Raw genomic sequence first — 117,541 nt, forward strand, 5'->3', positions numbered from 1 at the left:
TAGTTCTGGTTAAGTAACGGGCTGCGAGTGGATAGGTAATGTCAAGCCTGCGTGTATTATGTCACAGAAGTCATTAGTGAGAGAAGATGTAGACATACAGTAGCTGAAATGCAATATGTAAACATGTGCCGCTGTGCAGTGTAATACACCGACAGCCATTGTTAATGTGTTCCTGCTGCTTTAGTGTAGGGAATTCATTGTTTTGTGTGTTTTTTAAACTATCCAGTAAACTTTTTTAAAGACTTTCTTTAGGCATATTGTGCTTTATTTATTTAGTAATTTATACTGTAGTGACAGAGAGGAAGGGGTGGAGAGAGAGGAAGATATGCAGCAAAGGGCCAGGGGCCGGACTCTAACTCTACCAGGGAGCCCCTCAAATCCACTCTAAACTCTACATTTTTTTTGCCACTTCAATCTATCAGTTGCTAGAGTAATTAATGGTTGAGGAGTGTTTGACACTTTCATATTTCTTTTCCATAATGCTGAATATAACTTGTTATTTCTGAATTCTAAATTAATGACATTGGGTGTTAAAATGTGTTAAAATCACTGGCCAGATGAATTCACACGTTGCTTAGCAATGTGTATTATCTAACCTACACATCCCCCCTGCCCTGAGGCCATTCCATTCAAACAGCATGCAAATGGTGGTTGAGAAAACCATGGGAACGGCAGATTGCTCCTCATGCCTCTGCCCGCTCCTCTCACCTTCCAGTAAAGCAGCCCTGTTTGGCACCCAGCCTAAGACCTTACCTTGGTCCACTGTGCTGGGTTTATTTAAGGGTCTATAGAAAGTAACCCAGACCACTGTTGATGGCCGGGTAGTACAGAATGACAAACACTTGTGCTGTAATGCCCGAATAGAGATTTAAAAGCAACTCGGTCTAACAAGGTTTTAAAGGTTTGACTACAGAAAGACTTTAGCAGGGAGCATGGGTGGCAGGCCATTCTGCTCCTCAACAATCAATCAATCTAGAACAGCCCTTCAGCACATGTGGTAGGCTCTGAATCAAATGTTTCAAATTGATGTGATTTCCCTCCAAATGTTGTTAAGCCGGATTTATGCTTTTCGGCATAAAGTGGCCTGAAGTTTATACTTGTGAGTTGGGGTGTGCGTCGATCTCTTTAAGAGAATGGCAGGACTGGCATGTGTGTGTGTGTGTGTGTGTGTGTGTGTGTGTGTGTGTGTGTGTGTGTGTGTGCGCGGTAGAGCGAGGGAGAGAATGACGATGATTAGCTTCAGAGTGAGTAGTGACTCTAGAGTCATAGTGGGAGTAACAAAGTGTCTCCCCTGTTCTTTCTGACCACAGTGGGAAATCTGGAGCAGGATAAGTTAACCCTCTCCTTGATATCATGTTGTTTATGGAGAAGGAGAACCAGGAAATGAGTCGGGGAGGGGGGGGATGCAACGCCGGCAAGCCACAGTTGAGCGACGTGCGTCGCGGCGACGTGTAGTTAAATTTTTTGAGAGGTGCACGTCTACGTACGTAGCCACGGCGTCAATTTAACACAGAAGCATGAATCAGCCTTTAACCTGTGCCTGAATTCTTTAATAAGATAGATAGATTGAGTGCAATTACTGACTCAATCTCCCAGTGACCAATTGAATAAATGACGTGGGAATTCCCCTAAACAGTTAAAGGGAGGACACAAGATTCTAGCAGTGCTGTGAGGCTGTACTTGGGCACAGTGGTGCTTTGAGCTTAATGCTAAACACGTTGTTCAGCTGAGGATTCGCGGGTAATTAGTCATGAGCCAAAATAAAATTTGGACAAGATGATGCCAGATGAATATGGAAAGTTAAGGGATCACCAAAGTGAAATAGTGTACTTCTAAACATAAAGTGTTATATGACCTTTATGTTCGTTGTTATCCTTGCAGGATCTTTTATGTGGGGTGGCACTGTGGGGACCAATAATTACTAAGTGTGGGGGCAATATATGTTTTCTATACGCTCAGTCTGCCACTTTCCAGTACAGGTTCCATGGTATCAGAATTGTGGATGGTCATCATGGAAACATGAATTGGTCATGTGACAAGGGCTGGGAAGACAGGCAGCGAAGTGACAGTACTCTGATCCAATAGAAATCACAATTGTCAGATTGACAGCATTTTAGCCCAATGGATTGGGGGGGGGGAGAGATACATTACGAATATTAGCCCATGCTGCTAAACAAGACAACAAGCATTCTGTTGCTGTCGGTAACAGTATTTTTCTGGCTCTCATGTTGCTCTGTCCTTTGTCCCGTGCAGAGCCTCTGAGGAGGAACGCCAGCGTTGACGATGACCTGGCCTTGGGTGTTGAAGGTAAACAGCCTCCTATTCTGGACTTGTAAGGTGCCATCCTCAGCAGGCACACCCTGGAAAACTGACTCTGCAGTTTAGGAACGCAAGCCAAAGATGTATCTATCAGTATGTAGCTTCCAACGCCAGCAGAGAGAGCTTCCAGAATCTCTTGTGTATTTAAACTGAGGAGGGTGCAGAGTGGGGTGGGGAAGTTCAAGTGCCCAGACCTCTGAATGTATTGGGTCTTCCAACACGATCTAGGATCAGAGCTGTAGGGGTGCCTGCAACTCTTTTAACTTAATCTTTTTTTTTTTTCTATTGTGCTGACTGTGCATTTTAAAATAATTTTGGAGCATCTTGGTAGGGGAAACACTGAATTATATAACTAGAAAGACACCAACAATTCTGAGAGAACTTCCTTTAATGCTGAGCAACAGGGCCATTACTACAAAGGGGGAGTATTACATATGAAGAAAGGAAAAGGAATGACATTTCAACCCTTTGTTGAAACAGAGAGCGCCATCTAAGGGGTTGAGAGAATAAAGACCATGTTCCCAAAAATACATATGCAGAGGTGTCAAGTAACGAAGTACAAATACTTAGTTACCTTACTTAAGTAGAAATTTTGGGTATCTATACTTTACTGGAGTAATTATTTTACAGCATACTTTTTACTTCTACTCCTTACATTTTCACGCACGAGGCTATTTTTAAAATGTAAGGAGTAGAAAGTACGATATATCTGTACTTTCTACTCCTTACATTTTTAAAAATAGCCTCGTTACAACTCAGTTGGCTTGTTTTCATTCCGGCTCGTCATCGTTCAAAAACAAAAAAAAAACAAAAAAAACTATCCAGATCGCTCCATCCGGAGAGAGTGAATGTGACTGTGGTTGGATGAGAAGTATAAACATATACATTCCCGACCCCTATTGGTTTGTACGCGATCCATCGCACCTGCACAGACCCGGTGCTAATACGGCACCGGTGCCTTAACGACCGTTATCTACCGGACCGAATAGCAACGCGGATTTTGGTGCATTATTTAGGTGCCACTTAAATGCCTGCGCTTCTCTCTGATGCTCCGAAAACGGACGTTAGAGGGAACTGAAACGTCGCCGCACGGGACGCTAGTTAACACTACAGTTGGCAGCAGCTAACGTTAGCCTACCGTTAGCTAGCAGCTGGAGTAAACACGGTTAAAATGCTGAGAGCTAAACGGTGTAAAAGTGTGTCTGTATTTCACTGGAGAGGATTCTAACTCCAGACTGTAGCTGCCCTTGTCTGAAAAACACAGAAGAGATGTGTCACCTTTTTCAGCCCTTCTGAGTCTGCAGGTATGATTTTAATATAACCTTAGCTATTATAGTCATTATGGCCTTTAGAAAAATGTTTTTTGTGGAAGTGGGGTTTTGTCCCCACGTTTTGGGGTTAAGCTTTTGTCCTTAATGGCGTTACATCAGGGGTCTTCAATGTTTTTTAAGCCAAGGACCCCTTAACTTAAAGTGAGATGTAGCAGGGACCCCCTACTACATATTGTATGAAATTAAGTTGCATATTAAACTGGGCCTACAATAACTGTTAGGGCAACCTGAAGCCTTCTTACATACCCTTTTTTCATAAGCTATTAAAATATTAATTGTTGGCATGATTTTATAAATCATTTTTGAATGTTACATATGTGGCACAGTAAATCTAGGATTAACTGTATCTGTGGGCTGATATCTTAGTGACTACCTAACCTATAGGCCAGTAAGCCTCTCATCAGTGGGAATTTATATTTGCTAATAATATATTGGAATTATGTTAAGGCATTTTCATTTTTTTTTCTTTTTAAAGAAAATTTACAATAATTTGGAGGCCCCCCTGCAATGACTCTGAGGACCTCCTGTTGAAGATCTCTGCCTTACATTACTTTTACATTTATACTTTAAGTAGTTTTGAAACCAGTACTTTTACACTTTTACTTAAGTAAAAAGCTTGAGTTGATACTTCAACTTCTACAAAAGTATTTTCAAACCCTAGTATCTATACTTCTACTTGAGTAATGAATGTGAATACTTTTGACACCTCTGTATATGTAGGTTTTACAGCTAGAAAATCCACAAAGGTTTAATTCTACCGACGAATGAAGTTAAAAAAAAATTAAAAAAATACATCCAATGATTATAATATCTGGGCTCCTTTCAACTGCAAAGAGAAAGAGTAGTTCCCAATGTCAACAAAGCCCCTCTCTCCCTTTGTGTCCTCCAGTGCCACTCTACCTTTGCATCTGTCTGGGCACTTATGTAATCGTAAACTACATGACACTTCTAAAGATCAGAACGCTGTGGACTACAACACAACTGACACCAGCCATTACCAGTCAGGAGTTTATTGTTTGACTTTTGCTCTTTAAAGGGAACAGATTCATCTCTTGCAGAAATGCCAGCAGGGGTGTCAGAGGTTTTTGGGTGTGTGCATTAAAAAAAATACCATACTCAGTGGTGGAATGTACCTTTACTCAAGTACTTAAAGAATTTGAGGTACTTGTACTTTACTAGAGTCTTTTCTTTTCATGCCACTTTCTACTTCTACTCCGCTACATTTCAGAGAGAAATATTGGACTTTTTACTCCACTACATTCATCTGTACTAGTTACTTTACACATTAAGATTTCTGTCCAGTTCAGCTGAGATGATTAGACCATTAAACGCACAACTGGTTGGATCCTTTCTACTTTCTACTATGGGAGGAGAATTATTTACTTTTAATACTTTAACTACATTTTCCTGATGATACTTACAGACTTTTACTGAAGTAATATTATCAATGCAGGACTTTAACTTGTAACAGAGTATTTGTACAGTGTGGTATTAGAAGTTTTACTTTAGTAAAGGATCTGAACACTTCTTCCACCACTGATGGCTTTACAGGAGTAAGACTACTTTGTTCTTGACACTGTGCCAGTGTGTAATGGAGTCCAAGTCTGGGAGAGGGATTCAGAGGCAACTGCCAAAACCCAAACACACACTGGAGGGAAAAAATGAGGGAGGAATGGAGGGAAGGGAGGGATAGATAAAGAGAGAGAAACACTTTCCTAATATAGCTCAAGAAGCCCTGACACCAGACCTGGACAGGATATACTGGATTTGAACCAGCAGAAAACCAAGGAGACGTTTCCCCGTGTTCCGCCTTCCTGGCGTTTGCTTCTCTGCCTAAGTGTCATGTTTGGCCCCGCGTGCCCTGTTTTGCTTCCTCGTCCAGATAACATGACATTTGTCTCCTGCAGCGTCTTTATATGGTAGCCAGGAGTGAGGACGGTCCAGGAGTTTCTGAGGTAAGGGCGCCACTCTTATTCTTCTTGTTCTCATCTCCTTTCACATGTACACAGCCACGCAGCCAGCACTGAGTACGTTAACATGCGCACCAATATTCCACTATCATTCTGAATATGACATTATGTCGAATTCGATAGAGGAGATGTTAACAGCATGTTCCATTTGCTATTCCGAATTCTGAATTTAGCATTTTTGTTCTGATTAAGATATGTGTGATATGTTGGTGTTGTTGGGGGTTTAGAAGCATTCTTTGGACATGTATACAGCACAGAATCTGCGTCTTAATCAGGGTTTTTACTAGACTGGGTAAACCTAGCCCGATCTGCAGCTCAGGCTGGAAACTGTACATTTTTCTATCTTGCTTCAGTTACAAATCTGCGGGGACCAATCACAAACTGGCTTATCCGTCTGGCACGATATTGCCGGGTTTAACAGGATGACGATAGAGAAGCGTAGGCAAGCAGCTTTCTGTTTACATTCAACATGGCGGCCACCGAATCGCCGCAACCCGTTGATGCCACTGTCGCTGCAAAGTAGGTCACCCGGATCGTTGGTCTGATTGGTTGAAGGACTATCCAATTGCGTACAGAGTCATTTGAACTATGCCCGTTGATCACGCCCCTTGTGCAGTAGAAAGAAGATTGAGCTTGGTCTGGTGATAGCCAGAATAGGTTTTACTGCAGTTTGTGACAGTTTACGGCCTCTTGCCTGTTTACGGCTTACGGTCAGCTCGGTGCGTTGCTATGGTTATTGTACACAAACCAACCAGCTGACAGTTGGCACTGCTGAGGTAGAGATGCACGGCCAAAAGAAAAGGAGAAACTCAGCTGCTTTTAAACATTATCAAAGACTTGGATATCAACAGGTTTTTGGATACGCGCAAACATCGTCAGAACGTCAACTTTCTCCAGACAGTGGCTAAAGGAATGAAGGAGGGATGCTGTGTTAGCACGGTCAAACAAGCCCGCCACCACTGGAACACTTTGAAAAAAATCCTATTTTGCAGGGCTGCATGTGTACGGGAATATTATTGGAATAATCACTTTCATTAGCAATGTAAATAAGGGAAAAAAAACGCAATAGTGAGATAGGCTAGATAGAGTGTTCTAACACAGCTGTTAGATATTGATTGTTGGAAATGCAATTATGTGTGGACATTTTGATGTCAGTAATGATAAGTGTGTAGTCTTCAGTAGTCTAAAGCTTCTGTCAGTTTAAAACCAAAGTGTAGGTGTTCATGATCTTCAATCAAATTTGAAAACATTTCATTTGAAGGTTGTAATAACTCAAGTTTTGTGTTCTGTTGCTGCTATCTAAAGCTTGTTTATAGGGGGCCAGACACAAACCAGATACTAGACATATATTTTAAATACTAGTACATTGACTAGGTAAAAAAAAAAAATTAAGTTATTACTACACAGTAACATTTACAACCTATAAAAACCCCTTAGAACTAACTACCCTAACCCTAACCACTAAATGTTCCCAAGTCATTTGATCAGTCTAAACCAGAGATCTTCAAGAGGGGGTCCTCTGAGTCAATGCAGGGGGGCCTCCAAATTATAAATTTTTGAAAGTTTAAAAAAAAAATTAAAAAGTCTTCACATAAATCCAACATATTATTAGCAAATATAGATCACCACTGATGATAGGCTTACTGGCCTTGGTTGGTAGTCACTAAGATAGCCATCCTTTAGATACAGTTAATAAGGATTCACTGTATGTTTTAAAATTAAAACATGACTTATGAAATCATGCCAACAAGTATAATGTTATTTTAAAAGCTTAGTATTGTATGCAAAAAAAATAGGTATATATAAAGGCTTTAGGCCGCTCTACACGTAATTGTAGGCCCAGTTTAATATGCAACTTCATTTTATGCAATATATCTAGTAGGGGGGTCCCTGCTCCATCTCTCTTTCAGTTAAGGGGTCCTTGGCTTAAAAATCTTTGAAGACCCCTGGTCTAAACATTTGTTAAATAGGTAAAATACAATACATAGAGACATTTGGCAAGTAGAAATTACGGTATAATTTAAAAGGATTTCAGAGTGGGGGAAACTTGTTTACAAGTCCCCAGCTGTTCCCAAACTTTCACACATTTTAGCATTTTGCAACAACACAACAGTGTTTCAGAGGCCTGTCAAACTCTAGACATCCCCTCAATCCAACCTACTGTAAAACCTATGTGAAGATTATAAGTATATGAATTCAATCTTACATCAACAAATCTACAGCATCCCTAATCTCCTAAAGTCCTAAATATCCTAATAACCTAACATTTTAATGCTTTATTGTTGGTGGAACAATCCTAAACCACAGAGCTGCAGGGTTTATGTCTAACAACACTGCTGTGTTCAGGAACCTTGTCCTTAGTTGCACTGAGAGAACTGAGGCAGGAGATTCTTTCCAAACACACTTGTGTTTTTAAGTCTTCTACTTAGACTGATGTGATGCAGGATAGCTTTTACAAGCCCAGTTTGCTGCGATGGTTTCTGAATACTAGTGTTGAACGACTCGGGGCGAAGGAATTGGTCATAATTTGTGTTCATGTTCACTACTCCCACTGGAATCAATACACTCAGGACCTGCCGCTAGTCTCCTGAAGAGGCGTACAGAGGATCTTTAACGATACCTGCCAACGATATCACGCGTGTAGCACAACATTCTTGACCCTGTACGTAGGCATTCTCTATTGGCTCCTGTATACTGTACTCAGTCCCCCTTTTTCGGTCTTCGTCTCAAGACCACTTTTTTAAAGTCTCGTCTCGTTTTGGAATTGGCCACACTTTTTACTCAATCTCAGATACAGAGGACCCTAGATTTTATTTCAAGACCGGTCGAGACCAGAACTGCAGGGATATCACTAAATTGCCCGTGCATTACTGTAATCGGATGTAAAATGTCCTGCTTCAAATGCAAACAATAACTAATGAAATAACTGAAATTTGTTACTGTTAATCACTTTCCCCCCGACCCTTTAACACACACTCTCAAGAAATAGAATGGTCTGGTCTTGGTCTTGGCCTTGACTCGGTCTCAACACCTCAGAGTCTTGGTCTTTTCTCAGTCTTCAATACACTCTAGTCTTTCTTGGTGTTGACTTGGTCTCGGTTTAAGTGGTCTTGACCACAACACTGAACAGCTGAAAGCTATCTGCAGCACATTTTACGTAGCCCAGATCTGTCACATATTCACCATACCTTCATAACAAACACAATATAATGGTAAACATGATCTCACAGATGTTTTTTGATTATAGTGTCTTGTTCATTACCCTGTTTTGCATGAAAGGTTTTAAGGTGTTTTAAACATTGCAGTGTTCTCTCCAACCACGATGGATGGAGAATGTTGGTGTTTAGTTAAGTCTTACCATCACATGTTCAGACAGCTCACTGTCTGCTCACTGTTTGTCATGGTTTTGCAGGCAGCAGGAGCGTCAGACTGGGAGGAAAAGGGGGGACTGAGTACAGTATACAGGGCAGATAGAGAATGCCTATGTACAGGGTGCAGAATTTTGTGCTACACGCCTGATAGGCAAGTATCGTGAAAGATCCTCTATACACCTCTTAAAGTGATGGTTCGGAGTAATTTACCCTAGGGTCCTTTGCACCATGACCTCGAGCCAAACACCCCCCCAGAAGCTTTTTTCACCTGGGTCTAACACTGGGCGAGTTAGCGTAGAGTAGCGTTAGCCACTGAGTAGCTTAGCGCGGTGCTACTGGACCCACGTTTGTATCTCTTAAATGACCCCACTAATAATGCCCGAAATGATACCAAAGGTCTACACTAGTATATATAGGTTATGCTCTCATAAAACGATGGATTGGAAAGTTTGTAAGTACACCAGAAGTTTATGAACACTTGCCTGCTCTCTTCTGCTCTCTGTTGCTGCTGCTGCTACCTGCAGTTAGACGAGTGCTTAGGGCCGTCTATAAATTACTACACCGAAAAGAGATACAACAAAAATATTTATTAATTTAATGATTAAATAAGGTAATGTCTCCAAACTTACCTCAATTATTACTTGTCTCCTGCTAGTTATATTACAGCACTTACTTAAAAAATAAGTTAAATTAAAAAATTTTTTTTTGTTGAATCTCTTTTCGTTTGTAATTTGTAGATGTCCCTAAGCACTCGTTCAAGCCAACAACAACAGCAGAGAGCAGAAGCCAGCAGGCAAGTGTTATTTACATAAACTTCTGGTGTCACTTACAAACTTTACAATCCATCGTTTTATGAGTGCATAACCTATATACGACTAGTGTAGACCTTTGGTTATTCTCGGCATTATTAGTGGGCATAAAACAAATGTGGGTCCATTAGCTCCGCTTTTTTTTTCGGCGGCTGCCTCCTTTTTTTTTTTTTCCCCTTTTTTTGGGCCGGGGAAAAAAGGGTGGGGGGGGGTGGCTTCGAGGTTATGGTGCAAAGGACCCTAGGGTGAATTACTCCGAACCATCACTTTAAGGAGACTAGCGGCAGGTCCTTGTTTCAAATGGGAGAAGTAGATGTGAACACAAATCATGACCAATTCCTTCACCCCATAGTCACCAAAGTAAATAGTGGAGCCATTCTTCAACAAGCCACATATCTCCAGAAAATTCTGACACTAAAATGGCATTTTCCAGACAGACACATAAGGAGAAAATTAACTTTGTTTGAGATCTGTTTCTGTCTCAGGACCACTCTCGCGAGATCTGGCAACACAGAGAAGCTAATGTCAGCTAACATTTTTTGGCCCTAACAAAACTAATCTCTGTGATGTTAAAGATGTCTTTTAGCTGTGTAAATATCTAACATTAGCAAAAGAAGCCTTGAGTTTGGCAATATGGCTGTCGCAATCTTGATTTTTTGAAACCGGACGTGGAGACTTTTGGACGAGAGGGTGGAGCTGGGGAGAATGACGCGGCCAAGCTAGCTAGTGTTATGGTTGCAATGGAGCTGTGCTAAGCTAAATGGGGGAAAGTTGCTGATTTTCAACCCTTCTGAAGCGAGTCATCCAGCGGCATTTTGCCGGTGGGTTAACGCAGACCTCTGGATCCTGACGCCATTCATCTGCATGTACAGCAGTACAGAAAATCTGCAAACTTTCCCTTAAGTTACCAGCTAACGCTAGCAGTAGCTAGCTAGCTTGGTTGTCTGAACGCTGAACAAGACATTTTTAGGCGACCAAAATTTTCCAGTTTACTTTGATTAAGTAAAAACACAGTGAGAGGGTCAAAGTTTAAGATGAAAACACAGACAACATCCAAAAACAAGTTCATGTCTGTTTTTAATGTCCACAGTGCCATGGTTAGCATTGCTAAGCCAGGTCATCCAGTCTTTTTTTTACAGTCTATGGCTGGCATCCTTCCTTGCATATTATTTTTGTGATCCAAGCATCTTACAGTTAATTCTGACTCTGCTAAGAGTTTACTGTAACTATTGTAAATAGTTGTTTATATTGTTCATTGCTTATGAAGCTTTTGTACATAATTCAAACAACCCCTATTTTGAGATAATAAGATACTTTAAAAGTCTGATTAAATGGAACACAACAGCAGTAGAGCCGTTTTTGATGGAATGAAACACATTATAACGATAACACATATTACATAACATTCACTTGAAGCAGATAGTGAGCTGCATAAAGGCATTGCCTATAATTTGGTTACTTAGTATGTTGAGAAGACTCAGATAACCTGATGCAAAATAGGAGTGATTAGAAGAAATTTCAATAGCTGTTCCTGTAACGTGCTATTATAGATATGCGCTTCACAAGTGCTACAAGGCCATCGTGTTTCTTTATCAACTTTCTGATTACATTTTTTTTTTAGAATGAATAAGTGTTCTGTGCTTAATTTAAACACTAATAAAAGGTCACAAGGTAGCACTGCAGTGCGTCTCTGACTGACAGTTGTTGGTTCAGGCTGTGATAGCAGCCATTGGACCTGAACACCTATAACTACAAGTTATATTTACCAGGCAAATAAGCCTCAGCTCCACCTATGCACACACACAGCATAGTTTTGCATAGAAAACGATGGCATCCGAGGAAAGTTATTACAATGCTTGGCAGCTGTACAGAAAATATGAATCAGCTAAGATCAGAGGGGATAAATATGAAATATCAAGGACAACAGGTTACACAGGATTCTGATCAACAAAGACCGGGCACAAAATGTGAGTACACAACAGCAGTTATTTACTATATGGCTGTCATTTTCTCCAGTTATACATTTAAATTCAATCTTAATCTCAATCCTGATCTTTTTGTATTGTTAACAAATCCCATGCAAGGAACAAAACCAACACTGTGTCGGTGGCTCAATATATTCTGACTTGTACTCTGTCTGTGGCTCTCAGCTCCAAACCCATTTGTTCCTACTGAAGATATAACATTTCAAAATGTGTCACTAATTTCCTAAAACAGCTGGTCACTGTAGTTTTTTATCTAACGTTACTGAAACTATTTGTTGGGGACTATTTTCCGCACCGGAGTAATCCACATTTGGTGCTGTAGTAAGTATTTGTGGCAGCAGGACGGTGTATGTGGGATTGTGTCAAAATAAACTACAGTGTGTGTTCATGGTGGTGAAGGAACATGTCACCCAGTGCAGCAGTGTGGCTCACTGATGTGCTTTTAATAGTTTTGGACAACAATAGATCTCAATGGCACAGAGGAAAAATATATATCAAGCTTTGTCATGTTATATAATAAAGTGATGTTACAAATTTGAACAATTTAAAAATTGTGTGTGACTGGAATCGTGTTGTGTGCTGTACCTGCCAGGTGGCGCAGGTCAAGTCCTGCTCTCAGCAGGTGGAACAGCTTCAGCACAGCAGCTTCAGCTCACTCTGGACCACTCAGGTTAGAGACACGCACACGCACGCATGCATTCACGCAGACGACACACACACACACACACACACACACACACACACACACACACACACACACACACACACACACACATGCACGCAGGCAGAACACAAACACTCATACACTCAGGCGCACACATGCACACACACACGTGAACGCAGGCGCACACACCATGCACACAGGCGCATGCACGCAGGCGCACACACATGCATGCACATGCATGCACACACACACACACACACACACAACACACACACACACACACACACACACACACACACACACACTGTTCATTAATGTACACTAGAGACATTCTCAGTTCTTATGCTCCGTTGGCCCCCTGTTGGCAGTGTAATGGACGTACTCAACCTGTGGAATGATGACCCAGAGGAGGTTCTCTTGGACCTGGGCTTTGGCTGTGATGAACCTGACCTCTCTGGACGCATCCCGGCTCGATTCATCAATCACCAGTCTCAGGCGAAAGGAATAAACCTCCAGGTGTTTCTGGAGGCCCAGAAGAGCCGGCTAGACCTGGAGAACCCAGATGTCAGCAGTAAGTTTAGGTTTTCATATCATTTAGGGGCGACCCTCCTTGACAATGTCATTGAGCCGAATGACAAAGACAAAAACAGAACAACACCGAAAATACCATCATAAGACAAATAGAACGACAATAAAACTTTCTGAATTAGAAAAATGATTTGATAGATACATTAGGACAATAAGGATGCAAAAGAGTGTACAATTATGTGAAACAATTACAAGTAGAAGTTTTCCCGGTTAAAAACAGATTTCTTTAGAGAAGTTCTGTAAGGTAGTGTGGTAGCTTTCCAATAAGATATGCCAGTGAGTATCACATGTTTTCTTGGAGTGAGAGGACTTTAAGACTTAAATTAGATGGATACATGGTTAATGGTTATTTGGCCTGTTTTGTTTTCAACAGATCTGCCTATTGTATCTGTTTAAAATTTGTCATAAAGATTATTTTTTGTGAATTTCTGCCTTTTAATTGATAGGATAGCTTATCGGGGATGGGAGACTTGTAGGAAAGTGCCGCAGGTCGGCTTCAAACCCTGAGCCTCTGCGTCGAGGAATTAACCTCTATTTATGGGCGCGTGCTCTACCAGGTGAGCTACCTGGGTGCCCCCTGTTTCAAATTTGTTGTCCAACTTTTTTCTTCTTTCTTCTCCTGTCTCCTTCAGATCGTTTTAGACAGCTTGAGGTTCTCCAGCAGGTAACTACAGCATTCTCGTCCTTGATGGGGTCTTCCTCGTCCTCCCCTCTCACAGCACCGCTGGGGAAAGCCCTGACTCCTGAGGCCCGGGAGAGGAGGCGGCGCATGGGCATGCTGCTCAGACGAGCGTCAAAGAATTCACTCAGCCAAATACGCAACCCTAAAACCCAGGACCTGACTACACCTGCTACCACCTCTTCTCCCTGTGCTACGCTTGAGCCACTGCAACCTCCACTCAGTCTTGGAGACAAGAAAGTCCTCTTAAAAAGAGTCAAACCTGGACTTTCGGAGACTGTGTGTCTGAGTCCTCTGGCAGAGGAGCTAGGTGCCGTTCCAGACCCTCAGCCCCAGCCTAACATGGCCCCTTTGATAGTTCAAGAGGGAGCACTCAGACACTGGCCAATGACGGAAGCGCACCCACTGACAGCCAACACTTTTTCACTGAGGCGGAAGAGCCCAGGGCAGGCCAGGGAATCATTTGAAATGGAAGAGGCAAGTTGAAAAGCAAATGCAACAGTTCTTAAAAGTTCATCAAAGGCAACACTAACACTATTATAGCAAAGACATGAGGCCCCTGCACAGGGCTCGCTAGTAGTAATTAAAGTTATGATAAAGTAAGATTATTTAAAGGGTAATTTTTTTTCTTTTCAGCCTCGACCCTATTTTCGTGAACGCTGTAACCGGGCTGCAATGTAAACCTATGGGGCAAATGTTCAGCGTCAGTTAGCGTCCACTAAAAGCTGCTGAAAGGCTCAGATTATTATTCTTAGTGTCTGACAACATTATGGAAAGGACCCCTTCAGAGATATACACCTTTAAAACCTCTTTGAGACATTTCTGTTTAACCACAAACAGCTCTGAGGTCGCTAGCACTAAACCCACCAGACTCCATTTAAAAAAACAATACTTTTAGCATGTATAGAGCCAACATATTTGTAAATCTGTAAACTATGTGTTTATTTCAACCAAAACTAGAGTTGTGATGGTTGGAAAAGTGGAAAGACGACCCAAAATGGCTTTTCATAGTTTTATTTTGTTACTGTCGACTTTGAATGAAGTCTATTTTATGATGCTAAAATGATTGTTTATTTACATGGAGTCTAGTTGCTTTAGTGAACGCAATTTCACGGGGGTTTTTAAAAAGGATCTTACTCTTTAACAGAAGGATCGCCCTCCTTAGAAATCCTTTCCATAATGTTGTCAGACACTTATAATAATAATCTGAGCCTGTCAGCGGCAAAACAAGCACTTTTGTGAAAGTAAATTCAAGCTGCACAATTGTCCTATTAACATTGTAGCTTGATTCTCTGCTGCTGACAGCAGCGGTCTTGCTTAATACTGGACAAATGTCAAAGATTGTTGTTCCCATCAGTCACTTTGACACAAAAACATAGGAAAATAGGGTCCAGGTTAAAATAAAAAAAACGGTAGTAAGCCTTTAAGTAATACCCAAAGTTCAGCTATTGAATACTAAACCCTGACTTCCTGTAAACATTTGTTCTTACTCTGTGATGGAGAACAGAGGCTGTGGTCAGATTCCACTGGTTACCAAAATGTCCAAAGCACTAATTTTACCAAAAGACTAGTGCACTGTGTAGTGTAAGATTTCATACGAACATATTTGTTTGATATTTGATTATACGGAAAAGAAATGCTTTCTTGTTATGAATTTCATGTAAATTGAAATAATTTGATTGAACCATACATGCAAAAGTTCATGTTTTTCATTTCATTTGTTTTACCTCCAGTGTCCGCTCCTGTAAATAAAGCATGATGTCAATGTTTATGGTTCTATTTAGGCAACTCAAAACACTTTGTGAAGTGTATGACATGATGGTGGTCTTATTTAAAGGTCCTATGACATGCTGCTTTTTGGATGCTTTTATATAGACCTTAGTGGTCCCCTAATACTGTATCTGAAGTCTTTTTTATAGAGGCCTCAGTGGTTCCCTAAAACTGTATCTGAAGTCTCTTTTATATAGACCTTAGTGGTCCCCTAATACTGTATCTGAAGTCTTTTTTATATAGACCTTAGTGGTTCCCTAAAACTGTATCTGAAGTCTCTTTTATATAGACCTTAGTGGTCCCCTAATACTGTATCTAAAGTCTTTTTTATAGAGGCCTCAGTGGTTCCCTAAAACTGTATCTGAAGTCTCTTTTATATAGACCTTAGTGGTCCCCTAATACTGTATCTGAAGTCTCTTTTATATAGACCTTAGTGGTTCCCTAAAACTGTATCTGAAGTCTCTTTTATATAGACCTTAGTGGTCCCCTAATACTGTATCTGAAGTCTCTTTCCCTCATTTTCTCAAAGGCAGAGCAGGATACCCAGGGCTCGGTTTACACCTATTGCCATTTCTAGCCACTGGGGGACCATAGGCAGGCTGGGGGAATGCATATTAATGTTAAAAAACCTCAAAGAGAAATGTTCATGCCATGGGACTTTTAAATATAGAAAAAGTCAAAGGATGCCAAACTCAGATTTTGGTGTCAAAGCAATGTGCTTTTTATGTTTACTTTTCACTGTGGTACAACAACATCACACTACTTCCTGCATTAGAACAAAATGTTGCCAGTAAACATTGCAGTTACTAGGAGACAGGGTTGACATGAGAGGGGCAGAATATTAGAAACACATACCAACAAAAAATTATATATATATATATATATATATATATATATATATATGATTTGATTTGTTGTAGAGCTTTTGCAATCGGATTGCATTAGATTGTAAAATGCAATAAGCTGATAACTCCTGTCTGTGTTCTAAAATTGTCCCTGCTGTTGTCATATTACTACCCACTTTCCTTTGTTTAACGTTTTCTTATTTAATTTATCATTCCAGATCCACAGTTTTGATGAAAGTAGTGTCACAGGGAGCTACACAGGAGGAGCAGAAAATTTAGGTGGGTCAATAAGCATATAATTAATTATTAAAGTTTTCACATGTTCTCTCTCTCGCTCGCTCTCTATCATCACTTCACAGCACAGGCAAACATTATCATCCCCAAACAGTATGAGACTTGAACGAAACTTATACAACACATGCAACTTATTTGGCTTTGAAGAGTGTTAGTTTTAGATATTAAAATCAATAGGCACATGAATATGTAAATCGTTTGCATACAGTTTCAACATCATGGAACGGTCTGGCACGATGCAGAAATGCAAAGTGATTAAAGGCTTGGGTCATTTTCATATTGGGATCATTGCTGGTTATACAGCATTTAGTCTATATCACCATGTTCCACTTCCGGGATGCTCCAGTGCTGCTGGAAATTCTGCCGGATTTGTCACTTGTTTTGGCCGGATGTCCGTTCCCTTCCTCTTTCTTTGTGTTGGCATTCTAAACTCTGTTGGATTCATGAGGACTATGGTTAACTGCTCCTCAGATCTCTGCAGGGTAAATCCAGACAGCTAGCTAGACTATCTGTCCAATCTGAGTTTTCTGTTGCACGACTAAAACTACTTTTGAACGTACACATGTTGCACCAAAACAAGTTCCTTCCCGAGGCTATTTTGCAGAGGAACCGTGGCTCCGTACGGTGCTTAGCACTGCCCAAGACGATTGTGATTGGTTTAAAGAAATGCCAATAAACCAGAGCATGTTTTTCTTCCATGCCGGAATGCTGGACTAGCCAGACCTTCCTCGGCAGCGCTGTTGAGGAAGGTCTGGCAAAGCGAGACTATTTATCATGTGATGGGTTTCTGTCAGGGAAAGATGTTAGTGAGGTGAATTTCATTAGTTTTGTATTGGATTTTCTATTATGTCAAACTTGAAGATATCATGATTTTTCAAATGCAGTACCAATGTTTGATAGAAAAAGCCCTTATTGGTTTTCATGCCTTGCTCTCCCTCTCTCGCTCTGGTGTAGGGACTACAGTAAAATGTACATTACAATATAAGACATTATTGACATTAGGAGCCATCTTAAGGGACCACTTGATCCCATTTGTTTTTGTTATTGTGTCTAACCAAGTCTCGCTCAAGGAGAATTCTTGTTCTAAATTCTTGCGAGATGTGACTTGTTGCTGGAATACAACGGAGGAAACGTGAGTGAGAGTTGGAGTTAGAGTGTTGAGAAGAGTTTGTTGTGTTGGGACGGGAGCAAAAGATTTTAAATGTCGTGGCAGAATATTTAGCTGATTTGACAATATGGAAAAAGCCACTCGAGATTTCAGAATGAGACTTCTCCGTGAGCGAGACTTGGTTGGACACAATGACAAACAGACCAAATCAAGCAAAAGGTACAGAAAAACATTTTATGCCAGTGGAGTGACTAGACCATTTCAAGTGAGGGGCCAGGTTGGGGCCACATGCAATTTAGGGGTACCAAATATATTAAGCACAAGTGTTACATACTATAGGTTTGGTTCTATAAAAGACTAACAATACAGCTATAACAATAAATACAAGAATACTCATTCAGAGTTAACCTACATTTTATATATCACTGCACATGAATATTATCCCCTCTTTGGGGATAAAGGTGGGGTTAAAAATTAATGTAACTATTTGCCAAAGTTAGGGGGGCAAGAGGGGGGTTGACGCATAATATTAAGGGGGCACTGGCCACCCCCCTAGAACCGCCACTGGTAGGATACACAGTGGAAGCAAAGCATTGCAGCCCGATGCTGCTGAGCTCTCACTCAATACTGGGCCGATTTAATAAAATTGTTGTATGAATGAATGAATCATTTTATTATTGTGTCATACACACAAAAAAGTATGCCCAGCCCAGAAGGGCTTCCGAGACACCATTATTTATAACAAATGACCAGATACCACAATTAAACAAACCTTTTGCCGTGCTTCAGAGACAATATATAACTTATGTGTATTAAATTTACACAACTACTCCATTTGGTTGTCATCAGTATACCAGTCCATTTCAGGATTTTGAACAGATAGAAAGATAGGTGTTCTTAACTCATCATAATACGGACAATACCAAAGAAAATTGGATTCATTCTCAACTCCTCCTTATTCACATAGTCCGCACAACCTTTTATATTCTTGTTTTTATGTTGTAAGTAAGGATCCCTTTAAGTTATGATAATAATGCACTGTTCCTCCCTTCCATTTGTCTTTCCTTTCCTCCCTGGTGTGTGAGCAGCGCGGTGTGTAATACGGACCAACAGCTGCCAGTCTGACAGCAGTGGTTTTTTAGAGGAGCCCTTCATCCCCTCGCTCTCTCAGCAGGCGTCACCGGGACCCGATCTCATCAAGGTCTCCTCGCTTACTAATGCACACTTCTCACACAATGCTGAATCGCTGTACCCCCTTTCAATAACTCAACACTGACTAGATGGCAGAATGTGCTAAGCAGTGGTGTAAGAAGTATTCATAGTAGTACAGGTCCTGCATTGAAAAAGTTACTCAAGTAAAAGTATGTAAGTATCATCAGGAAAATGTACTTAAAGTAAAAGTACTCAATGCAGAAAATTCCTCACATCTTAGAAACTGGAAAAGATCAAAACAGTTCTGTCAATCAACTAAGTGTTTCTTTGGCTAATCATTTCAGCTGGACTTGTAGACCTATACGTTATTGGGTAGTTTAATTTATAATGAAACATTGTATTTCATAAAAACCATGTGTTAATTCATTTGTAAAATAACTCAAGGTGTTAGATTAATGTTGTGCAGTAATATATTACTATAATATTTCTCTCTGAAATGTAGCGGAGTAGAAGTAGAACATGGCAAAAGAAAAGAAAAGACTCAAGGATAGTACAAGTAGCTCAATATTTGTACATCAGTAAATGTACTTAGTTACATTCCACCACTGCTACTATGTAACTAAATCGTGATGTATGATATATGTCGATGGGTCCATGTGTCTGGATGTTTGACTGTCTGCATTGTCTGTTTGGTTGCAGGCTCTGTCGGGCCTGTCAGGCGGGAGCACTGACAGCCAGAGCAGTGAGAGGCCGGGCTCCCCCTCTCCTTCGCCTCTTACCCCTCCTCCATCATCTCTGACCTCTTCTGGAGTTGACAAATCTTTCCTTTCCCCACCCAGTCCTTCAGCAGAGCCTTCATTAATCTTCAGCCCTTCCCCATCTCCTGTCTCATTGTGTCCTCCAAAGTCAGACCTGCAGAGATCTCCAGGGACGGAGACAGCACCAGATCAGGATCAGTCTCCACCTGCTTCACCGCCTGCATTAGTGTGCGAGTACCTTTCTCCTCGCTCTCCCTCGCCCGGGTTACAGAACAAAACTCACTCCCAATCTACAACTCTCCCTTCACCCGCCGCCTTTACCTCTCTCTCCTCTACATCTTCCCCCATGCAACCTGCCTCATTGATTAGAGGGTCAGAGGAGATTAAAACTGAGGACAAGGATACTCCATGCCCCCACCTCTCTACTCTATTTTATGAGTCTGAAGGCCCAGCATGCTCTACCTGCTCAAGTGTCCCTCATGCTGCCTCAACTCCTTCTCCCATTCCAAATTTGGATTGTCTGTTTTCTGCGTCGATTGCCATGCCTTCTACACAGCCTGATTCCTCTGGGAGTCCAGTGAACACACAGTCAGAATGGACTGATGTAACTTTGCATGGAAACTCCCTCTCCGCGTCTTGTGGTGTATCATCTCTGCTTCCCTCTTCCCCTCCCGGTTTCCATTGTCCATCCTATATAGCATCTCCCCCACTTGTTGAGTCCCTCTCACAGAGTCCAGAAAACAGGCAAAAAGATTCCCTTTTCCCAGACTCAGATGGAATAGGCCTCTCTGATCCACCGACCAATACACAGAAAAAAGGGAAAGAAATACCCTCCACTGTCTCCTTGCAGTTGGACAAGGACAATCCCTCAGCTCTATCCTCTCTCATTCTGGACTCCTCTGAGTTTGGGACAAGTTGTCCCACGCTGCCCTGCCGTTCCCCTAACCCTTCCATTTCAGTTTGTCAGTCTGCCATGTCATCGCTATCACATGATTCAGATGGTCTGATAGATGCAGCTGTTGGAAGAATTTCAGACCTGACGGAGCAATCCATCTCCCAACAGGACAGACCGTGTTCTCATGATGACACAGATGACGATAACACAGACCCTGCTCCAGCCTCTCCTGTCCAAGATGTTATTAATTTTAAGATGAAACACCTTTCCTTAGACCTTGAGGATACCCATCAGAGGAATGGAAAGGGAGAGGTTGAGAGACATACTGACACTGTGCAGACTCAAGAGGCTGTTGTTTACATCACAGATACAGACAGTTACGCAGGCCTGTCAGAAGGTTCTAGATTAGTCTCTAAGGAAGTATGTAACCAAACCGAAATAGATCCACAGGTTCTGCCCTGTAGTTTGCATGATGAGCTTTCAACTGGAACCCAACCGGAAGAGTGTCAAAGGGAAATGAATGACTCAGAAAGTGAATCACTTAGAAGTTCTTCAGTTTTACCTGAAGATGTGCCAGAATCACACAGTAGAACTGAAGTGGAACCAAAGGATCTAATTAGGATTGAGAGCTTAGATCAGGTATTTCAAACCTCAGTGGATGGCTCCGAAAGTGAATATGGAGACATAGATGCATTTTTTCAGCAGCTTGATACTGAAGGGCGCGTCTATTGGGCAGAACCCATACAGATTTCCAATCCATCCAGCTTTGAAACCTCAGACGGATCTCCTGGGAATTCTCTGTTGCCTAGTGGCCCAGCTGTTCAAGATTCATTTTCATCCACAGGCAGAGCTAGGTCTTTATCTTTGTCATCCTCAACAACAATGGACACTGACCAAACGTCAAGAAATGCAACTGCCTCCTCAGATACACCCTCCTCCTTTACCCTAGCTCCATTCCCATCCCCTGCCGCAACCCCAGAACGCAAGCCATCAAGCCGCTCTGTTTCTGTCCAGATGTCTTCATCCCTATCTTCTCATATTGTCCACAGGAAGGATGTTCCCTTCATGACCGACTCAAAACGCACCCTTTTCACTAGTGTTCTCCCTTTGGACACCTCCACCCCTTTCCGTGCTGTCCAGTCATGGACAGACCTGCAGATTCAACGAAACACTCTCACCAACAAGTTATCACATGGGGCTCTTTATACTGCCCCAAAGGAGGTAACCGTATCCACTGGTGCCTCAGAAGTGACACCTGCACTGAACTTCTCTTCATCTCCGTATTTCCCTCTCCTGTCACATGATTGTGTCCCTTGGATGGAAAGAAACGACAGCACCATGTCAGTGTCTGTGGATAAAGGACTGTGGCCTGATGAGGAGGAAGAGGATGGGATTGGAAATGAAGATGAGGAGATGTTTTGGCAGGGCAATCACACAGCCGCAGTGGCATGCTGCTGCTCCTGTGACCATCAGTGTACCCAGAACACTCTGGGATACACTCCTGTGAGTAATACCACTCTCTCCATACTGTAGTGTGTCCTCATTTCACTTAATGTATTCAGTCAAACATATTCACGCCGACAGCTTCCCAGTGTGTCACGTTCCGGTTGCGATCCACTTCAGTCACAGGTCTGTTAGATTTCAATGTCCGCTGGAAGCGTTTTAGAATTGGAGACACATTTAAATTACAGTTTAGAGTTGTATTACAGACATATTTTTGTGTTTTAAAGCATGAATACAAGCGTGCAGCCCAGTATGATGTGTTACCGAAGGCGTTTATGGCTGCACTTGAATATGAAAATCTTTTGTTGATTCTAACTTTATCTCTGGTCACTCATTTTAAATGTCAATACTGCCAACCAGACAGCACAACTACTGTCATTAACGTGTATTTTTAAATCCACACGTTTAAGCTTCTTACATGTATTTGGTTGTTACTTGGTTGCAGCTCCCAAACAGGGTTGCAAGCACACAGTAATCTCCAGCCTCATAAAATCCAACATGCTGTAAACTTATCTGCCATCAGGAGTCGCAAAAGCCCCCCCCCCCATCCCTCTTGTATGTAGGCTATTCTATGTATGCAGTGAGGAGTCCCAAAGCAGCTTGCGAATTGTCTCATTGTATATGTTTAAGTTTGAGTCTATTGAATTCATGCTCACAGCACTGGATAAAAAGCAGAAATGACATCAGGTTAGGAAAATAGGTCGAGCCATATAAAAATATATAAGTATACATAATTACACTCATGCACCCATACATTTATACTCACATACAAACAGTCATCCACTTAAATTATTCATATGGTCTACGTAAGTGCCTTGAATACAGTAACATGAGATATCATTCACGGGTTGAGATGGATACATAATCCAAATGTGTTACACACAGGTTTACAGATATTTAAAATCTATCAGAAATATTCACACAGTGTCACAAGTCACGTAAATATTAAACATGATGTAAAATTATGAATTATGGTTTCTTTGGACTATTCATCTCAATATTTTTGTATTCACTGATGTTAGAAACAGGGAGAGAGCAGTGAGCTGTGACGTGTCCGTCTTCCAATGAGTCACGGTGTTTGCACTTTGATATAAGCACTATATTTGTTGTCATGTTAAAATAGTTCTTGAGACGGAGGCCTTTTCAAAGCAAGGACCATATTAACATATCAATGTCTTATTTGCATGTGGAGCTTGTGGAGCTCTCTGAGATTTGGACAGAGGTGTGTTTGCACACAGGCTGAACGCTACCTCACCAGGTTTAGTTCTGACCCTGGGGACTTTAAGGTTCATAATGAAGCTGCAGATCAGAAATATTTCAGTGCTTTATAATCCAATAGAAGTATTTTCAAACTATTGACATACATAAAGCCATTACAAAGACCCGAGAACTGGACCGACGTTGTCCCCTTTCCTGGTCTTAAGTAAAAGTAGTAATACCGCTGTGTAAAAAACATAATAGTAATGGTGCTGCATCCAAAACTTTACTTAATATTAAGTTATCCAATTAAAAGTATCAAAAATAAAAGTATTGAAAAAAAGAACATCTGTTGTCAGGTGCACATTTAAACAAATGAGAGCTGTTCCAACAGTTTATTGGCAGCAATGAAGACGGTATTGATAGATAATTTCTTTCTATACATGAAAGGGAAATACTACAATGAAAATATTACAAATAAGGATTACATTAATGCCGAATAATAAAATAAAGCAGGTCATGATTATTAACTTTTGGGTTGCAATACCCATTTACAGCATTAATACATCCATAGTCTCAATAATGTACAGGTTATCTTCAGGCATTACTTAACAGCACCCAAAGATAAAGGCACAACATTTAATTAAACACTCAACTTATGTGACTAATATTACATGGATTTTCTGTCATTCTTGAATTTTGATATTTTCTGTTATCTGCATATGTGGTTGCACTTGTTCCCACAGTACTCTCTGGATGAGTTGGAGGAGATGATGCTGTGTGTGCAGCAGTTTCGCTCGGTACTCAGCAACATGGAGGAGAAGCTCTCTGAAGACCAGGCTGCAGTTTACAGTGTTCTCTCTGAGCAGGACAGGTACACAGTCCAGTCTAAAAAAGCTTGTTAAGACCCTGACATCTCAAGATTAAAGATTATGACATTTATTGATCCCATTTGCAATAAGCAAGATGTTTTATTCAAGAGTGTATGTGTGTGTTTGTGTGTGTGTAGGGAGAGTGTTCGGGAAATAGAGGAGCTGCGGCGAGCAGTGAAACAGGAGGCTGGAGAGCTCGAGATGCAGTTGAATGAACTGGCACATCACTATGACGACAGCTTGAAAATGGTAAAACTCTCAGTCATCCCTGTCTGCCGTCAGAGTAGTCCCTGTAGAAAAGATAACCCAAAAGAAACCGAATGCCATCAGCACAAAATGCACTGATGTTAACTGATTGCTCCTGTAAACTATACCGGTTCAAATGTAATTAAATACTATACATTTTCAAATAATGTATCATTATTCTGATACTATGGTAATGGGCCATTGAGGGAACAATGTTCAATACACCCCACAATAGAAGAGAGTTGAGCAGAGCATACTGAGGACTTTGCTCCTATCTGGAGTTTTAATCAATGTGTCCTGGGGATGGCACTACGGGTGGCACTACGCTCACATCAGTCTCGCATTGCCAGCCCTTCCTCCACAGTTCTGCTACTGGAGCTAAAGCTTTATTGTGGATGGAGATTGTTTTTGTCTCAAAACGCCGCTTAACAATGAAAAGGTAGTATGGTAGATGTAACCTAATGCCTCTGACATACCAACCCGATGGTCGGACTGACTGCCTCCCCGAGTTGGACAAAAAAGTGCCTCGGAACACACTGAAAACACACGGAAATGACGAAACCATCACGTGGGTCTGGCTTCTCCAGCCGGCCATGATGGCGGCTCGTTCGGAAATACGATCTCGTATTTTACAAAAATAGTTCACTGAAACGTGATTCTGAAAACATTTTAAATCGAAAATCGGCTATACAGTTGCTGAATCTGTCTTCATTTCAGATCAACAAAGGTCAATTTAAAAGATTTTCATCAGATTTTGACAGATGTTCGTCCCAGTCATCCCACTCATCATTTCCAGGTTAGCACTCCACCAATCAGATTGGTTATTGAGTCCGACTGCCCGCCCTCCGATTCAACATGTCAAATCGGCCAAAATGAAGGACGGCGGCCCCTCCGACAGACGACGGCATAGAACACACCGAACAGACTCGAGTCACTGACCTCGCCAGACTGTCAGACGGCCGATTATCGGGTTGGTGTGTCAGGGCCTTAAGTCTGTACTGGGTTATAGTCACGTTTCATATTTTTTTTATTTTTTATTTGGTAGTATCAAAAACAAAGAATATGAGGACCAACAGCAATGCACACGTTGGCATTTGTTATGTAAGCGATAATGTAGAGCGAAGCGGTCAATGCAAATTAGAACCACGTCGGAATTGACAAATCAGAGTCAAGTATTCTACAGAGTTGTGTAGTAAGCCACTTTATTTTGATGTGACTGTATATAACAGAGAAACAGGGAGAGAGAAGGGGAGATAACAAAGAGTCTGCCAAAGTCTCGGTTACCTATACTGTATGTCTTAACCAATCGACAACCAGGACACCACACTGTTGCATTTTTTTGTTTTAATCTATTTAATATATTTTCTGCTTTTCTGTCTTGTTTAAGTAAAATGGTATTCTTTCATAAAATGTTGTTTGACTATGTGTACTGCTGTGTTTTCTGATTACCATTCTTTGTTTTTGAGTAGAAGATGCACAGACTGTTGGATGAGCAGTCCCTGCTCTGCTCTCAACTCAGAGTCTTTCTGCCTGAAACGGTGCCCACAACATCCAGCCCCGCCCCCCACAGGACAGTAGCCACTCAGTGCTGTCTGCTGCCCGGCATCTCGCCAGCTGACGTGCAGAGCGGTCACATCTCTGCCTGGAGCACCTGGAATGCTGACTCCCGTAGACAGTCACCGCCTGGATCAAAGTGCATCTGTGAGGGCCTGGGCTGTTCTCCCACTAAGACAGACAAGCTGGACATGATGGGCTTCCTCCAGAGAGTAAGAACTTCACATTATTATATGAAGGCAAACAAGTAAAGAGTGAGGAATCAGCTACGCTTACCTCCTAACCCTAACCCTAAGAGTCTCAATATTTCTGAACCAATATAGTTGAGAAGATGGTATCTTTTTTAAAGAGCCCCTATTAAACTAATTTTCAGCATTACACTTATACTCTTGGGGTATACTAGAATAGCTTTACATGCTTTGATGTTCAAATAACAAATAATATTTCTCATACTGCCCATTGCTGCAGCATCTCCACCTGAAACACTCTCAGTGAATCTTATAGCCCTTAAATTGCCTCCTCGAGTCCTCCACTTGCCTCTCTTCCTCGCGTCTTAGTCCCTCCCACCGAGGAGGCACGGGAGAGATGCAAGGAGCTTTCAGGCAGTATATAGATTTATACATCTATTACATACACAAACAACAATACAATACACAAAAAAAACAGGAAAACCTATAAAAACATAATAGGGGCTCTTTAAGAAGTTGAATTCACAATCATGGAGATATTAAAATGTATGAGGTAATCCTTATACAGTACTCTATAGGGATCATATGAGTTAATGGGAGAGACAACAGGAGACAGCAACTGATGCAAGTGGCCAAGCACAATAGTACATGATATGACCAGAAATGTATATTTCTGTGTCCGGGCTGCTGTATATTTAATAATGCACAATAATAAATATACACAATAACCACATTTGCATTTAAAATTCACTATAAGGTATACAAGTTGGATTTATGTGTATTATTTTAAGCCAAACACCAGGCGATACACAATCAATTATGGTGGAAGAGTCAGTGTCAATCACTGAACATCAGTATATACTGTATCAGGGCTCGACATTAAGGCTTGTCCGCTTGTCCTGGACAAGTGGATTTTTTGTAGGACAAGTGGAAGAGAAATTTACTTGCCCCACTGAACAAGTTAAAACTCAAACAAAACAAAATGCCATGTTAGTTCACGTTATGTGCCACTCATTTCGTCAATGTTACAGAATTGAAACAAATACATATTTTACAACACAATCCCGAGCGGCGTGGTTCGGGACCTTAGCGTTAGACCACGCCCGCGATCACGCGCTTCTCCAAAGCGAAGCAGCACGAACGCACGGCGAGAGCTACCGGTGTTAGCTTGCTAACTCCACCTTAACGTTACCTCCTCGCCACATTGTTCACAGAAAACAAGCTGAAAACAGAAGTCACTTCGTGGCGATAGCAATGTGCTTTGTGTGGATGAAGCATTATATACGTTATTATCATGTACTCATTCCGTTTATGTTACAGATTTTACTTTTCCGATTTGAAACAAATACATTAACTAACGTTAGACCCAGCAGCCGGGAGAGCGGACCGGTGACGTTAGACCCAGCCCACTGTTCAGCTCCTTCTCTAAGCGATACAGCATGAAAGCACCGCGGAACCAACAAGCCAGGCACCCGGTGTTAGTTAGCTAACGTTAGCATGCTAACTTACGCTTTAACGTTACCCCGTCCCCATATCGTTCACAGAAAACGAGCCGAATAAAGCTGTCACTCGTGGCGATAGAAGTGTGCTTTGTGCGGATGAAGCATGAAGTTAATTTGACTCTTGACGGCTGGTCTCTCGGCCTCGTAAGCTTTCTAGCTGCTCCGCTACTTGTTTGTAGCGGATTAAATATCAGGTAATAATCAACTGTAAAGTAGCTACACCTTTTTAAAGGATCCCTTGGTAAGTGAAATTGTAAAAGAAAAAAAAAACACGTTGACACCAACATTTAGTGGCAAAATCCATTGTTATGTCTACAAAATTATTTTAGATATAGTATAAGTTCAAGTCACCACTACCTCTGGTCAAAATATTGAATTAGTATCTCAATATATTGTCTCAGTATCTCAGAATATAAACAAAGAATATCAAAGTAATGAGAAACTATAAAATATTGACTTAATCTCAATATATTGGCTTAGTATCGTAATATATTGACTTAGTAACTCAACATATTGGTTCAGTATCTCAATATATTGACTTAGTAACTCAGAATATTGACTAAGAATCTCAAAGCAATGAGAACATTCAAAATATTGACTTACAATCTCAATATATTGACTCAATATCTCAAAATATCTCAATATATTGACATAGTAACTTAGAATATTGACTAGGAATCTGAAAGTAATGAGAAACTTTAAAATATTACTTAGAATCTCAATATATTAACTTCTGCACCCGCGTGCAACATATTACTTTGTATTATGAGTCTGGAGATTCTTTTTTCTTGTTGAAGGGGAAATCTATTGTTGGGACACATTTGTTTCTACTGTTTAAACTGAATTGTATTAATGTTGATAGGGTTTGGATGCTTTCAATGGTTTCTTCAAATTCTGCATTAGCAAAACACAAAATTTTTTTATAAAATGATGAATCTTTACCCGGACAAGTGACTTTTGTTCATGGACAAGTGAAACGTAAATGTACTTGTCCGAAGGACAAGTGCCTCAAAAAGTTAATGTCAAGCCCTGTGTATGTAGCTGCTGCTTTTAGCTATTCTATATACTTTTGTCTATAACCTTTACTGTTCCTGAGCTGAGGTCATACTGGTATTTAAACAGAGAAAATGATACTGTATACTACGCCGAGGGTACAGGAATAGAAGTAGTAACACTTAGTAACACAGAATTATTGCTGTGTTCAACGGTCAACCTTTTGCCATAAGAAAGCAAAAGAAATGTCCATTAACTGCAGGTTAACTGCAAAACATGTTTCTGTGGTCAGTTCAGTATATGCAGAATATCAAGTGATGTAGGCTAATTTACAAGCCATCAGATGTATATGAAATCATGCTGCCGTCTAAATGTTGTGTGTCCTGTTTTCCAGTTGAAGGAGTCTTTGCGTCATTCTTTGAACACCGACTCGTTGGAATAAAAGGTGAGTTTAATGTCTTTACATTAAATGTTTAATCATTGTTCAACAGTCTACTCTTGATTCAAAGGTCATCTATTTTCTCCATAAATGAGAGTCATTGGCATGCACATCACATAACGCCATCCAGTATCATTAAATCAATGCAAGAACAACTTACAAAAACGTATAATTAATTTACAAGGTCATTACAGAATTGAGTGTACCAATTTAAGATTTTTTCTTGGCATTTTAGGCCTTTATTTGTGATTTGATAGGACGGCTTAGACATGAAAGGGGAGAGAGAGGGAAAATGACATGCAGCAAAGGGCCGCAGGTTGGAATCGAACCCGCGGCTGCTGCCTCAAGGACTGAGCCTTTGTATATGGGCGCAGTCTACCAGGTGAGCTACCCAGGCGCCCAAATTTGACATATTTTAATGAACAACTGAATGATGGACATTTCACTAATGTAATATTTTCCAAAAAACTCTATACACTAAATTGACTCAAACTATAGATAATACCTTAAAGGAGAATTCCGGGCAATTTTTACGTTAATCTTGATCGCTATATCGCTCATATTATGCTTATTTTCAGATTCATAATTGTATTTAGAGGTTGTACCAGAACCAGTTGTTTAATTTTCAGTGTTGAGCTCTCTGTTTTAGCTACAGAGTGAGACATCTCACTTCTGTTCCATCTTTGTTGGGAGTCGCACATGCTCAGTAGCTAGGTAAGGACTACTAGCCAGTCAGAAGCAGAGTATGAGGGCGTGCCCTGACAGTAGCTAGGTAAGGACTACTAGCCAGTCAGAAGCAAAGTATGAGGGTGTGCCCTGACAGTACCTAGGTAAGGACTACTAGCCAGTCAGAAGCAGAGTATGAGGGCGTGCCCTGACAGTAGCTAGGTAAGGACTACTAGCCAGTCAGAAGCAGAGTATGAGGGGGGCCCTGCAGGTACCTAGGTAAGGACTACTAGCCAGTCAGAAGCAGAGGTATGAGAGTGCCCACGGCAGTACCATAGGGACTACTAGCCAGTCAGATGCAGAGTATGAGGGGTGCCTGAGTGACCGTCGTAGGGACTACTAGCCAGTCAGAAGCAGAGTATGAGGGCGTGCCCTGACAGTACCTAGGTAAGGACTACTAGCCAGTCAGAAGCAGAGTATGAGGGCGTGCCCTGACAGTACCTAGGTGAGGACTACAAGGGTTCATCACGGAAGTAAAGGCTGGACTACAATAGAGCTGTTTGGAGCAGTTTGTGAACAGTGTTTTCTGTTGGAGATGGAATTCACTTTATAGACACTTCCGCTAAACGGTTTAGGGCCAAAATACATTTCTGATCTGCTACTACACTATGACCCACCCAGACCTCTCAGGTCGTCTGGGACAGGTCTACTTGTTGTCCCCAGAGTCAGAACTAAACAGGGGGAAGCAGCGTTCAGTTTTTATGCTCCACATATCTGGAACAAACTCCCAGAAACCTGCAGGTCCGCTGCAACTCTCAGTTCTTTTAAATCTAAGCTAAAGACCTATCTTTTTGATGTTGCTTTTCTTTAAATAATCTATTTTATTAATTTTAATTTCTTATACTGCACTGTAACTTTTATTCTTATACTGCACTATCAATTTTATTCTTGTTTTAATTTGTTTATTAATGTTTTAAAATTGTTTTAAATTGTTTTCTAACTGCTCTTTAATGTTTTATGTAAAGCACTTTGAATTGCCCTGTTGCTGAAATGTGCTATACAAATAAAGCTGCCTTGCCTTGCCTTGCCTATATATCCCTGCGATCAAGGCTTTAAATTAACACCCGCCAACCCGCCAAATGCGGGTAAAAATTAAGTTGGCGGGTAACATTGCAAAGTTACTAGCCGTTTTGGCCAGTGATGAATAAAGCAAATAACTCACTTTTGGCTCAAAACTCTGCTTAAAAACCAAAACGTAGCGATGTAAATGTAGCCTAAGATTGGATAAGGATTACAATTTTAGAAAATTTTATGGAACCCCAACCCAAGTTCGCAACCTCAGACAACTCAAGATGGCATTTTGCTAGTGTTACTAACAATTATTACAATTTATACCCTCAATAATCCATAATTGTAGGTTATTTGCCTTTGTATTATCCATTATTGGGCTTTTAAAATGTTTTTATTTGTGCTTATTTCACAACCTTTATATCATCCTGTGTTTCAGGTGTCCGCGTGCTGCATGGGGATTGCATCTGACTCCTGAAAATCTGAAGTTTCCTGTAGTCTTCCATCCACTGAAGAATATGCCTTATTTTTTCGTATTTACAGTTTTGTGATAAATGTCTCACATGTGACTGTAGAACCACTACAAGCTGCATGACATGCAAACAAGAAATATGTAATAATCCTAGGACCTAAAACAAAAAGCAATAGTAACAGCACAGGGTATGCTGTTTGTTCATTATTTAAAATTCTTATTTACAAGGTAAAATGGAGGATGTATTTAATGTATGTTATTACACACTATGCCTCTGCTTAGTGAATGCACAATGCTTCATATGAATAATTGCACTACACTCTACCTAAGAACCGTGAAACATGTTTGTGTTGTTGTTGTGTTCAAGTACTCCGTGAGTCTTTGTTTCATTGTCTAAAAACACATTGGGGCTGTCGTGCTGCAGCACACACTTGAGAGCAGGATGTACCAATTACCAGAGTACAATCGCTCATCAAGACTTCAAAAGGCTTTGATTTATTTGGAGCATCACAAGTGTTTTATTTTGTAGGAAACAGAGCCAATATAACTCACCTGCCTTAGAAAGAACATGACCAGAACCATACACAATGTCACTTTCCTAACAATTAAGATGATATACTTGTGCAATATCAAAAAAAGTGTCAACGTTTTTATTTTCTTAATACTTCTTTGGTTTTTGGTGAGTGTAATGATGCATGCATTTTATTGGCATAAACAAGGGCTGTAACTTGATATTGGTTAATCTAGTCTCTTGGACTTGGAGGATTGGTAGATTAATACCATGAGAGTTCAAAAAACATGCAATTGCTTTATGATTTTTAAAGGAGGTAAAGTTGATTCACTTTATAGCACGTTCCTAAATCAGACGTCATGAAGTGCTTCACAATAAGCGACTAAAGCAACACCTAACACACAGACACAATGTAATGTAATAGAAACCAAAACATTCAGGGATAAGGACTTTGTTTAATCAGCATTAAGCTGTCCAAACAGATCCCGGCCCCTCGCAGGTTTGAATCTGGCCCGCATAATAATTTCTCATTCAGTTGGGAGTAAAACATGCTCTGGTTTATTGGCATTTCTTTAAACCAATCAAAATCATGATGGGCGGCGCTAAGCACTGGACGGAGTCACGTTTTGCCTCTGCAAAATATCCTCGGGAAGGAACTTGTTTTGGTGCAACATGTGTACGTTCAAACGTAGTTTTAGTCGTGCAACAGAAAACTCAGATTGGACAGATAGTCTAGCTAGCTGTCTGGATTTACCCTGCAGAGATCTGAGGAGCAGTTAACCATAATCCTCACAAATCCACCGGAGTTTAGAACGCCAACACAAAGAAAGAGGAAGGGGACAGACATCCGGCCAAAAAGAGGGCGATCTGGCAGAAATTCCAATGTGGAACGTCATGGAGTTTTCATATTCTGGCATATTCAGGTTGCTGCGAGTCGGCTGTTTGGTGACCTGCTTTTAAAAATGCAATCTTTGTTTTGCTTGGTTTGCTAAACTTTGTGATGGATAGGGAACTTTTTGTAGACTTTTTTTTTTAGGGCTTTATGTCAACAAATATGGGACAGAAGTCGAAAGCAACAAAAATGATGAAAAATGCAACCAATGCAAAAGAAAAGCGACATGCAGTAATACAGTCATAGATATTTGACTTTTCTCAATAAAATCTACATGTCTGGGCCTTGATGTGATTCTCATTTTCCATGGTGGCCCTTAGTGAAGTTGAGTTTGACACCCCTGTTCTAAAGGAAGCATTATGTTGAGGGTTAGATAAACACTGTCTAATTTTAGGTTTAATAGCCCTCTATGACATGATTTTTTATATTTCAGGGAAGCGAATATTCTACCCCTTTTTGGGAGATGGTTGGTCCCTAATAATATATCCACCATGACATTTGCCCCAATGCCATCAATGATGTCTATTATACAGTAGTTATAGCCTACTGTAGTAATTGTTCTATAGTCTAGCTGTTCTTTTAGTTAGTCTATTGAGTTATTCTAATTTAGCCATTAATAAGGCCTACTTTTGCTTATTTTACCTGTGCACGGTTAAAATGCCGCTCATTTCAAAGTTTAGGCTGTATAACCATGTTACTAATGTGGCAATTTTACATACATAATAGCCAAATTAAATTATAAAATGAAAGGATATTTTGCTGCCTTGTCATCTTTACTTGTTAATATAGAATTCATATTTTTTTAGACTGAGAAAAATATGAATTCACTGTGCTGCTCAAAGGCTTCCACTGTCAGCTACTGCAACATTTAGGCCACGTCCAAACGTACCAAAACAATCTTTTTTTCCCCCCCGTCTTCCCTGGCATTGTTTCGAAGAACGTTTGCGTCCAAACGGATCCATTTGTAAATGACTCGACACGCTACTTCATATTTCAGGCCTGTATGTGGCGCTGTTTCTGCTACAGAAAACCAAAAATGGAGAAGAAGATGCATAAAGCTTGCATGCTGTATACAAACAGACTTTTTTTTCAGAATTTTTTCACCCTGGGACCAGGTTTCAAAAAAGTGCGTCTTCTTGGAGTGTGTTAACAGGATTCGGTTGGACGATCGGCCCAAACGATGCGAAATGTGCGTTTACACCAAAAAGTGTTTCCGTGTGGATGGCCCCTTAGGGTGAAATGTTTCTTGCATGTTACTCAATAACAGTGTCTGTATCCTTTTCTTCAGCTGATGGGCCATTAACACTTCACCCTCAGTGCTAGCAGCAAGAACACACAATGCCCACCATACATTGCCAGATAGTTTATCAAAGAGCTTAACTGGTGTAGTCTTAGCAGTGTAAAATGTACAATTTTAGACAAAAATATTTTCACGCTGCCCCTCGGTGCAGTAACTGTCCTTATAATTTACACATAGGATGATTACTGTGAAGATCAATACTGTGGGCATATATACCTTAGTGTGATTATGAATGGCTTTAAGTACAAGTGAATGAATATTCTTAAAAAATATGAATTCAATTCAATTAGATTTTAGTATCACATCATAAGAAGAGGTATCCCAAGACACTTTAATTCAATTCAATTCAATTTTATTTATAGTATCAAATCATAACACAGGTTATCTCGAGACACTTTACAGATAGAGTAGGTCTAGACCACACTCTATAATTTACAAAGCCCCAACAATTACAATAAGTTCCTCAAGAGCAAGCAGTGCGACAGTGGCGAGGAAAAACTCCCTCTTGGGAAGAAACCTCGGACAGACCCAGGCTCTTGGTAGGCGGTGTCTGACGGGCCGGTTGGGGATATGATGAGCAGTGGCAATAACAGTCACATTAATAATGGAACAGTGACTTTTATATAGTAGTCGTAGTAGTTCATGTCATATCAGGGCACTGCAGGGCGTAACAGGATGTAGCGTGGCCCAGCAGAGCATGGATGGACGTAGCAGGAAGCTGCAGGGTTCAGCAGGACGCAGCATGACATTGCAGGGCACCGCTGAGATTAGCAGGGAGTGCTGCAGGACCACGGCGACAGCTGGAGCCAAGATCTTGGTGCCGACGTTCTCCAAGGAAATACGCTGGGGGAAAAAACATAAGGACTCCGGGGAGTAAACTCCCCAGAAGCTAGGATTAATAACAAGCATTTCTGGGACGGGATACACACAAATGGTAATAGAGAGGGAGAGGAGAGAGCAGCTCAGTGTGTCAAAGGAAGGAAGTCCCCCGGCAATCTAGAACTATAACAGCGTAACTAAGAGAGACAGGTCATAAGGAGAGGTAGCTTTTTCGGGCTTAGAACTCTCCCCTGCCGGATCGGGCTGTGCTGGCCTGCCTCTATATACTTTGTTATATACTATATATTTTATATATACACTTTACAGATAAGTAGGTCTATACCACACTCTATAATTTACAAAGACCCAACAATTCCAGTAATTCCCCCAAGAGCAAGCATTTAGTGTGACAGTGGCGAAGAAAAACTCCCTTTTAGGGAGAAACCTCAGACAGACCCAGGCACTTGGTAGGCGGTGTCTGACGGTGCCGGTTGGGTGTGGAATGAACAATGGCAGTTATAGTCATAATGAAGATAATGGAACTAGGACTAGAAATAGTTGTAGGAGTTCATGGCCTAGCAGGGCACAGCAGGACGTAGCAGGGCACTGCAGAGCGTAGCAGGGCATAGAACAGGGCGTAGAATTGCAACCAGATTATGCAAACTGAGAATATTCCATATCCCTTAGTATTGCTTTCATTTTCATGCAGTTCTTTTGAATGACACAACTTTCACGGAGAGAACAGTTCGCTAGTACAGCCGTGTCTCCCTCAGCTGTATCGCTACTTCCTTAAAGCATTAAAACAAACAAGCCATCTGTAGTTTATCAGGGTTTTACAAAATGCTCCAGCACAATATTTTCACGGCAACATGATATGATAAAGTAGCTTTAGCTTTTTTTACAGCTTTTTTCATCTGTAGGCTCCTTCAAATATGATAACAGCTGATTTCTCAGGCCAGTAAATGGCTTCAGTGTCCATATCACTGCTCTCCCTGGTGGATAGATCAAACATTGCAACTATTTATCTTTACATCCAGTCAGCCCCAAGCGCACCATGTCATCGCGGGGGATTTTTTTCCAGCCACGGCCCGTCCAGGCACCCGTCATGGACCTGCTGGGGCCCCAGCATGGAGGGAGCTGAAATTTAAAGTGGCTTTATCTGTAAGTTGAATATGGAACATTATGCAATAATATCAATTGAAAAGCAAGTTTAATATGATCAACCACAAGTAAACACATAACACAATCAAATAGTCGAGTAAAAGCACAACTATCTTGCCAGAAAATTACTTTGGTAAAAGTTGAAGTCCCTTTAAGAATATAACTCAAGTTAAAGTCTTAAAGTATCTGATATTTACTGTATTCAAGTATCAAAAGTCATTTTCTGAGAACAGTGTCCTTGATTATTAGATGTAAAAGTTAAAGAACTTTGATTATGAACTTTATTGTGGCTTCCTTACAGTTAAACATAATATTTAGGGTTCCCACACCTTGTTAAACACCAAATTCAAAGTCTGACATCAACAAAGAGAAAGGCCAAAACAGAACAGAACATTTTTTTTGTGAGGAAGAATCTTTCACGCCAACTTGCGCAAACATTTCTTGCAAATATGGCCACAGGTGTGCTTAGGGGAAATGCATCGGAGTAAAAGTATACATTATTTAGGAAATGTAGGGGAGTAAAATTCAAAGTTTCCAGAAATGTATAAAACAAACTAAAGTACGGATACGTACATAAGTACAGTAACAAAGTATTTGTACTGTGTTACATTACAACACTCCATGCAGAGCTTTCGCCGTAGCTTACGTAAGTGGCCTGAAGTTTATACTTGCGCTGGTGTGTGCGTCGAGCTGGCGTGTGTGTGTGTGTGTGTGTGTGTGTGTGTGTGTGTGTGTGTGTGTGTGTGTGTGGGAGTGGGTGATAGAGCGAGGGATCAGTGAGAGAGTGACGGCGATTAGCTTCGGAGGGAGTTCCATCTCTAGAGTCATAGTGAGAGAAACTCTCTTTGTGACCACAGTGGGAAATCTGGAGCAGGAAAAGTTAACCCTCTCCTTGATTTCATGTTGTTTATGGAGAAGGAGAACTAGGAAATAAGTCCGGGGAAATGCAATGTGAAATGCAACGCCAAATGCAACACGACGCAACGTGTAGTTACATTTTGCGAGAGGTGCACGTCAGGCTACGGCGTAGATTCTGGCGTAGGTTTGTGTCTTCATGTACCTTCCTGCGTACCAACAGCGTAGATTTTATGCAGAAGTATAATTCTGCATTAATACTCCACTGGATTGCTGGCTAGAATGTGTAAGAAGAAGGTGAAGTAGTGAGAACAGTTGAAAAAGTGGGAATGTGTTTAATTAGTATGAATGCCATTGAATATATTGAAGTATTACTGGGATTTGAAAGTTGAATACTACCCTGAATGTATGAAAGATGTGGAACATTGTAAAGTTTCAATGGTGTTTCTCTGTAAATATATGAATGAAAGCAGTTGAAAATGTGTGAATCTGTGTCAAATTGGAACATCCTGTCCATCCACTTGAAAAGGTCAAATTTGCCTGCAAAATGTTGTATATTTCGTATTATGTAAGGTATGAAAAATCTGTATACAAGCAGGAATGTCCTAGTTGAGCTGAACATTTTGATGTTTGAATGAAGTTTCTATTTTGAAAAATGTGGAAGGAGTAGAACAACATAGGTTGGGAATGCCATCCGCATTCCCACCAATAAACAAGCTAATTAGAACGATGTGGAACTTCTTTCGGAATATAACAATTGGAGACGTACATGACAATATGTGTCACACATTTCATGAACACAAGTATAATATGAGGGTGTATTCAGACGGCCATTCTCTTGGGAGGAACTAATAAGATATCTATTGATATTGAGTAGCCCTTCCATAGCTCTCCTGCCTGTGGGGGGGTGGGTTGGGCAGATAATAGCTACAGAGGAGAGAGGATGCTCCTCCTCCAAGCATTATAACCCAGAGGGACACCGCTCCAGCCCGTCAGTCTGACACTGCTGAGACTGAGGTAAGAACACACTTTCATTCTTTCTTTCGGCAGGGCTGTTTGTTTTCCTGTCTTCATTTTTATGTGTATTCCTCTTTTAGCTTGAGTTTACTCATGCTTTTGTTTTCCCTTTTGTTGCTTCTCTGTTGTTTATTTGCAGCCACGTTCTTTATCACTTTACCGCTTTTCTTTCTTTTGTAGTTGTTCTGGGTTTTATCTTCCTTATCCATTCGGAAAATCACATCCAATTGCATCTACTTACTTGACAAAATGCTAAAATACGTGTTGTATTCGGACATGTTAAATGTTTAAAGGTATAAAAAGGGAGGTATATAAGGCAATGATGAAGCTCGCAGAGACAAAGAACTGCTGTGTGAATGTGGTGATTTGATCAAAGCTTGTGTTGATGCAGTTTCGTCTAAAAGTAAAGCAGATGTGTCAGAGAGCCAGACATCCATGCATGCATGCACACACGCATGCATGCACGCACACACACAGCCCTAAAGTGCGTTATCCTTTGTTAGTGTCATAAGGTCCACTAATGAATAATGGATTGTGATTGTGCATGTGTGTGTGTGTGTGTTTGTGTGTGTGTGTGTGTGTGTGTGTGTGTGTGTGTTATGTGATCTGTGCAGATAGCCCCGAGGGCCTCAGAGATGACGACTGGCTGTATGAGGTCGACCCTGGAGCCTGAACAGCGACTGATGACACAGGAGAGCAAACACTGTAAGCTCAGCGCTCTGGCCATCTTTTTTTTCAAATAATAGTCATATGTTTCCAATTTAAACACAACTTACATTGTGATTCTGACAAACAAAATACTAAATAAACAAACATACTAAATAGCACAAAGAATAATCAAATAATGGACCGATTTGTTATGATTTTCATATTTTCTGTATAAATAATTCCGCCTCTTTAAAAAAGAAAAGTAAAAAGTGATAATAAAAATCCTTACAGACCAATTGCATCTCCAGTTAGGTATGAGTATTGTTAGGATTTTATCAATACCGATATCGATACCTATGCTTAGCAAATATATATATATATATATATATATATATATATATATATATATATATATATATATATATATATATATATATATATATATAGAGAGAGAGAGAGAGAGAAAAATATAGACATGAGAAGATTTTTTATTTTATTTTTCGCAGTAATAAGTTAAATTGTTTCCTGTATAGCCTATATAATGAGGGACGAGCAATTGCTATAAATGTCTGGTCTAACAACTATAATCTATAGAAAATGTGTTTTTAGCTCACACTAAGTACAGCTGAGCAGCTTGTGACTAAAATGAGAATCGCTGGTCCACCTTAAAGGTCAGCCCACCTTAAGTTAGCATTAAGGTGGACTTAGATAACCTGACGCGCCAGATAGTTTGTTAACACAAAAAAATCTAAGAAGCCCTCTTTGGAAGCTGTTTAGAAAAGGGACGGGTAGGTTACCACGGTGGCTGTTTTAATCACGTGACCATTGTATTTAACTAAATAGTCTCAATTTTACTACTACTACTTGAGTTTAGGCAACAAAAATGAGTGGTTAGGGTTTGGAAATGTTCATGGATCAGCTTAAAATGACAACAACAAACCAAGCTGAAACTAACAGCTAGCTGAATGGCTTGATGCAGTAGAGTAAATGGGAAAGTAAGTTTAGTTTTGTTGTGATCTGGATGAACTGACTCTCTAACGGCCCTGACACACCAACCCGATTATCTGCCGTCGGACAGTCTGGTGAGGTCAGTGACTCGAGTCTGTTCGGTGTGTTCTGTGCAGTCGTCAGTCGGAGGAACCATCGTGCTTCATTTGGGCCGATTCGACATGTCGAATCGGAAGGCGGGCAGTCGGACTCAATGGCCAATCTGATTGTTGGAGCGCTATAGCTACTCTGGATGGTATTGCCCTGGAACCCACCACTGCTGTCAGAAATCTAGGAATTATTTTTGATCAGGATATATCCTTCAACGCCCACTTAAAACAAACCTCAAAATCCTATCTCAAAACGATGCTGAAAAACTAGTCCATGCATTCGTTACTTCCAGGCTGGACTGTTGTAATTACCTACTGTCAGGTTGCTCAAATAAGTCCCTTAAGACTCTTCAGCTGATCCAGAATGCTGCAGCACTTGTTCAGATGAGAACTAAGAAAAGAGATCATATTTCACCTGTATTAGCTTCTCTGCATTGGTTTCCTGTGAAATCTAGGATCGAATTTTAAATCCTCCTCCTGACCTACAAAGCTCTAAATGGTCAAGCACCATCATACCTAGAAGTGCTCTTAGTACCTTACTGTCCCACTAGAGCACTGCGCTCCCAAAATTCAGAGCTACTTGTGGTTCCTAGAGTCTCTAAAAGTAGACTGGGGGCCAGAGCCTTCAGCTATCAGGCTCCGCTCCTGTGGAACCAGCTCCAAACTTGGGTTCGAGGGGCAGACACCGTCACCACATTTAAGAATAAACTGAAAACCCTCCTCTTTGATAAAGCTTATAGTTAGGGAGTGAGGAGTTGCAGCGTCCGCCTAACCCGGCCCAACTGCTTCTCTTCATAGTCATCAGATTCGTCAATCATATAACCAATAATATAGTGAGAGTAGAAGGAGACAGGCCAGTACACCCCGATCCGGCAGGGGAGAGTTCAAGCCCGATCCGGCACCTCTCTCAAACCTGCCTCTCTTAGTTATGCTATTATAATTCTAGACTGCCGGGGAAGTTCCTTCCTTCCTATGACACACTGAGCTGCTCTCTCATCTCTGTTTTCACTCGTTTCCTTTTGTGTGCATCTGTGTCCCAGAAATGCTTGTTACTAACCTAGCTCTGGGGAGTTTACTCTCCCACGCTACATCCCGCAACGCCCTCCTGTGCCCTGCTATGACATGAACTACTACAACTACCATTGTAGTCACTGTTCCATTATCTTTATTATGACTGCCACTGTTCATCACACCCTCAACCGGCCCCGTCAGACACCGCCTACCAAGAGTCTGGTTCTGCCGAGGTCTCTTCCTAAAAGGGAGTTTTTCCTTGCCACTGTCGCAATAGCCACTGCTAATGCTTGCTCTTGAGGGAATTACTGTAATTGTTGGGGTTTTGGAATTTATAGAGTGTGGTCTAGACCTACTCTATCTGTAAAGTGTCTCGAGATAACTCTTGTTATGATTTGATACTATAAATAAAATTGAATTGAATTGAAGTCAACCCGGAAATGACGAGCGGGATGAGCATGACTAACCTCTCAAAATCTGACGAAAATCTTTCAAACTGACATTTGTTGATCGGAAATGAAGACAGATTCACAAACTGCATGGCTTATTTCTCGCTTAAAATGTTTTCAGAAACACATTTCGGTGAACTATTTTCGTAAAATATGAGATCGTATTCTGAACAAGCCGCCATTATGGTCTGGGTTTGAAATCCGGGAGAAGCCAGACCCACGTGACGCGTTGGTCCAATCAGTTGCCGATTTGACAATACAAATTAGCGCCACCTGCTGTTATGGAGACATTATTATGTCTTGCGCATGCGCAGAACATACGCTGAAGTTGGCGTCGCTTCGTTGTCTTCCGAGGCACTTTTCTGACCAATTCGGGGAGGCAGTCAGTCCGACTGCCTTTTCTGCTGAAGGTCAGCCGTCAGGTTGGTGTGTCAGAGCCTTGAAAAGCAATGGATCAACTCTGTGTTTTAGAGTAAAAAAATAAGCAGAAATGCCCTCTTAGAAAATCAGACAGCGTTTGCTGTTCTAGACAGAATGACCACCTTTAAATATTTGCATTGTTTCATCCACTAACAGATGTGAATAAAAACAGAGCTGTTATGTAAGTTTCCTTCTTCTCTAAAAGTCTGTCTCTTCTACGGAGTTGATTGACAATGTTAACAGTTTGTCTGGCTGTGTGACAGACAAGGAGGCGCAGGAGAGCCTGGTGGACAGGAAGTCAGAGATGAAGGACGATGAAGAGGAGGCCCTTTGCGCACAGAATCAGGAGGCAGATCAGAAGAAGAAACCTCGCAGAAAAGACACACCTGTCCTCAACTCTCATCCACATATACCAGGTCTGTGTCACCTTAGAATGGTACATGTATTTTGTGATTATTATTAACAACAGGGATCTGTGCTTCCTTTTGAACCTTTGTGTCTACAATATTAAATCTATTTATATAGGTTTGTGATTACCTTCCAAAACAACCCTTATTGGCACCAAAGTTAAGCTTTAACTAGGTTAAGACAAAAAAATATTTGTTAATGGTTTGGGGTAAAATACGTAATTTTTTAACATTAGAACACTCTTCTCCATGGTTAAACAAAGTAGTGGTTTATGATTTGAGCATTTTATACATTGGGTATACTAGGACAAAATAATCTTAAATCAGGGTTTACTTATAAGCTTTTACAGGGGCTTTCAACCACATCTTATGGTCGTCATCAGCTAATGACAATGGTTTGGCTGTCATCTTGTGATCTAAGTATGGAACTTTGGTCGCATGATAACTGGTGGCAGTACATGCGGTGAGAACTCCTGAGAACTCCTGACTCCTGAGCTGCATCTGATGTTACTTAAATTGCATCCTTGAGTCCTCCACTTGCCTCCCTTCCTCGTGTCCCTCTCACCGCAGAGGCATCACAGGAGAAGAGAGGCAACGAGCAAATGTGTTTTAGAGGGATGATTACATGACGTTACATGAATTCGTCAGCTGTTTGGGCGGAGTTAGCAACTCCTTCAGCTGCATGGCTTCCAGAAAAGGCTGCTCTCGTGTATCCTCGTCTATAGCTCCTGGATGACACCTCCTCAATGCTCGCTCCTCACTCCTCGGGGCAGAAATAAGAGTTCTGAGACGGCCTTCAGAGAGGAGGGCCAGAACAACTTCCAGTTCAGCCGAGGACCGAGGAGTGAGGACCGAGGAGCTATTAAATAAGGGCCATGGGATTTACTCCTATTTGAGGACCTTTGAAGTGGATGCTGTGAGTGGTTTTGGTCTGGTGTTCAAAGTAGGGCTGCACAATACATTTTTTATTATCATTGCAAGATCAACTTGTGCAATAAACACATCGCAAAAGGCTGTGACATATCACGAAAGAGATTTTTTTGTCCTAGTTGAAAGAAAATATCAGCAGAAAACTGCATTTTAGAATGTAACTTCTGTCATTCTTTATTTAGTGCTGCCTTTAATATTCAATTCAATGTTACATTTTTTCAATAGAAGAGTGGGTATGTGTAAACAAACACTTTTCTGAAAACTGACAGCTGTGCACAATGTTATTTTGAAAACAGATAGGTTGAAATGTCAGTTTATGAAAATAGCCGGTCATGTGTAAATGTAGCAATAGTTTCAAGCTGACAACCTGTGTTTTCCTTCTCTTTAGGACTGAGACTGCTGAAAGCAGAGAAGCAGATGGTCCACTCAGAAGATGAGGAGAAAGATTTGAAGGAATAAAGACTTTATTTAGCCTCCCTTTTATTATGTTGTCAATAAATGTTCACAGTCTCATTAAATGTATTGAACAAAACATTTCATTTTCTTTGGTTCACTGGCCACACACACACACACACACACACACACACCAGTCACACTGAATTGACAGCTAGCTACACACGGGATGTGTGTACTTCTGACTGAGAGGATGTGTAATAATGACATCTTGAAGGCATTGTGTGACTAGGCTACAGGACATACAGTTGTTACGGGTTCCATTTCACGTAATTGCGCAGTTAATGCGAGTGTAGTCTATATCCTTCGCGTTCCACTTCCGGGAACACATGTTCTACCTTTTCCCTACTTCTACATCCTTCAAAATTTTCTGATTCTGACTTTTTCAATAAGAAAAATGTACTTAATAACCCTGTGTTCCCTAACCTTAACCAAGTAAATGTGACATCTTCTTTTCTGCCTTTTCCTTTACATCTTCTCAACCTAACTGCCTTATGAATTTTGTAATACTCTCTAACCTTTGTGTCTTTGTCCCAGATTTCCAGCCATTTAATATCAACTCTCTAATGAATGATTCATTTTACTTCCGATCGTCCCAACCTAATGTCTAGTTCATTATATTTATTAGCCATTTTGTCAGCTATCTCATTTCCCTCAATAGGCTACCCACATGTGCCGGAATCCAACAAAAATGAATGTCATCTGAAGGGCCAGCACGCTACTGCATGTAAAGGGAGGGTGTAATTAGTCCATCAACAGTCAGCTGAGACAATAAACTCACCTGGCACTGCTCTCATGAGCCATCCCCACACCTGTCTCCACTGCAGCTGATTGTAGACCACGCCAACCCATTCCGAACTCGTAAAATAAGTACGTTTGGGCAGTGTCCTTCAGCGTCTGATGCGACGAAAAAGGCATCCTTCAGCGTATTTGTGTAATGTACTGGGGAGAGCCGCAGTTGGATGAGATTTAGCGAGTGGTATGTAATGGGAAATTGCTGCGTAAGGATGGTGGTTGGGGTGGCGGATGGGTAAAACACCAGACTTTCACTCAGGAGACTCGGGTTCGCGCCCAGCGTGTGGCGTTTTGTTTCCCCGTCTCCGGCGTGTGTTTCCCGGCTTTTGAGGCGTCCTTTCCCCGTTGTTTTTCTCCTAAACCCAACCTCCGCGATTCCGTTATTGTCGCGCTTCACCCGCGGTGTGTTTACCGGCTTTTGAGGCGTCCTTTCCCCGTTGTTTTTCTCCTAAACCCAACCTCCGCGATTCCGTTCACCCGTCCCGACCAAGCGCGTCAAAAGGGACGAAAAAGGGACGGCAATAGTGGCGACCAAGCACGTTTACATGAGACGCTAAAGGAGACTTTTAACGTCAAATAAGAACGAGAAAGGCTCCTAACCGAACGTCCTTATTTTACGCGTTGGGTGTGAGAATGTGTTGACCATGCCCACCTCCAGAGTGTACAACAACCATAGCAACGCACATAGTTGACCGAAAGCCATAAACAGGCAAGAGGCCGTAAACTGTAATGATACCAGCATAGCTGATAAAGATTGATAAAGGGCTAACTTACAAGGTTGTTGAAAACATGACAGTAGTCATAGATGATATAATGGAGTGTATCTCAATTGAATTATGTATGGAAAAAATGAAGAATGTCATAGTAAGTTGTGTATATAGAAACCAGGATCCAATGTTAAAATATTCACAGAAATAATGGAAGTAAAGCATAAAGTCAACTATAGCCTATATGTGGGGATTTCTACATCGACCTACTAAATCCCAACAAACACAAATTGACGGGAGACTTTATTGAAACACTGTATAGTTTGAGTCTTTTTCCAACAATCACAAAACCTACCAGAATAACATGCAATGGTGCTACTCTGATAGATAATATTTTTTACAAACAATATGGAAATCAATTCTTTAACCCTCGTATTATGTTACGGGTCAATTTGACCCATTTGCGTTTTTGTGTTGACCAAAATACTGGTTAACCTATTTTTTTCTTCATGAAATTGTATGACATTTCCTCATTTAGGGTCATGAACTTGTTCATTAAATCTGGACACACTGATGTGTAGTGGAATGTCTGTTCACAGTTTGTATACAAAGATGATGTTGCGGGTGATTTTGACCCGGAGACTTTCAACACCCATTTAGAACCAGGTGTGTTTTGTGTGTGTGTGTGTGTGTGTGTGTGTGTGTTTGTGTGTGTGTGTGTGTGTGTGTGTGTGTGTGTGTGTGTGTGTGTGTGTGTGTGTGTGTGTGTGTGTGTGTGTGTGTGTGTAAAGGAGGAGGAGCTTACTCGCGCTTGTCCTCTTCACTGTTGTAATGTCATCTCTTTGACACGCACACTACAAAATGAGCTCCAAAAGGTTTGCAACTGAAGAAGTTTTAGCACAGATTTTTGATGGTAATAGTGATGTAGAGGAAGAGATTTCAGAGTCAGAGGATCTTTCAGAGACTGTGATTGTGAATTTTCCTATGATGAAGAGGATTCAGGGGACTAGTCTGGTGTAGTCTCTACATTAGCTGAAAACAATGGGCAGCAATCATCCTCAACATGGACAGCTAAAGATGGTAACATAAAATGGTCAACATCACCAGACAGACTGACTGACTGTCATCAAAATGACTCCAAGCCCCACAAGATTTTCTGCCACACTAGTTGATGATATTCAATCACCATTTCATCTCTTCATATCCCAACCAACAGATAGGATCATAGTGGACATGACCAACTTGCAGGGAGGTGTGTATTTCAAAAGAAATGGAAGTCACTGGATCAGATTGACTTGCATTCATACATTGAAATCCTAGTCCTGCTGCGCCCGAGCATCCACCCATGCTCTGCAGTGCCACCTATACCCGCAACGCCAACAAACCAATTATCACTCATCACACCCCACCCCGTCAGACACCCCACCAAAGTGTCTGCAAGGTCTTCCTAAAGGGAGTTTTTCCTCGCACTGTAACAGCAATAATTAAAGGTGGCAGACCACCTCTATCTGTAAAGTGTCTCGAGATAACTCTTGTTATGATTTGATACTATAAATCAAATTGAATTGAATTACATTGAATAGTATTAGCTAGAGTGTACAAGTCAAAGGGAGAAGCAACTGCCAGTCTGTGGAATGACGAGAGTGGAAGGCCAATATTTCTAACAACAATGTCTTTGGAGTCAATTCATACGAAAGCTCGGGTGTTCCACAACACTAGAGCTGGTCGACGTGAAAGAGACAAACTAGCTGAGATCAGAGATGTATGGGATAAATGGGTCAAAATTTTACCTGTCTTGTACAATACTGGTCCCCATGTCACTGTAGACGAATGCCTTGTTCCATTCATGGGGCGCTGTCCCTTCTGACAGTACATGCCCAACAAGCCTGCCAAGTATGGCATCAAAATATGGGCATCCTAGGATGCCAAATCTAGCTATGCATGCAATATGCAAGTGTATACCGGAAATATTTTCACTAAGTAATTGGTAAAAACAGTTTTGGGGGAAAAAATGTTTGTGATGAGGAAAAAAAGTTTGTTTTGAGTGTATTTACACTTTACGGGTCATTTTGACCCGTAACATCATCAATGTAATTTTTTTTCAACATAATACGAGGGTTAAGTGGAATATTAATTAATGACATAAGTGACCACCTACCAATCTTTGTGACTCATGACTGTAATTCTACTGGGAAAAAGGAGTGCAATGAGACTATATTCAGGAGATTAAGGACTGAAGAAACTATTTCTGCATTTAGAAAGGAGTTAATAAAGTATAATTGGAAGGAACTAAAGAAGGAAGCTGACCTTAACAATGCATATGAACTATTCTTAGACATATTTACAACTTTATATAATAAAAACAATAAATAATAAAACAATACTGTAATAAATGGAAATATTCAGGAACACCCTGGATGTCCAAAGGAATTTGAAATGCCTGTACAAAAAAAGAATACCCTTTATAGGAATTTCATAAAATATAGAATGAAAGAATTAGAAAACCTAATCTGGCCAAAGACATAAATTACACCGGGACGAATTACTCTGTGATGGACCATGTGGAAAATAACCCATATTCATTGTTTTTGGGAACTGTAGAAGGCAGGGAAGTTATAGAGAAAACTTCCAAAGATTGTGATGACATTGATATGTCTCTACTAAAAAAAAGTAATAGATGGGATAGTTGACCCACTCTCACACACACATTTTATATATATATATATATATATATATAATTTAAAACAGGAGTATTTCCTGATAAAATGAAAGTAGCTAAAGTCATCCCATTGTATAAATCTGGTGACTCCCATATTTTCAATAACTATAGACCAATATCTCTGCTTTCTCTATTCTCAAAAATACTTGAAAAACTATTTGTCAAAAGGCTAGATAATTTACAAATGGAAAGTCGGTATGGATTCAGATCCGGTAGATCAACGTCTATGGCACTTATTGAGTTAGTTTAAAGATTAACAAATTGTATTGAAAATAAAAAACTTTGCAGTGGGGATTTTCATAGATCTGGAAAAAGCTTTTGATAGTGTTGATCACAAAATCCTGTTAAAAAAGTTGGAAAGGTATGGCATAAGAGGTGTGGACTTTAACTGGATAAAAAACTATATTGAAAGCACGAGTCAGTTTATTCAAATGGGTAATCACTGGTCAGTGAGTCTTAATATTTCCTGTGACGTTCCACAGGGGTCAGTTTTAGGCCCGAAATTGTTTATCCTTTACTTAAATGACATTTGTAAATTATCAAATGTTCTAAAATTTACTGTTTTTGCAGATGACACAAATATTTTTGGTTGTGGTGATAACTTGCAGCAGACGCTCGAAATGGTCACTAATGAAATGAATAAATTAAAACTCTGGTTTGATTCAAATAAGTTATCTTTAAACTTGAACAAAACTAAATTCATGATATTCTGAAATTGCACCATGAATACAGATGTTAAAATATTAATTGAAAATGAAACAATTGAAAGAGTCTATGAAAATAAATTTCTGGGTGTTCTTGACCATAAACTCTGCTGGAAGCCCCACATTAAATATCTGTGCATGAAGATGGCCAGGAGTATTGGTATATTGAGCAAAACTAGATCTTGAACAAAAATAATTACATACTCTGTACTGCACACTTATTGTACCATATATGTTATATTGTGTGGAAGTTTGGGGAAATACCTACAAAAGCAACTTATAAAAAATGTGCACATTGCAAAAAAGAGCAATTAGGATAATAAATCACACCGAATATTATGAGCACACCAATCATCTGGTTTTTAATTCACCTTTGCTGAAATTTGTGGACATTGTTACATTCAAAACTGCACAATTTATGTTTAAAGTTAAGGAAAATAATTGACCTTGTAACATACGTGCAATATTTAATGAAAGAGACGGGGGATATCATCTAAGAGGTCATTGTATGTTCAAGCAACCTCTTGTGCGAACTTCTGTTAAAAGCATGTGCGTTTCAGTTTGTGGGGTGACCTTATGGAATGGACTGAACAATGACATCAAACCGAGCCATAATATCATTCAGTTCAAAAATAGATTAAAGACATCATTACTTGACCAAAACAGAAAAGAATAAACCGAAACATAGGATAGGATTTTGTAATTTAAAGGTATTGTTTTATATTATTGTATTGTTGTAAGTTATTGTAAGACCAAAAGATTATATGCTGTATTTGCATATCTGTTTACTTTGTAATAATATGATTTTGTGAAATAAGCTATTTGCTTCCGCTAAATGCTAAATTCAGGGAATAAAAGGCCTTGTTCGGAATATCCAAACGGAATATGCTGTTTCAAATTTGGAATATTTGGAATAATAGTGAAATATAAGCCCCGTTCTTGTTTTCTTCTACCTTTCTGCTCTTGCGGAGCAGATGAAGTTCTGGCGACAGGTGGAGGTGAAGCATTTCTGAAGGCTGCAGACTCGGTTTGGGCTGCAGGTAGAGGTGGAGCATTTCTAGATCAAGGCGTGTTGCTACTTGTAGGCTAGGACATTATTTTATCAATGAAAAAGACATAAGAGTAATGGAACTTGCTGACTGTACCATCTGTAAAATAAATTAACATCAAAAACAGATGAGTTAGTGTATAAGCTGTAACAATATTATTAAAACAAAGATTGTGCAAAGATAAATAGCTGCAACTAAAATCCATACCCCTGGGATTGGTGTAGCACTGAACCCCATCATTCAGCATTAAGACCCTTAACTCTAGAACCACAATAGCCCACGCCATTTAAAGTTCTGATTTGAATGATTGAATTATTCTGGCATTGTTATTACTACGTTTCCCTCCTGCACTGACTTTTCCTAAATACATATTCTGCACATTCCTATATTATCATAATGATAAAATCACATTGATAAAATGGGTTGCGTTTTTGTTGGTATTTTTACACAACACCCCCCTTTATTCCCCCAGGAGCATTGCAGATTAACCTTGGTACTCTCCTCCGCACCCGAATTGATGCATTTGCGTGATGGCCGTACAGCACATAGAGACAATGAATGGCACATAGAAACTCATTCACATTCCCATATTTACTCACATGCACTTACAATCACTTATAATCACACTAAGGTTTCAAGGGCCACAGTATTCCTCCTTTCATATTTGTAAAATTCCAGAAATTAAATCATCAAGCTGATCCCGCTTTCTGTCTGCCTATAAAAGTTGTGTCCGTTTGTGTGCTATAATAATATCAGGAATATTATTCATGTGACTCATTTGAACAAAACACTAAAGTTTCTAAATTGGATTTGTGGATATGGGCATTGTTTGCATTAAGCAACAGGGCAGAGAGGTGTGGGGATGGCTCATGAGTGCAGTGCCAGGTGTGTTAATTGACACAGCTGGTGCATGTTGTCTAATTACACTCTACCTTTAAATGCAGTAGCGTGGTAGACTTCAGATGATTGGCACACACCAAATACAGACAGATGCTGGGCTGGGAGATATTGTTTATCGAACTGTGTTAAAATCTGTAAGCAACTGAACTGTGTATAGGGATACAGTTCAGGCTGGCAAGTTATCCAGACATTCAAGTCTGAAATATAACTGAACAAAGAGAAGCGTGCATGAGTTTAGATTCACCTTTAGCATGCCAGTTCATTTCCACAAGAAAAATGAATTTAAATGTAAAGAACGATTTGTACCCACTGAAAGATTGCACATGTGGTCTGCGTCAAAGTGGCGGTGTTCCCCCTCTGCATGCTGTGGACACACACAATGTCCACAGGATGTTATATCTACCTAGAAGAGCTCTTAGTACCTTATTGTCCTAGTAGAGCACTACGCTCCCAGAATGCAGAGCTACTTGTGGTTCCTAGAGTCTCTAAAAGTAGACTGGGGGCCAGAGCCTTCAGCTATCAGGCTCCGCTCCTGTGGAACCAGCTCCCAATTTGGGTTCGAGGGGCAGACACTGTCAAAAACATTTAAGAGTAAACTGAAAACCCAGTGAGGAGTTGCAGCGTCCGCCTAACCCGGCCCATCTGCTCCTCTTCGTAGTCCTCAGTTTTATTTATTATATAATCAATAATATAGCGAGAGTAGAGGGAGGCAGGCCAGTACAGCCCGATCCGGTTGGGGAGAGTTCTCGCCCGACCAGGCACCTCTCTTTAACCTGCCTCTCTTAGTTATGCTATTACAATCCCAGACTGCCGGGGAAGTTCCTTCCTTCCTATGACACACTGAGCTGCTCTCTCATCTCTGTTTCCACTTGTTTCCTTTTGTATGCATCCTGTCCCAGAAATGCTTGTTACTAACCTAGCTTTGGGGAGTTTACTCCCCGGAGTCCTTATGTTTCTTCTTCGCGGAGCTGCGTTCTGCGATTCTCTGCACAATACCCGGCCGCGTCCTGCTGCGTCCGCCGCATCCACCCATGCTCTGCAGCGCCACGCTACATCCCACAACGCCCTGCTGTGATATTCATATGCACAGAGGTACAGGATCCGTAAGGGGACTGGGTCGGGCGACTACTCAGTATGACACGATGTGCCCTGCTATGACATGAACTTCCACGGTGACCTTCGAAGTCACTGTTCCATTATCTTTAATGTGACTATTATATTGCCACTGTTTTTGCCACCCTTCATCCCACCCGTCAACCGCCCGCACAACCGCCTACCAAGAGTCTGGTTCTGCCGAGGTCTCTTCCTAAAAGGGAGTTTTTCCTTGCCACTGTCGCAATAGCCACTGCTAATGGTTGCTCTTGAGGGAATTACTGTAATTGTTGGGGTTTTGGAATTTATAGAGTGTGGTCTAGACCTACTCTATCTGTAAAGTGTCTCGAGATAACTCTGTTATGATTTGATACTATAAATAGAATTGAATATGAAACAAAACAAGGCATTGCACACAGACCGAACACAATACTCACTCCGTCTGATGACTGGTGGGTAGGGTTGGGTATTTTTTTTTTTTGATTCCGGTGCTAAATCGATACTTTTAAAACGGTGCCGGTGCCTGAACCAGTACTTTTCAAAAAAAAAAAAAAAAAAAAAGAAGGGGAAAAAAAATAAGGGTAGTAAACAACAGTCAGTGACTAAGGCCATGGTCAAAATTAAAGATTTAATATTAATGTAATAACTATAACAATAACTTATTTCACCAGTAAATTGCTGTTGAACCCCAGATGGAAAAAGGGTATTTTACAATTACTGTGAATGCACCACGAGGCTACCTGTTATAAGTGAATGCACCGTATGTGTTGTTTAATTCCGACAACGGCAGTTACTGTGAAGCCAATCTGTGTTTAATTCGCAACTGAGCAACTGCAATTAACGCACTATTGCCTTCAGCTGCAAGTGAACGCACCGTCTGTGTTGTTTAATTCCGACCATATAAACATACTGTATATCTATGAATTGCGACAACGGCAGCTGCTGCTGCGCTGCAGAGCAGACTGTTACATCCCGCTGTTGAAGTCCTCCACAGTGAAATACAGTCACACTTTACACTGTTTAACGTTAGCTGTCAGCATTTTACCGGTGTTTAATCCAGCTGCTAGCTTAAGGTAGGCTAACGTTACATGCTGTCAGGTGTAGTGTAAAGTCAGGCACCGAAATGAGGCACCAAAACTTTCGTTCTTATTTGGTCTCGTTTCTACCGTTTACGTCGGCACCTGTTCCCTATTGGCACAGAGTTTCGGTACCCAACCCTACTGGTGGGTGTTCTCAGAGAAAAAGCAAAAGGGGTCAGTTTCAGGAAGGTGGTTTAACAAACTCTGAGTCTAACCCTGATCTCTGAGTTGATTTACCCTGAGATGGGAAACTCTGAGTTTTGTACAGGATACAGCGAGTTTGAAAATATATTTAGTTAATAAAAAAGTAACACAGTGGCTGCTGTAAAAGAATTTGCATGGGAGAAAATTGCTGCTAGAGTGAATGCGTATATTCCAATATAGTGTATTATCTTTATATTTAATCATAAGTATAGCCTACTATTACTGGTGAAATGGTATTGAACCTGTAATCTATTTCTTTTAGGTGCCATCCTGCGGGAGAAAAAGTCCTAGGTCTATTAATCCCATTCTGAGGCTACAGCACCATCATTAACAGAATCATAATTCATGATCTTTTATTTCAAAGGTTTACATCATTCACCTGCAATACTATGGAACTCCTTTTTAATGGCTCAGGGAACACTACAAAAAACGTAAAAAAAAAAAAAACTTTCACAGATAAAAATCCCAAAGTGCTTCACAATAAAATGCAATACAACACAAGAAGTCACAATACAAGCAAATTGAAATACAAATAGAAAACAAACAACCATAATAACCCCTTGACTAAGTAAAAGCCTGCTTGAACAGCAGAGTCTTCAGCTGCTTTTAAAAAGATTCGACAGAATCCACACAACGTAGCGAGAGAGGCAAGTCATTCCACAGCCTAGGAGCCACTGCTTGGAATGATCGATCCCCTCTAGTTTTAAAATTAGTGCGGGGAACCACTAATAGCATCTGACTTAATGATCTCTGACTACGGGTGGGGGTATGTAGCTGTATCAAATCAGAGATGTATGAAGGAACTTGACCGTGCAAGGCTCTGAAAGTAATGACCAGGATTTTAAATTGAATTTTATACTGGACTGGTAACCAGTGAAGCACTGCTAAAACAGGTGTGATGTGTGCTATTTTGTTAATGTGCATTAAAAGCCTTGCAGCAAAGTTTTGAACAGTCTGGAGACGAAAATGCTGATTCTTACTCAGACAGGTAAAAAGACTGTTACAGTCAGTGTTGTAATGTAACTGAGTACAAATACTTCGTTACTGTACTTAAGTAGAAATTTCACGAATCTGTACTTTACTTCGCTATTTAAATTTATGTCAACTTTCACTTTTACTCCACTACATTTCCTAGATAAAATGTATACTTTTACTCCGTTATATTTCCACTAAGCATCTTCGTTACTCATTACTAAAAAGTAAATTTAGAAGAAATGTGTGCGACTGCAATAAGGGAGGTTTGGCGAATCACTGCTCCTAGATTGCATTACGCACGCTCCGCACGCCGCGCGCTCTATTTCAGCGCTTGTTTGTTGCTAAAGGAGGAGGAGGACGCACAACTGAAACCGCCATGGAAGCATGAGCCCCTACTGGAGGAGCTCCCGTTATGGTAGACCACCACCCCGACGATAGCGGTGAACTCGTTGAACAGGGTAGAGGTGAAGATGACGTCATAAACCCGTGGCCATATTTGCAAGAAATGTTTCTGTACATTGATGTCAGCTCTAAAAATCTGCTGTTTGTTCTTTGAACTTAAGAAAAGTCCGAGAACAGAATGTGATTTGGATTTGATGAGTGAGATTAAGAAGATATGGGAACCCTGAATATGCTTTATGCTTTACTATAAGAAAGCCACAATAAAGTTCACAATAAAAGTTCTAACCGCTTGCTTTTAAAAAAAAATAAAAAAACGTTTACTTTTACTTCAAATACTTAAGTACATTAAATATCAGAAAATTACTTTTGATACTTAAGTACAGTATATATCAGATACTTTAAGACTTTTACTTAAGTAATATTCTAAAAGGTAACTTTCACTTCTACAAAAGTCTTTTTCTAGTACGATACTTGTACTTTTACTCAAGTATTGCTTTCTAGTACTTTATACAACACTGGTTACAGTAATCTAAACGTGAAGAAATGAAAGCATGAAAGATCATCTCTAATTCATCCTTAGTCATAAGTGTTCTTAACTTAGAAATATTTCTCAGTTGGAAGAAACAGTTCCTAACTAATTTAGAGTGGTGATCCAATGACATAGCTGAATCAAAAACCACACCTAAGCTGGACAGATGAGCCTAAGTCCCCAAGATGCTGCTTTTATCTCAGTGATACGCCTTTCAGGGGCAATAATTAGTTTCTGTTTTATCTGAGTTCAGAAGCAGAAAGTTGTCACATAGAATCAAACCATTTATTAAAGATGACCGTTTAGAAAACTCAGTTTCCTTAAACGAGTAGTACAGTTGGATATCATCCGCATACAGATGGTATGATATGTCACTAAATTGACTAATTATCTGTCCTAAAGGAAATATGTAGCTAGGAACGACACCAGTTGAACGTGAAGTATTTAGCATCTCAACAATACAGGGGCCAATGGAGTCAAAAGCTTGTATAAATGGCACAGTAGGGACAACATCCATAGGACAAGATGAGCGTTTCAAAGTCTGTAGCCGAGAAGTGATGTCATGTAATGTCACAGGTTTAAAAGTTGACCAAAAATGAGCGGGAGACGAGTCACAGGCAGAGTTTTGAGAAAGTGATGGTAAGATGTTTGCCCTAACAGCTCTGATCTTATTTACAAAGAGGTGGATGAATTCATCAGTCCGATTTAGAAGACACAGTTGCTTGGGGGCCAGAAGGAAACACTAAAGCATTAATGGTGTCAAATAAGATTATGGGATTGTGCTTATTTGAGGGTATAAGCTGAGAAAAGAAACAAGTTCACTCTTCTGATGGCGCTTTGCTATACAGTGGCTTTACTAATATGCTCCGCATCACCAATGTTGTAAAGAAAACTGCAGTTTTGCAGTTTAGAAAAGTAACTCGACACAAAGAATCTGTTCGGATGTAAGAGCATGTCCACGATGGGTGACGTTGGTGATATGAGGATGGATAAGGTTATGTAGGCTACATAACTGACGAAGAAAACGGCCAAAATAGCCCAAGACTCCGAAGGGTTAAACACAAATGGTCACCCAGACATAAACTATTCTGCTCTGTTTTTGTGGTGAGTGCATGCACCAAAACAAAGACAGTCGCAACATTAAAGTTGTCCTGCAGACTAGACCCATCTACCCGTATTGCTGAGAAGCCATCTGGGACATTATTCACAATTACCTCATACACATGTGAAATGCTCTCGCACACAATGATCTCACTCTTTCACATACACTACTGAAAAATTATATACTAACATAATATACTGCAGGGCTCTCAAGTTTTGAAGACAGGCAAGAGTGACACCTCCCCCCCACCAAAAAAAAGATAATAGATTGGTGGCGGGTTGGACAAGTCACAGGAATAGGGGTATTTCATTATTATTATTATTATTAGTGTTTTTGTTGTTATTATTAATAATTGCTCAGATTTACACAAGAAAAGATTTGACACATGGCACTGACAATTCAACCAAATACAAAGTATTTATTCAATTTCTGCATGGTTACTTATGATAATGGGGGGTCTGGGGTCCTCCCCGCAAAATTTTGAGCATTAAACTCTTCATTTCCTGCATTCTGGTGAATTTGTATGCACCTATTTATACCTTTTTCTGAATCAATTTATGCTGGAAATCTTTATGTAAAGGTAACCATAGATTAAAATCCAAATATAAAAACATAATGGAATATATGGCAGTTAGGCTCAGGCATTCTGTAATGCTTTCATCTATTTATTCTCCTGTAGGTCGACTTTTCTAATTATATCTGAGTCAGCACACATGTAGCCTAGCATCATTTACTCTTCCCTTTTGCATCTTTTGTTGAGGAAGTAACCTCCTTAAATGTGCATATGACAATTATTCACCTCAATGATACATTAATTCATTTTAATGAATTAACCCCTGGACTGTAATATGATTTGTTAGAGCAAGATTTCTGCTCATGTTCAAAACTTTGTGCACATTCAAAATATCTCTTTTATCTGAGTTTTGGAGGAGTCGTGATACTTTGAGAAAAATAAAGTTATAATAGTCAATATATTTCAGAAAATAATCTACCTGCACCATAGTCTGCTGTGCATTACGTGAGTGCTCTGCTGATACGATAGATCTCAGACCTTCTGACAGACACAGAGCCCCGTTTGGGTCTCTGGTCTCTGAATGAGCGAATGTTTAGGTCATTGGTTGCTGCATTAAATCTTACCCAGATAAAATAGTGCTATTTTCTGATTGGCTATTGTGTAGCCCCTTTCTTTTTTTTGTTTGGCTGATAAGTGGCAGGCTCGATTTAGACATTAAAAATGTAAGCTACCGTGGCTTGGTCACGGTCTATGGGCTTGGTAGCGTTGCATTTCCCCTGACTCGTTTCCTGGTTCTATTTCTCCATGAACAACGTGAAATCAAGGAGAGGGTTATGTGGCGGGAGTGCGTGACAAAAGACCGAAATGAGTGACTGTCACGCTCAATGCGTGACACTTGAGAGCCCTGATACTGAAACCTCAAACACACATGAAACGCTCTCATACACACTACTGAAACGCTCTCATACACACTACTGAAACGCTAAAAAAAAAAAAAAAAAAAAAAAAAAAAAAAAAAAAAAAAAAAAAAAAAAAAAAAAAAAAAAAAAAAATCTCGCTTTCATAGGCCCTCATTTATCAACCTAACATAGAAACCAGCGCAGATATGAGCGCAGAAATACTCTTATGACAGGCAGGGCTGGACTGGACATCTGGCATACCGGGCATTTTCCCGGTGGGCCGACGGACTTTTGGGCCGAATCGCCGATATAAAATTATTATTAAATTTTTTGGCCGGGCCGGCCCATAAAGAACTCACTGCGGCCCATTGGTTATTTTCTTTATTGGCACTGGCCTGACAACATGCAGGAACTCCCCTTCCACACTCCGGGCCGCAAATTTACGAGTCCCACTATGGCAACGCCTCCCGGCCCTGAGACATGAGCTGTAGTAGTTGTGTCAGTACTGACAATAGTTATGCTGGAAGTTTAGCATTCACGTTAAAATGGACAAACGACCACCAAAGCGCAAGGGAGGTGCAGAGAAATTACAGGAGAAAAATATTAAGAATCTACAGGCGGATTCCTCAAAAATGTCGGACATGTTTGGGGCTGTAGTAGCTGTTTCAACATCAGCATTACCTGGAGGAGGAGGAGGAGGAGGAGGAGGAGGAGGTGGCTGGCTCTACAGAGAAGCAGAAACGGCTTCATGACAGGGAAGAAGCCGAGGAGAAGAAGAGTGACGATTACAGGGCCAGAGGAGCGAGTGAGGAAAAGATGGAAGAGAGAGTAGATGACGATGTGGTAAGGAGTAGGCAAATTAACAGGGACTCTCAGGAAGGGAGGGAGATTGTGTGTGTGTGTGTGTGTTCGTGCGTGCGCGCGCGCGCGTGTCACGTCATAACGATAACAAGCAGTTTGGCTGTAACATTAGAGTTAGTGGCTGTCAGGTAACCTAACTGTTTAAGCTTACATAGCGGTTAGCCTGTTGGCTAGCTGAAAAGTCTGTGGGATCTATAAAATCAGTGTTGATACAAGCATCAGTGTTCCTTGAATAGCTTAATTAGCTTCTCTTGCATTGGTGCTCTTTTCCAGGGCATATACTACTCTCAGCTTTATTGTAGCTTTTGGGAAAGGTTATGGTTATGGTTGTATTTAGCAGGCCCTTTTGTCCAAAGTGACAAAATTTGATTCTTACAATAGTTAAAATTAACAGTCAACTGTTTTTAAAGTTGCTAAGCCAACATTAAGCAAAATAGTAATAATAACAATAATGACAATACAATATCAAATATCAATAATAAAAATATAATTATAAAAATTCCATAAATATACAAATCATAACTCTAAGAATGAATTAATTATTTAAGTGTAAGATCAACAGATAAGTCTTGAGACCCCTCTTGAAGGATCCAAAACGATCACATGAACGCTGAACACTAGGCAATAGGTCTGACCAATCACGGTGGGTGTGGGCCGCCTGGGCCAAAAATGCCAGGGCCGATTTTTTTGTCCCAGTCCAGCCCTGATGACAGGCTTCATGTGTGATTCATGAAACGTTCGTATCGCACCAATCACAGCGTAAGAAGGGTCGTACATTGATAAATGCAGTGGCTGGAAACAATTGTCCTTTAAATATCACGCCCCAATATATTCTCTGTTTTGAGGCCTCGCCCCTGCAATTTACGACATGGCGAGACGTAATCCGGCTGAGAAGCGGCACTTTTCAGAGGTGGAGATTGAAACCCTGATATCTCAGGTTCATTTGCACTAACGTGTGTACTATTTGGCAGCCTGAAAACTGTTATTAAAGGCTGTAGAAAGAATGTGGAATGGAAAGAGATCACTGATGTGGTCAACAGTGTTGCCATGGTAAATCTGACTCCAGCTGAAGTTTATTTAATTTATACATCCTTGACACATGTATGCCATAGTCCTAATAGTAATATATAGGCTTATAATGTAATATCTTAGGTCTACATGGTGTAGCCTACCTATATTTAAATAAACGCACTGTAGCGGAGTTTATGCAGTGTCTTTTTATTTTACTTGTGTATTTTTCATGAGTCAGAACGAGGCAACAGCTGTGAGGGACGGCGCATGTCCTCCGCCCCCCCGTGCTGGACCACCACCTCGACCCTGGACCACCACCTCGACCCTGTCTCCTGACAGCAGAGGGGCTGGAAAAACAAGCCGAAATAAATCGTTCACTTGTGGCCATTAACGACACTTTAAAAGAGAAACGAAAACCTGAAAAATAAATAAAAATGTTGTGCATCGTCATGTTTCCTGAGTATCATTGCCAAACATAACCCTATACCATTTAAGAGCGAGGAATAATATCCTGTCTCCTTGGTATAGCCCCCAGCTGGGGCCGTGCTGGACACTGCTCTCTGGGCATTGGGTCATCTGGCTCCATCACTACATTTATGGCACCCTGTTTTCCTGTGCGATGTTGTGCAGAACCCCACAGGCTAAAACAATGTTGCTGACTTTTTTTGCCAAATTTCTAGCTATGGTTGATTTCTAGCTGGAGTCCCATGCCTCAGCACACCTGCTGCGCCATCTTTTCTTTTACTGACCATTCAGTCGGACATTCGGGTGGTCATACTAGTTGTGGCTCATTTTGCCTGGCATAGATGACGAGTTGACTACAGAGGCCTGGTAGGCTCATTTCTTTCTAACTCCACACCCCACCAGGTTTTTTTCAAACTTTTTTTCACATATGCAGTCGTACTTCCCAAGACCTGTTAAAAGATGATTTGCAAAATCTGTGGAGCTCCCCTTTACGTGGAAATGACAACTTTCGGTAACACTTTACTTTAAGGTATCTACATAAGAGTGACATGACACTGTCATGACACATGAACCCTAATCCTAACTCTAACCCTAATGTGTTCAGACATGACAGTGTCATGTCACTCTTATGTAGATACCTTCATGTAAAGTGTAACCCAACTTTCTGTCACCTCTACCTACTAATTTTAAATAGTATAACCCAAAACATTTTTGTATCAATGAACCTTTAATTAATCAAACAAAAAATACAAATAACAATTATTGATAAAAATGTATTTTGCAAAAGAAAACTTAAGTTTGAGATGGGATTTAAAAGAAGTGGTTGCTCCACACAAAGGAGTTGGCAGTGATTAAGGGAGAGATGTCACCAATAGCGGGTGGTGGTGATGATCCAGCAACAGTTACCTATACAAGATTAAATCAAGCAGAAGATCAGCCTGCAATATGCAAAATATAAACAAAGACTGATGATTGACGTGACCCCATGCTGATGTCCCACTCTATACTATAACAGTTTGTGCAGGTTACCCCCAGTCAAATTGAAGACTTTTAAAGACCTTATTCACAGCATCAGCTAAGCCCTGAATTAAGTATCGCTAAACTTGCACTTCCCCATAGCTGAAGAATAAAATCTGTTTCATGTCTGTGGTAACGCTGATTGTCTTCAATATAAGTTGCATGTTGGTCTTGTTTGTAGTCGTAATACAGCAAAATTATAATTGGACTAGCCAAAGAAAGAAGTAATGGACATAGGAAGATGAAGACCTGTTAATAAATTATTTAAGACCTATACCACAATACTTCAGCAAATTTAAGGCCTAAAATTTTGATTTAGAAATGTTAGAATTTTTAAGACCCCCGCAGAAACCCTGTATAAGGTCACTTTCGGCGACGCAGGGATATGCACTGCAGTCGCCTGGCTTTCCCCCTGGCATCGATGGGCCGCATCTCAGTGACCTTTGACCTGACCCGCCGGAAGGAGCTGGCAGAGTAGCTGGGTCTCTTGCAGTGATGGATCAGAGGGAAGTCAGGCTGAGGGCCTGCAGAGAGAGCAACATCTAAGTTAGCGTGGAATCACTTTCTACTCTTTGAGCTGTGTCTGTGTGAAAGGGGGGCCATATCAAATCGTAGGGTAGTTAACTCTAACAACAATTAAAATAGCCCCACATCACATAGCCTTCACCATACCTAGAGATTGGCATGGGGTATGTTCCATAAAATCATCTCTTAATGCAAATCAAACCAGCTATTAGGCTAACTATATAATATATATATATAAATAAATAAATGGCCTTTAAAAATAAAAATCAGCCTGCCTCTATGGGAATTTAACACAAAGTTATGCCCCCTGTATTTTGTGGAAGAACCTTTATTTATTTACGATACGTTATTCATTCACAAAGAAAATTGGTGTCCTTAAGGGTTGGATTTTTCCTAATTTTTTTAATTAAGGCATTAACATCAATTTCCAAAAGATGATTTATTTATTTTTTTATTCCTCTTTTTAGTCAACTTTAGCATGGGTTCATAAACGTATGAGTGCCACTGTACCTATCAGGTTTAGTTTCAGAATTCTGAAAGGACAACATTCTTTTACTGAACAAATTGAACATTACATTTTAAAGTGCAGTTTTCTGCTGACTTTCATAATTTGTTGCAGCCTTTTGCGATGCATTTATTGCGCCACTTGATATCACGATGAGAAGGGGGAACAAAAACAAAAACGATATATTGTGCAGCCCTAGTTCACGGTGTGTAATGGTTCCCTTCACACATCACAGCCGGATTGAAAGTGAAAAGGTCATTGGGATGCGTACCATTCTGCCACCGCCGCTGCTTCTCTGTGTGGCCTTCAGGCTTCTTCTTGTCTGCGTTCTTTGGGCGCTCCTCCTGTTGCCTCCTGTTCTCCACGTCCTCCTGTCCCTCCACATCGGTTTTCATCTCCTCCTCTCCTGTGTTGGGTCCCCGTGACTGTTTATCCTCTTCTGTGTCCTTCTCTTCGTGACTGCCTTCCTTTTCCTTCTTAGCCTTTTCCTCTAGGTCTATCAACACACACACACACACACACACACACACACTTTAGAATGGTAGAATGTTCTCTATAATATTGCTCTTGATGCTCTTTTATCCATCACTCAATGTAGTGCACTAAATTAGCGAACAGTCAGGAGAAGTTAGGGTACGTTTAGTCTCTCATTGCCAGACCTTCCTCCACACAGCATTCAGGAATGGGAGAAAAACGTGCTCTGGTTTATTGGCATTTCTTTAAACCAATCCCAATTTTCATGTGCGGTGCTAAGCACCGGACGGAGCCACGGTGCCTGTGCAAAATAGCCTCGGCAAGGAACTTGTTTTGGTGGAACATGTACGTTCAAAAGTAGTTTTTAGTCGTGCAACAGAAGACTCAGATTGGACAGATAGTCTAGCTAGCTGTCTGGATTTACCCTGCAGAGATCTGAGGAGCAGTTAACCATAGTCCTCACAAATCCACCGGAGTTTAAAATTACAACACAAAGAAAGGGGAAGGTAATAGACATCCGGTCGAAATTAATCGTCGTCGATATAGACAAGGATACTTTAGTCTGGCCCACCAGACGTACATTGCTGGGATAAAGCCTGACATTACTCAGGCTTTATCCCTTGCGATATCGACACAATCCATATTGAAGGGTACCGCTGCTGCATCCAGAGGTTATCTCCGCCCATGATTGTGATTGGTTTAAACAATGTAAATAGTCATGAAAATAAAAAGGAAACTCATTGAATGAGAAGGTGTGTCCAAACTTTTGGCCTGTACTGTATGTATGTATGTATGTATGTATGTATGTATGTATGTATGTATGCTCATGTATAGCCTAGCCTACAACATCTACATAATTGTTTTAATTTATTACAGCAAATGAATGCAGAAAGTTAAGTTGGTAATAATTTAGTTAAGGCTTTCCCTTAGTGCCTAGACCTGCCAAGAAATGCCTGTTAGAAGAAAACAAAACATCCCACACTTTTTTAGCCCGGTAGACCACTGGTTCTCAAACTTTTTGACATCAAGGACCCCTAAACTGACAGAAATTAGACCACGGACCCCCATTTGATTCGATTTTGTCCAAGGGTCCCCATCTAATAGGATTTATGCTTTTAGATGTTTTATTACAGAGTCTTTTAAACATTTTGTTAATTATGGATGGAATTATAGTGAAAATAAGTTATTCTTATTCTTCTTGCTGGGGACCCCCTGGAATCTCCTCAAGGACCCCTGGGGGTCCCTGGACCCCACTTTGAGAACCATTGCTGCAGACCACTTACTGACCTCAATCAAGCCACTTCCCTCATAATCAGCTGCCCTGCCAAACTCCTGCTTCTGTCTCTTTCTCCCTCTCGTTCTCTCTCAAAATATCTTCCAGTATCCATCTGCTCAATAAATGGAAGGCTATAACTGTACAATAGCATTAACAGTGACACTATGACATTTAGTTTTCAGTGACAACATTCTGTGGTGACTGATATTGTTTTTAATACTATAGAGATAGCATAGATTCTATTATAATAGAGATTATAATACGTTGTGTAGCCAGACTTTACTCCACAGCGCTGTGGAGATAGGGCAGGCCATGCGAGACTAACTCAGAGCTTACATGCCTGAAAACGTGAAACTCCGATCCCAGGCTAATATTGGAAAGAGTCAGAGATATAAAGAGGTAAGTGCGGAAGCTACCTTTGGCTGCCTGGGCCTTCCATGTCTCCCTGTTGCGATGAATGTCTTTGTTCCATGTGGACTTGAAGCTCTTGAAGTCCACTGTGGTCAGACAGCAGCTGGCCTCTGAGCCTGTACTCTTCACACTGGACTTCTTTTCATCACTGCCACTGATGCTGTTGAAACTGTGGACAGCGCACACACACACACACACACACACACACACACACACACACACACACACACACACACACACACACACACACACACACACACACACACACACACACACACACACACACACACACACACACAAGCCAGGAGTGCCATTTAGTGGGGTCAACAAATACAACTATTCATGAAGCTTCATTTGGAGTGTTTCTGGGGTGTGCAGGGCCTTTAATAATGAACTGGCACACCCTAAGTCCAGCCTGTCTTTTTCATGCAGGAAAATGTTATTGATAAGGAATAGAGTGCCAGGGCATGGCAATACACACAACAGATTCAGCTGGTATGACACTGTATTTTTTTTATCAATGATAAAGTTCCATAATAAGACAAAATTCTGGGCCATGTACAAAGGAATTCTCTATGGGCCTCACTCCACATCCACAGCTTTTCATTCTAGCATCTTTTTGGGAACTCCTCACATGAGGGCCCTAGGTACTGAGTCCCATTTCCACCCCCAGTCTGACACTCCTGTCCATAATATACCTGGCCCAAAATTACATAATGACTTTGCGACTGAGGTGTGTCAGGAATGATTTTTTTTCAGGATAATGTCAGTAATGTCTAAAAATAAATGTGAGCGAGTGTCAGCAATGCCATGCAGAACATGCTGTTATTTTGTTTGTCACCTAGAGCGTCTGAAGCCAGACAATCCAGAGCGAGCTGCCTCCTCTATAAGCGGCGTCACAATCTTCTCGGTCATTTCAGTCAACACAGTGAATGTTGGCTCCACAATGAAGTCAATGAATCCTGTGGGAAACAGTACCAGCGATCACTTTGTACCTTCTGCTTGTTCTTGTTAATACCAGGAAATCATTAGATAACTTAAGGCTGCATCTGTAGTTGACTTGAGATGAGAGAAAAACCATCAGAGACAGTAATGAGTGTTTCCCGTAATTATTCTAATTTAGTATAGTTGATCATATTTTGGCAAAAGCCTCCATTTTGTTAAAAGGCCTTCCTGTTTCCAGATAAGCTCACTGTTACTCCTAATGTAAAGGAGACATATTATGCTCATTTGCAGGTTCATACTGGTATTTTTGGTTTCTACTAGAACATGTTTACATGATAAAAACGTTGTTTGAGCCCGCCATGTAAGCGGATATGACATAGGACAAACTAAAAAAAAAAAAAAGCAAATTAATGTTTCCCAAACATGGGTTATGCGATTTTTAGATTTGTCTGAGCACGTAGATATTCATTTTGTGTTTATGTTTGTAGTGGGCTTTGGTTGCATGCAGGTAAACAATGTGGAGAGCAAAAGAGGCAAGCCCCATTGGTCGAAATGCAATCTCGGAACTAGTTGGCTATCGTCTGATGAAGATTAAGCTTTTTATTAGTTTTAAAAAAAAGTCTGTTTATAAAGATTTCATCTCTCAACTCCAACTCCATTCTCACGTCTCAAGTTGCCAATCTGACCTGGCGCACGTAAGAGCCCGCCTTAGCCCAGATACCTGCTGGCTACAATGAACCACCCCAAAAATGGGCTGTTGCCTCCAGAGGCTAAATTGCCATAAAACTGAGAGCTGATGGGTTCCGAGATTGTAATGATGGTTATGGTCACATAACTGAATCCACAAAATGAAACAAAATGCAGGATCAATTCTCAAGGGACACAGTAAACAATGGATTCTCTAACACAGAACTGTGATCTGTTATGTTGAAACCTGAACTGTACAATTGCTAAACATCACTGTTCATAATTTAGTAGATACACAAACACTATGACCCATCAGGACTACATATAAATTAACTGGATTTGTGTGTTATTTGTATACCTTACCAATCTGGGACTGGGCCACCAGGGTGGATTTGCGGTCGCAGAGAGGGGAGAAAGGTAGACCCAGCTCTGCTTCTTTATCACCCTGAAAACAAATTTAGCATCACAATGTGCTGTCACCCTGGGGTAACAGGTTCACTAGTCTAGCATTGCCAGACCTTCCTCCACAGCGCTGCGGAGGAATGTCTGACCTTGTTGATATAGACTATTGGTAGATTAACAGGCCAGTACAGCAGGACATTGGTGACAAGGGTTTTGGTGGCTACCTGTCTGAAGAACTCCTCCAGCAGCGATGTAGTCCAGCGGTGATGGAGGTCCCAGTTTTTGGCAGGGTGGCTGATGTCAGCAGTGTGCAGCAGCAGGGATAAGGCCTTTGGTTTGTCAATTCTGGAAATACAAACCAGTTAGTCACTGCTGTCAATGACACAACACACTGCTGTCCAACACCTAAAAAGTACTTGATGAGCTTGATGAAGTTGATGTTCTTGTATGATTCTTGCAATTTTTGTCATTATACCCACATGGTTGAAGCGTCAGCTACATAAATGCATTTTAATGTCATCATGAGATGTAATCATGTGATACCCTGTAGTTCTCTTTTTTAAGATTCAATTTAAGGCATTTATTGGATAGGACAATATAGACGTAAAAGGGGAGAGAGAGGGGGAATGACATGCAGCAAAGGGCCGCAGGTCGGAATTGAACCTTCTGCTGCTACTGCAAGAACTCTCTGTACACGGCGCATTCCTCACCGGGTGAGCTACCTAGGAATCCCATTCAGTTTGTTTTTTGTAAGTAATGACAGCTTTAAAAAATGACCCCTCAAGACTAATTATTTGGACACAAAAATTCACAAAATCAGTTTGCAGGAAGTGTGTAAGAACTGGCTTAAAAATGGATCACCATGCTGGTAACAGTTGGCAATCTTGCTATCGGAGCATGTCAGTAGTAAAACAGCACACGTAGTGGATGTAAATTGAAGGTGCATAGTTGCCCATTAATGGTACATCACAGCTTGTTTCGCCGCTGTCAACTGCAGCGGTCTTGCTTAATACTGGACCAATGTCAAAGATTGTTGTTCCAATCAGTCACTTAGACACAGAAACATGAAAAAATAGGATCCAGGTTGAAAAATAAAATATATAATATATGGTCCAAATTTATATATAAAAATGACAATACAAAATGACATAGTAACACATTAATACACAATAAAATGTGACCTTTTGAAGTAAAAGCACCGATTAGTTATAATAATTATTAATAAGTAATTATTAGTAGTATTGGTAATATATTATGTTTAAACATATCAAGGTATATTTAGAGGCCCAACAAATCATTTTTCTCAGGCAAGGACAATTTTCACTCAACTCAACTCAGCAACTCAAGTCAGTGCAAGTCAAATCAGATTGTATTCAGCTAAAAAAACACCACTACAAAGACATTTTCACTGTAGTGATATCTGAAAAAATGATGTTAAACTCAACTTTGCCTCATGATTTGATAGTGTCAGCATCCCCACTAAGGTATTGAGATGTGTGAAGGACCTGAGGCCGGTTTATAACTTTGGTGAATGTCAACAAAACTGATTCTGACTCAGAAGTGAAATACAGTACTCACGCCTCAGGCTGCTGCAGGACGCTTTTCATGGCTTTGATTTGCTGGAAGTGGCAGGACATGTCTGTAGCCAACACCATCTCCACCACCAGTGTCCGCAGCTCTCTGAAGGAGTCAATGAGAGTGAAATATCTCAACAGCTGTTGGATGGATTGCCATGAACATTCATGTTCCCTTCAGAATTGATTAATTGCTTAGCAAAAGTTCAATCAGGAACTTTTAGATATCTTGGTCAAATTAAATGCTTACAATGCGAAACTTTACATATATGTTTGGCATGACACTCTGAGATTGGCCCATAGGGGGCGCTACAAATGCCAAAAGTTTATATCTAACGAAGGGCTCATCCGATTTTTACATAATTTAGAGGGGGGGGGGGGGACTAGGGAGACTCTTGAGGCAACGCCTACAATGGTATACCGAATAGTCAAAATGGGTGTGGCCTATTGCACCCCAAAAACGTTTTTTTGGGATTGGCCTCTTACTTTAAAGTGAACAACTTCAAATTAATAGGGTAGATTTACAATGCTTCAAAGACAAAATACACATGTGGACCACTAGGTGGCGCTATAATCAACATAGAGGCGGTTTGGCAAAACTCACCTAGTACACATCGCACATTTAAAAACCTTACATTTACACCTTCCCTGAATTGAGCTGAAGCACATAATATAGGCCACAGGCATTTCCATGAAGAAGTTTTTACGCAAAAATGCGAAAATGTGCAAAACCAACATATTCAAACTCCTCCTAGGCCATGCGTCTGATCTGCACAAAACTTGGCACATAGCATCTTCATGCGAGACTATCCTCCACTGGAAAAAAAATCGCTCGCAGAAGTTTGTTCAACCAGCAGTTATGACCTATATTCATGTTTCTAGTGGCGGTGCCCTCTACTGGTCGTATTAATTATGACTGAAGCAAAGCATGAAGTATGGTGATGAAAAACATGAGCGCCAATTTCCACGAAAACCACAATCTTTTTGTAAACATAACTAAGTAGTTTTTGTGCCTTAACATAACCGAGCTGAGACCATTTCACACGTTAAAGACATGTTTAAAATCGCACCCTTTACGTCGAAAACTGCGAAAAACATTCTCTGGTCAAGATATGAGGTTGTATTGTTCCTTTTTCTGCTGCTGTCAGCTGTCATTTCAGTATCCGATTGGGTGATGGTTAAGGGGGCAAGGGTGGCCAGTGACCCCGTAATTATGAGCCTCGACGACGAATATTATTCACGTGCAGTGATATATAAAATGTAGGTTACCTCTGAATGAGTATTCTTGTGTTTATTGTTATGTGTGTATTATTAGTCTTTTATACACCCAGACCTATTTGGTACCCCTAAAATCGCATGTGGCCCCAGCCTGGCCCCTCCATTTGAAATGGTCTCAAATCGCAACTGTTTCGAAATGAAAATGTATTAAATCGAGGGCATGAATAACGTTTTTTTTTCTCGCCATGTCACCTCCTGGGGCTCTGTACGCTTGGGACGAAACACCTGTAAAAATAAAGACACATCAACCTCGGCTGTCTCACCTCCAGTCATCTTTGGAAAGGTTAGTAAGGATGTTCATTTCATCATCACCCTGCAGAAGGCGATAGGCAGCACTGACGTGGTAGTTCTCCAGAACAGCTCGGTCATTGTACAACATGGCTGTGTCTGACCTGCAAATCCCACACAGCTACATTCATCGGAAGGCTTAAAATGAAAAATAGAAATACTGATGATGATGATGATGATGATGATGATAATAATAATAATAATAATAATAATAATAATCTAAAAAATAATAATAAAAAATATATCCATGGTGATGGCTGGATTAGATTTGGGTTAAATACTTAATAATTAGAAACTTTTTAGCATTTACCCTCTACATGTCTCTTGACGTTATAATCATGGAAGCTTTTCTGTCCTCAATGTCCTCAGCAACTGCAGTGATTTAAATGATTAAAAACGACAATTTCAATGACATAAAAATTACCTGGTCTGAATATGGAAGTTATTGGTGGTCCCTGTATGTTCAAAGTCATGGATGGCAGCTGCAAAAATGATGGCAAAGATCTCCAACTCAGTAAGCCAGTGCTGTAGGGGAAAGAAAAACAGGTCAACTCCTGTTCATGTTCTTTCTTTGCTGTCACAACACCACATTGTGAAAATGAAAGTCCGAACAAACTAGAGTTGTTTGCCTCCAGACCAAACATTTGGAGGACAGATTAAAAAAACATTAAAAAACTGTCAAGCAGAGGCAGAGAGATACTGATTTTCAGTCCCTAATGTGGGTCAAGCTTTCCATAAGGCAACTCGATAGTCTTTTCATCAGACCCTACCTAGTCTCGCATTGCCAGACCTTCCCCCACAGTGCTGCAAAGGAAGGTCTGGCTAGTCCATATAGCAATCCAGGATGGGAGAAAAACGTGCTCTGGTTCATTGGCATTTCTTTAAACCAATCACAATCGCCAACACCGTACGGAGCAAAGTAGCTTTAGTCGTGCAACAGAAAACTCAAGTTGGACAGATATAGGGTAAATCCAGACAACTAGCTAGACTTAGTTGTCTGGATTTACCCTGCAGAGATCTGAGGAGCAGTTAACCATAGTCCTCACAAATCCAGGTTTAAAAAGTTTAAAAAGAAAGAGGAAGGTGAAGGACATCCGGTGGAATTTCTGGGCGGCACCTGAACAATCCCTGAAATGAAACAACGTTGATATAAACTAGACCCTACCTGCCTGGTAAAAACCCATATCTATCAAACTTCACATCTCTAGTTTGTCATGCAGGCTTTCATTAATTTATAGTCACTAAGTCCAAGCTGAGATAACTTGAATTACGTCACTATTAAACTACACTATTTATACTGCCCCAAGTTTTAGAGACACGGTCTTGTTGAATTGTTTTTGAATTTTAAGTTATGAAAAGCTCTACCTACTCAGTGGCTGGTAGAATTCACTGAGAAAATCTGCACTTACATTTGATAAAGTTTGCATATTGCATTAACCCAAACTAAGACTTACAACTATGCCAGTCTTGAGGAGCAGGTAATGGATGGTTTGTGTGACATCAGCAGCATGCATCAAGTTGTGGTAGGGATTCTTGTGTTTGCTGTAACCCGCCTCCAATGAGTCCAGAAATGATATGAGAGCAGAAATAGGGACCTGCAATAGAGGAAACAACAATGAAGCAAAAGAGCAAATTGCAAAACTGCAGTATTATTATTCAATCTGATTATTCCAAGTTGTGTAGGCAAAAACTATGAATTATTTCGCAAACTTCAATTTCCCATCCAGACTTTTCTTCACAAGCTTACAAAAGGCGAAATACAACAAGTCTTGTTCTGAATATTATTAAATTATTTCAAAATGATTTGACCTTTTTGGAGTCCATAAAGTAGGACTGGTAAATGAGTACTCCACCGATAAGGCATTGCATTCCTATAACCGGAGTTGCACGTAACTACGCAGCAAAGCATTTGCAATAAAAATCACAAATGCGTATGCTCAGTTGTTTTCAGAATGCGCATTTGTGGACAAGGCAGCAACTGTGTAACCTGACGCACCAGATGGTTTGTTAACACAGATGCATGTAAGAGGCCGTCATTGGAAATGGTTTGGGAAAGGGCACGCACTTTAAAAAAATACCTGGCACGTGATTGGACGAACCATATATCCATGTCCGCCATTGTTGTTTTGAATTAATAATGGTGGTCATCACACACACCTGAACCACGTCTGTAGCTGCTCGCAGTATGCCTGTTCAGACACACTTTGCATTGTTGTGTCCGATGTCCATTGTGAGTCTCAACATTGTAAGTGACTCACAATGGACAGTTTAAAAAAGGATGAAATTGATGAAGTTGAACCGGATGTCATCTTTTTTTTCTTTTTTGTCAAAACCTACATTACCCACAACATAGTCTCGCATTACCAAACCTTCCTCCACAGCACTGCGGAGGAGGGTCTGGCTAGTGCACACAGCAATCCGGGATGGGAGAAAAACGGGCTCTGGTTTATTGGCATTTCTTTAAAACAATCACAATCGACTTGGGAGGAGCTAAGCGCCGGACGGAGCCACAGTCTCTCTGCAAAATGACCTCGGGAAAGAACTTGTTTTGGTGGAACATGTGTATGTTTAAAAGTAGATTTAGTCGTGCAACAGAAAACTCAGATTGGACAGATAGTCTAGCTAGCTGTCTGGATTTACCCTGCAGAGATCTGAGGAGCAGCTAACCATAGTCCTCATAAATCCACCAGAGTTTAGAACGCCAACACAAAGAAAGAGGAAGGGGACGGACATCCGGCCGAAAAGAGGGACATCGAGCAGAACCTCCAGCGGCACTGGAACTATCCCGTAAATGAAACGTTGTCGATATACACTACCCACAATGCAACTCGACCACTAACATGATTGGTTGGAGATTCAGGTGTGTTATGCTTGTAGTGGCTAATGTAGCCTCAAGCTCATACTCTTTTTATTTAATTTTTTTTACATATGCAGTCGTACTCCTGAAGATCTATAAAATAGTTTGCTGTTTTAAAATCAATTCAATGTTTGTTTCACCAAGGTTAGAGTACATTGCATACATTTGTAAGCTCTGTATAAAGTCAGAGATACCTCAACAGAATGAAAAACTTGCTGTTCAACCTTATCTTTTTGTACATTCTTAGTTCAAAAGATCAAACCATTCTTCTGCAACCTCTTTAATCTCTTTTCTTCTTCGACTCCACTGAGGAGGAGTTTTATTACCATTAATCAATAAAAGAGATTACAATCTAGTTCCCCTTTGACACATAAAAAAAAAAAAATCTGGAAATGGAATAAAGATCATGCACAATCACAATTCTTGAGTAACTGATAAAGGCAATAGGAGTTTATTAGCATACCTTGAAACGATTGATCAAGCCATATCTGGTGAGCAGGTCATAGAAGACAAATTTCAGAGCGTGTTCTCCACTAGCATCATTCAGTGCAAACACATCAAATGACCACATGTCCACATGCTAGAACAGATACATAACAAACAAGTCTCATTAGCACATGAATATTAATATGCTCGTTCATCTGGTAATTGCTACACTGTTAGAAAAGTCCGTAGAAATACAGGCTAACATACTGTGTGTGTGTGTTTTTTTTTTCTGTAATGTAATGATTTTTTTTTAATGGTTTATTTGTTTTTATTTGTTGTTTATTTGAATAGGGACAGATACAAAAAACATAGATTATTACATAAAGAACAATCTGATGCCTGTATCACAGTGTTTATAGCCATGGCTAATTTGCAACACCTGTCCCTAGAAGGGCTTTTAACAGTTAAAATAATAAAGTCAAATTTTTACAGTGAATACAATAAAAGGTCCAGAAACCAGTTAAAGGCAATAAAAATAAGTCTAGTAAATAAAGACATTCAGTTGAACTCACACAGATGCACACCTCATATACACACAGCTATACATTTCATATGGCATGATCACACTGCTGCTGCTGTATGAACCATGCTTTTGATAGTTTTTTAAAGGTGGACAATTTAGTTAGAGTCTTTATATTTGTAGAAAGCCAGTTCCACAGATTGGCTCCTTTCACAGAAAAAACATTTTGGGCAAAAGAGGTTTTACAAAATGGAACTTTACAGTCTCCACATGCAGCAGCTCTTGTGGATCTGGAGGATTCCAGCCTGTTCACAAATTTACAAAGTGGCTCAGGTGCAAGTCCAGTCAAACATTTAAAAAACAACTTTATGTATCTAAGATTAACAAAATTAACAAAATTAAAGATTTTATGTTTATTTAAAATGTAACAGTGATGGAATTGAATGCGCTTTTTATCTCGAATGTTTAGGGCACGGTTATAAAGCCTCTCAATAGGCTGCAGTACGACAGGTGGGACAGAATCATAGTGTTCAGATAGACCTGAGCACATTCAAATGTTAAACTGCTCCTGATCAATCTGAAACAGTTCATACTGGCCTTCATTTTTCTTGAGATGGTTTTAATGACTTTTATAATTTAGAGAATCTAATCTGAGAATCTAGAATCACTCCTAAATATTTTTCTTCTTCTACCTGATCGATGAGTTCACCATTCATTTTAGTGTTAAGGTCAATTATTGTCCGCTTTCTTGTTATAGAAAAACACATAGATTTAGTTTTCCTCAGATTAAGTGTTAAACATGATTTGTTTAGCCAATCAAACACTTTCTCAAGACTTTTAGTCAAAGTACTGCCGATAACAATAGGGCTTTCGCCGGACACATAAACCACAGTGTCATCGGCATACATCTGAATGCAAACATTAGGACATACTTCAAGCAGCTCGTTCACATACAGGCCTGCGGGATTCCGGTCTTAATTTTACATGGGGCAGATTTTGCATGATCAATAACTACACATGTTCTCGACCCTGTAAGTATGACTCGAACCATGATAATGCCTGGTGTGATGTATTATAAGATGATAGTTTTGAGATAAGACGGATATGATTTACGGTGTCAAATGCTTAAAGGTTTAAAGGTTAACGATAAAGAAACTTCAGATACAGTATTAGGGGACCACTAAGGTCTATATAAAAGAGACTTCAGATACAGTATTAGGGGACCACTAAGGTCTATATAAAAGAGACTTCAGATACAGTATTAGGGGACCACTAAGGTCTATATAAAAGAGACTTCTGATACAGTATTAGGGGACCACTAAGGTCTATATAAAAGCTTCCAAAGAGCACCATGTCATGGGACCTTTAAAGAAAGGAGGAATTAAAGAGACAGGCGTTCCTACAGAGCGTCTCATACAGAGGGTGAATACAGGTCCAGCAGCCATGGGCAGTATGAGAAAAATAAAATGTGTTTGGAACACTAAAGCATGTAAACATGTTCTAGTACAAACACAAAATACAAGTGTGAACCTGAAAATGCTTTATAATAGTTCCCCTTTAATATATTACACACTTTTTCACCATACACAAACAAACATACATACACACAGGAATACCTTGAGCACAGTGATGACATTTTGGGGATAATTAAGACCAGCTATGTTGGAGCTTCGCCGGTACATCCTGTCAAAGAGATATAACATACATAAGACACAGCACAAAACAATGTCAACACAAGCCAACACACACTGAATGCTACACTCACTAGTATGGCTGGTACTGACGATTAGCTGCAAGTTTGTGGCAATGTCAGCTTTAGTAGCACAAGTTGTATTATAAGCAGTCGCTCTGAGAGTCTGCATGACAGAATGGAGTTTAATCCCTATTAGACTTATAAGAGTAGTCGGCCATGTTTATCAAAATTCCCTGACCAACCATTCTTCTTACTGGTTGGTGACAAAATGCAGTTTTTTTGATTGCTACCAGCAATCAATTGGTTTGCTGTTATTGCATTTCAGTGTGGATGGCACACTGCATCTTAAACTCTCTTGAAACACTAGCTGTGGATTGAACTCTGTCATTTACTGTATGTAAACTGCACTTTCAACTGTGATTGACATTTTTTTTACTAATTTAATTTCTGAGGATACCTTTCAATAATTATGCAGTAGCTTAATGGGAAAACCACATTTATTTATAATCATTCATGATTAAATCTGTATCAAGGGCCAACAATACCAGAGGACTGTTGCATCATGTAAACCAAACAAAACCAAACCTCTCCACAAAAATGCCAGCCTGCACTGCATGGACGATGCTGCGGAAGCGCGGCTTGTCCTCGTTACGGCGCAGCATCAGACCCCTCTGCCGGGTAAAAGTGGAAGCCAGCCAGTCGCGAACCTCAGACGGCACCGAGTCTGACTGGATGTCACTTAGCTCATCTTCAGGATTCGCCAGCCGCCTGCAGGCACATTCATACAAAGAAAAAAACAACTCATACAATCAGGGCTTTAAATGAACTTTTTTGATCACTTCAATTTACTAGCCAATTTCAACTCCTCGTTTGTTGTGCACCGTTCCGTTTGTCTTCTCCGTTTCAGCGTGGCTCTACCAAACTTCCTTGAAGGCAGAGCCAGGCTATGTTTCTGCAGCCGGCCGATTCAAGCAGACGCAGAGTTGTTAGCTTCCTTATGACCGGCCAAACTGGATACTAACTTTACAATGTTACCCGCCAAGTTATATTTTTACCCACATTTGGCGGGTGGTGTAGCCCTGCATACAATGTATCATTTCTGCAGGGTACTTTACGTTAACATACAAATGATTAGCTGACTTAACGCTGTTGCTCTGCTTATTTAATACACTCTCTCCAAAGCTATTGATTAATGATTTAAATTCATCAGGAAAGAAAATGTTTTTTGTTGTGATTATCTGTTCTGCCTTTGTTGTTCAATGAGTTGAACAATTAAGTGTATTCAAAGATACAGTTTATTAAATTAAACCTTTCTTTTTGGTTAAGATACATTTCTCATTATTTGTAACATGTATGGATTTGTCAACAGTCTTCAAATGAATGTAGCACTCATAACACACTCATGATTTTGTGTTTTATGTTTGGTATTTAACCTTGACAGCAGTGTTGCTAGGCAACTGACACAGTAACTTTTTTTTTTTAAGTGTGAATGAGTTTGTTTCCGCAATGGGCTCTGTGAACTCTGCATAACTGTATCGTAAATCATCTTCATGCAATCATGAGTGTCATACAAACTGAGGAGATGAGCTGCTTGAAGCTTTAGGTAAGCAATGGTTTGTGTATAATATAAGTATATACGTCCTAATCTTTATTTACTCACAATTTAATCACAAGTGGGCAATTTGTTCAATTGTCCCTAGTGGCCTTGTGTCCCAAATGTAGACATTCATGTTCAGGGCTATGGCGTCCGAATTCTGGAAGTGTCTCCAGAGCATAGGTGTAGATTTTTGGAGAAAACACACACAATATTTAGAAGAGGTAGATTTGTCCCCCCTCAAAAAATATGTAAGACAACCCACTCCCCAAAAGAGGTATAAAAAATTAAAAAAAAACGTTCAGCTCAACCTTCTGACCTTTAAATATGTTTAACGATTTCAGACACAGTTTATGGGAAAGTGTGTTTTTTACTTAAGTAATACCACCATCATTGTACTTCTACCACTGGGAGATTTTTTTATTTTTTTTTACTTGACTATAGGTCCTAGTTTGAAGATGAATATTTTTGACATAAAACCTGTAATTAGCTTATACATATTGGCAGCACAGTAGTCTCACATTGCCAGTCCTTCCTCCACAGCGTCGCGGAGGAAGGTCTGGCTAGTCCACACAGCATTCTGGGATCAGAGAAAAATGTGCTCTGGTTTATTGGTATTTCTTTAAACCAATCGCAATCGTCTTGGGCGGTGCTAAGCTCCGGAAAGAGTCATGGTGCCTCTGCAAAATAGCCTCGGGAAGGAACTTGTTTTGGTGGAACGTGTACGTACAAAAGTTGTTTTAGTTAGTGCATGAGACAGATAGTCTAGCTAGCTGTCTGGATTTACCCTGCAGAAATCTGAGGAGCAGTTAACATCTGGCCGATAAGAGGGACATCCGGCGGAATTTCCGGCGGCACCGGAGCAATCCCGGAAGTGGAATGTCATGGCTATAGACTAGTGGCAAAGTGGTTCAGTGGTTAGCACTGGTGATTACTGGAGACTTTCTGTGTGGACTTTGCATGTTATCCCTGTGTTTGTGTGGGTTTCCTCTGGGAGCTCTAGTTTCCCTCCACCATAAAGACATGCATGCTAGATAACTTGACGTCAGCACTGGCATTATAACTGGAGTTGGTCCCCTAGCACCGGACTATGGCTGCCCACTGCTCCCAATTAGTTAAATGTGTTAAATGCAGATGATACATTCCTTGTATGTGTAATAAAGTGAATCTCATATTAACAATGCATTGCAGATTAAAATACCCAATGGTACATAACATTGTAAGAACAAAATAGGCTCATCTGTATTAATAATTCAATATTATAATAGAAAATATAATGTTAGCCTGCATGATGAGTACTGGAACTTTGGATACTTTAAGTACTAATAATTCTTCTGAGCTTTTACTTAAGTAAAAGTTGTAAGGAATGACTTCTACTTGTAATGAGGAATCTTTACATTGTGGTATTGCTACATTTACTTAAGTAAAGTATCAGATCCTATCTTCAACCACTGCTCAAAAGGCTCTGTAATGACCAGTCATAAGAGGTCTAAGCAGCACACAAGAGCAAAATTTCTAAATGTCTTCTTTGCCAAACAAGAATGAACTTTAGGTATGGCACAGTATAAGTCCATTCATCCATCCATAGCCATCCCCTTATCCAGGGTTGGGTCGCAGGGGCAGCAGCTCCAGCAGGGAACACCAAACTTCCCTTTCCCGAGCCACATTAACCAGCTCTGACTGGGGCATCCCGAGGCTTTCCCAGGCCAGTGTGGATATATAATCCCTCCACCTAGTCCCGGGTCTTCCCTGAGGCCTCCTCCCAGCTGGATGTGCCTGGAACACCTCCCTACGGAGGCGCCCAGGGGGCATCCTTACCAGATGCCATCCTTACCAGATGCCCAAACCACCTCAGCTTGCGCCTTCCAATGCAAAGGAGCAGCGACTCTACTCTACTATACGTCTACTGATGGATGACTGAGCTTCTCCCCCTTTTGTAAGGGAGATGCCAGACATTATCCTATTGAAACCAATGTGAGCTGCTTGTACCCTATGTACAGTGGAAGTGTGGTTTGATAAAAGCAGAACTGAGGTGAAATTGTCTTGCCTAGTCTCCTCATTGTATAGAGATTCAAGGACCGAGGCGGTGTACTCCAGGTTTTTCTTCAGGTCCGCCACAGATGCTTCCCCCCTCTCCAGCTGCTTTATGAGACATCGCAACCTGCAACACATAGCCGCCACACCAACATCAGCATCACCACTTCATTTAAATAATGCCATATGCTTGATTAAGGGCGTAGAATAAGAGGTCAAGTAGGGAAGGAAAATTTATCAGACACCCTACAACTGTACCTTTCATTGACATAAAGGGCTTCAACCTTTCATCTTTTATCCATAAGGTAAAATATTTTAGGTTCCTAATCTTAGAATACCTTTCACTGTAATGTGTGTTTTACCATTACATATACTGCTGAATATGCTTGTGTCCTTATCTCCAGAATGAGCTATAAGCAAGGAGGCATAGTTGTTGGCCTTTAAATTAAAAAGTCTCATTTAAAATGAATCTAATTCCTCTAGGAAATCTGTATCCCTAGGCCACTTCACACCTTACACGGAATTTGGGATTAATTGAAACAAACTTTCAAGGGGGGGATTTGTTTTGAGGTAAGCCTACAGAGTCATGACATGCCGCATTTTCTGAAAATACAAACTTTGCTATGCATTTTACAGAAGACACCTTTTGAACCAAACTTTGTTAGCTATTCTAGCGTTATGACTCTAGGAATGACAATGTCCGGCCGTCGGCCGTTACGCCACTTTGGTCTAGACTCAACATTCTCAACAATTATTGAATAGAATGCCATAAAACTTGGATATCTCAGATGTCTATTGTCTACAGAGGATGAATTCCAATGACTTTAGGGATGTCTTGACTTTTTCGTCTCTTGCTAAAGAAACGGCAATCCTACGCCATTGTTCAAATTAGTGATAGCCAAATGAAGCTTCATGAAGCATTTTCTTCATTTTCTGAACACTAGATGGGACTCTTTGTTCAACAAATGGTTAAAAGCATACTGAATTGCCATTTATTGAACCTTTTTCTTTAAACAAATAGCCCCTTCTAATGGAGTTGACAAACACACCTAATGGTTATTGAAGCTTCATTCGATTGCTAAACGACAGTGGGAACAACTGGAGCCACATGTGCAAAACTTTAACATACAGTCATGTGAACCAAACTCCATTTCGTTTTTCATTGGTTGAACAGTTTTCAAAACTCTACACACTTATCCCATGACTTTAACCACAACAAATGCAAGCACACTGCTGTCAAAACCACACATTAAAAACAGAATGGATTTCAGCCCGGTGCATTGCAATTTTAACTGAAAGCCTAAGCAGGTGTCTTGTTTTAGGCTTGTTAGTGAACATATACTGTGTATATAGAGGGAAAGCTCAGAAAGCCTTTTTTTGCAAATAAGAATAAAGCAGTTATACACTGTACCATTCTAGAGAAACATTGAACAGGTAAAAGAGCAAAGACACCAGGCATATGTCCAGGTAAGATGTCTGTGATCTAAACTGTTTAGCTTCAGTGACTTTTGGTAATGCAGAATGTAGTTAGAGTTTTGCACATGTGGCTTCAGTTGTGACCACTGTTGTTTAGCAATCGGAAAAAACTTAAACATAGACCTAGCCCTACAAAAACATCCAAATTGTCCGAATTGTCATTGTAAGCATTTAAGCATTCTGCATTCAGCTTAAAGCACTGCCACAGAGCTGCTAGCATGGCTGTAGCGTTTTATAATGCCTTTGATTCAATTTAATCCCGGCTGTGTTGGGCTACAACACATTTCCCTTCATCACAACTTCATATGGCAACTGTACAGGACACATTTACATAGAATATAGAAATAATGATAAGGAAAAACAAAGGCCTTATGTTTATAACTTTGTGTTTCTTTAGGAGTTGTATGAGCTGTACGTGTTGTTTCTATGTGCGTGCGTGCGTGCGTGCGTGCGACCTGATAGCAGTCTTCTCCATGGCGTCGGGTGCATCAGGCGTTGGCAGCTCATCAGCCAGGATCTCCGCGGCGCTGCGCGGGTCAATCTGAATTCCTTTGGGTTCAGTGATGCCAATGGCGGCTGTGACGGCAGTGGATAGTGCATTCTGGGACTGTGAGCCTGAACAATTTCCATGCAAACAAACATCCTTTGCTTGCTTTTCCATGTTTCTTTAAACCATAGGCATAGATCAGGACAGCCCCCAATTGCCCCCCATGAAAATAGCAGTATCCTGAAGACCCTAGACCCCAGCCTAAAGCATTTAAACATAGTTTTTTTACATAGGATACTAAGCTATTCAAATAGCCTAATGATTGTTGCAATGATTTTATAGTAAATCATTGTTTTCATGTTAAACATACATGTGGCACAGTGAATCCTTAGGATTGACTGTATCTGTAGATGGCTACCTCAGGGACTACAGAACTACAGTGGGGGTGTCCAATGGAAATGGAAAAGTTGTCAGATTGACATCACTCTAGCCCAATGGATTGGGGGGAAATCATTTTTTTTTTTTTTTGGGGGGATGCCACTCCTGACATTAAATGAACTTGTAATAGAAAAATGATAGAAAGAAGTTCTTTGTTGAACTCACGTGCAAAGCGGGCCAGTGGATGGCGGTTGCTTTCCCCCGCCTCATTTGCAACTGTAAAGAGAAGAATTAGACTTTCTTTTGTTTTACAGATGTTTAAAGGCCTCAAACAGCCATAGGTCTGCACCACAGGTGTGTACAGACTAGAGTGTATAGACTGTGTATGATTGACATCCCTCATACTCTCCTGTTGCACCTGTTAGTGAAGTTGGGTAACTGGCACCTTTACTATTCTTACTAGTGCATTACATTTAGTCACCTTACCCCATGATACCTCTACGCAACATTAACCTGTGCAAAAGTTTAATGCGTAAACCAGAGTACCTGAAGAATGTGCAGGACCGTGTGTGACTGATGTCACAAAAGAAAGCTGCACTCAGTTTTAGGATTTCTAATTACTACTACTAGTAGTAGTAGTAACTAGAAATCCTAAAACGTTTCATCAGGTTAATTCAGTATCCATGCTTGTCTGTAATGCTTTACACAAAGGATACCATAGCTCCAACCAATTCAGATTAGGATTAACCAATTAAATAACTAAAATGATGTTGCACATGCATACAAAAAAATTCATATGTAAAAGAGAGAATATAGACTAATTGCACTGTGAAATGCTAAGCTTGCCTCAGGTGAGTGGTGTGCACAACACAGAAGGGAAGGCGAGAGGTAATATGGTGGGACTTGGTTTCTGTCTTGTTGGAGGATGACTTCATGGGTGTAAAGGCAATGGCACTAAACTTTCTCCAGTGGAGGATTAAGAATACTTTAAAAAACAAAAGAGAGGGAAAAAAAGGGACTTTTTTTTTTTAAATGCCTGCGACAGGATTGGGAGACATAAACGCAGGACGTCTGTGATGGTTGGAGGGGACACAGATCTACTGCGGGACTGCAATAACAAACTTGCAGTCAAGGCCCAGACCCCTTTATGGAGGTTCTGGATAATCCTTCCCTTCCTTGCAAAAAATGTTTTTTCACAGTCAACTCAAGTACATTATGTTGTTTTGTTAATGTTACTGCAAGGAAGACTCATATGTTTATGGGTGAACAAATTGGAAGTCTGGATGCAGAATGTTATCATGTATATAGATGGCTCAGTTAGTTTGATTTGGGATTTAGGATGGTGTTCTAACCCAAGCCTAATGTTTCACTCCTAAATGATAATGCATTTAAAAATCATATAAAGGCAGAATTGGCTCAATACTTTCACTTTAATATAATGACAAAGGATGTTGTGGGGGGGAGGGAGGGGGGGGTGGGGGTTTTTTTTTTTTTTTTTTTTGTTTCTCACACAAATTTCAGTTGGGGAGGGGTTGCAGGCAGGGGGACCCTCTTTCGCCTCTCCTTTTTGCCCTTCGTATAGAACCCCTTGCACAGTTAATACGAGATTGCACAGATATTAGTGGTATTGAGGTGAGCGGAGTGGAACACAAGTTGTCGCTATATGCAGACGATGTAATTGTGTATATCTCAGACCCTACAAAGTCTGTCCCAAATTTAATGAAATGTACTGAGACCTTTTGGATTTTACTCGGGTTACAAAATAAATGTGACTAAAACAGAAGCACTCCCCATGAACAATTTAATTTCCCCACAGATTAAATCTGCTTTCTCATTTAGGTGGCCCAGGCAGGGAATTAGGTATTTGGGAATAAATATACCCCCTGCCCTTAGTTTATATCAAAGTAACTATATTAAATTAATAGATAAAATTAAGCAAGATTTTAACCGCTGGACTACACTTCCTCTTACTTTAATAGGCAGGGTGGAAGCGGATAGAATGAATGTTCTCCTAAGGCTCCTCTTTCTTTTTCAAACTCTCACCTAAAATCTACTTTTGGTCTTATAGATCGCCTGATCTCAAGATTTATATTGCAGGGTAGGAGACCCAGAGTCAGATATAAAGTCTTACAACTGGCAAAAACTAAAGGGGGTTTAGGCTTACCCAACTTGAAGTATTAATGGTTAGCGTCACAACTACGTGCAATGATAGTGTAGTTATCAGATGACACAAGTATAAGATGGCTCAGGATGGAAAAAAGTTACAGTCCTGATATGCCTTTGTCAGTGATCCCCTTTAATAGGATTAAATCCACCAGAGATCTTTTGGGAGAATGGTCGAACACAACATGTGTAGCTTAGAAGGAAATACAACAAATATTTAAGTTGACAGGCGATCTCTCCGTTTCGAGCTCAATTACTTACATTAGAGATTTTCTTCCCTTAAGACTTGATACAGGATTCAAAAATTGGAAACTTCTGAATCTTCATTATGTACACCAATTATTTAGTAATAACAACTTCAAATCATTTGAACAACTGAGAACAGATTTTAATTTACCAAGAACAGATTTTTTCAGGTATCTACAATTAAGGAGCTTCATACTCAAACACCCAAACTGGAACAGATTAATAGAGCCCTCCCTTTTTAGAACAGTATCTATTAAAAATTCAAGGTGGAGAACATATGAGGAAACCAATAACCAATGTTTATAGAATCATTGCTTCAATGACAACAGATAATTCATTTTATGTGAAAGACAAGTGGATTAGGGAGTTACGGCTTGAAATAAGTGAGGAAGTTTGGTTGGAGATATGTACTCAGGCTCACAAAGTCACAAACGCCAATTTGTGGAAGGAATTTCAATGGAAGATTTTTCAGAACCCCACAAGTTGTGGCTAAAATGAATGTGGAGAGGGTGTGGAGAGACAATGCCTACTCACTCACATATTTTTTGGCAATGCCCATTGTTGGATGACTTTTGGAAATCCATTTTTACATTTATTAATAAAGTATTGAATGTTAAAATGCTAAGAGACCCTCTGGTAGCAATTCTAGGGATGAAACCAGTTGTGATACACAGTAGGAAAAAGATGTATTTATTACAGATATTACTGCTAGCAGCGAAGAAAACGATTAAAATAAAATGGCTTAAAAAGGAGTCGACAAACCAAGCTGAATGGCTAACAATTTTAAGAAATATCTTACACTATGGAACAAATTACATATTCGTTGAGACTACAGAGGGAACTTTTCATTGAAAGATGGCCACCATTAGAACTAAAACTCAGATTATATCTGCCAGGTGAACCTGTATACAACCCATGTTTTGTTTTAAGTTGATGTTTGCTCTGTTTACATTGCTTATTTTCAATGTTGTTAAATATTTTTTATTTCTTCTCTTCCTTGTACTTCTGGATATGTTCTCCTGTGGACTTGACCATATACGTAAGAGCGTATGAATGTTATGACCCTTTGTAAAGGATATTATTTCCGAGTGGAAGTAAGTGCTGTAAAAGGAGATCTGAAGAATATTCAAAATAAAAAATAAGAAATTAAAAAAATAGTATATAAATGTACATTTGTGTGTGTGTGTGTGTGTGTGTGTGTGTGTGTGTGTGTGTGTGTGTGTGTGTGTGTGAGATTGGGGGATGGAATCAGGCAGAGGAGGAAAGAACAGCCACTTCATTAGTGATAATGACTCCCTGAGCTCAGCACCCTAACAACTGACAACACACACATTTAGTTGCACTAGTCAAAATGATGTCACAGTCTTTTCCCAATCTCTTCTGGTTCCCATAGAGACAGCAGTCACTAAACATAGACACACACACACACACACACACACACACACACACACACTGTAGAATGAAATGGCCTTCTGTTGTACATGCAATCTGAGGTGAAGTAAACTTTATTATGTGTGTGTGTGTGTGTGGGGGCGGGGGGAGGGGCGGTTTGTTTTACAGCTAGCAGAGAATAAAAGACAGCTGTTTATACTCAGGATACACAACATAATATATACAGATGTACTAATACTAATATCCGTAAAAAAAAAACACACCAAGTGATGTAATGAGACCAATGGTAACAGGGACAAATGAGCTCTTAAATCTCTTATGCCTACCATCCACTAGAAGACTCTGAACAGACTTTGAAAAGACTAAAGTGTTACACCATCTCACATCTGAAAGTGCATACGCTGGTGGATCTTAGCACAAACCATATCTGTGTTGGCATCAAATGTTGGGTTATTGTGTATAATTGTAGCCAGATATTTGTACTGCTGTACAACTTCAACAGCCTGGCCGTGAATAAAAACAGGAGAACATGGCGGAGGCTTCTTTCTGAACTCAATGATCATTTATTTAGTTTTTAAGACTTTTTTTGTTCAGGAACAAAACATAAATGTCTCACAATAATGTTTCAGGGCTGTCAAATGATAATTTCTTTCTTAATCGCGATTAATCGCTGAATTTCAATAGTTAATCGCGATTAATCACATGTTTTATCACATGATTAAAATTTTATTATTTAGCATTTCATAACTGCTTTTAAGTCATTATCAATGTAAACCAATATTTTCTTACCAGTGTTTCTTGATTGGGAATCAAATGAATGCGAGGAAAGTTACTTTATGAACTTGACTTTTAGATTTATTTGATTATTTCAAATCAAAAGATGTGCAATGAGACAGAGGTAACACAATCAATGTCTTCAGAAATTTAACTTGCCTTAAGGTTGGTTTTTAAAAATGTAAAACAAAATTATAAGGCAAAAGTGCATGCCAAAGATGTCATGATGGTCTGCAGTTAGTTGCCACCCATTTCGCAAGCGCTTCAGTAAATCTTTTCGATTTGGTTTCATCCACAGGTCTGTGGCGACTTGCACTCTCCAAAATAGTCCACTAGCATCAACCTGACTAGCTGTATTAGTTGCATGCTTAGCTCGTAGATGGTAGCTTAAAGTTGAAGTTCTTCGGTTATATTTTAGTTCCATTTCACACAAGGAGCATATTGCTTTTGACTTGTCGACAGAGCCGTCTGGGAAATTTTTAAAGTCAAACGTGCCATTTAGAACAGTGTTGTTCATCTCCATGGCTTGCAGCAGGAGGTTGGAACTGTCTGTGGCAGCTTGACAACAAGGAAAGGTGCCTCAAAGGGTCAAAATAGTAGCAGCCAAAGATTCTAGAGTGTAGCGATTTTTGTATAACAACACCAGTGACAGTGTAAAATAAAGAATCTGTGGTGTACACGATTAACGTGATGAACACAATTATAACGCATTATGCTCTGTCTTTAATCTCATTGCGAGTAACGCATTAATGCTGACAGCCCTAGTTATTTGTATTAATAACTTAACCTTAAACCCATACTATGATCCATACACAAAAAAAGTAAGTGTTATAATGAGCAGGTGGCACCTTATACGGCAGCCTCGGCCACCAGTGTATGAATGGTGAATGATTCCTGTACTATGTTAAAGTGCTTTGAGTCGTCGTTAAAACTAGAAAAGCGCTATATAAAAACGGTCCATTTACATTTATAATGTTAACATTGTTCACACAGTGTGTCATCATATTAGACTAAGGCTATCCAAAGACATTTTTTGTTCTTGTTATAGATCATTTTTCATTAAGTGTTTTATTCAGTGTTTTTTTGGGATCTAGTAAACACACTGTTTTGTACTGTAGCCTAATGCATGTGTCCGTGTTGCTCTCTTGTTTTCTCGCTCTTCTGTTTACAGTCTACAGATATGGTGAGTACATCCAAACCAACAGGACTTTGGATTGATATTAACCAGTCTCCAATCTCCCTATTCATCGAATCGCAGACTCTACAACTACATCCAACCCCAGTCATACCTAATTGTAAATTGCAACATGCCATTGTCCATTATTGAACATCATAGCTTCCATCGCTTTTTGTCAATACTGGACAGCAAGTACTCCCTAGTGAGTCGTAGAACTTCAAAACTTGACCGTCTGATGGCAGATAGGCAAATGCTGCTAAAAAATAAATTGGTCAGACCGCAGGATGAGAGGCTTTCTTAGAGTCACAGCACACTGGATCTTTCACTTGGATTTCAGTTAAAATCCCAGTTGCTTGCATGCTACCATTTCAAAGGTTTCCATTTACGGGGAATCAAATTTGTGAAGTGTTTGAGAAAATATGTGAAGAGTACGAGATCAGTAAAAATGTTGACATCATCTGTGACAATAGCGCAAAGCTTTCACTACACGTTTTCCAGGACTGGTAGATGAAGAAGATTACCTTGATGTTTCGGACAGTGGAAGAGGAGGAGAGACTTGACAATTCCTTGAGAGCAAAAACCCAGACACAACTTCAATGTTTTGCACACACTATTCAGTTGGCTCCTTGCTCCACATCAGCACCTCTATCAAGGAAAAATCTAAGGAGGAGTTTTAACAGCATGGAATCCCTGCCTCTTTTACCACCTGCTGGAATTCCACACTGAGGCAATTTAAATCAGTGCTAAACTGTGACCACCTAAAACTGTCCACAGTTCTTAAGCCCGAGACACACCAAGCCGATAATCGGCCGTTGGACAGTCTGGCGAGGTTGGTGACTCGAGTCTGTTTGGTGTGTTCCGTGCCGTCGTCAGTCTGAGGAACTGTAGGCCTTCATTTTGGCCGACCTGACATGTTCAGTCGGAGGCAGGGCAGTCGGGACTCACCCGGAAATGGCGAGCGGGATGAGCGTGACTAGAGTCTCTCAAAATCTGACGAAAATCTTTTAAACTGAGCTTTGTCGATCTGAAATGAAGACAGATTCAGGAACTGCACGGCCTATTTCTCGCTTAAAATGTTTTCAGAAACATGTTTCAGTGAACTATTTTAGTACAATATGAGATTGTATTCTGAAAAACCCGCCAAGACAGTCTGGCTTTGAATTTCCGGAGAAAACAAATCCACGTGACTCGTTCGTCCTATCAGCTGCCGGTTTTCATTTCTTGGGCAACAATACAGAGTAGCGCCGCCTGCTGCTATGGAGACGTATTACGTGTGTTCCGAGGCAGCTTTTTGGACCTCGGGGACCTGACTGATCATTCCGACTGGCTTTTCTGTCTGGTTGGTGTGTCTCACCTATTAAAAACAAGGAGACCTTATTCACAACTAGAGAGGGGAATCAGATTCTGGAGCTAGTGGATGTCCTTCATCCTTTTGGAGAAACGGAAAGTTCTGCAGAAAGTTCTGCGGAAAGTTCTGCGGAAAGTTCCGCGGAAAGTTATGCGGAAAGTTCTGCGAAATTCTGCGTACACAGATTCCGGCTACGTTTACGTTGCTACATTTTGGTTTAACAACAATTATATTTTGCTATGTTTACACCTCGCATTCCCCCTGCTCTGGAGTTTCAGAGCCCCTAAACCGGAGACATTTGGAAACACTTCTGACCCGTTTTGGTCTGGAATCTGGGGGCTTGTGTTGCAGTCTCAACGGCCGCAAACGGAGAACTTTGGCAACACCGACAGTGACGCCAATGTTTCTCCGCCTGATTTATGACGTCTCGTTCTCGGAGACAAGCAAATAACATTACCATGGCAACTACCAGCAACGGGCGCAGTACACATCCTGCCTCCTGGTTATGCCCAGTATACTAGAATGTTGATGAGATATGAGGTTTGGGCATGTTACTTTAAATGGAGATTAGTTCTTCTACTGGAGATAAAAACACTTAATATCGCTTTTGGCTCAAAACTCCGCTTTAAAACCAAAATGTGTTGCCCTGCTTATTAAGCTTTGTGTGTGTGTGTGTGTGTGTGTGTGTGTGTGTGTGTGTGTGTGTGTGTGTGTGTGTGTGCGTGTGTGTGTGTTTGGTTCCCCAAGCCAGGAAACAACAGACCTAGACCAAAGTCTGTGGACCAGGGTGTCCACGTTCACCATGTTTTACAGAAAACAAAAAAAAATGAAGGACTCAAATGGGCCCCAGTATATAGGCTGATTCACATTCAACTAGATCTCACATTCATATGACATCACAGGTCATGTTCCGGATTTCAATAAGGACACTAGACTGCTGCAGACAGAGGAAACTGTACCAGGAGAGTGAGCACCTTCATTTCAAATACAAATAAAGGGAAGGGGCCAACTTTGAACGCTGTGTTTATAGTTAGCGATACTCATTACATATTATGCCTTTAAGTAAAGAACACCACCTGTTCAGCAATACCATAGCACCAAGCAAAACCTCTCTCACCCCACACACACACACATCATAGCACTCTGTAAAAAACAGTCTCTTACCGATGGTGAAGCTGAAGCCATCGATGCTGAAAGTGGCACTGCGGCACTTTTTAAATCCCTGTTTTTTAGACGTTGGCTCTGTCATTGTGGCTCTTGATGCACACTCCTCTGCTCTCAGTCTGTCAGTAGATAAGTGAGGAGAGCAGTGCACTGTTTCCCCAGGAGAGGAGTGAACCCGAGGCTGTTCCCCTCTGAGTGGCTGTAACCCTGGCAGTGCCTATAGTCCCACCGGAGGCTGCAGGTGCTGCGGAGCTTTCAGCAGTTGTATTCAGAAGGAATGCTGGCCTCATCCCTCCCCCTCCTCCTTCTCCTCGTCTTCCTCCTCCGCCTCCTCCTCCTCCCAGGTTTTCATCCATCAAGGCCACTGTGGCCCTGTAAGAGCCCTCACAATAGCCGCTCTCTCATTCTGTCTCTCTTCTTTTGCTCTCTTACCTAAATCATTCGCAGCTGACGCAGCAGCTACAGTATGTGTTTCTTTCTCCCCTGTGGTCTGCTATTCTATGATCTCTATTCTGTATCACTCATATGCTGAAGCCAGTTGATTTGTCAACCTCCGTGTTCATCTCCCCTCTCCCCTCTCTCTCTCTCTCTCTCTCTCTCTCTATATATATATATATATATATATATATATATATATATATATATATATATATAAATAAAATATACATGTATTATGCCCATAGTGATGTCAACGTAATGGAATAGGTCATCGATTTGTGTTTGTTACAACACTCACAGTGATTTAATTCTACAAACCCCAATTCCAATGAAGTTGAGACGTTGTGTAAAACATAAATGAAAACAGGTGCAAATACTTTTCAACCGATATTCAATTGAAAACACAACAAAGACCAGAGATTTGATGTTCAATGTTTTTTTGCAAATATTCACTGATTTTGAATTTGATGCCTGCAAAACGTTCCAAAAAAGCTGGGACAGGGGTAGTCTCGCTTTGCCAGACCCTCCTCCAAAGCGCGCTGAAGGAAGGTCTGGCTACCCCACACAGCATTAGGGGGATGGGAGGAAAATGTGCACTGGTTCAATGGCATTTCTTTGAACCAATCAGAATCGTCATGGGCGGTGCTAAACTCGACAAAGAGCCCGCTGCAAAATAGCCGTGAGAGAGAGAACTCAGATTGGACAGATAGACTAGCTAGCTGTCTCAATTTACCCTGCAGAGATCTGAGGAGCAGTCAACAATAGTTCTCATTAATCCACTGAATTTAAAGATCCAACACAAAGAAAGCAGAAAGAAACGGAAAATGCATGCATCGGGCGGAATTTCCTGCAGCACCGGAGCAATCCCGGAAGTGGAACGTCAAGGATATAAACTAGGACATAGGTAACAAAAGACTGGGGGGGAAAAAAAACACACCTGTTTGGAACATTCCACAGGTAAACAGGTTAATTGGTCATGATTGGGTAAAAAAGGAGCATCCCCAAAAGGCTCAGTTGTTTACAAGCATGGATGGGGCGAGGTTGTTTAAGTTGTTTAAGAACATTTTGAATTTAGGGATTTCATCATCTACAGTCCAAAAGTCCAAAGATTCAGATAATCTGGAGGAATCTCTGCACCTAAGCGACAAGGCCGAAATCCAACATTGAATGCCCGTGACCTTCGATCCCTCAGGCGATCCCTCCCTCACTGCATTCAAAACCGACATGATTATGTAAAGGATATTACCACGTGGGCCCAGGAACATTGGAAAACCATTGTCAGTTAATACAGTTCGTCGCTACATCTAAAAGTGCAAGTTAAAACTCTACCATGCAGAGCGAAAGCTAAAAACTGTATCAACAACACCCAGAAACGCCGCCGGCTTCTTTGGGCCCGAGCTTATCTGAGATGGAATGACGCAAAGTGGAAACGTGTGCTGTGGCCTGATGAGTCCACATTTCAAATTGCTTTTGGAAATCACGGACGTCATGTCCTTCGGGGCAGAGAGGAAAATACCATCCAGATTGTTGTCAGCGCAAAGTTCAAAAGCCAGCATCTGTGATGGTATGGGGGTGTGTTAGTGCCCATGGCATGGGTATCTTGCACATCTGTGAAGGCACCATTAATGCTGAAAGGTACATACAGGTTTTGGAGCAACATGTGCTGCCATCCAAGCAATGTCTTTTTCATGGACATCCCTGTTTATTTCAGCAAGACAATGCTAAGCCACATTCTGCATGTGTTACAACAGTGTGGCTTCGTAGTAAAAGAGTGTGAGTACTAGCCTGTCTGCAGTCCACACCTGTCTCCCATTGAAAATGTGTGGCCAGTATGAAGCGCAAAATAGGACAACGGAGACCCCGGACTATTGACCAACTGAAGTCGTACATCAAGCAAGAATTACACCTACAAAGCTTCAACAATTAGTGTCCTCAGTTCCCAAACGCTTATTGAGTGTTGTTAAAAGGAAAGGTGATGTAACACACTGCATCGGTGCGAAATGTAAAAAAATTAAATAAAATACACTTCAACAATCGTTTTCACAAGCAGCAATTATCCATCGGACTATTAAATTAACCAAGAAATCCACCGTGGTCTCCACATTCTTGATCGGCAGAACCTTTTTTTGCTTGTTTGGGATCCAACTGGCCAGGGTATTTGAAAAAGTTAAGCAAACTTGGTTGTCTTTTTGACATTTTTCCCTTGACTGAAACGAGGCTATAACAGCAATCTCAACCAGCACAAGCGCTTGTGTCACTAGAAGTGCAGCGTTCGCGCTGTTGAAGTGTCTCCCCTCCCTCCGTCCCTCTCCTCCCTCTGTCTTACCCTGAAAATTCACCTCAAAACGCATTGAAAATGCAAACACAAGATTTTTGTGGAACTTCAATGGGGAATAATGACTAACAAAAAAGATAACAACAATGAACATTACACAAACAGTAGCTAGTTTATGTTTTTCATTTGATTAATTTTTCCTGGTGACACGGAGGTGGCGGATCCAATAAAAGGTTCCGGATCCAACGTTGGAGGTGCCGGAACATGTTTGGAACGTGTTGCAGGCATCAAATTCAAAATGAGTAAGTATTTGCAAAAACACAATAAAGTTTATCAGTTTGAACATTAAATATCTTGTCTTTGTAGTGTATGCAATTGAATATAGGTTGAAAAGGATTTGCAAATCATTGTTTTCTGTTTTCATTTACTTTTTACCCAACGTCCCGACTTCATTGGAATTGGGGTTTGTATTTCTGTGAAATTCAATTTCGAGAGCATGTTTTTGGGACAAACTGATCTTATTGTTTCAAAGAGAGTTGTTATAATGAAGCCAGGTATATTATTGACATGTAACTGTGGCAGACTAAAGGACTACCATGCGACGGGGATGGGATTCAAACCCACGTGTGCAGAGCACAATGAATTAGCAGCACATCGTCTTAATCACTCGGTCATTTCGTCTATATACCTCTTTTGTGTAGTAAAAGTCCAACCAGGTCACCCCCGGTGTGTTGTAGACATGGTTTTACAAGGAAAGCATTCACTTAGCAGGCCAGAGCTAGAGGAATCGTTGCCTGCAATCTCCACATGACTTTAGTTTCAGTTAAGCAGATAATGAGTGAAAAACAGTGAGATAAAAGACAGTAGTTGAATGGACTGAGGCACATACTGTGGCTCAACTCATGTGACTACCTGAAATGAAGCCTGCGTTTTAGAAATTTACTTACATTGCTCTCTGGTTGAAAGGGTGTAAAATGTTGATTCTCTGCAATACTGTACCAAGTCTTTCATCAAGCATCTTGAGAGAGTGTCCGTCTTCTCTAGTCCGCCTTCTATGGATTCCTATGGAGACCACAAACAAAGATAGCCTCATCCACACGGCAACAGTCTACGCTCAACGGGGATATCCAGGCGCTTGTGGTATTCATCTGCATATTGTATACGGTAGTACTCAGGGCTGTTTGAAAATTAGCGAACTGATCATGGATGGATAATGTATAAACAGAGAAGAGGGTGTCCTTTTTGTCATTTTTTACAAGATGCATACCTACTGTAAATTAATTTATAAATGGCAGCATCTAGCACACAGCTGTCAAATTCGAGGCCCTCGGGCCGAACCCGGCCGCTCACACATTTTGATCGGGCCTGCATATCAATTTAGGTTCACAATATGTTTTGGCCCGCCTAGTTGTGCACCAAACCAAAAGGAAAGGAAACTGCTATTTAAACTGTAATAAAGCAACACTCAAAGCAGATTTTGTCGACTTTGAGACTCCGAAATTCCCCCACTAGCAGAGAGTTTTCATATTCAGGCTGTGAAACCGGTTGCTGGGAGTCAGCTGTGTGGTAGCCTGCTTTTAAAAATGTTATCTTTGTTTTGCTTGATTTGCTAAACTCTAAAGGTGTCTACACACCAACCAGACGGCCGATCCTTGGCAGAAAAGCCAGTCGAAATGATTAGTCTCCCCGTGTTGGTTAGGGTGACCATATTTTGATTCCTAAAAAAGAGGACACTCGGCCCGACCTCGAGACACAAATTCAGACAGGCTTAATTAACGGTTAATGAACATGCCTCAATGGTGCAAAAATAACTTCTGTAATAAAATAAAATCTGTAACAACCTGTAACAAAATAATATCTCTTTTAAAATAAAGAAATAATATGAAACAATGTTGTAAATATGACCTCTTCTGTGTTAGAAAATCCAGCTTCAACAAAATATCTCTTAATACCTTTTCAGTGTAATAAGATAAATAATAAAGACACTGAAACGTATGTGCCAGCTTTGCACATGGTGCACTCCGCCTGGACTGGACAAGTTATTTTATTTTATGGTTGTACCCGGCTCAGCAGAGCTTCGCCTTAGCCTGATCTTAATACTTGTGCGCGTTGGTGTGTGTGGCGAGCCGGCAGTCTGTGTGTGTGGGGAGTGGGTGATAGAGCGAGGGAGAATTAAGTGAGAGTGGGCGGGCGAAGGTGCGACTTTAGAGTCATAGTGAGAGAAACAAAGTGTCTCCCCGTTTTTTTCTGACCACGGTGGGAAAACTTTAGCAGACAACGCCGGCATCTTGTGTGCAATGCTGCTCCGCGTTCGCTCTGGTCCCTGTCTGCTCTGGTCCCTGTCTGCTCTGGTCCCTGTCTGCTCTGGTCCCTGTCTGCTCTGGTTCCCTGTCTGCTCTGGTCCCTGTGTATGTGGGCAGAGCCGCCCACAAAGCAGCCTCTCAGGAATTATGTCACAAAACAAACAGCATTACGTAATACATCTCTATAACACCAGGCGCTGCAACTTTTTTTCCCCCAAAAAAAAAAAACCTGATTGGTCGAACGCATCACATGGGTTTGTTTTCTCCGGAAATTCAAAGCCAGACTGTCATGGCCGCCGTTCAGAATACGATCTCATATTGTACTAAAATAGTTCACTGAAACATGTTTCTGAAAACATTTTAAGCGAGAAATAGGCCACGCAGTTGCTGAATCTGTCTTCATTTCAGATCAACAAAGGTCAGTTTAAAAGATTTTCGTCAGATTTTGAAGAGACTCTAGTCACGCTCATCATTTCTGGGTGAGTCCCGACTGCCCTGCCGCCGACTGAACATGTCAGGTCGGCCAAAATGAAGGCCGACAGCCCCCCAGACTGACGACTGCATGGGACACTCTGAACAGATTCGCATCACTGACCTCGCCAGACTGTCTAACGGGACACACTTAGCCGATAATCGGCTAAGTGTTTCCCGCCTATAAGATGGCTAAGGACATTTTTTGCTGACTTTTTTTAGGTCTTTATGTCGACAAAAGTAGAAAAAAAGCAAGAAAAGTGTAAAAACGAAAAATGCGACAAATGTCAAAAAAGAGAGAGGAAAAAAAAAGATATATTACTTTTTTCCATGAAACAAAAGCATGTCAATAAACTCCACAAGTCTGGCCCTTGATGTGATTCTCATGTGCTCGGGTAGTTTTTGCCATGTTAATACTTTTATTACTGTGCTCACCCATGAGTGAAAGACAGCAGTCTGTCCAGAGCTGACAGGGTGGAAGAGTTTTACTGGGATCACTCTGCCTCATTATTACTTCTTCCAGTTACTGAGGTATAAATGTGAGATGGGGTGGGACATATCGTCTTTTGTAGAGACACGACTCTCGAGAGTGCTGAGCAACCAAGCAGAAATGAAACTGTATGCTCTTTTGGGGAGTGTATACTGGAAAAGGCTAAATGAAAGCTGCAGTAAATGTTTCTTTATATTCTGTAATTTCTTTGATCATGTTGTAACCCATGTTTTTTGTGCCCATGTCTCAAAGACATTGGCACACTGTATACCATGTAGGGGAGAAACGTGTGCTTCTCCTATGCTCTATCACATACTGCCACATCTTTGCAGTCTCTCTTTATTGTTTCTTCTTCTGAAGCAAATTTGTCAGAACTTTGGCAAGGGTAATGTGCTTTCCTGATAATCAAAACTGGGCTTTTTCTTTATTTTTCTGTTCCTTTTCAATGTTTTTGGCCACTTTTTTTTACGTGTTTATCGCCTATTTTAGTTTAAAAAAAAATTGGGCTCTTTCTGACCTTTGTCACCATTCGGACCTCTCTAGATAGTTGGAGATCTCAATTCCCCCCCCCCAATGTTGAACCCAAAATTACGCCCTTTCTCTAAAGTAAATTGAATTAACGCAGTTTCCTTTTTAGGAAAGCACATGACCATCCTGTGATTTTCTGTCTCTCAGTCAGCTGAGCTGTTGTCAGTATGAGTATTAAATCCTGGAGAAACCTTGTTGAAGCAGTTTGGAGCAAAATGCATCCAGTCCGTTTGGTTGTCGCAGTGGTCCTGACAGTTGGCGCCTCTGAGCATTGTTGTGCCGGACCGCTCCATGCTCAGTGCAAAGTAGAATGGTATGCTTTATTTCTAATGTACTTTGGTAGATGTGTTACGTTTGATTTTTGTTTTGGTTTCATACAACTACTTAATATTGCCTAATTCTGCACATCAGTATCTCTATCATATAATAATTCATTAAATTGCATCTGCAAACAGGTGATTATTAAATGTACTAAAGTATTAATGTCCTCTTGGTATTGACTTTTTGTTTCATGGCTAGAAAGAATTTAAGCCACTGATTTAGAATGCCTTTGTACTCCACTCTGTATTGGTATGAATTGAATAGATACTTCCTGTGCCAGTTTGCTCAGTTCATATTAAGCACTTGCACTAATCAACAGGAATGCCTTGCAATACAATGCTATCCCTGTAGAAAGTTCTGCCTTTGTCGAGCTTAAAATTACAAGTATTTGATTAGGCTGTACCAGAGGTTTTGGTTCAGGTTCTAGTGATATTTAGCAAATATATATAAAGTGTCATTCCATCAGTGTGGATAAAGGTTATGTGACCAATGGTCCACTTTTCCATTGCAGTTTTACTGTATTTGGCTCATTATAATGTTACATTACACCTGTGGTTAATGCATTAATTAATGAGTGTAAAAAGTGATAGACAGGTTTTACCTGTCACTTTTTAACTTTCAGTATTTTATTTGGTGTTGAGAGAATTTACATTGACAAATGTTTTTTGCGGTTGCTGCTTTTCTTGCAGCCAGTTTTCCCATTTGGTGGCACAACAGGGAAGATCATGAGGTCATTTCAAGCCAGGATGTATGCCAGTAAACTTCATTGCAATTAGATTTAGAAATTTCCAGTGTGCAACTGGAAGTTGTGGCTGTCAAGACACGATGTGAGACCCTTACACGATGTGAGTCGCGCATGTGCAGAACGGCCGCCATGTTTGAAAGCTAGCTATGGCAACACCACTTGGACGAAGTGCGAAAACAAGTCCTTTCACCCAGGAAATGCATGTTTCTTCCTCGGGTGTTTTAATCCAAAAACCTAATCAAAATCCTTTTTTCCTAAAAGTAACTTGTCATTTTGGTGCCTCAACTTAACTGTTAGCCTGTAGCCGGCTCACAGTCACCTGTTGGTGGCTGAACACAACTATCAACTGCCGCTGATACGACAGAGCTCTGTAACCGGTGTTGCGGAGCTCTCTAGCTATATATACACTCACCTAAAGGATTATTAGGAACACCCTACTAATACCGTGTTTTACCCCCTTTCGCATTCAGAACTGCCTTAATTCTTCGTGGCATTGATTCACCAAGGTGGTGGAAGCATTCTTTAGAAATGTTGGCCCATATTGAGAGGATAGCATCTTGTAGTTGATGGAGATTTGTGGGATGCACATCCAGGGCACGATGCTCCCGTTCCACCACATCCCAAAGATGTTCTATTGGGTTGAGATCTGGTGACTGTGGGGGCCATTTTAGTACAGTGAACTCATTGTCATGTTCAAGAAACCAATTTGAAATGATTCGAGCTTTGTGACATGGTGCATTATCCTGCTGGATGTAGCCATCAGAGGATGGGTACATGGAGGTCATAAAAGGATGGACATGGTCATAAACAATGCTTAGCGAAACGGCTGTGGCATTTAAATGATGCCCAATTGGTACTAAGGGGCCTAAAGCGTGCCAAGAAAACATCCCCCACACCATTACACCACCACCCCCAGCCTGCTCAGTGGTAACAAGGCATGACGGATCCATGTTCTCATTCTGTTTACGCCAAATTCTGACTCTACCATCTGAATGTCTCAACAGAAATCGAGACTCATCAGACCAGGCAACATTTGTACAGTCTTCAACTGTCCAATTTTGCTGAGCTCCTACAAATTGTAGCCTCATTTTCCTATGTTTAGTGGAGATGAGTGGTACCCGGTGGGGTCTTCTGCTGGTGTAGCCCATCCGCCTCAAGGTTGTTCATGTTGTGGTTTCACAAAAGCTTTGCTGCATACTTCGGTTTTAACGACTGGTTATTGAGTCAAAGTTGATCTTCTATCAGCTGGAATCAGTTGGGCCATTCTCCTCTGACCTCTAGCATCAACAAGGCATATTCGCCCAGAGGACTGTCACACACTGGATGTTTTTCCTTTTTCAGACCATTCTTTATAAACCCTAGAAATGGTTGTGTGTGAAAATCCTAGTAACTGAGCAGATTGTGAAATACTCAGACCAGCCCGTCTGGCACCAACAACCATGCCACGCTCAAAGTTGCTTAGATCACCTTTCTTTCCCATTCTGACATTCAGTTTGGAGTTCAGGAGATTGTCTAGACCTGGACAACACCCCTAAATGCATTGAAGCAGCTGCCATGTGATTGGTTGATTAGATTATTGCATTAACGAGAAATCTTACAGGTGTTCCTAATAATCCTTTAGGTGAGGGTATATAGACCCTTTCGGGTTTCGTATCGCGTTGGTCGGTAACTATGTGGTTTGTCCACGTGGTGTTGCCGTAGCTAGCTGTCATAGATGGTGGCCGTTCTACACGTGCACAACTCACATTGTGTAGGGACAGTGGCCTACAAAAGCCACTTGAGGCCAATTGTATTGCCTGACAATCTAATCTCATGAGCACAATGGAACTTGTAAAAGAAATTATCATCGTGTTACAGTAAAATCAACTTCTATCTGACACTTTTTGAACATAAACACAATATACTGAACTTTATTTTACACGTTGTTTCACTCTATATCAACTGAACTTATTTAGACATTTCTGATGTGCCTAGTCATAACAACTGTGAATGCATTTGGGGATATGTTGGGGAAAAAAACATGAAGTCATGTGATCATCTTATTATGTAATTAAATGAACCAGCCAGTCAAATCAAAGAGCAGGCCACTGAGATGTCATTTCCATTGTGAATGGAAATTATCCTCCAGCTGAGCTTCAGCCCTGAACATGGACTGGAGTGAGACAGTAATCCTCATAATGAAGAGCATCGGTCTCACTTTTACACACTTTTTAATTGGCTCAGGGCATCTTGACATAACCTTTTTAGATAGCCTGCCTTAAGAGAAGTTACACAAAAACTGAGAAAGCTCCTATGTGCTATGAAATGATATAATTGTGTAGCTTTTTATAATTTGGATTTTATTTCATTCATTAAGTTCAATAAAATACAAAACGTTGAAAATTATGTTGAGCATAGCCAAGTACCATTGTCACTAAAATTGTGCTGTAAAATAAGCAGTAATGACAGGTCAGCCTTTCAAAGGCTTCGTTACAAAGACAGCAGAAAGCTGTCATGTTGTTAAAGAACAGCACTCACAGCTAATGTCCACTAGATGGCACTATTTCCTTTGCAATGTCCACTAGAGTTGTTTCAAGGCAACCAGCACATGGACCTAAACAGTGGACTGTGCTTGTTTCTCTCATGCAGGTACTTTGGGATCCCATGCCAAGTGGTTTATGAATCCCTGGTCTCACAGATTAAGAAGTGGAGAACCATGGCTGGCTGCACCCTGGGAGGACAGAGGTGCCTTTACAAGGTGTGTGTGTGTGTGTGTGTGTGTGTGTGTGTGTGTGTGTGTGTTGTGTGTGTGTGTGTGTGTGTGTGTGTGTGTGTGTGTGTGTTTCAGGTATTCCCATTTGGTTGTGTTGGAAGGTGAAGAGCACATGTGTCAAACTCAAGACCTGCGGGCCAAATCTGGCACCTCGCAAACGTGGATGCGGCCCCCATTTCAATTTAGGTTCATAATAAATGTTGGCCCACCTAGTTTTTGTTGCTTTTTCCAAAATTCTTGGCACCTTTTTTTGAAGTTTTTGACGCTATTTCTGACGATTTTCAGGCTTTGTCAAAGTTTGTGTTGGTTTTTTTGAGGTTTTTGTCCTAACAAGCCACGGCCGAGTGACGTGCAGGTAAATTTTTTGAGAAGTGCATGTCAGACTACGCGGTAGGGTCAGTATCTTAAGTAACCTATAGCAGCGTTGTGGGAAGAAGCAGTTCAGACAGTCTTGTGCTTCTGTCCCGGATGCTGTTGAACCTTTTTCCAGACGGCAGTGGGGTGAACAATCCATTGGATGGGGTGAGAGGATTTAATTTTTTTTGTAACTGTCCTAAATGGAAGGCAGGTGGCAGCCAATGATCTTTTTGCTGTTTTCTCACCCGCTGCAGGGTCTTCCAGGCAGAGGGGTTGCAGTTGCTGCATATAAGCAGAAACAATGGGATGCAAACTGAAAGAGATTTTTCCTTGACACAAAATAAAAAAAAATATATGATTTGTTCTGTGTGCTCCTCTGCCAATTGATACACAAAAAAATGATCCTTCGTCTGTGATAATGATATGATAGCTTTATTTTTAGACTCACTTTCTATTTCAAAAGCATACACAATAAAAAGAAAATTACCAACACAAATTAAAAACAGACAGCTATAACAATGCTCCCACACACAGTAGGTGACTGGTATAGCATCTATAGCACTGATCCTAAGATCACACAATTACAGTTGTACAATTACAGAATTGCAAGAAGCTTTTAGATAACTTGTAAACATCAAATTCCTCAGCATACCAGAGAACGTGTGGACTCCATCATGACAAAAAAATTCACTCTTACTACACCGCCTTGGTTTACTGTGCAATACACGCATAAGCCCTATTCGCTCGGGATAAGTATTATCTAGGGACCTCGTGTGAATTATAAATTACCCACCCATGTCTGATTTTCATCTGATTTTACTCGAATTTACTGACATTAAGCAACAGTAGAAACATGGGTGTGGGTAGCTCTGCTACGTGTGTTTGTGTGTGGTCAGATCTCAAGGACACACACGCACACAATCTCAACCGGGTAGTCAGTCATCTTCCGACCTCTCCTTTTTCTTTCTCTCACTTTTTTCTCCGGGTGGTGTCAAGCAGGGTCCGGTTAGATGGATAAAACAAAACATTTCACCAGGTTAAAATCTATTAGCTCAAGCTTTACGCTTGATTTATTTGTAATATTAACCTCTAATTATGAAGTGAGCCCCCTCGCTTGATTGTGCATTATTTTTGATAAGCTATTGCTTGGAGATGTCTTGTTATCTCTAGATGTATGATACAAACATAAAAAATATACTTACCGCATGCTGCTTTACATGTCATCCATCTCCATCTAATCATTCTTTTTGTCTTCGCACTTGTGGTGGTTTTCATCTTTCTCTTTCTGCAAATTGTATATGATGTATAGCGACATGACCCAGCACCCAAAACACTGTCAAAACACTCCAACGCACCCTCCATTCTTTGCGAAAGATGGATAAAAAGGCGCAAAAGAAGGAAATAGGTACCTTGAAAAAACAAAAAAGCCCCGCCAAATCCTGGACAAATCAGAGATGCCGATTCACACGGGACTAATATTATCACAGGACCTCCGTTTTCGGCGAAATATGGTAGGTCATTTGCGGGGGAATTATTACTTTACAAATTACAGACATGACTGATTCGCACGGGATTAAGAATACAGACAACCTCCGCAATTATTACAAATGACTGGAGGTCACCAGGTAATACTTATCCCGTGCGAATAGGGCTATACAGTCATTATAAGCGGCTCTAGTGCTTATTGGAAATCGCCTTTTTAAACTTGACCCACATGGGATAAGAGGTGGTCTGAGCAGGTTTGAACGCAACTGCAATATCATGCCAAAATGATCACCAAAACTGCACTGTGCCACCTAATGGCAAGGTGCACCTGAAGAAAATTGCATTTGGACAGCGCTTGCTCTAGCGCTGGCTATTATTTTTCCTTTGTAGGAATTGGTTAGTTGCAAATTAGTTTGCTACACTCAAGACAGTCCATTTAATTAAACACCACAAGTTTGTTGGTTCATGGTAGCCTGGATGCCAGCCGAACTTAGGCCCGCCCACAACATTTGAGGTCAGGAAGTTGGACTTGATCCGTTTTGAAGCAACTATGCTCGAACCACAGCTGTTTGGACCAATCAAATTGTCAGGGTGGGCTTTATGCTATGATGGACAGATGATCAACTGTAACGTAATCAACCACATCACCAAAGAGTGCTTGGGTTGAATTTGTTTACAGCAAAGATGGCTGCCGCTGGAGAACTGAGATGTGTAGATTCCGCCATCGCGTTTGTTATAGAAGATATCAACAGCACGTTCATTTTAAATGAGGAACAGAGAACCACGATCACGTATGTATACACTTTGCCACACCTGTCCGCACGACACGGAAACCCTTTTTTTTTACAACCCTTTTGAATCATGCGCCTGGTGCACGGACCCTTTTTTCCGCCGTCAAACTAGCAAAAGTGGATTTGGACACGCACTAAACGCACCTGCGCCAGGCGCGTCACGCCGTGCGCTTACGTTGTTAAAATAGGGCCCTTGGACTACATGCATGTCTTTGGTCTCTTTTGAAATGTAACACTCTTAAGTTTCTGCAAATATGTTGTTTTGTCTCTGCAGCTGCAGTCTGCCTCGGTCCACTTTATAGCAGCTAAACACACCACGCCCTTTAAGAGGTACGTGGACGACATCAACTTCCGGCTGGTCTCCTATCACTTCTTCACTTGCTGTCACGTTTCGGTAGGTGTTCCCTCTCCTCTTGTTCATTATCCAACTGAACTAGCTAATTGTCCATTGTCATTCAACCACTGACAACTAATGGGAAACAGTGCTTCCTCCTTGTCCTCTCCTTTCTGTCACCATCTGTTTGCTCTTTGTCTCACCCTCTTACTGTAAAGTTTTTTTTTCCTTTCATGCTATCTGTTTCTGTGCAGCTTTGTCTTTTATGTAACACATATAGTTGTACATCTGTCTGCAGGCCATGTCCGTCTCTGAGACCTGGTATGCCATCAAAGACCATGGCACCAACTACTGCAACCTCTACAACCTCATAGAAGGTAAGATCAGACAACAGTATGGTGATTAAAACAATTGAAAGCCTTTTACTAACCATTCCCAGTCTACACCAGGGGTCTTCAACCTTTTTTAGGCCAATGACCCCTAACCTGAAAGACCGACGGAGCAGGGACCCCCTACTACATATATTGTATAAAATGTATAATGTGAAGGGCAGGGGTGTCAAACATACGGCCCGTGGACCAGAACCGGCCTGCCAAAGGGTCCAATCGTGCCCACTGGGTGACTTTGCAAAGTATGAAAATTGCAGAGAAGTAATTAATTCCAATTCCAAATTTACCACTTTAATCTCAGAGAATATCCAACATCTTTTTTTCCCTTTACTTACCCCTCTCTCCCGGGTCCTTAACATTCTTTTTTTTTCCTACAATGGCCTTAGAGCGCTGTCGTACGTAGCAGAAGCAACTTGCGTTTGCCAACATCAAGCTGACAAGAAACTCTGTGGCAGATAAAGTTTCTGATCTTTCTGGGGAGGTGTACTGGTCTGACCCACTTGAGATCAGATTAGGGGGATGTGGCCCATGAACTAAAATGAGTTGGACTGGTGTAGGGTGACCTAAAGCCTTTATACATATGTTATATTGTCCCCTATGATACTAAGCTACATATTCATATATCACCATGTTTTAATGTCAAACATACATGTGGAAGACACAGTGAATCCTTAAGGGACAAATCCGGCGCAAAATGAACTTAGGGGTTAATAACACATGATTACAGAGTCGACCGTTCTCTGGGACATGTCTTCATGCTAATCGAATCTGACCAGTTTTATCGCAAACCGCAAATTAGCTTATAACGCTAGTCATCGGGGCACGGGTAAAGTGAAAAGAAATCTCTATTTCTATACCATTAACAAGGCTCAAAATAGCAACACACTTCCACGGTAGCATAATGAGGGTGCCTACATGTAAACCAAAGCATTGCGAACTTTGTAAGTGTACAGACAGTTTATTAAAAAGATAGTTTTGAAAGAATGTACCATTCACGTATACATGCGGGCGCCATCTTGGGAAAACGGTCATGACCAGTGAACGCTGCGCAACGTGAGCTGAACTGAATGCACGTTGCACGGCGTTCGCGCTACTTCTTCCTTCACATAATTAAACTTTTACCACCGGGTGCCTTATTTCATGCAAACACACATCTCTTTCCGTAAAGGTGCTGTCATGTCAGAATGAAGCCATTAAGGGACATTTACATAAAATTAAATTATGTCTGAATGACAAAAAACATTATTTCAACAACTTTGTGAAGCCAGCAGTTTATTTCATACCTGAAAGGGGCTACCATTTATCAGTGTGTGCCATCTGTCCATCCTCTGAGGTCCGCAACCCTGATGTAATCCTGGACTCCACCCTCTCTTTCCATACTCACATCAAATCCATCACCAAATCCGCCTTTTTTCACCGTAAAAACATCTCCAGACTCCGACCATCACTCTCTGACTCCATGCAGAAACCCTCATTCATGCTTTCATTATCCCCTGTTTTGAATACTGCAATGGAGTCCTGTCTGGGTTCCCCAGCAAAACCCTAGACAAGCTCCAGTATGTCCAAAACTCTACCGCCAGAGTCCTCACCCACACCAAGACCTGGCAGCACATCACCCCAATCCTCATCCACCTTCACTGGCTCCCAATTAACTCCCGCATCACATATACAATCCTTCTCACCTACACATCCCTCCATGCCCCTGGCCCCACAGTACCTCTCCGACCTCCTCCATCCATACACCCCACTCCGAAACCTGCGGTCCTCAGACGCTGGCCTGCTCTCCATTCTCCACACCAGACTCTGTGCCTTCCTCCGCCAAGCGCCATACCACACCGGGATTGCTCAGAAGCGGAGAGTCTTGCCTGCCCGACTGGCAGATTATATTGTCTCTACAAGTACTTTACAGAACAATCCGGTGTTTATTAAGCTAGTATCTAACCTTCGACTCCAAGCACTCCTACAAACTCCATGCCTTCTCTTTTCTGGCGTTGTCCTGATAAAAAGAATCTGTGATGTCTATTAGGTTTTTCCACTATCAAGAAGAATCTCTCGTTGTCAGTGGTGTTGTAGAGGAGACAAACGAAATTGTGGTGGGGGGGGTCTTTTGGTAATTGACTGGATGTTCTCGCTGTTTCCCTGGCGCGTATCTTTAGCAGAGCAGAGAGCTGCTTCACGCCCCCTTCTGGGACGCGGCTGGTGGAACATCAAGCATTTTCATTTTGATTTTTCAGCCCGGTGGAAAATAGGGGTTAGTGTTGCAGTCCAGTCCCTCTTGAACACCCTTCCTGCAGATATGCGCAAAGCTACATCCCCGGACATATTTTAAAAAAATAATAAAATCCTCAAACACCACCTGTTCACCACAGCCTACAACCTCCCTTAGCTTATCTTAGCCCCAGAAATTGTCCTTGGGTTTGTTGAAAGGCGCTATATAAATAAAAGTTATTATTTGAACATACAGTATGACATTCACATTTACATATTCTTGTACAGTTCTGCCAGTTCTTGTCTTCAGCTCTTCATACCTGTTTCTCGTTGTCATGTCATGTCGTTTGCTGAACAGGAAGTGGTCTAACCGAAGCCAGAGGTTATAAAGAGGTCACCAGTGACTTCCTGTGTACCCAGCGGTCCTCTGCTAACTGCACCGTCTACTGACTGATTATCTAGGATTACCAGAGACCATCACAGCCGAGTTGCAAAGTAACGAATTACAATTACTTACGTTAATGTAATTGAGAAGTTTTTTTAGTGTGCTTTTACTTTTTAAAGTAGTTTTTAAAACCTGTACTTTCACGTTTACTTAAAGTGATGGTTCGGAGTAATTTACCCTAGGGTCCTTTGCACCATGACCTCGAGCCAAACACCCCCCCAGAAGCTTTTTTCACCTGGGTCTAACACTGGGCGAGTTAGCGTAGAGTAGCGTTAGCCGCTGAGTAGCTTAGCGCGGGGCTAATGGACCCACGTTTGTATCTCTTAAATGACCCCACTAATAATGCCCGAAATGATACCAAAGGTCTACACTAGTATATATAGGTTATGCTCTCATAAAACGATGGATTGGAAAGTTTGTAAGTACACCAGAAGTTTATGAACACTTGCCTGCTCTCTTCTGCTCTCTGTTGCTGTTGCTGCTGATGCTGCTGCTGCTACCTGCAGTTAGACGAGTGCTTAGGGCCGTCTATAAATTACTACACCGAAAAGAGATACAACAAAAATATGTATTAATTTAATGATTAAATAAGGTAATGTCTCCAAACTTACCTCAATTATTACTTGTCTCCTGCTAGTTATATTACAGCACTTACTTTAAAAAATAAGTTAAATTAAAAAATATTTTTGTTGCATCTCTTTTCGGTGTTGTAATTTGTAGATGTCCCTAAGCACTCGTCTCACAGCAGCAACAACAACAGCAGAGAGCAGAAGCCAGCAGACAAGTGTTATTTACATAAACTTCTGGTGTACTTACAAACTTACCAATCCATCGTTTTATGAGTGCATAACCTATATATACTAGTGTAGACCTTTGGTATCATTTCGGGCATTATTAGTTGGGTCATTTAAGAGATACAAACGTGGGTCCATTAGCCCAGCGCTAAGCTATTCAGCGGTCTTTTTTGTATTCTGTGTTGTTTTTGTAACGGTGCAGAATGGACAGAGTCCAAAACAAATTTCCCTTTGGGGACAATAAAGCATGATTTACAGGGGGGTGAAAGGGGGGTTAAATGAAAAATGGAAATATGTAAGCATAAGAAAAGTAATGTGGTCATTCCATTACATATGCTTACACTGTTTAACATCCCTCCCCCAACAATCTTGGCTTTTTCCAAATGTTTTGCTGTTTTTTGGACCGTTTTTGTCTTGTCGTCAATGTTTTTGTTGCTTTTTTTGGAGTTTGAGTTTTTTATTTGGAAGTTAATGGCACTTTTTCTAATGTTCCTCTTCGAACTTTTTTAAACGTCTTTTTTAAAATTGCTTTTTTAAAAGTTTTTGGGACTTTTTCCAAATGTTTTTCGTGCGTTTTTTGACATTTGTCGCCTTTTGACGTTTGTCTTTTTTCTACAATTTTTTCTATGTTTTTGTCACTTTTCTCAATAAATGCAGACATGTCCCGGGACCTCCCTAGCTAGTTGGCGATCTCAACCCCCCATCCCCCCACCAATGTTGAACCCAAAGTTACGCAGGCAGAAAGTTTACTTCCTGCCTTGTGTTTCCCGCCTCTGTGATTGTCTGCCCTGCCGTGATGTGTTCCACCTGTTCATCAGCCCTCATGTCACCTCTCCCTCGTTACTACCCGCGTTACCTCATGTATTTATTATTCATCTGTGCTTTCTATCTCTGTTGTCTGATTGTTGTAATTAAGTGACACTTTTCCTGTGCAGTTCCGAATCATTCCCTGCGTCCCTCCCTGTGTAGTTTTGTTCCTAGTGTTTTTTTTTTCACCTCCTTGCTTCAGGACACTTTTTGTTGTAGCCACTTAAATTAAATAAACCTTTAAAAAACCTTACGCTGCCTCCTCGTCTTAACTCTCTGCATTTTTGGGTCAAAACTTGCACAAATCCTGACAATTCCCGTCAAATGTAAAAAACATTTTCTGTTTCAGAACTTTTTTTTGAAATTTACATATATCAAACAAACATTTTCACTAGGGAGACCGGTGTTCCGGTCTCCCTAAGGTAAGGGACTTTTTTTAAGTTATGTATAGGCTACCTAAGTTAATTTTCTTACTTAATGTTTGTAAATTACGCCACAAACTTAAGTTACGTAACTAACAACATTAAAAACCGGGATCTTTTCCGAAACCTAACCAAGTAGTTTAGTTGCTAAAATAGTTTTGGTGGAATTCACAACGGGACTACCATGCATGTTAATAAATGACCCGAAAGGGCTACCCAGAGCGTTAAAATGTGACGCCAAAGGGTCCTGACCAAGCTGCTGTATTTCAGAGTTGGGAGTCAGAATGTGTTGAACAAATGATATTACTTCATTTCTGTTTTGTTTCTTCATATTTTAGCCTTATATCTCAACTTGTTTGTTTTGTCTTAGTTTCAGATTTTGCTTATACTTTTTAGTCATTTAGCGAGAATTTCTGGAGGTGAGGCCTAGGATTTTTATCGCCAGTGACTACTTCTCTTTGTTGTGAACAGTCCAGAACTTGTTGAATGTATCTCTGTTGTTTATTATAATTCCCCCAACCAAATTTGTTTTGGTCTTTGTTAAGTTTACTGATTTTATTTGACCCTATTTTACCATGTATTGGTACTGTATTTAACTCTCACTATGTCAAATAAATTGTGATAGTCAAACAATAGTTAATTATTTCGTTAACATTTAATATTTTATCAGCAGTTTGGGAATTCCACACTAAGGAAGGGAGTTGTTTATCCAACTAATGCCTACCATCCACTAGAAGACTCTGAAAAGACTTTGAAAAGACTAAAGTCTGACACAATCTCACATCTAAAGACAATCCTCTCACATCTAATGTTAAAGACTGTTATAATATGTAAAGACCGGGGATCTTGCAGGGTCACATCGCAAGACTACAACTAGATTCATTTTGAAAGATTTAACCAAGCTAGCTAGCTACTGCTAGCGTTAGCTGGTAACTTAAGGGAAAGTTTGCTGATGTTCTGTTCTGTCGTACATGCAGATGAATGTCTCCAGTACCTGGAGGTCTGTGTTTATCCGCCGGTAAAACGGTGCCATGTCATTTCTCCGAAGCTCCATTGTTCCGACCTCTCAATAACCGTAAAAATTCCCTTTGGTCCTACAGCTCACTAGTCCGAAGTCCACCAGCGATATTACAAATCCCACTATGGCCACACCAAGACCCGCCCTTCAATAGCATTTATTGGCCAGGCGTCCATGCTTACGCAAGGTAATGTAACCCCATTTGTACAGGTCCTATCCCCTGAACAATCAGCTATCCTAAACTTAACCACTCGAGGTCAAATGCGTAACCCCAACCAATCGAGCTGCTTCGTAGGGTTGGTCTTGGCATGGCCATAGTGGGATTCAGGGCGTCGGATTAGTAGGCTGTAGGACCAAAGGGAATTTTTCGGGTTCTTGAGAGGACGGAAAAATGGAGCGTCGGAGAAATGGGCAGTCCCCTGGTAAAACTCCCGTTGGATGAAAATCGGCAACTTTCCCTCTTTAGTGTTTAGCTTATCATGGCGCCATAGCAACCATAAGCACCACTGGCTCTAGCCGTTTGCTGCTTCCTGGTTGGTGCTGGAGGGAGCGCACCCATTGGTTGTTGACAATGTTCATGTGATTTAACTTTACTACCATGACTTAAAACTTAGGATAATGTCAAACACGTTTGATTTTGTCTGAACGTCCAGACAGGAAAAAGACTGACTGGGACTGAGTTTTATGACCTTACACCAAACGATAGAGACGACGGGAGTGCCCCGACTCTAGCAACTCTAGCCTTCTGATATTGGAAATTAGTCTGTGACAATGGAATTGCTTGAAAAGTGGTTTGGTGTAAGGTCAACAGTAGTGTGAATACTTCAGCAAGCAGCATGGACTAGGAGGGGAGACATTCAAAACACAGCTGGGTTCACGAACAGCAGCAAGCACTAAACTAACTGTTTAATCAGCACACAATTAGTAGCAGTAATGATTAACTCCAGGTTTAAAGTGAACAAACATACCTGACCTTTGTTTTAAATGCAATGAGGCTAAAGGGACATTTATGCACTGTGTCACTGTCACTTTTTGACAAAATTTAAATATTCTGGAGGGAGGTGATCAATACAACTGTGTTCATCTTGTCTGTTAACATTCCACTTGACCCTAAGATGATTTTGCTGCACCTGTATCCAACAAATCTTAATCTGAAACCCCAAGAATATAAATGTATTGATTTTGCTATACCACAGGCAAAACGGACTATAGCTCTCATCTGGAAGAACATAGAGCCACCTCCAATTGGTGCTTGAATCAAGAATATGGCGCAATGTATGTCCATGGAGAGAATAACATTTATTAAGAGGCAAATTGGGGGTGTATGAGAACATCTGGAGGCAATTTGACCAGTTTGTAAAAGAAGAAGAGACAGGAGCTGCTCCGTGCATCAACAGTTGTGAAAGCTGTAGTAACATACAGTTATTAGCCCTTCTGTGTTATTTGTGTCTCACTAAATCAGTCTTACACACAGTCCTGTCCAACTTCTATCTGTGAACATGTTGTTACTGTATTGGCGAATTTTATTGTTTTAATGATTGTTTAATATTCTACAAGATTATTAATTTTGTTCATGTGTAGATTCAAAAAGGCTCCAAGTGAAACAGCTGGCAACTGTGAACTTTGAGCCGAGTACGGCTATTTTTTCTTAAAGAACTCCAGCTTCTCATTTTGTTTTAACTTTTAGCAAATAAAATGAAGAAGGCCACAAACTGTCTGAACCGTGTCTCCTTCTGTCTCCTGAGAAACTGTTGTTTAGGCTAATGTTAAGAACAGGAGCAGAGGGGAAAGTGATACAATGATTTGACTGTTAATGATGTCTCTTTTCAACTGTGGCCATGCTAAAGATAAATTAAGACGGGTGGCTTCATGGAGTTTTTCACTATATGATGTTTTGACATTTAGGTTTTAGTCAGAAGGACTTTTTCAGATGTGCGGTGGTACTTGTGAAACAGTGATTCTCCATATTTAGAAATAGAAATAAATACTCAAGGACCAAACTTTGGTTTAATTCTAAAAACGTCTTTATTCGTCTCATCGTGTTTTTTATGCACAACCCTGCTGCTGACAAGAAAAATTCCACTACATTACACTGTTTGTATGCACAAAATCAGCGTAACAGGTTGTTATCAACTGGTATTGCTAACAATGGCTAACCTGGCTAGAGCTAATGAAAACAATGAAAATTTGACTTATAAATGGAACGCATTCAACTCTGGTGTGACATCATTCCCAGCTCCAGCTTCCACGTTCCGAGGTAAAAATGTAACGCACTATTTTTGTTTTTTGATTGTTGAAGTACGGCAGAGGTGGAGAGAGAAGTGAACAAACACATTGGAGACTAAGAAAAGGCCACATTTACATTCAACATTTACATTCTAAAACCGCAAAGGTATTCAGCTAATCAGTTTAGCCCTAAGCATGATGGGAAATGAGGGCTGCCGCTACAATGTGTTGGCAGGTTTGATCTTTAGAACATGTTGCTGTGATAACAGCTCCAGGTTTGAAGAAGTTAAAAGTCCAGGTGTGTGTCACATCATTATCCATCAATCCAAGCTATAACTCAGTTCTCCACGTATAAAGAAGGGTCCAGCTTTTGTGTTTATGAATGATTTCAATCTTCCTGGTTCATGACCACCAACTCACCATGTATTATTTTCAAGTCTGTGCTGTGGCTCTGTCTGTCTACTAACAGCCAAATAAAGACAAAAACTTCATTTTGGGTCTGAAGTCACCAGGTGAAAGTTTGATGATGTCTTCCGCCTTTCCTGTTTGTTCTGGGCCCTTGGTAAAAAAAAAACAGGAGCGAAAAAAGAAAAGAGTGCGCACCAACAAAGAGCCACCTGATATGAATCTAGCTGTGGATGCCGCTCAGAGGTGAGTCGCAGTCTGACGAGAGGCATCATTCTTTCTGACACTTAAACCAGTTTTCGCTCTTAAAAATGATGGTGGAGTGAGGACGGCCGAGGGAGCGACCGAGAGAAAATACACCCTTAGCTGCGTGTGGATTGCAGGGCAGCTTTTATTAAGGGAGCAATATGCTCAGCTGGGCTTTGCCATCCATCACCATCGCCCCCCCCACACCCTCATCCCCCCGTACCTACACACACACACACACACAAACACACCCTCATCTCCCCGTACCACCCCCCGCCCCTACACACACACACACACACACACACACACACACAAACACACCCTCATCCCCCCCGTACCCCCCCCACTGTGGCTAGAGCACGTGGACTTGCTCTCTTTTCTCAGGGCTAAGCAACTGACTGGCAGGCACCTGTAACATCCTACACAACCTGCACTGTATCATTACAGAATTATTGCATAATTGTATGTTTCACAATGCACAATGATACATTTCATCCTGTGTTTCAGTACATTTAAATCAATCTACCACGTAAAAAATTACAAAAGGTTGATTATCCATAATAATGGAGCTATAATAATGATTTGCAATGCTATGTAACCCTCTGTATTGTTAATGCACTAAACCCAACTGCCCTACGGTTGGTGTACGATGCTGTATTTGCTACAATAATGATGATAATAATAATAATAATAAATTTGATTTGGTGGATGCCTTTCTAGATACACAAGGACATCTTACATGTTTAAGAGGGCATAAAAGAAGAAAATACAATAGGATACATTTAGCCTCATAGAAATACATTTAACAAAATAAACAATAGTGCTAAAAAAAGTAAGAAAAGCAGACAAAAACAAGTATGTCTGGAGGGTTTGGATGGCGATGCAGTGCTATGAAGACTTAAAGTGATGGTTCGGAGTAATTTACCCTAGGGTCCTTTGCACCATGACCTCGAGCCAAACACCCCCCCAGAAGCTTTTTTCACCTGGGTCTAACACTGGGCGAGTTAGCGTAGAGTAGCGTTAGCCGTTGAGTAGCTTAGCGCGGGGCTAATGGACCCACGTTTGTATCTCTTAAATGACCCCACTAATAATGCCCGAAATGATACCAAAGGTCTACACTAGTATATATAGGTTATGCTCTCATAAAACGATGGATTGGAAAGTTTGTAAGTACACCAGAAGTTTATGAACACTTGCCTGCTGGCTTCTGCTCTCTGTTTCTGCTGCTGCTACCTGCAGTTAGACGAGTGCTTAGGGCCGTCTATAAATTACTACACCGAAAAGAGATACAACAAAAATATGTATTAATTTAATGATTAAATAAGTTAATGTCTCCAAACTTACCTCAATTATTACTTGTCTCCTGCTAGTTATATTACAGCACTTACTTTAAAAAATAAGTTAAATTAAAAAATATTTTTGTTGCATCTCTTTTCGGTGTTGTAATTTGTAGATGTCCCTAAGCACTTCGTCTCGCAGCAACAACAACAGCAGAGAGCAGAAGCCAGCAGGCAAGTGTTATTTACATAAACTTCTGGTGTACTTACAAACTTTACAATCCATCGTTTTGAGAGTGCATAACCTTATATACTAGTGTAGAAGCCCTTGGTATAATTTTGGGCATTATTAGTGGGGTCATTTAAGAAATACCAACGATGAGTCCATTAGGCCCGCGTAAACATTTCCGCGACTAACGCTACTGCTAACTATTTAGACCCAGGTGAAAAAAGCTTCTGGGGGGGTGTTTGGCTCGAGGTCATGGTGCAAAGGACCCTAGGGTGAATTACTCCGAACCATCACTTTAAAGATTAAAATCTTTCTTAAAAAGGTAGGTCTTTAACATTTTTTTTTAAATGAACTGACTGTGTCTGCCTGTCGAATGTGGGAGGGGAGGGCATTCCAGAGTCTTGGGGCAGAACAGCTGAAGGCCCTGGCCCCGATGGTGGAGATACGGAATGTGGGGGTGACAAGGAGGCCAGTCTAGGAAGAGCGGAGGGGAGCGAGAAGGGACATAGCCTGGTAGGAGGTCGGAAATGTAGCTGGGTGCGAGCTTCTGGTGTGCTTTGTAGGTGATGAGGAGGGTGTTAAATTCAATACGGTAGTGCACAGGGAGCCAGTGATAAGGATAGGTGTGATGTGTTCAGATGATCTGGTACCAGTGAGGAGTCTAGCAGCAGAGTTCTGAACGAGTTGGAGTCTGTTTGTAAGCTTAGAATGGATACCGGTGAGAAGGGAGTTGCAGTAGTTGCAAACATACAGTTGTGCTTACTGCCCTGTTTCCTTCATGTTTTTATATTTGCATCAATTTGATAGAATATTGCATGTAAAGTGTTTGTTGATAATATATAAAATATATTTACAATATAAAAATGCTGAAATTGATTACAATGTTGCAGCATTTGTTTTATGCGTGTTTTGTTTTACGCTGCAGGTTATACGCCGCTTACAACTCAGAACATCAGAGAAACGCAAATAAATGTTTTTTTTCACCGGAGTTGCTCACAATAACCAAAAACTCAAAAACTTTGTGTTGACTGAACTGAACGACACACAGTGCAAATTAGTGTTCCCCGGACTATAACTGCACTGTGAAAATATTTTTTTCTAAAAATACATAGCAAAATATCACAATATACACTGCTAAGGGTACACACTGTTAGATGTATGGGGGCTGTGTGTGTCTTGGCTGCTTTAGAGATTAACGCAGCACTATAGAGATGGAAAAGGAATGACGCGTTAATGGCCCATTAGCCTAACAGAAGTATACAGACGCCTTTGGGTGATTATAGTACCCCTAAAGTGCCTGGCTGTGGCTGTGACAGGGTTAGGGTTAGGTATAGTGAAGGGTTAGGGTTAGGGTTACAGTGTTCCAAGTGAAGGGGTTACAAGTGAAGTGAAGCCAAAGTGCTCACTGAGCTTACTGACTTCCAAAAGGTTCTCTCCCAAAGAATCTCACTGTATTCTGGAAATTCTCCCAGAAGCTGAACATCCAGTATAATGTCGGTACTGGATCATTCTGAAAATGGTCAGTTCACTGCTCACTGAAGCGGGGAACCTTCGGAGACAGAGTGCGCATGACTGTGTGGCATTTCGCCAGCCTTGTCCCTCAAAATGTCTGTTGGCGCCTCGTCTATGAAATCCCATTCAGAGGTCTTCAGCATGCTGCTAAAGACGGTTGTGTTACCGTGTTTGACAAATTTTCCGAAAATGTGCTGTTACTCTATATTACTTTAAAAAGGTTCCAATGATAAAACAGAAATTTGTGTCTCATATAACTTACTCTGCTCATCAGACTTACATTGGGAGAGGGCAGTAGTAGGTCTGACTTCAAAATAGCTTCGGCTTTCAGAGATCATTTTTAATTGACAGTTTTCTGTCTGGCTGACACGTTTTATCTGCCCCTTCTGTGTCCGCATGTGAATGCATTTCACTCCACCCAAATCTGTCCAATTTGAGGGCTACTTTGCATGCGACGGGCATTACTGCACATTTCAATATTGTTTATTCAAGAGTAAAATGCATACTGTTTACATATGTCAGTGTTATCCCTGCATGTGTTTTGTTGTTTTCTTTGGATTAAAGACAAAGAATTGCCCGGAAAAGATACCCACCCATTCCACACAAACACTGTCTCCACCTCTCCCCTTTCTCTTTCTTTCCATCTCTCTGCCTCACTCTCCACTTTGCACTGTCTCTCTTTAGTTCAAAGGCTGACAAATCCTTCCCAAACCAATTAGAGTGTATGTAAGGTCCTGAGGGGGGCCCCGCGGTGACAGTACAGAGTATGGAGTGGCAAGGGGTCTGAAGAGGCAATCACAGTCTGCAGTATTCAACAATATCAGAGAGGAACAACAATAGCAGGCCATAAATCAGCCCTGGAACAGTGAATAGACATTGACTTGTTTGATATGGGAAGACAAGAATATTGGCTGCTTGAAGCAGAAGGAAACATACACATACAAGAGCACAGAACCAGAGGAGGCCCTAACAAATGTACACAAACATGCATTAACAGAAATCACTGCGATAAGACGGTTATCACACACACACACACACACACACACACACACACACACACACACACACACACACACACACACACACACACACACACACACACATTCATCCAATTTCTATCATTAGGCATTCATGTTTTGTAGTCATAACCACAGGAATGTGATGACATTTTAAAGAGAAGTTTATGAAAGCAATTGTTTAGGCATGATTGTGCATGATGATGATTAGCTCAGCTTAGCATGCGAGAGGTAGTGGAATCAATGCCTGCATTCTCCAGAGGACTTTAAGGGGGTAGCTTAGTCCGTAGGGACTTAGCTTGGGAAGGTCGCCGGTTGAAGTCCCTGTATGGACCAAGTATGGAGTGTGGACTGGTAGCTGGAGAGGTACTGTACTGGTTACTGGGTACTGCCAAAGTGCCCTTGAGCAAGGCACCAAACCAACCTATGGGCAGCCCCTTCCCTTTAACATCTCTCCATTAATGCATGTATAGGTCCTCTTTGTGCATGTGTGTCTTTCTGGGCCCGTATGTCATGAAAATTCCCCTTGGGTGATCAATAAAGTATGTCTTCTGCTTGTATTCCAACACCCTACAATACTAACTGTGAAGTAGTTACAACACAATAAGATCAATTGTGGATTTAAACTGGTGAAAAGAGCTATATAGAGTTAGAGTTATTTTGAAGCTGTGGAGTTACAGTGTGTTCAGTCAGCATGAATAAAACTAAATTGTGAAATTGAGTTTCTGTTCATTATTCAGGAGTCCTTTAGTGGCTGTTAAGCAGTGGAGCTGGATCCAGCAGGCTCCCTGCAGCACTGCTCTGATCCATCACTCAACCCTCAACAAGCTCATTAATCCTGACAGAACATGAGCTTAGCCAAGAAGGGTAGGAAGACAGGGATGAAGTTCCACCATGACCCAGTGATGCCATCAGTGTTTGTGTGTCTTCGTGAATGACAGCAGTGCCTTACTGGACACAGAGATGACTGAATACTCGTATAACAGTTTGTTCTGTTTGGGAACATCTGATTTTGTATGCATGTGTACACATTTCCACTACACATACATGCTTTGACAGTTTGATAAAAGGGTTGTCTCCCAGGAGTTAGTTTCATATGCAACTTTTCTGCCTCAGTGATTTATGTTCAGTGACAGCTTTTAGTGCCAATGGAGGATGTAGTGGGACATTCATAAGTACCAGTGAAATGTGATTGGAATGTGACTGATCATATCAAATGTTTGCCTTTAGTGTGGCGTCCACTACTTTCAGTTTTCGTACATTCAACGTACATTCAATACGTGTGATAATTCTAAAAGGACTAATAGGACTCTTCATAGTTGTCGGATTCATCTACCAACCCTTTGTAGGCTGGCGCAGGTTTGCCTTTGACCAGCTCTTAGTTATGCTGCTACAGTTTTAGTCTGCTGGGGGACTTCCTTTGACACACTGAGCTCCCCTCTCCTCTCTCTTTCCATCTGTGTGCATTCATGTCCCAGTAATTCTTGTTTTTAACTTAGTTCCGGCGAGCTTATTCCCAGGAGTCCTTTGTTTTCTCACTTTGCAGATTTCCTTGGATCGTGGTGACACCCGGATTGTTGTTGCAGCTGCTACTGTGGTCCTGCTTGACACCTTGCTACGCCCTGCACTGCTACTGCTATTATTTTTAGTCATAGTTATAGTATCTTTATTGTTACTATAATTGCCAATATTTATCATACCAACTGGTATATCTGTTATGCATCATATTTCTATTTTTCTGTATATGTGTGTCTACGTCCCAACCGGCAGCGGCAGATGGCTGCCCACCAAGAGCGAGGGTCTGTCCGAGGTTTGAAGGACATTCTTTTTTCCACTGTCGCACCAAATGCTTTCTCTTGGAGGGGAATTGTTGGGTCTCTGTAAATTATAGAGTGTCGTCAAGACCTACTTCAAAAGTTTGGGACAAAGCATTTCACTGAAATTCCTTCCTTGACGAGGAGATGCACGGTCAGACACATTCAGCTCATCATTTGAGAAAACTGGAGATGCAACCAGTAGGAAACGGACATTGTTGCCAGTTGTTAAGTGCTTATTTGTGTTGAAATTTGAGCCCAATTGTCTGATTTGATAATGCTATTTGGGAAACAATGATTGAAGACAATCTAATGGACAATTGATTCCTTTCATATTGTATTGGAAATGTATAGTTTTCAGTTAATATATTAATGCCATATTGTTGGTGAAACTTGAGCCTATCTGTGTTTGTCTAATTTTGCTGGGAGAAGTTTCTCCTTAGACTTAGATAATTCCAATTGCTATTCATAATGTGGTTACAATGACTACAATGAAATTACATTTAATTTGAAAATGGCCTTACTTAAAGTAATGCATAATTATTTTGGGGTTTTTGCCTCAAAGGTTATCAACCTATTAGTAATTATTCTACTGCTTGTACCTACCATTGTCTATGAACTGAAATCCATCTTAAACAAACTAAACTGGAATTAAATAAAGAAGAAGTTAGGAGATATTTGAGTTATTGAGACTTCCTTGAGGCTTGGAAGGCCTCCTTCTTTGTCTTGACAACCTCCCTCATCACAGGGCTGTGTATGAGTTTTGGTTCTTGGAGTGCTGCCATGACAAGCACCCACAACCTTCAAGTCCCAGCTCCGTGCAGCTGCCTCTGTGATTTGGAGTAGGGTCCATTCTGACTTCATGTCCTCATCCTTTGCCATTACACTGATGAAAATGAAGCTCACCAGGAGTAGATCTTAACAGGATCGTCCACATTTGCAGCAAAGCTTGCAGATGCGAGCGAAGCCATTCAGTCCATTGTGGCAACGCTGCTGAATATCCAGAAGTTAAAGCCCGAGCAAGAACAATCTTTGCTGAGTTTTGTTGGTGGCCATGATGTTGTAGCCCTCCTCCCCACGGGGTTCCGGAAAAGTTTGATTTTCCAGCTCGCTCCGT

General features: G+C 40.8%; 4 protein-coding genes across 5 annotated transcripts; 3 read left to right on the forward strand and 1 right to left on the reverse strand.

Moving 5' to 3' along the window:
- The first annotated feature begins 3,572 nt into the window (after window positions 1-3,572).
- On the forward strand, window positions 3,573-31,970 carry LOC120552069 (mucin-12-like). The gene is made up of 13 exons (XM_039789732.1): window positions 3,573-3,623; window positions 5,558-5,605; window positions 12,378-12,455; window positions 12,818-13,020; window positions 13,670-14,193; window positions 16,550-16,610; window positions 18,822-18,934; window positions 19,585-22,041; window positions 23,985-24,112; window positions 24,248-24,359; window positions 25,826-26,122; window positions 28,988-29,038; window positions 31,206-31,970. The coding sequence occupies exons 4-12, from the start codon at window positions 12,822-12,824 to the stop codon at window positions 29,033-29,035; spliced, it is 3,939 nt and encodes a 1,312-aa protein (XP_039645666.1). The 5' UTR covers window positions 3,573-3,623; window positions 5,558-5,605; window positions 12,378-12,455; window positions 12,818-12,821; the 3' UTR covers window positions 29,036-29,038; window positions 31,206-31,970.
- Window positions 31,971-37,711: 5,741 nt separating this feature from the next.
- On the forward strand, window positions 37,712-43,238 carry ppp1r17 (protein phosphatase 1 regulatory subunit 17). The gene is made up of 4 exons (XM_039789754.1): window positions 37,712-37,793; window positions 38,408-38,498; window positions 41,682-41,834; window positions 43,144-43,238. The coding sequence occupies exons 2-4, from the start codon at window positions 38,429-38,431 to the stop codon at window positions 43,212-43,214; spliced, it is 294 nt and encodes a 97-aa protein (XP_039645688.1). The 5' UTR covers window positions 37,712-37,793; window positions 38,408-38,428; the 3' UTR covers window positions 43,215-43,238.
- A 16,746-nt stretch (window positions 43,239-59,984) lies between these two features.
- Window positions 59,985-88,541, reverse strand: pde1ca (phosphodiesterase 1C, calmodulin-dependent a). Of its 2 annotated transcripts, none has more exons than XM_039789736.1 (17): window positions 88,327-88,541; window positions 80,288-80,338; window positions 79,653-79,773; window positions 77,735-77,848; window positions 74,679-74,861; window positions 74,017-74,083; window positions 71,918-72,034; window positions 70,052-70,192; window positions 69,022-69,122; window positions 68,573-68,701; window positions 67,036-67,137; window positions 65,682-65,802; window positions 65,419-65,500; window positions 64,265-64,385; window positions 63,429-63,592; window positions 61,534-61,758; window positions 59,985-60,756 (listed from the first exon to the last, which is right to left on the reverse strand). In XM_039789736.1, exons 1-17 carry the CDS (start codon window positions 88,409-88,411, stop codon window positions 60,596-60,598), a joined length of 2,085 nt encoding a protein of 694 aa, XP_039645670.1. In that variant the 5' UTR covers window positions 88,412-88,541; the 3' UTR covers window positions 59,985-60,595. The 2 variants fall into 2 exon arrangements, with proteins under 2 accessions (XP_039645670.1, XP_039645669.1); XM_039789735.1 differs by having other exon boundaries at window positions 79,653-79,812.
- Window positions 88,542-95,014: 6,473 nt separating this feature from the next.
- LOC120552080 lies at window positions 95,015-104,788 on the forward strand. The gene is made up of 5 exons (XM_039789752.1): window positions 95,015-95,144; window positions 98,526-98,634; window positions 101,557-101,676; window positions 101,915-101,993; window positions 104,572-104,788. Exons 1-5 carry the CDS (start codon window positions 95,047-95,049, stop codon window positions 104,661-104,663), a joined length of 498 nt encoding a protein of 165 aa, XP_039645686.1. The 5' UTR covers window positions 95,015-95,046; the 3' UTR covers window positions 104,664-104,788.
- Window positions 104,789-117,541: the final 12,753 nt, after the last annotated feature.

This window comes from Perca fluviatilis, chromosome 22, assembly GCF_010015445.1.
Source record: "Perca fluviatilis chromosome 22, GENO_Pfluv_1.0, whole genome shotgun sequence".
NCBI classification, from domain to species: Eukaryota; Metazoa; Chordata; class Actinopteri; order Perciformes; family Percidae; genus Perca; species Perca fluviatilis.

What these genes read in the sequence shown, in the direction of transcription:
- ppp1r17 (XM_039789754.1), top strand. Translation starts at nt 38,429, where the DNA reads ATGACGACTGGCTGTATGAGGTCGACCCTGGAGCCTGAACAGCGACTG. An exon ending in GACACAGGAGAGCAAACACT is followed by an intron (nt 38,499 to 41,681) that starts GTAAGCTCAGCG and finishes GCTGTGTGACAG; the next exon opens with ACAAGGAGGCGCAGGAGAGC. An exon ending in CTCTCATCCACATATACCAG is followed by an intron (nt 41,835 to 43,143) that starts GTCTGTGTCACC and finishes CCTTCTCTTTAG; the next exon opens with GACTGAGACTGCTGAAAGCA.
- LOC120552069 (XM_039789732.1), top strand. Translation starts at nt 12,822, where the DNA reads ATGGACGTACTCAACCTGTGGAATGATGACCCAGAGGAGGTTCTCTTG. An exon ending in AGGAGGAGCAGAAAATTTAG is followed by an intron (nt 16,611 to 18,821) that starts GTGGGTCAATAA and finishes GTGTGTGAGCAG; the next exon opens with CGCGGTGTGTAATACGGACC. An exon ending in ACACTCTGGGATACACTCCT is followed by an intron (nt 22,042 to 23,984) that starts GTGAGTAATACC and finishes TTGTTCCCACAG; the next exon opens with TACTCTCTGGATGAGTTGGA.
- pde1ca (XM_039789735.1), bottom strand. Translation starts at nt 88,411, where the DNA reads ATGACAGAGCCAACGTCTAAAAAACAGGGATTTAAAAAGTGCCGCAGT. An exon ending in ATGTCATCACTGTGCTCAAG is followed by an intron (nt 72,035 to 74,016) that starts GTATTCCTGTGT and finishes TATCTGTTCTAG; the next exon opens with CATGTGGACATGTGGTCATT. An exon ending in TCCTCAAGACTGGCATAGTT is followed by an intron (nt 69,123 to 70,051) that starts GTAAGTCTTAGT and finishes TTTCCCCTACAG; the next exon opens with CACTGGCTTACTGAGTTGGA.
- LOC120552080 (XM_039789752.1), top strand. Translation starts at nt 95,047, where the DNA reads ATGCATCCAGTCCGTTTGGTTGTCGCAGTGGTCCTGACAGTTGGCGCC. An exon ending in TCACTTGCTGTCACGTTTCG is followed by an intron (nt 101,677 to 101,914) that starts GTAGGTGTTCCC and finishes ATCTGTCTGCAG; the next exon opens with GCCATGTCCGTCTCTGAGAC. An exon ending in CCTCTACAACCTCATAGAAG is followed by an intron (nt 101,994 to 104,571) that starts GTAAGATCAGAC and finishes TTTGCTGAACAG; the next exon opens with GAAGTGGTCTAACCGAAGCC.